General features: G+C 39.6%; 6 protein-coding genes and 2 long non-coding RNA genes across 9 annotated transcripts; 6 read left to right on the top strand and 2 right to left on the bottom strand.

Annotated features, from left to right (window-relative positions):
- Nucleotides 1-38954: 38954 nt before the first annotated feature.
- LOC147308285 (uncharacterized) lies at nucleotides 38955-44537 on the top strand. The gene is made up of 3 exons (XR_015126225.1): nucleotides 38955-39020; nucleotides 44084-44180; nucleotides 44458-44537. It is a non-coding gene; the product is annotated as an uncharacterized LOC147308285 (long non-coding RNA).
- Nucleotides 44538-50123: 5586 nt separating this feature from the next.
- On the top strand, nucleotides 50124-53524 carry LOC147308284 (uncharacterized). The gene is made up of 3 exons (XR_015126224.1): nucleotides 50124-50219; nucleotides 50877-51036; nucleotides 53025-53524. It is a non-coding gene; the product is annotated as an uncharacterized LOC147308284 (long non-coding RNA).
- A 15741-nt stretch (nucleotides 53525-69265) lies between these two features.
- Nucleotides 69266-71630, top strand: LOC147308283 (aquaporin FA-CHIP-like). Its single transcript, XM_086271186.1, has 4 exons — nucleotides 69266-69684; nucleotides 70375-70536; nucleotides 70672-70752; nucleotides 71024-71630. Exons 1-4 carry the CDS (start codon nucleotides 69322-69324, stop codon nucleotides 71201-71203), a joined length of 786 nt encoding a protein of 261 aa, XP_086127312.1. The 5' UTR covers nucleotides 69266-69321; the 3' UTR covers nucleotides 71204-71630.
- A 7451-nt stretch (nucleotides 71631-79081) lies between these two features.
- Nucleotides 79082-80568, top strand: LOC147308282 (aquaporin-1-like). The gene is made up of 4 exons (XM_086270714.1): nucleotides 79082-79565; nucleotides 79819-79977; nucleotides 80158-80238; nucleotides 80342-80568. Exons 1-4 carry the CDS (start codon nucleotides 79203-79205, stop codon nucleotides 80513-80515), a joined length of 777 nt encoding a protein of 258 aa, XP_086126840.1. The 5' UTR covers nucleotides 79082-79202; the 3' UTR covers nucleotides 80516-80568.
- A 137-nt stretch (nucleotides 80569-80705) lies between these two features.
- On the top strand, nucleotides 80706-82789 carry LOC147308281 (aquaporin-1-like). The gene is made up of 4 exons (XM_086270713.1): nucleotides 80706-81074; nucleotides 81181-81339; nucleotides 82215-82295; nucleotides 82396-82789. The coding sequence occupies exons 1-4, from the start codon at nucleotides 80706-80708 to the stop codon at nucleotides 82582-82584; spliced, it is 798 nt and encodes a 265-aa protein (XP_086126839.1). The 3' UTR covers nucleotides 82585-82789.
- Nucleotides 82790-87645: 4856 nt separating this feature from the next.
- Nucleotides 87646-97468, top strand: thoc1 (THO complex 1). Its single transcript, XM_086273413.1, has 21 exons — nucleotides 87646-87740; nucleotides 87960-88033; nucleotides 88176-88236; nucleotides 88342-88411; nucleotides 88980-89098; nucleotides 89192-89240; nucleotides 89325-89420; nucleotides 89575-89657; nucleotides 89731-89804; nucleotides 89913-90021; nucleotides 90123-90257; nucleotides 90755-90855; nucleotides 90963-91029; nucleotides 94037-94087; nucleotides 94211-94281; nucleotides 94425-94520; nucleotides 94690-94755; nucleotides 94828-94911; nucleotides 95074-95221; nucleotides 95327-95411; nucleotides 97066-97468. The coding sequence occupies exons 1-21, from the start codon at nucleotides 87693-87695 to the stop codon at nucleotides 97341-97343; spliced, it is 1965 nt and encodes a 654-aa protein (XP_086129539.1). The 5' UTR covers nucleotides 87646-87692; the 3' UTR covers nucleotides 97344-97468.
- A 274-nt stretch (nucleotides 97469-97742) lies between these two features.
- Nucleotides 97743-107729, bottom strand: usp14 (ubiquitin specific peptidase 14 (tRNA-guanine transglycosylase)). Its single transcript, XM_086273414.1, has 16 exons — nucleotides 107528-107729; nucleotides 106531-106676; nucleotides 106228-106260; nucleotides 106028-106132; nucleotides 104826-104929; nucleotides 104656-104714; nucleotides 104446-104576; nucleotides 104243-104323; nucleotides 104064-104146; nucleotides 103756-103870; nucleotides 101797-101862; nucleotides 101590-101682; nucleotides 101377-101505; nucleotides 101222-101282; nucleotides 98658-98765; nucleotides 97743-98549 (listed from the first exon to the last, which is right to left on the bottom strand). Exons 1-16 carry the CDS (start codon nucleotides 107541-107543, stop codon nucleotides 98404-98406), a joined length of 1476 nt encoding a protein of 491 aa, XP_086129540.1. The 5' UTR covers nucleotides 107544-107729; the 3' UTR covers nucleotides 97743-98403.
- Nucleotides 107730-108274: 545 nt separating this feature from the next.
- Nucleotides 108275-139642, bottom strand: rock1 (Rho-associated, coiled-coil containing protein kinase 1). 2 transcript variants are annotated; one of them, XM_086273412.1, is made up of 33 exons: nucleotides 138791-139642; nucleotides 128903-128984; nucleotides 127274-127374; nucleotides 127019-127156; nucleotides 126692-126867; nucleotides 125491-125575; nucleotides 124257-124401; nucleotides 124029-124167; nucleotides 123716-123807; nucleotides 120530-120689; nucleotides 120223-120295; nucleotides 120046-120134; nucleotides 119560-119608; nucleotides 119223-119358; nucleotides 117960-118051; nucleotides 117599-117845; nucleotides 117259-117365; nucleotides 117000-117150; nucleotides 116302-116462; nucleotides 116018-116202; nucleotides 115355-115424; nucleotides 115172-115275; nucleotides 114832-114997; nucleotides 114618-114711; nucleotides 114448-114536; nucleotides 114152-114343; nucleotides 113899-114064; nucleotides 112170-112240; nucleotides 111987-112075; nucleotides 111790-111868; nucleotides 111399-111660; nucleotides 110683-110890; nucleotides 108275-109879 (listed from the first exon to the last, which is right to left on the bottom strand). In XM_086273412.1, exons 1-33 carry the CDS (start codon nucleotides 138899-138901, stop codon nucleotides 109876-109878), a joined length of 4113 nt encoding a protein of 1370 aa, XP_086129538.1. In that variant the 5' UTR covers nucleotides 138902-139642; the 3' UTR covers nucleotides 108275-109875. The 2 variants fall into 2 exon arrangements, with proteins under 2 accessions (XP_086129538.1, XP_086129537.1); XM_086273411.1 differs by lacking the exon at nucleotides 108275-109879 and adding an exon at nucleotides 109886-110412.
- Between the last annotated feature and the right edge of the window lie 1174 nt (nucleotides 139643-140816).

Below are 140816 nucleotides of genomic sequence, written 5' to 3'. Positions count from 1 at the left end.
ATCCAGGAATAGAGAAAGAACTAGAAAGGCCAGCCTGTCAAAATTACTTCGAGGGGACATCAACAAAGGCGGTCACAAAAAAACCCCAGAATAAGATCTAAAGAACTGCAGGCCTCACTTTAGGTCAGTTAAGGTCAAAGTTTGTAATTCAGCAATAAGATAGAAACTGAGCAAAAATGGCATCCATGGGAGAATTCCGAGAAAACCACAGCTGACCAAAAAGGAGCAATCTTGTCTCGCATTTGATGATCCTTGAGATTTTTTAGAAAATATTCTGTGAATTGTAAAGTCTAAGCAAAAAATACTTTTTCACAGCAGTGGACTGTGTCTTATTAAGTTGCTGGGCTGGCAGAACAGCTCCAGTGTGATTTCTAGAAGTCTCTGAATCTCTGTTTTAGCGGTGAAACAAAAAGATATTTCCTCATTTGTGTTTTAATGATGCTGGAAAGCATTTTGTTCAGAGGGGTTCAACGAGGATAAGAGCCGGCCGTGACCGCGAAGGCCAAATCATATGATTTACAACACTGACATATTCATCAAGTCATCTGGTGACCTTCCATGCCCTGTGGATTGGGGTATTGTCACTTTGGAAGAAAACACTCCCCTCAGGATAAAACCTTTCATAATAGGTTAGAGGTGACCAATTAGAGTTCCTTTGTATTGATTTTGACTGACCTCCCTGCAAAGGGGACATGAGCCCAAACAATGCCAGCAAAATACCCTGCACAGCATAACCAGAGCCCTTCACTCTTGGCCAAAAGATCTGATTTTTTTTTTAACATAATTTTTCAGCTGCCTTTTGACTTCAGTTATTTAAATGTTTTGACCTGATTAATGCCGATATTTTACAAAAAGCATCAAGTAAATTTGTTTTGGTCTTAAAACTTAATGCTCACAATTTTTCAGTGGAAAATCAGAAGAAAATGAATCTGCTTTAAGAACATATATAAATGTGATGCATATATTTCACCACAGCAGATTTGTGATGGAATGAAAAACTTTTTTCTGCTTGCATGCCATTTCATTATATATAATCATCCTCATGATTTCAGCACTTTTTTGTTTGAACAACAGTGTGTTCACTTTGAGCTCAGATGAGGGACATTTCATCACGGTTGCGCGGCCCCATGCTTGCATCTCTGAGCCTCAGATCTGGGAGCCCGAGTACCTCAGGACCCAAAGGCATTTAAACCTAACCCCACATAACTCAAGCACACATTCTGATTTCTAAAAGCTTGTTGACTCTTATGTGGGACTTCTCTTTGCTATCCTTAGCCTAAGGGTACTTGATGACTCAGGGTTTCATTTGGTAATATAAGTAGATAAGATGCAAGTTTCATCTGCCTCAGGATGACTAATCAGATATGCCGTATCAGAGTTCCCTATATTACTTGAAATTCTCTTTGTCAGTTACTCTGAGTCTAATTGACCTGTTTCTAAAGACTGCAGCCTATACAGCTGAGCTATTCTGCACAAAAATGGTCTCCTTCGCTTTGCAAAGACAGAACCAAACTCCTAAGAAAGCTATGATATGTTGGCTAAATATGCACAAGAGTAGCTCGGAGCAAGGACAAACAGGAGAGCAACCAACCGCAGAGAGAAAACTGTAGGGGGGAGGACACAAAGTGCACTTCAGAGCACCTCGATGATCTTCCAGGTTAAAAACAACTGCACACAACAAAAAATTATACCGGATAAAAGCAACAAAAAAGGTCAAAGCAATAACTTTTTGGTGAAAAATACAGAAAGCCAATGGATACTATAGAGGGCAGTGACACGTTTTGACTGATTTTAACATGACACCGTACATTATCGAAGGGCTTAATGATAATGAGCAAGGCTGAGAAACTTTGCATGGCTGCAGGATGGAGTATGAGCTACTTACTGCACTCTATGAAATGACAGCTGCCAAAGAAATACCCTTGTGAGCGGTGTTTTAGGCCTCACAGCATGAAACCATCTGACAGCTCAGCTAAGCAGTCACATCCTGATTCCTGCTAAGGTGGCATAATTGATAAGCCCTGCTCATTGTAGCCATTTAACTCCCAGACCATTTGGCTGTGGATGTGAGCGGTCGAGTCCACTTTGTTGATTCCCTGCTGCCGCCAGCTATGACACACTCCTCTAAGTATCACACACAAAAAACCCCACTAGAACGGCAGGCTGATTGATGCTCCGTCTGAAGTGAGTGACCGCGCCGACATGAAGCAGCGGTTAAACACTCCATTTCATTTCTGTTTAAACACACTTTCATGTTTAAATACCATAAGTGACCTCTTCGGGGGCAGAGGGAGGCAACCGCACTGCAATTAATATTCCAAACGAAATGAGCTGTTGTCAGCGGCGTCTTTGTAAATAACTGCCTACATTTCTCTGCGAGCTCGGCTTCCAAGAGCGAGTCACGATGAATGCAGTGCCTTATCACAGGCAGAGAACTTCCTATGCATTATGAAGGCTGCATGGAAATCCCACATCTTTTCAACGTGGCTTGCAAAAACAGATCATTACAGTGGGCTGAGTTCAAACCGTGATGCTGCTGTCGCACTGTAGATAAACACACAGCTTTGTATTACTGACGCTGGCTTTGTGTGTCATGTCACTTTGTTGTACTGCAAATCGTTCACCCACCACCCTGTGAGTAGGAACACAGGTTTTAATGTTTGGAACAGAAGCTGAAAAACAACATGTTGCCTATATTAACTTTAAGAAGGGATTAGATGATCCGATTCCACTGAGCACCTGCATAATGATAGTTGATGCGTAATATAATTAGTGAGATGATCACAGAGAGTAGCTAGTAGTTTTGTGCCATTCATTTTTATTGGTGCGCTTATAAAGGCATCAAGGACAATTTTGTGACATTAAGACAATTTGAATATAATTAAGGGAATAGAAGATTCAAGCGAAACTGGCGTGTTGCATGAATTGCGATGGTATAAATGTCAGTGTGGGTGTTTTTATGTCTGCTTTTGGGAATGAATTCTTAGGGTTCGGGGAGGGGGATGCTAAAAACAGCACACTGAAGGAGTTTCACAGTCACTAAAAACAAACCCAAAAGAAAAAAAATCTAGTGAAGAAAATTAGCTTGAGGCTGTTCTCTGTATAGAACAAAACAGGTAAAAAAAAGAGAGAGAGAGAGAGAGAGGAAAGAAAAGCAGAGGTGCGTTACTTTGCTATAAGAGGCTCTATAATGAGACCATGAGATGTGGGTGGTTAGTGAATACCCCTCCAGCTTTCGAACAAACACTCGCACTAAAGTTCAACCGAAGCCTGGACTTTTTATCCTGATAGATGTGTTTGTCTTGTTTGCTTATTTGTCGATGTGTGTGCGTTTGCATGTAGTTTCCCTCTTATCTACTGTGAAGAGAATCCAATTCAGAGTGTGTGTACCCCCCAACACTGAGCTAAAGCTAAGGATCTGAAATGACTCCTAGTAGTTTGGACTCTAAAGTGTGAGTTATTGAGGCATAGATGAGAGAAGACTTTTCAGCTGCAGCCTTTGTTTTTCTTTGTTTTTAAATCTTTAGTCTCAAAGCATGTAATTTCCTCCCTGAGCTTTATAAAGAGTGGTGCTACCTGAATATATCTATTTTGGCTGTCACAGCTTAAATTCTTTGTCAAATAAATTTTCCCAAATCACCACTATCAGAGAACACAGATATACAATTAAGGCCCGTTCTCAGACAGCAGCGGTGGCAGCTGCATGCTGCGCATACTTAGGTCTCCCAAAAATATCAAATTCACTTATAATATTTTATGGACAATTTACACAGTAAATTATGCTCTTTGAAACACGACAGAGATGCTTCTATGATCTTGCTGAATTCTTCATCACTGAACACTGACGCAAATGAAGCCTGAGGGAAGGATTCGGCTCATTGTTTCTCTTTTTCATATAAAGGTTTGTCCTTTTAAGTTTCCTGGAATTGTTGAGATGTTGTTTCTGTGTGAGTCACTATATGATACATTATTTGACTGTACTTCAGACTACCTCCAACCTGGCAACCAGTTTTGACATACAACATAAAGTGTCTTCTTTCAAGCTCTTAATACTGCCATGACCTGGAAGACTGACAACCTACATAGACATACTACATGTGTCTGTAATGATATCTCCAAAAGACTCCACATAAAGTTTACTTATTAATTGTATGCTCTTTTTTTCCCTTGTAGTCCCCTCACCGTTGCAAAGGCTCTTCAAACAGAAATACATTCGCTTGTGAAAGGATGCCTTGAGGCCACATGTTCTTCTCTGACTTCACTTTCTCACATTTTTCCAGACACTCTATATTGTACGTTGCTCGAGTGGTCCACTTACTTTCAAGGTTAATTTAAATTGTGGTTTAAATGAGCCCAACTCACCGCTGCTCTGTTTGTGCTTTCTGAAAACTCAAAGCAACACCAACAGAACACCGTACCGCCTCAGATATGGTTCTCCCCTGAAGGAAAAACAAAGTAATTCTGTGCATGAAATAATTATTCAAACACAGTCTAAAAGAAAAGCTGGTAGAACAAATGAAGCTTTGTTTAGTTTACAGACTACAACTTAATTCTTTGTAACTTTGCATTATTTTTGGGCGTTCTTTTCACACACATTTCTAGTTGTCTTTTTACACTGCAGGACGGAGTACAAGGCAATGCCGGGGTAAGCGTGAAAATACTTTTCTTCACCTATAAAAAGATATGCATGACAATGAACAGACGATAAAATGCAGTTTGTGGAGAAATGCTTGTCCAGTTTAATAAGAAAAGTGTCACAATGGGAGGCTGCATGTGTGAGATGCTGGATCTACTCACAGAGGATAAAGAAAAAATGTTGATCTCAACCACTTATTATCCAGAGGCTGATTCCATCCATGATCCTCATCATATTATTGATGCTAGACTGGCACGCCCTGAGTGCCTTTGTGAAATTGCTTGACAAAAAGGACTGCCTTATGGGATCTTATTCCCACTGAATGCTTCGGTTTAACCTTGTGTGAAATGCATATGCTTCCGAGGCTCTTTTAGACCATACGTATTAGTGCCTTTTATAGTTTTCTACAAGTTCTACTAGTTTTAAATGTTACATGAGACATCTGTTTTAGAGACTTTTTAGGAAGCTCTCAGGAAGAACACAGTGTAATAGGAAAAACACACAAACATTACCACAGTTTGAGATTCGCTTCAGCTAATGATGCCGCACAGCGTTCTTTTTGGTCCATAAACCTAAACGATTAACCTATGCCACAAGAGCATTCTCGGTCCAACTTTTGAAGATTTGAAATGTCCCCCCTCATCTTGCTGCACAGTTTGAGGTGAAATTGTGTAATCATTCAAAATGTAAACATTTTCATTTAAAAGAAGTTCTGCCAGACAGGAGAGCTTGTCTATAATAGTGCATCCAATGTGAGTGAAAGCACTTCAAACACAATTATGGCAAAGCAGTAGTATGCAGTATGAAAAGCTGGGTTTCTCCACAAACTATACCCTGGGGACAGATCTTTTGAAGCCTCAAAAGTCTCAAGCAGTTTCTAAAGTCTCAAGCAGATCTAAAAGCCATAAGCCGAGGTTGTTTGATAGACGTATCATTTTATTTAAAGACTTAATGGCTTGGAACTTCTAACATTATGTTGTGTCCTTGTCAAAGGTCTTTGGAAAGTTTTCTTGATTTTATACTAATTTAATCTGAATGAATATTTGCACAAGGGACAATACGTGCATCACCAGTGAAGAGTGAATAATAAATATTAGCCACTAAGATGATCTCTTTGCAGTCCTTCTTTAGATAACCTCTGTGCATTTGTAACTAAAGAATGAAACTTCAGTTCATTGCATTAAACGATCGATATAAATCAAATGTGCACATATTGTGTTCATACATGTAAAAAGTGTATCAAATTTTATTATTTTTTTAATGTATAAAGTTGACAGACTCAGTGCATCCTCACTATTGTCAGAGCCTTTTCTGATCAATTAAGCTCAATTGTTTAGCTTTTTGGTCACTGCGGCACGGGTGCGGTCTCTGGCCCGCTGCAGAGGAGGGGTGGCACGGAGGCGGGGCTGAACAGGTGTTTGGGACGAGTGACTGATTGTGACTCTTCTTGTGTTTTCAGTGACAGTCGAGGAAGGAGAGTGGAGTGACCATTGAGCGGGAGTGTCTGTGTCCCTTGTGTGTGTCACCATACCCACAGTGTGTGTCCGTGTGTTGAGGCCCAGCAACGTCATTTGGATTTTGTGTGTCCTTCTTGCAGAGGTGGGAGGTTCAGTAGTAGAAGTACAAATACTTTGTTGCCGCACTTAAGTCGAATTTTTAGTATCTTTCACTGAGAATTTACTTTTCAGCCAACTTTTACTTTCACTCTCTAAATTTCCAAATATAATGTTATATCATTTATAGAATTACACTCATGGGTTCAAGTTGACCAGAATGATCCAGAACAGTGTTTTTGCAGGTGTAAGTGAAGATGACATTGCAGTACTTTAGCATCTAGCTAACACTTCACTAATGTAGCAATAAAAAAGGAAGTAACATTTTTAAGTGGCAGGTATTTTCAACAGTTCAACAAATATCAGTAAACATACAAACTGTTTCTATGCAGTTTATTGCGCGGCATGTCTGTGAGCCAAATGTCCAGCTGTTGTATTTCCCATAGAAAGAAAATAATGTGAGATAACATCACTGCGAAATGGAGAAAGATGTAAGAGAGGCAGGGCAGGAGAGGATAAAAAGAGGTTATACTTAAAGGTAAGAGCAGCTAAGTGACATTTGATAAGGTGAAAATCTAAAGTTCATATGTAATGTCCTCATACATTTTAGAATTTTTTTGCAGATATTGGATCTACACATGATGTGTGGCTTAAGTTAAATTTTTCATATTATGAAATGCTGAGCAAAACTAATTGAAATATACTAAATTTGTCTCCATTATGCAGTATTCATGAAAATACTGTGTGAGAGAGTTTGGTGCTAAGGTGTTTAGTTTGCAGTACAGGGGTCCTTTCTTCGTACCTCGCTTACTACATCCAAGATCAAATCATCGCGCCAACTTTGAGCTCACTATTCCAGTTCTCCGAACACACCTGTCGTTGACGATTAGTATAGCTGGATGAAGTAATGTGAGATCACTGGGTGGCTTAACAGGGGCTACGCATCGATAGTAGAAACATTGATCGGCAACCCTCTGATTGGTCGGCGAAAATGTCAAAGGAGAGCGCTCGGTATTTTTCGGCAGCAGAGCAAGAACTCTTGAGTGAGGGATTTCAGGAGTTTCAGAGTTTAATTAAAACGCAAGGGAACACTGCAAAGGCTGCAAAAGCAAGGAGAGAGGGCTGGCACAAAGTTGCTGACAAATTAAGCTCGTAAGTAATTTAATAATAATAATAATAATAATAATGGATTGAATTTATATTGCGCTTTTCAAGGCACCCAAAGCGCTTTACAATGCCATTATTCATTCACTCTCACATTCACACACTGGTGGAGGCAGCTACGGTTGTAGCCACAGCTGCCCTGGGGCAGACTGACAGAAGCCAGGCTGCCATATCGCGCCATCGGCCCCTCTGGCCAACACCAGTAGGCGGTAGGGTAAATTTATTATATTACATTATATCCTCTTTCACATTAGAGCCACAACAGGACCCACTAGAACATGGGAACAAGTAAAAGTGGAATATAAGAATATTCTACAGAATGGTAATATTTATCACTTATATTGCCTTTAGTCTCTTGAAAAGAGACCCTGAAATAATCTGTTTGTTTGTTTATAACAGCAACCAAGAAAAGGGCAGAGCAAAAAAAGACAGGTGGTGGTCCTGCACCCCCTCGTCAACAAGTTGGTTAAGTAAATAATACCCTCACGGGAAAATCGATATCTCTCTATGAGCACACTGTCGCGCTGAGCTAAAGGATCCTGTCTATCCCGCAATATACGCTGAATTCTGAAAACTCTCCTTATCAATCTTGCACCTTCCACAATGGGTGGCTCGCGTATACGGACAGGACATGGCTGCGACAGACTTCCCAAATCCACCTTCGCTTTTATAGCCGTGGTCTCTCATCTTGATTACACGAAGTAATTTACTATTACTACTCTGAACTGTGAATTACATCTGAAATAATCAAATACATGAAATAGAATGATTAATGGTACATTTCCCTTTTTTTAGGAAATGACCTGTATGTATCTGTATGAAATCAATAAAAGAATCAAATACTGCATTATCTTTAGTTACATTGATAATATTTATTTATGGAAAAACAGTGGAAAAATATCGCTGTTGCTTTCGTGTAAATGAAGCGGACATACCTGAGTGGCCGCGATCTAATCCTGTTTACATAAAGTGAACCTGCTCCCAAGCAGGTTTACACTTACGGATCTGTTGCTATGACAGCAAGTCCCGGATGAGCTTCGGAGAACCGAACGATCCAAGATCACGCGAAATCGTCAACAATCAAATCCAGCTAACTTACTTAGCGAGGTACAAAGAACGGACCCCAGTGGTGAAGTTTACATTAATACACTATGTTGGACTGGGACAGAGCAGCTGTGGTGTTCATGGTCAGTGTCATGGCCAGTGTTGGGAAGGTTACTTTTAAAATGTATTCCATTACAGAATACAGAATACATGCCCCAAAATGTATTCTGTAACGTATTCCGTTACGTTACTCAATGACAGTAACCTATTCTGAATACTTTGGATTACTTAATATATTATCATGCTTTTTACAACAACGTGAATGTACTATTGCTGTGTGATTTATTACCATTACTGAAGGTCCGCGGCTCCGAACCTTAGTAAAGGGACCTCTGACTAATACGGCGGGGTCCGTGTTGGGCTTTTAGCCGAAAAATAGCTTTACTTTGTTGTGTGGGTCAACTTTTCTTGCGAGAGACAGAGAAAGGCGTTGAAAGACTGCTCCAACGGAACTTATTGTTTTCGGAGGAGAACACGGTGTACAGTCGAGTCTTAATAGCTTACTTACAACTGGGCTCCTCAGGCACTCTTCTTGGCTGAAGTGGTTATTATTATATTTACATGCTTCCAGCTCCCGTTTTTTCTCGATGACTGCTCGTACCTTTCCATTATCCTTTTTTCTCCCTCCTCTTGCTCACAGACACATAACGGGTATGGCAGTCCATTCTCCCTGCAACACGGACTATACTGCCCATGAGGCTACATTCTTTCGAGCTATTCTTGTAGCATTCTGCCTGTTAGCTTAGCACAACAACAACAACAACAAAAAGGTGCTCTCTCACCCAGGAAACACACAGCCGCGCGAGAGATAGAGCGTCGCCCTGTAACCATGGCAACCGTAACGCTGCCGCCTGGAACAACAGCACGTAGCTGTCAAACAAAACCCAAACAGTCCTGACCCGCGACAATATGAAACAGGAAAGTACCGCAGTGTAATCCATTTATTTCAACAAAGTAACTGTATTCTAAATACCACCTTTTTAAACGGTAACTGTAACGGAATACAGTTACTCATATTTTGTATTTTAAATACGTAACGGCGGTACATGTATTCCGTTACTCCCCAACACTGGTCATGGCTGTCCCTCCCCTCCCCTGGTTTTGCCAGCAGTTTCTTCCTATTAAAAGGAAGTTTTTCCTTCCCACTGTCGCTAACTGCTTGCTCATAGAGGGTCCTCTGATGGTTAGGGTTTTCTCTGTCTGTCTCTGCTGTTTTTGTGGGGTCTTTACCTTTGTAAGGTCTTTACTTGTATCTTCAGACAACAGTTGTTGTGATTTAGTGCTTTATAAACTGAACTGAATTAAATGGAATTGAATTTTATTGCTTCCACATCCAGCTCTCAAGACTGGTAGTGGACATTAGCATCAGGGTATCGGGTTTTGATATTATTTCTTGTAATTTGTATATAAAATTCATATTATTTGATTTTGCTGTTTGCTATTCCCCTGCTAAATTGGCCTGTTTTTCTTGCCTCTAAAGTAATAATGTAACCATGTAACCAAGCCCAAGGTTCCATAAGGGGAGAGCTGCCATTAACAACTGTAGCTGTTGAGTGCAATTGACTAACAGAGCTCCTCAGTTAAGTTGCATCATCAGAGGTATACAGGGTCAGGATCTGGATGTCAGTAGTTAAAGCTAAGCACGCCCCCACCATTGGCTTAAATTAGTTTCTGTATTTCTTTTAGGATACAATTCTTAGAGTGTGGGACTCATTATCACCAGTTAACCTAACCTAACCTAATTAACTACATGTGTTTGGATTGTGGGAGGAAGCCAGAGTAACCCAGAGAGAACCCACAAAGAATATGCAGTCTACCCACACAAATGCCCGGGGCAGATGATGGATTCAAACTCAAGATTTTCTTGCTGTGTTGCTACAGTGCTAACAACACCATCACGCTACCCAAGTTGTTTTAAAATCTGAGTTGTAATGCTTCAAATTTAGCATTAAGTTGCCATGTTTGGAGGAGAGGGTAAAGTTCTAAGCTAGATTACTTGGAAAGGTGTGTGTGTGATATGATTTAAAGCACTGCATTTTGAAACAGTCTACAATGCAAATAACAAATCAAAAACTGTCACTCAGTGCTCGTGATGCTGTGAAAGTAAAGACAACACTATGTAAATAAGGAATGATACAGAACATTTTTCAGTTCAACTTTTCATTATTCCACCACTGCTTCAACACAAAAACTGTCACTTACTAAATAAAACAAACACTAGAGCAACTGCAGTTTTTGGCATGTCTGCATTGGCTTCATGTTTCAGCTCATTCACACACTGGGGAAAAAAACATTGTTAAATCAATATTGCACGTACTTACTGAAGAAACTAATCAGTTGAAACTCAGAATAAGGCCAAACAGTATTATTAAGGTCATAAATTTAAGCCCTCATAATATTTAAACTGGTGGGTTATAAATGGGTGTATGTATTACCCTTATGCTTGTCATGAATAAGGAAATAATGTTTAGTTCTGCTGTAAAACTGAGTATTTTCATGTGGTGAATTTTGGAGATTCGGCACAATGACCACTTGAGGCCAACCTCAGGTGGTCATTAGACCTGGAGTTCCTGCTTGGTTTATAATATGGACACGAGCTGGGCACTGACTTTGCCTGCTTGGTTTTTATATTTCATTTGACATACTTAATGAAAAAATATTTAAGCGTCATTCTGGCTGTTTATAATAATCAAATTAGATTTTTTAAATCTATGTTAAGTACACAGATGTTCCTTTCTGACTAATTGGAGGAGCAATTTGGTGCAGCCAATCTGGAATATGAATTCTAGTAATTATGATAGTAATCACTAGAATATAGACTCCAAGATGTTTAGCCCAGAAATTGATATATATCAAATTATTTAACTAATCATATGCAGTCCAAGTGCCTGCCAGCACCAGCACCCAGACTCTGCAACATAAACTGGATTTACTGCAGCACTTTAATTAAGAACTGATTGACTCAAGCTGAGGTCGTCGCCATCTGCATTCTGGATAATAGAGGTGGTACTTTTGGCACAACTGTCATATGACAGGCAAAGCAATTCTGCAATCCCTAAACCTTTGACCAGATGTCATTATTCGGGAGGTTTCTCTTTGCACCTCTCTCAAAATTGAAAGCACCAGGGCAAGGATTCTGAGACAGTCTAAAGAGGATTTCTAATAGAAGCCATCCTGGCTATTTGAGAGGCTGAATAAGTGGAAGAAAATACAGAAAAGCCTTTAGATCAGAGTTTAAGAGTCCACATCTTCTCAGTTTCTTTCATTACTGGGACTGTGAAACCCAAACTGATGTGTATATGCCTGTTTGTGTGCAATGCAGTAAAATCCTTTCCCTCCTGATTTTGTTGTTCTTAATTCCTTTCTTTTTTGGACCTTTGATTAATCAGTGTTCAGAGTACGAAGTGGTATTACCAGGCAGTACACTAAGCATGCAGACAGAGCCTTCAATCAAGTTACCCCTAGCACCCTCAGGGGGAATCAGACTATATGTTTCAATCCAATATCCTGTCTCCTTTATTCCAGATCCTCTGTAGTGATGTTTAATCTCTGTAATATATCAATAAGTCTCTGTGTGTGTGTGTGTGTGTGTGTGTGTGTGTGTGTGTGTGTGTGTGTGCGTGCGTGCGTGCGTGCGTGCGTGCGTGCGTGCGCGCTCTTTGCTTTTCTCACTTCACTTCAAACTTGGTGATGAGCCAAGTAAGTGCAGTGTCATCTCTTTTGCTGGGCACCTTCATCAAAAAGTGATCACGTGGTTATGTTGCTATAGCCTGTATGAGTCACACGGGCTTAAAGACTGTTTAGCAACTGCTTAAAAACCCCATAACAACCATTGTTTGCAAGGGAAAAATGTATATTGGCCAAACAGTTGGCAATTTTTGGAGAATGTTACTGACATTAATGGAAGCTATTGGGAGCTGGACCTGAAGCCTTCTAGCAAATGCTTTGGCATATTCCCACAGCCTCCCTCAGTTTGCATATGGAATATCCCAAACTATCAAAGATGCAATCTGTTAGCAATCAAATCAATCACAAGGACATTTTAGGTGCAGGACTTTTGATTTCACATAGGGAGAGCCAGCAACTTCCAGGATCCACTCACCAACCTGTTGGGGAACAGCCAGTTTTCCCCGGCAACCTGTGATTGGCAGGAGGTTGACGATCAGTCCCTCTGCGTGCATGACGGAGACTAAAAGATCAACATAGCATGCAAACACGTACTTAGTGATAAGTCAACACAGAGGTGATTTACACCTGTTGTATTTTTCATGTCCATCAGATGATGACTCCTCTAGTTGCAACAACACTTAACACTAACAGTAAAGGCTATAGGAAAACAGCCTTTCTTTGTGGACTCAATACTTTACAATTAATTTACAAATGACTTTGTGGGCTCAGGATCTAGATTCAGGTCAGACTGACTAAGATATCAAGTTTTGTAAATTATAAGCCTTATTAAGACTCAGAAATGAGGATTATCCAGGGTATGTAAAAGCAATGACAATAGCGAAAAACCCTGAACTTTAGGGATTCAATATTCAGTAGGGATTCCTCATTCTATCTGTGATTAACACCTCTTATTCTTGAATTGTGACATGACAGCTGTCATACTCCTTTAAGTAAAATAGTAACAAATAAACCTCCAACTGACTGTGACATATACCTTTTTTCCTTTGCCAACAGCGGCTGCGCTACTTTATTTACAAATCATGGTGATTTCATCGTCCTTTTATTCTGTTTAATCTTAAAACTCATAAACCCAATATCCCAAATGTATCATCTTTGTTATATAATATTATATTAAAGGTTAGGCTCCATTCCCTCATCGACCGGCAGATGGATGACATTAAAGGTTGTATAAATGAGATTTTAAACATTACTATTGCAGCAAAGCAGTCCTTGCTATGGAAAGACACAGATGAGTGACGTAAATAACCCTTCCTCTTGTGAGTTTCTGTCTTCATTTTTTTTTTGTAGCCAGTCCCCTTGCCAAATCATATTTCATGCAAATCTCTTCCTTTGAGACAGTCAGCGTCTTCTGCATTCATAAAGAGTGCAGAAGCTGTCACAACCCTCCTGTTAACAAAGCTGCCTTCACGTCTCAGCTGAGATTTAATCTGCGGTGCGGTTCAGTGTGGGATCGCTCCTCACTGAAGCTCCTCAGTCATTTAAGACTTGTGATCTCAGCAGCTTTTTGGTTTTTTTAATATTATTATTTATTTCCATCTTATATCCAAAGATGCAAAGGTTTTTGAGTGCATATTTCATACAGGAAAACACTAATGTCACAGAGAAGAAATCACGCCCTGCTCCGTCTTCGGATGAAAAAGTGTTTCTGACATATCCGTCGAGGTTTTAAAAATAATAATAAAAACATCATGCATGGAAGCCTGTGGAATTAAACTCACAGAGACCTTCATATGCAGTATATTGGATTGTGATCCATTGCCATCTGCTCTGTGTGGTTTCTGAATGTGCTGTAGCTACCCCAGCAACAAAAACGCCCTGCCTTCAGGCTTTACTTTCCCTGGAGATGTCAGAGTCCTGTCAGAAAGGGCAGCTCTGTGAACAGAATGCAAACAGGACATATAGTACTGAATTCGTTAATCCCTAAAGGTGTGTGACAGACTTAGAACAGACATTTTTTTAATCATCAGTCTTTATTATTCATTGCTGCAGTTATCACATTGTGATATTTTACAATAAAAATGTTTTATTATTGGCATTCGGACAAAAGCAAATAAAGCTACATAAAGGCAGCATTTTTATAATAAGGTGTTGAATATATCCCGGTACACAGAATATATCCCAGCACACGCCTCAAGGCATTGAGTCGATGTTTACCTTTAAAAAAGCCACACAAACATATTCTAATTAAACAGACTATGTGCATCGAATATTCTTATTTGCCTTTAGCTCTTACAGCATAAATTCCTCACAGAAGTCTGGGGACAAGCGCTGTCTTATGGAAAACTCTTGCAACGAGGTCCCTTTTCACAAACATAAAGCAAACACATAAAAGCTGCATTATACGTTACAGGACGTTAATAGTGCTTATAATAAATTCCTTAGAATATTTACATTACTGTACAATACCAACTGTCCAATAAAGCAATATAGTAGGAAACAGAAATATATGGACTGTCCATGGATAACAAAAGGTCTGCAAACTGCATGTACAAAGAAAAATGCTCTATACAGAGAGTTCTTAAGAACGAGAACTAAAGATGCTGAAATCAGATACAAAAGATATAAAAATAGGTTAACTAATATACTTAGATTTAGTAAAAAGGAATACTATAAGAAGCAATTAGATATAAATAGAAATAATAATAAAAGATTATGGGAAATCCTGAACAGTGTTATAAAATGTGGGACTGGACAAAAGAACTATCCCAAGTATTTCATTTGTAATGACCATGAAGAATACAATATGGATGTTGTGGCAAATAGTCTCAATGAATTCTTTGTAACTGCTGGACCAAATTTAGCAAGAACAATCACTGATCCTGGGAAAGCACAGGAAAAACCCGATACACTGATTGACAGAAATCCATATTCTATGTTTCTCACAGCCGTTGATGAAAATGAAGTTCTTGAAATTGTCAAAAAATGTAAAAATCACAAATCTTTGGATTGTAATGATATTGATATGATAGTGGTTAAAAGAGTCATTGAGGCTATTATAAAACCATTTACATACATCTGTAATTTATCATTTCAAACTGGTCGATTTCCAGACAGAATGAAAATAGCAAAAGTTATACCTCTATACAAATCTGGAAACAAACACCATTTCACAAACTACAGGCCTGTCTCTTTACTACCTCAATTCTCAAAAGTTCTTGAAAAACTGTTTAAAAACAGACTGGAAAAATTTATAGATAAACATAAACTACTCACTGAGAGTCAGTACGGATTCAGATCAAGCAGATCAACATCATCGGCACTATTAGATTCAATAGAATACATCACAAATTCCATAGACAAAAAGCAATATGTGGCTGGGTTATTCATAGACTTGACAAAGGCATTTGACACTATAGATCATGATATATTAATAAGAAAACTGGAACGTTATGGTGTCAGAGGGGTAGTTTTAGATTGGGTCCGGAGTTATTTAAGTGACAGAAAGCAGTTTGTGAAAATAAATGGTGGTTGCTCCTTATGTATGGACATTGCTTGTGGTGTACCCCAAGGGTCAGTTTTGGGTCCAAAATTCTTCAACTTGTACATTAACGACATCTGTAAAGTGTCCAAAGTATTAAAAATGGTTCTCTTTGCTGACGATACAAACATTTTTTGCTCTGGTGATGATCTGCAGAATTTATTGGAGGATATGACTAATGAAATAAGTAAAGTGAAGTTCTGGCTTGATAAAAACAAATTATCATTAAATTTGAATAAATCTAAACTTATGTTATTTGGAAATAGTAGTTTAAATACAAATGCAAAGATTCAAATAAATGGTGTTGATATTGAAAGAGTCAGTGAAAATAAATTTCTGGGGGTAATAATAGATGAAAAACTTAACTGGAGAGCTCACGTAAGATATATTCATTCCAAAGTATCACGAAGCATTGCAGTACTAAACAAGGCAAAACAGGTATTCGACAGAACATCACTTCATATTCTCTACTGTTCACTGGTTTCACCATACTTAAGCTATTGTGCAGAGGTCTGGGGCAATAACTATAAAACCACATTACATTCACTTTTTACTCTTCAAAAAAAAGCAATTCGAATCATCCACAATGCAGGTTATGGGGAACATACAAACTCACTATTTTTGCAGTCTGAAATATTGAAAATTGACGATATAGTGAAATTCCAAACAGCACAAATTCTATTCAAAGCAATTTTTAAATTGTGGAATGCCCTGTATTTTAGACTGAGCTAAATAAAAATAATTTTTAATCTATTCAGTTTGAAGTATTAAAAAGATTTGCTGAGGGGGTGTTTTGCTTTTTGCAATCATAAAAACAGTCCCTTTCCACAACCCAATCACTTTTTTATGAAGCCACTTTGGAATTTAGAAAAGACCAAATTACAAATAAGTGTGATAAGTAGCCATAACAGACTCAACGCTATATCAGCAAATCAACACCTAATTGTTATTTTCCAGATTAATCTGAAGCTGCAACTTTATTTTTCAGCAGAGTTTTCACACATATAACTAAGCGCTATTTTCACACATATTTCGCTTACTTTTTTGAAACACTTTCCTCCAACCGGACTATAGAATGCATCAATACATCGTGATTCTCATTGTTGTGTTCTCTCAACTATAAAGTCAGATCAAGTCAGTACCTCCCGCTGACAAGAAGCTGAGTTTTACTGGGAATGGATCATTAGTTTGTCAATGACACAAGCCAGAGCTCTCCACAAAGGCACGTACTGCATACTGTATGCTGCGCACATTTATATTCAGTTCCATGTCCATATTCACATCCATATTTCAGAGCTGTGTAACTGAGCTGTAGCTCTCTGAAACCTCAAGTGGAACACTCCACTTTTTCACAGCGGACATCACTTTGCTTCTCTTGGTTTTTTGTTTTGTCTTTTTTAAAAGACATTTTGCATAAATTTGATCAAATCACGGCATTAATACAGTAAAAATATTCATACTAAAGATATAAAGTAAACTAATATGAACATCGCTTAATTTTGGGAATATGAGAAACTCTGAATTTTAAAGCAATTTCCTATTCTTACTATTTTGTTTCTGCTCTTGTATATTTATGGAATTTATCACATAAAACATTAACTGACCTATTATATGTTAACACATATAGACCCACACAGAGCCAACCACAGCAGTTTAACATATTCTATTTACAAAAGGACTGATGACAGAATAAGAAGAAATCCTGCAAACAAAGTCTTGCTGTTAGTTGCTGCCAGAATAACTTTGAAACTAGCAGATAAATTAGCAAGAGTTCTGTCCTTGAGTCGACTGATTTCCTGAAGAGTGGGCAGGCAGGTGAGTGGATTTATTTTGCAAAACTGAGTCTCCTTCTTCTTACAAAGGTCACGTGAGGGGAAACTCAAACAGACCGGGGTCCAATAGTGAGTTAAACTTTCATAGGAGCAGACAGAGGAATGATCCAAGCTTTTGGCAGTGACACTCGCACACACTGGGAGATTTTCCTAGAAGGGGAGACGAGACCAATGTTAAGTACTCTAGTACAAAGGACAGGGAACATTTCCTAACAGCGTGGCGTTACCGCTTCAACAATCTGGCGAGGGTGAAATGGTAAATGGTAAATGGCCTGTATTTATATGAAGAGGAAGAGCGGGTCTTTCAATGCTGCAGGAGGGATGGAGAGATGAGAGGCAGGTGTGTGATGAGGTCACAGTTCCAGGTGGTGGCCGCAGTCCACACAGACGCACAGGAAAGAGATGAGGCTGCTGTGAGGAGGTAAGGGGACCATGACAATAAGCTGACACCTGAGAAAACAGTCATGCATATATTTTGGAATATTCATGCTAAAGATCTTAAGATTCACTCTTCAGGGGTTTAGTGGGGAGATAGTGTGGACTGCCTACTTTACTGGTATTTTCAATTTTAATCTTTAATTCAAATAGAAAGATATTAATCATTTCTTCTAAGACTTTCTTTGACTCCTGGCTCGTGGGGGTCTTCTGCATACACAACACAATTTCTTGGTTCATGGTCTGCTGCTGATGAGCACATTATTAAGACGACTGTGGCTCACACAGACGCCTCCTGTAAATGACTGGAATTCTTCATTAGCATGCATTCAATATCACGTTTAAATGGGAATGACACACAATGCCCTTTAATATGTGAACTCCAGCTCAAAAATTTGAATTTACCTTGGGAAAGCCAAACATGAGCTGGGGCTTTCAGTTATTAAAGTATTAGTAAATAAACTGCGGGTGCAGTATTGTGTGGGCTCTGCTCGAAAAAAGAGAAAGCTGTAGCGTGTTTTGAGTTTTGCTGACAGGCACCTACCCGTCTAACTAGAGCAGTTTGGATTGCCTCATCGGTGTATTACCCACAGTAAATGGTGGTCAGAACGCCCCCAGTATCGATTAGCAGATGGGACAACCACAATGGAAGTGAAGACATAGAAAAGGCCTGTCTAAAAAAAAATCAATATCACTGTAGGTGTGTGGTGTGTTCAACTGCTTCACCTTAACATCAAATAGCCCTATCCAGCAACTCCAGTGCTTTTGCTAAGACCAAAAAGAAACAAAAACAGCAATTTTGTCAAGCAGAGCACAGCAGTTACTGGTGTAGCTTTGATTACTAACCTCTTAAAACACCAAAGTAATGAAATAGTACAATCTAATAACTGTTTGAAGTATTGGTACTTCACACAGTAACAAATGCTACTATATTAAGAAAGTTTATCCTATTTGAAGCCAGGAAAGAAAGGCAGCAAAATGCAAACTGGCTCAGTTAACAGGCTTATTGCAAATAATATCACAGTTCTAACACTAAACCAGGATCCAACCATTTTCTTCCACTAATCCAAATCCGTTTTCATGGAGTCTATCCCAGATGACATTGAGCAAGACCATGAACAGGTCACCAGTCTGTTAAAGGGTAAACTTGGAAAGACAGACAACCATTGACACTCACAATCACATCTATGGACAATTTAAAATCACCATTTAACCTAACCCCACTAACTGCATGTCTTTGAACTGTGTGGGGAGACATGCTGACCCGTGTCATCATGCTCCACACAGAAAGGCCCCGACCTGGGTCACACCTTCAGAGTTAAGTTAATTTATGTTTAAAAACTGTTTTAGTTTTTGTTCTTTCAGCTGCAGCCTGTGTGATCTTTAATGGATCTTTGAGATCTTTTAAAAACATACAATAATCCCAGGCTTAGTGTGCATGCAAATTTGACATAAGACCTGCAGGCATCCTGTCTTCCAGTTATATATAAATGCATATAAAACAATGAAATTAAAGACATTATATGTTATCAATCACTATAGAGCTTCTGTAACAACCTCTGGGCTGCTGGGCTAACAGGTTGTCTTTGACTTTGTGTTTCATGTTGCACATGCCCAGTGGGTGTGGCCCAGTCATCAGAGATTGGGAACACCCGAGCTCAGCGTTCCCCAGTATAATGAGAGAAGATTACTCTGCATTTCATGTGCCACATGCAACCATACCAACATGATCTGTTATGATATAACTCACAACTTTTACTTACTCTGGTAATTCCGCATGTTTTTGTTCATTTCAAAGAAAAGGTTTGTTTAGTTTTTGTTTTCTGTTTTTCACTTGATCAATTGTGTCATCTTCGGTTATTTGTCACTGTTTTTGAGCCAGTTGTGACACATCTCACTATCTGCTCCCAGAGGTCTAAGGGATCTTCTAGGGCCAGTGACACTGATTTCTACAGAACTGATTGGTGAGTAGGTGGTGATTTCGTACCTGCTGATCTCTAATGTGGACCCTCCGCAGCATAAGTTACCATGGCAATATACCGTGGAAAACCCAGCGTTAACACTTACCTGGATACGACAAAAATCCTGCTTCATCCTACAGGTTTCTGATAGAAAAATGATGTTTAGATCTAAGTTTGATCTAAATAGGTTTCTCTTCTCTCTTCAGCTCCTTCAGGGATGGGGAACAAAGACATAAGACATGCTGTGACTGTCATATTCACAACCACACAATTGAAATAACAATTTGTTGTCATTCAAATGACACATACAGATTTAAGGTTTCACACCTTCTAACACCATCACTGTGTATACGTGAACGTGCAATCACTGGAGTTTGTTGAGTTCAGTTAACTTGGTTCATTTGTTTGAACACACTCTGACCTGTCTGCTGCAGCCACTGTTGGTTTGATAAATGAGGAGAATGAGGGTGGAGATGGCTGAAATACAGAGGCCAAACAAGTGAACCATCTGCTGCGATGGCATGGCATGCTTGTAATGAGTCATTTCATTATTGTGCTGGTGTTTTTTCCCCTTTGCATTTGTACATTTGTACATTTTCTCTGCTTGATACTGGTTGACTTAGCTCTCATTTTATTAGAGCTGTGTTGAGTTAAGGGGCGAGTTGGGAGTTCGCCTTGTAGTCGGAAGGTTGCTGGTTCGAGCCCCGGCTCGGACAGTCTCGGTCGTTGTGTCCTTGGGCAAGGCACTTCACCTACCGCCTACTGGTGTTGGCCAGAAGGGCCGATGGTGCGATATGGCAGCCTCACTTCTGTCAGTCTGCCCCAGGGTGGCTGTGGCTACAACTGTAGCTTGTGTGCATTTGTACCAGTGTGTGGATGTGTGTGTGGATGACTGGACTGTAAAGTGCTTTGGGGTCCCTAGGGGGACTAGTAAAAGCGCTATACAAATACAGGCCGTTTACCATTTAAGGAGTGTTTATGAGTAGGATTCTGCTTATTTCTTAAAATAGTTTATTTTTACTGCGCTTTATGTTTTGCGTTGTTAAAACACACTTTTTTTTGACAGTACACCTGTGGCTGTGTGTTCTTTGACTTTGTAGCAGCCTACAGATGTATAAAGCTTCTTCTTCTTCTTGTTCTTGCTGTTTCGTTTAGAGGTCATCAGTGAAGGACGGTGAAGTATATAGGATGCCTGTCCACACAGAAGTAAACATTAGGCTTTTGTTCACATTTCAGCACCAGTAAAGGACTGATTACATTTACAGAGAGTGCAAAATGCATCATTTTCTTGCTTTTAAATGACATGTGCAGCATATTAAAAAAGCTGTATTTGACGGGGACTACCAATATTGTCACCTTGGACCAGAGAGTGTTCTCAGGGGCTAAAGTGGGCGGGAACAACACTGAATGGCGTATGGCACACAGTGTTTCTGCTAGCTAAGGGTAACAACTCTGTATCTTCCATGGAAGAAAAAAATGTGGATGTGAGATCATTTTACTTTTAGAAATGGAGAAAAATGTAAGAAAGAGAAGACAGGAGAGGACAATTCGATTCTTGAAGATGAAGTCTGCTCAGGAAGTGACATGGTAAAAAAAGAAAGTACACCCACTGTCAGGTTTTATACTGTATATCAGAATAAGATGTGATTTAAAAAAAAATACAGTAAACTGTAGTATTCAACAGGTTTCAAAATAAGTAAATCCAACCTGAGATGAACAACAACACATGACATCTTAGACTGTTATTATTAACTGAACATCTGAAGCCAATATACACAAGCAGAGTGTGTTACAGTTTTAGTCTCTCACTTTGTTGTTGGAGGAATTTTGGCTCTTCTCTCTACATTGTTGCCGCAGCTCATTGAAGTTTGCGGGGATTTGTTTATGCACAGCTCTCAGCTCCCACCACATGTTCATTATGTTGAGGTGTGAAGTGTGATTGGGCCATTGAAGTACCTTGATTCTTTTCTCTGTGGGATCATTTTCCTGTTGTATGATCCAGTTTAAGACGAGCTTTAGCTGTCAGACAAACATCCTCACACTTGACTCTAGAATAGAGACAAGACACTTTCCCCTATGAAACCAGAATATAATGCTGCATGACACAATTTTTCACACAACGCTTCTGCATTTTTGGTTAATTTTTTGATGAATAATGTAATGGTGTTGTCATTTTTTGTCATTCATCTAAGGTTGTATTTACCTCATTTCAAGACCTGTTAAGGACAAGGTTATTTTTTATTGTGGCATGATACACGAAACCAGAGACCTGACAAAGTGTATTTTCTTATGGCTGTTAAACTATTATAGCTATAACATCACTATTAACTGAGTTATATTTCTTGGTTAGAGCTACTTCTAGACGTCTTTCACCTGAGTTTATTAATTTGCTGTGAAACCTAATCAAAAACAAAAAAAACAGCTGTGTGTGATAGTTGGCTTTTATTAAGGTAAATGATTTCTAGATACCCGTTAATACCCATTGACAGTGTAATGTATTTCTGAAAACTCTCACTATGGGAGATTTTCACTCTTTCTCTTTAAGCTAACACACTATGTTGGTGTAAAGTTTTCAAACACCCATTTTGACCGTGTTGTGCATACCACTCACTAGCGTGAGTTTTTGCATGTATGCTGCATGTGTGTCGTGAAAATGAACTATGTAACACTGATCCTAACTTTAACAGTTGTTTGATTATCAGTACTGTGTCTGCTTTCACGTTGTATCCTTATCAAGGTGCTTACTTATCATTACCCAGATTTTAAATGCCTGAAAGTAGAAAACGTTTCTAATTGCTGCCTCTGATCATTTATGCTGTCAATAATACAATGTATGAGATATATTGTTGATGTGGTTATCTGCATCGGCAAATAATAGTCTATTTAGTCTCTGCATATCAATTAAAAACTGAAACAATCCCTGGACAGTAAATCCCTGAAATAATCAAATGTGTCAAACAGATGGATGCACATTGTAGGATGTACAAAGAAACGGCTATCACACAACATCATTTAAATGTAAATGAGAAGGGGTAGCTGAATCTGCAGGATTTCTAAGCTCCTCTGCTTATTAATACAAACTTGTTGCCGCAGAAAAAAAGAAAAAAATGCACAAATCCACCAGTATCTTGAAAATTTTGCATTTTGATGAGGATAAACAACATACTCTGAATAAATATTGTAATAAGCATTTATGAGTGAAAATGTGCTGCATTTTTTGGAGCTTCTACCATTTAAATTTGACATAAGCTGATGCTAATTCCAGGATCTTGTTCTCTGTCACAATTCAGTTTGGCTTAACAGCAGGGGAAATATCGCCTGGAATGACTTATACAACTAAGGATGCTCTTTGTCTACCTTTTATTCATCCTCCCCCTCTACCTCTCCCTGCAATGTAGCCATTGATTCATCTCAGACACAAGAGTGACCTTTGACCCCTTGTTCTGATTCATAATTGAACAATTTAGCATTTTATGTTTGTGCCTGTGAGTAGCCACTGCTGCCAACCAGTAATTAGAATTTTACATTTTGCACTGACCCACTTTCCAAGTGAGATTTTCAATCACGATTCAGCCAAGATTGTTGATTGTTGTTTTTTTTTTTGTTTTTTTTGCAACTCTGTTAATTGCACCATTTAGTAATAAAACAGAGATCATGCCTTCCATATGTGATTATAATTAATATATCTCATTTTTTAAATATGAACCAACATCATGACTGAATCTGTGCCAGTTTCTAATCATTTTCATTTTTCTCTTTTCTCTAAAATGAAAATACAGCATTGTTATGTCATGTTTTTGTTCACTGTAGAGAAAAGGACTGACACACATGGCCAGAACCAGAAGAAAAATGTTCCTTTCATCTGAAATCTTACCTACTCTTCATCCAGTTTAAGTTAAGATTAAAGATTGGAAAATCTGCACATCATATGGTTGTTCCTTAACTATGGAACAACCATGTCCTATGGATGTGTGTATTATCATCCTGGGTGATGCCACATCCATTATGATGTCCAGTCAAAGGATAAAGATAATCGCTCACAGCAACCTTGTAGTAAACCTTCCTAAAAGGTTTGGAGTGATAATGTAACAAAGCATAAAAGCCCACAGATGGTACATAAATACTGTATTTTGATTGGTAGTCGGTGATATACTAAAGCATGGTAATTTGGTGAATATAATTAAGACACAGTAGCTGTCAGCTCAAGCTGGAGGATGAAAGCCTAGGCCCAAAACTACGTGCCAATCCCTGTGCAAACAGTGTAACAGGAGAGGAGAGTAGTTCAGTGTATGAACCAAGTGTGAGTGGCTGAGGAGTGAATAGTGAGCTTGGTAGGCAGAGGGTCAGGGAAGGCTGAAAATTGCTCTTTTCTGTGGACTGCATCCTGGGCAGCAAAGTTGACATCCTCAGAGGAGCTAACTCAAAAGCAGGGAACACAACACCAGTAAGATTTTGCCAGCTAACTTTCGCTACATAGGGTGGAGAGGGTTTTGACAGGAACCTCTCTTATTTTGGAGCTGCCTTACTGTGAACTGCATGTGGTTTCTTTTTTGGAGACTGATGAGGCCAAACCAGCAAGTAAAAGGGAATGAAATAAACAGTGTTGGGAAGGTTACTTTTAAAATGTATTCCACTACAGATTACAGAATACATGCCCCAAAATGTATTTTGTAACGTATTCCATTACAGTACTCAATGAGAGTAACGGATTCTGAATACTTTGGATTACTTAATATATTATCATGCTTTTTTTACAACTACATGAATGTACTATTGCTGTGTGATTTATTACTATTACTGAAGGCTCGCCATAATACCGCTATAATACCAACTCGCCATAATACCAACTAGATTTTTTAATCTTAATATAAAATGAGTAACAGCAGGTGGACATTAGGTGAGGCTGCACTTTTTGCAGCAATCTCGTATAGAAAACTATTCCGCGCGTATATAAAACAGGTCCACAGCTCTGAATCGTAGTAAACGGACCTCTGGTTAATACGTCGGGTTCCGTGTCGGGCTCATAGCTGAAAACTAGCTTTACTTTGTTGCATGGGTCAACTTTGCTAGCGAGACACAGAGAGAGGCGTTGAAAGGCTGCTCCAATGGAACTTATTGCTTGGGAGGAAAACACAAACACAGTGTACAGTCGAGTCTTAATAGCTTACTTACAACTGGGCTCGTCAGGCACTTTTCTTGGCTGCAGTGGTTATTATTATATTTACATGCTTCCATCTCCTGTTTCTGCTCGTTGAAAGCTCGTACTTTTCCACTCTCCTTTTTCTCCCTCCTTGCGCTCACATACACATAACGGGTATGACAGTCCATTCTCCCTGCAGCACGGACTACACTGCCCATGAGGCTACATTCTTTAGAGCGATGCCTGTAACACTGCCTATTGCCTTCATATTAAATAAATAAAAATATTTCTTCACGTCATTATGAAACGCTAGATTGAGACACAGGCATTTGAACCTCTTAATGCATGTTTTGTTTGGGTTTCCACCGGTGTGGAATTACCAGAAATAGAGAGGGCATAGCCTAACATTTGAAACAGGAAGAGGCCGCCGTGTAATCCATTTATTTCAACAAAGTAACTGTATTCTGAACACCTTTTTAAACGGTAACTGTAACGGAATACAGTTACTCATATTTTGTATTTTAAATACGTAACGTCGGTACATGTACTCCGTTACTCCCCAACACTGGAAATAAACCCCTAAAGAATTAGTAATAAAACATTCCTAAGTGACCCAAAGGAGCTGAGCTTCCTTAGGAAACGCAACCACTGCTGGTATTTCCTGCCTGTCTCAACTGTGTTTTCTCTGCAAGGTTTTAACAAGTAATCCAAGACTGTACCCACGTTCTTAATATCCTGAGCAATCTCCACAGCCTTACCATTTATAAAGGTGAGGGCTGCTTTAGCTATGTGCCTTTGCTTGTTCTAGAACATTTAGTATAATCACAATAATGTTTTGGTATGCAAGAAGCATAAATGAATCATCCAGCTGTCCATCCATTCATCCAAAAATCAGCAAATTTTAATTCTCTAAACAGATATTAAACACAATTTTATTTACAAAGTTGCTTGAAATTACTAATATATTAGAACATATCTAAGTTTTCTTGACTGCAGCTGAGGGTGGAGGCTGTCATTGGCCTAGAGGTGGTGTACACTGCGGACAGGCCACCGGTGTATCACTGAATGAACAAATAATTTCATCAAAATAATTTAATTTCAGAGTAATTAAAAAAAAATGATTCAGAGAGTATTTGCCGTCAGTTACAACCAAGAACCAACCTGTCAACCTCTGTTTGCCACCATCACGGGGGTGTGCCCCATCTCAACCTGCTCCATCCACTGTGGGAGAAGAAGAAGAAGAAGCCAGCCTGTAGTTAAAACCAGTAAGCAAACAGGAAAATTCAGCAACATTGTGATCACAGTTCTTGTTGGTGGTGGTCTTATTATCTCAAGGAAGTTTAATTACCTCCACCAAGGAGCTCATGTTTTTTGTTTTTGGTGTGTGTGTGTGTGTGTGTGTGTGTGTGTGTGTGTGTGTGTGTGTGTATGTGTGTGTGTGTGTGTGTGTCCGCGCTTGTTTGTTTGACACATCGCTCAAACATCATTTTTAAATTGCTGGTTTCAAAGAAGCTGTCACAACCCTCCTGTTAACAAAGCTGCCTTCACGTGTGTGTGTGTGTGTGTGTGTGTGTGTGTGTGTGTGTGTGTGTGTGTGTGTGTGTGTGTGTGCATGCGTGTCATAATTCTGTCTGTAAACATGATAGTTTGAAAAGTTTTTAATGAATTCTCATAAAATTTTGTAGGGGTGTAGAGGGGCCCATTAAAATCTGACCTTCAAGGTCAACTTAATGATATGCTGCACTGTAAAAAAAAAAAAAAAAAAAAAAAAAAAAAGATTGTAATATAAAAGTATTTTACAGTTTTGTACTGTTCTTCTAGAATATCATTAAATTCACATAAATAGACTGTGATTTTACATTTCAAATGTAAATTAATGTAAAATCACTGTAAATGTATTAAAACATAATTTTCTTGTTTTTTAAATGTATTTGTCTGTACATATGCATATTTAGATTGTTAAAAAACATTCACAAATGTATCATAATTTCACAAATATTTGTCCATTATTTGAAAGATTGAACTGTTAAATTCAAATGTAATGCTATGGAAAAATATATAAAATGATTCTTATAAACTTTTTTACATTAAATAATTATTATTATTATTGTTATTTAGGGCGATCGTGGCTCAAGAGTTGGCAGTTCGCGTTGTAATCAGAAGGTTGCCGGTTCGAGCCCCGGCTCGGACACTCTCGGTCGTTGTGTCCTTGGGCAAGACACTTCAACTACCACCTACTGGTGATGGCCAGAGGGGAATTATAAAGTGGAATTGTAAAGTGCTTTGAGGGTCTCAAAAAGTGTTATATGAACGCAATCCATTATTATTTAAACCAACTGTTAACTGCATATTTCTGTACATTTAAGTATTATTATTCATATTGACGCATTCATTGACCTTGTTTATAGGTAATTTCATTGTTTTATCACATTAAAATGTACCTAATTTAATGTTTAAAAGCACGTGAAAAAGGCAAAATCCCATGTAAAATTAGGGCAACAAACTGTGTTGTCATTACTGAAAATAACTATATTTTCATGAGAAAGTTATTTTCTGTTATTTTATGTTATTATTTTGGTGCCCCAGCTGCTGTAATATTACTGTTTATTTAGGTTTTTTTTTTACGGTGTGGTTGAGAATTGAGAAAATGCCTTATAACTTAGGAAATATGATTCTTACAAGTTTGGTGTGCAGTGTTAACATATAGAAAATAACATATAATGATTGAAAATATGTCCCATTTGACCTCTGACCTCTGTTTCAAGGTTCATAGATTGATCTGAAGTTCAAAGTGATAATAATGCCAATAATGTATTGTCAATAATGTATTGACAATATATGGGCATATAGGGAATGATAGAGAGAGGGAGAGATGTATATGGAAGAATATTTTTTTAAACTTACTCAATATTATGTCATATCATATCATTCTTTTCATATCATTGTGCACTTGTTTTTACTGCTATACAAGCTTCTTAAAGTACATTTAAAAAGAAGAAAGAAACCAAATTGAATATAGACAGAATGCAATAAAATTCCCCTAAAAGTAAGTGCTGCCCAGAGAGTGAGCTGCCTTGGGAGGTTTGTGCTCTCAGAGTTAACTTTTTGCTATCTCCTTCTTTATCAGTACCTCAAAATTCACATCTTCCTTTTCATTTCTAAACTTAAAAGTTTACTTGTTAATTCTAACCCAACTTCCAGATGTGTCTGTGATGAAACCTTTGCAAATAAATCCCCTTAAGATCACTGAATCCCCTACCTGAATCCTTTTAAGTTCTCAAAGTGGATATATTCTGCTAAATAGCTTCCACATCTGGCAGCTGTTCATAACAACAAAAAGCCTTGATGAACCCATTTGATTCTGCCCACTCCAAACGGCAGACATAGTACAGAACCAGCTGGAGTACATATTGAGAATTTTAGCAGCTAAAGAGCCCGATATATTTTTTTCTAGTAATTGATGAGGAATAAAACTTAACAGGGAGTAATTACTGGAAAGGAATGACTGAAAATGATTCCTGTGTAAATAGGAAAGTGAGTCTTGACACGGAAACCATAACAGCTTAATGATATTTGTGATTTTAAATGCTACAAATGCAGGATATCACATCATATCAAGACATTGCAAGGTTTTTTTTTTTCTTTTTCTCCACAAATCCCAGTCTTAGTAGGGTGGAAAATCATGCAAAATAGAGAAGCTCGATGAGCTATTAAAATAGCACAGAAAAAAAATACAATCATGATTGTGCCTCAGTAAACCAACAGCATACTAAAAAGCTCAGGCATGCAGATACTGCATAAATGAATAAAGTAAACAGATAACACTGAAACATTATTTCACCCTTTACAAACTGTATTTAATTATCTCATTTACACCAAAAACAGACAGCACTTCATTCACACTCACAGTTCTTCACCTTAAACTCCCACATGCTACAATCCATATTTTTTATTTTGTTTTTTACCTCCGCCACTCTGAAAGTATTAGATGCCATGCTGCTCCTGGCCAGGGTTGAAATGAGGGTGCACTCAGTGTTTCCTGACACTCTTTGCAACACCTCAACTTGATTCTGACATCCATGAAATTCTTCTCTGTGCCCCGGACATCAATTGTATGTCACTTTCATATTTAAAACTGTCTGTCTCCCTGCACTTTCCTCCATCCCTGGTTGATCCTGGTCCATTAGCGCTGAGCGGTCATCCCCTCAGTGTATCTCCGCACCTGTTTCAAATGCCACTTCTCATTGAATAAAGCTCAAAGAAGAAGTTTAAATAAGGTTTGTCAGGGTCCCTAGAGAGCCGATGTGAATGTAAGGCTAATGTTATTGTGCACCATTTTCTATTACTTTTGCTGCCTAAGTTAAGAACAACAGAGTCTGTGATTGTTTTCTTTTCTTTATATGTCTGCTGTCCTCATTTAGATGCTAACAAATAACTACACACCAGGGTAAGATATTCAAAATTATTATTATTCACTGATTATTCCTCCCAATGTCCAAAGACAAGCACGAGGTTAACTGCAAATTCTAAATTGGCCATAGGTGTCTGTGATAGACCAAGGTGTATGCAGTCTTTCGTCATATGACCCCTGCAAGCCTGAATTGGATGGATGGACAGAAAGAATATTCTACTGGATTCTTTCTCTCTACTGGAGTATTTCTCTATTTCCTCTATCAATATATTGTACTTTTTTACAGCCTTTTTGAAAGTCCTGGTTGAACAGTGTTTCTTAAAGAAAAACTAAAGTTTCAATAACCTTGATCATAAAATCTAAAATAAAATTAATGGTGCACAATTGTTAGGTTAGGACCCAAATGCAGGACTCCAAACTCAAGGAGATGCTTGATGCAAAAGTCATAAGGTAACTAGGAATACAAATACTCTAGGAATGCTAGGAACTTGGAATTTACTACACAAAGGGGAAAATGGAAGACACACAGCACAAGAGTATGGAAATAATGAGGGAAATCACACCAAAGGACAACAGGAGACAGACAGTTTGTACACAAAAGATGACAAGGAAACAGGCAACACCTGGGGAACATGCCAGACATGACATATTTGGGACAAGGACCTAACACAGTAAAATAGGGAGCAACTAATACATCGGCCAGAAGTTAGACTTGCAAACTTGACATAATTAATTTAATTTAATTAACATAATTAACAGACAACCCAGAAAACCACAGAGACAGGACACAGACGCTACCCAGACATGTGGACACAACTAAAGGAAAGACGGGTAAACAACAAGGAGATGAGACTGACTTTACAAAAGGAAGAAAGGGAAGAGATGAAGGAAACAGGAAGGGAAATGAGCAGGGAGGAAAAAAGTTTCAATAACTAAATTTAAAATTCCCAAAACTCAGGAAGCTGGGAAAATAGACACAAAAAATCAGATGGGTCAGCGTAATTATTTCTTCGTTCCTGTAAAATACTCATTGCTGAACCCTAGAACGTCATATAGTGCCTAATACAACATACAGTACTTCCCATCAGAGATGGGCAGTAACGCGTTACTTGTAACGCGTTACTGTAATCTGATTACTTTTTTCGAGTAACGAGTAAAGTAAGGGATTACTATTGCAAAATCGGTAATTAGATTACCGTTACTTTCCCGTAGGAACGCTGCGTTACTGCGTTACTAAAACCGTGATTTTTTGCGAGAATGTCTCACGACAGTGACGTAAGCGAGTGCGCCGTTAGTGACAACAGCTGTGTGCAGATCAACAATGGATCACATATGGAGTGCGGGAGAGAGTATGAGCATGCAGCGTTTAAAGCGTGGAAGTACTGACCTTACTTTGAGTTTGATTCCATAAAAAGTGACAAAAACATTAGTGTCCATCGTGCGTGGGAAGAAAACTTCTTTTTACAGCGAAAAAAACCCCTAAACTTCCAAGGAAGCACCAAGAGCGCAACGACGTAATGGGAAACTCACAGAGACACTGCCGTATCCTTCCACTGACCGCTGCACACCTGCACCAGGGTAAACCTCCGCCTACTGCAGTCCTGCTTTACAGGTGAAAATAGAGCAACAGGACCGCTGAGTCTTTGACTTTATTTATGTTCTGCTGTGTTTTACTTGGATCTATTTGAAAGAGTGAGTGTAAACACAAAAAATTATTTTATTTTATGTGCTGGAATGTGCAGAAAATAGGTTTAAATGTTAAACTCATTTATTCAAGTCAGAGAATGTTGCATATAATTAAATTTTTGCTTGATGCATAAAGTTAAAAGATTAAAAATGATAAAACAAGTTAAAAAAGAGACTTTTCCATTTGATTACATTTTGTATGATGGATTATGTAGAAAAAGTAGAATTGGGCTGAAAGAGCTATCGCTTTATCACCTATTCAGGTTGTAAATCGTGTTTTTAAAAAGTAACTAAGTAACTAAGTAACTAAGTAATTAATTACTTTTGAAAATAAGTAATCAGTAAAGTAACGGGATTACTTTTTTGGGGAAGTAATCAGTAATTAGTTACTGATTACTTTTTTCAAGTAACTTGACCAACACTGCTTCCCATAATAAATAAATGTATTTATTATGGGATACATTTATTATCCCTTAATAAATGTATTAAAGTACACAACAACATCTTTTTTATTTTCCCCAAAACAAGATCTGTCAAAATGACAAAAGGTGTCATAGGACCCAATAAAAAGGACTCTAAAAATAGTGAAAAATTACAGAATTGCCTTTTGAAGTTGGAAAATGTTTTACATAACAGGTGAAGATTATTGCAGCATTCAAGCATGAACTCTGTGCTCTCCCTTATTTGGGCAGTCCTTACAGGGTCAGCGCTTTACCAGCTAAAGAGTTCGTTAGAGCAGCAGTGTGATTGTTCAGAGATAGATTTCAGAGAAATCTGTCAAGGTCGGGTAAATCAGCAGGTTATCATTCTAAGAACGACTTTCATTGGAGAGCAAAGTAAAACTCAGTGGGATCTGGTAGGAGCTCAAAAAGAAAAAAAAACATGCTCCATTTGTAGCCACAGCTTCACTTCACACATTTAATATTCATTTAAGATCCCTTTGTAAGGCACAGAAAGACTGTGCTCAAGAAAGAACTTTTAATTGGAAAAATCCACTTTGTCCCCGACATGCCGATAAAGTTGTGTCCCTCACTGTGAAATGTTTGTCTTTGAGCTAATTAGTTTCACTCTGAATCCGTAATTTATGATATGCCCCGCACTTCCACCTCCTCTCATCTGTCAAAGGCTCTTTCAGACATTGCTCTTTCACCAGTTCACCTCCTTTAATATTAAGGTGTTAATCCCCAGAAGCCTTGGCGACACACATGACTCTGGTATTTATTGCATGTGTTCCTTGATTCCATGCCTTGGAAATTCAAAGATGCATGAACATATACAAACTCTGAAAAATGCACACAGACACACAAAACATAGAGGACCAGTGACTCTAATTCTCTCTCTTGTCCTTTCCAGTAATTAGTTTCCCTCCTACATAGCGACCGTGTTTCCCTTTTTATCTGAGAGTACTCGATAATTGTGTTCTTCGGTTTGTGGGGTGAGACTAATGCAGGCCATAATAGATAGGTGTATTTGTGTCCAGTAACTACAGCAACCAATGAAAGAAAAGGGTCATGCAAGTATACATTAAAACCATATTTGAGCAAACTTTGAAGAGTCCATTCATTTTTGATGTTACCGGTGGAGGCATTGGTTTGATGGCACTTTAAATCAGTGGTAGAATACAGCTAATGTAAAAACTATAAAGTAGAAAAGGAAGTTTATTTTACATAGTCCAGGTAATAAGTCTTATGTGAAGGAAACTATAAAAGATATCTATGAAAACATAATTTATTCTGAGTCTTTGGAGAAAAGTGAAACCATGAAAAATGTCTAAAATATAAGTTAATAAAATGTAAGATAAAGATTTTTTTATTTCAGTAGATTTAAAACAAGTCTGTCTGTCATTATGATCACGTCATGGTTTTGAAGTGTGGCAAGGGTTAAAAGCTACTTTTTATAAATGTATTTTAAATGAAATTAAAAATATTTCTGCAAGTTTGTCTGCAAGTGACACTGTTGTCGCCTTTCTGCATACCATAAAATGCAAGCAACACTTGATTCATGGGCTCTAAGGTTTTCTCCTTTGACATGATTTATCGGTCAGTGGTAAAGCAATCACAGCAACAGAGAAATCACTTTCAATAACAATCGAATCAAAGGCGACATCCACGCCAGTGATGAAAGACTTTACATAGCCTGATTGAGCCTTTAATATATCAGTGCTGTTAGGTTTCTGCACAACTGAGGAAAAAACAACAGATTTTACTCGTAGTCAGTGTTATTTCTCCTTACAGCAATTCCATCTGGGATTTGGCTTGTCACACAGTGTGTACTCTCTTTTTGGCTTTTTTTTTTTTTTAATTTTGCTCGACAGCATACAAATTCCTTCCTTCACATACATTTTCCCATGTGTTTTGTGTCAAAACTGATAACTCACAATTTTTTTTTAACAACAAATACCCGGCTCTGCTCTACCTGACAAAATCTCTACAAAGTGAATGCTAAAAAAGATGAATATGTAATTCCAGTTTTGCATACAATTTTAATTTGTCCTTTTTGTAGCCTCGCTCAAGGTTGGTGCTATTTCAAAAAAAAAAAAATGTGCAAATTAAAAAAAAAGAAAACTTTAATATTTAAACATTTAAATATTTTATCAGTAATGGATGAAGGCTTTTATAAAGATGTAGGCAAAGAACTGTCCCACTTCTGCTTACTTGTGTGCCTCTTTCTCATTCAGTGTACTCATTTCGCCATGCAGTAATTTCCTGATAGGAGATGAGCGACAGCATGGGAGGACAGAAACAAACTAAAATAAAGGAAACACAAACTCTGCACACACTGCAGTACTGATGTACGCATAAGTTTAACTCTACGAATAGCACTACAGTGGCTTTTAAAATGTAAAAGATGGAAAACAAGCAGTTTTTATACAATAATTATGATAATGATATTTCCTGTAGGTCAGTATCCATTATTCTAGTCATTATCTTTTTCTTTTTTTCTTTTCTTTTTTTTTGAAAAAAAAAAAACAAAGGTCAAGTTAACTTGACTTACAAGGGAAATTGGCTTGCTGGAAACCATGCAAAAGCTTTAATCTCACTGCACAGTAAATCCAATTATTTTCAGGCATTGTGCATGTGCATGTAAATGAACTCTGCAATAGCATGCTTTAATTTTAGTGTATAGATCCACCCTACTCGGTTTCATTTTACCTTTTTTTTTTTTTTTTTAAAGGACAGCTTTCTCTGATAATGCTGGTGACTGGAGAGTGCTTTGTGTGCTTGTTTACCTTGATCAGTAGCAATGCTGTTTGGTTTGCATAGGCTATTTACACTTATCTTTCAGCTTGGCACAACTTTTTCCCAGGGTATACTGAAATATGTGCGTTTCCTCATGAGTTACACCCTGCTGCTTTTATTCTACAAACAAGGCGCTTTGATGTTCTTATTACTACTTTCATCACCTCCATGAAGGGGTATCTGCACCCTGCTAGGTTACCCATTTAGCAGATCTCCGGGAAGTCTGTTTGCCTCCAAATGCCCAGGTGATTTTTATTTTGTCAGCGGTTTGATTTACACGTGTTAGAATGTGAATATTTTGTATTCAGACAAAGCATCGCCCTTGAAATCTCTAGTTCATATTTTGTATGCAAGCATGCACCCCGCATCGCGATTCAATTAAGAGTGTATACTTACATATGCTATGATTGCGGTATACAGCAGTCACAAGTGACCTGCTAATCAGCTTTTGTGCCTTAAAGAGAAAACATGTCAATCAGATTCCTTTCCTAAATTAAATTAAGTAGAGATGAGTCATAAGGGGTAAGCCTGAGGCACGCACAGAAGATTACTATACTTTGAGTATTTGCCAGAAGGTGATCATGCATATTCTCCATGTTAAAAGCAAATAAGAAACCAAACAAAAGTCTCAAAATAAAAGCTTCCTGTAACACGTGTAACACACGATACATTCCCCAGGTGCTTGCTCTGCTCCAGTGTTATAAAAACTATCCTCACTTTATTTGATCAAAATGGTTATTAAATAAAGGTTATAGTAGTGTTGTATTTCATTTTAAATCATTTTTACACAATACGCACAAACAGTAACCACAAATTATATATTATTATTTTATAATTTTATTCTTTGTTAACTGTTTTCTCCTGTTGTAAATTGCAAGTATGGTTCGTTTGTGAAGCACTTTGTTGTACTTGTGACTTTTAAATGTGCTATAGAAATAAAATTGAAATTGAATTGAAATTGAAATTGCTGTGCTGGATTTGGACAACCTGTCAGATTTACAGCAATCAAAATCTTCTTCCCTCCATTAAATTGGAGGCTGTATCAGCACCGCACAGCACATTTTTCTTGATTGAGTTCTTTGGTCCACAGTAAACTCTGACTTATCTACCTTTCTACTCAAAAGGAAAAAAATAAATGGGAAAAATAATCATTTTAAAGACCTTTTCAAATGAGCCCTTTAATAAACTCGAAAAGAGGTACCATCACACAGATTGGCATTGTCATCTGAAGTGGAAATGTTCTTTTCTTTTCATTGTGTTTCCTTCAACAATCTCAAGGCTTTGAAAGTGGGGGCCAACGTATCAATCAGCAGTACCTGCATATTTACCCGAGCAGTTTTGGCATTAAACAAAGGGCACAGTAATACATATGTGGACAGGAATAAATATCAGGGCAGTAAATTAGATGTTTGGCCGTGCGCAGCTGATGGAATTGTTTCAATCCTGCCTGCTTAGCTATCTGGTTTTTATTATGCAACCTGCTCATTACCTCCCATCTCATTGTATTGTCGCAACCAAAGACCAAATAAAAATGAGTGGCTTAGCATAATGAAGTTCTTCCTAATAATTGTCTCCATGTGTGCTAACACTGGTCTAATGCCTGCACAACTACTTCACGACCTGTCCAGCGATCCTGTCTAGAGGGATCATTAGGGATATCTAAGACAAACCGAAAGGAAATGCATCTAAACGCACGAGGAAAAAGCTGAGAAACTTTCACTTCTCCATGAGCTTTAACTCTAATTAATATGGTAACAGACTCTGCAAAGACAGTGTAATCACTTCACAGATTTCAGTGACAGTGAAAATGATCCAGAACTGCAACATTTTAGGTAAGCTAAGTTGCACCTTTGATGATAAATAATCTGCAGTAGCCACTTTATATCTCACAGAGGTGAACATATGGTTAATCGAAAAAATGTATAAATATATGCACTGATGAAGTGCTTCCGAAATATATCAGCATTGCAGATACCTGTATCCATGTGATTTTAATGAGGGAAATAGTTTTTTACTGTTTCATGGGGGGGTTCAATCTGTCCGCTTACAGGTTTCTTACGGTTAATACTTCTGATTTGCATTTTTATCTTTAATTTCAAATAGTTTCACTCTGACCTTTACAGAAGGCAGCAGTTTAAATATTGTACACAAACCTAAAATTACAGAATTTTATAAATGTTCCAGAGAGCAGTGATTCTGCAATTTGATATTACAGATTGTTCCTTGATGTACTTCTATAACTATTTAAATTTTTAGTTTATTGAAGTATACTTTCGCTTTCAGTCTCACATGCCTAGAGACCAGTCTACAGACCCATAGCATTTACAGGTATTTCCTGACTGGTTGCTGAGCAGTTACTCAAGGTTGCTGGAAGTCACCAGGTAAAACTGTTTATAAAGAAGTATACGGAGCCGATTGCTCTCAGTTAAAAATATTTGCTTTCATAGTAAAAGTCACATCTTTTAAAACATGTTGGATGAAGCCAAGTGACACAACTTTTGCACTGCAGTTTTTCAAATTTCACTACTAGCCGGAAAGTGCTTGCAGACAGGCTGGCATCTTCAATACAAACTGCAGGTGGCTCCAGCAATCTGCTATCAAGAAAGTATCCAGTCCAAAGTCATTACAAGGAGGTTTTCAGGTTTTTTATATATATATAAAGATATTAAACTGTTACAACTGAGGCAGAGGAGGAACCACCTGTTGCTGATATGTCCCTGAAATAAGAGCTAGATAGAAAAAGAAATGTACGACAGTCTTGAATTTTTTTCTGATTTCATACCAAAGCTGACTTTAATGGCTTTGATATTGTTTTAGTTCAGGTTTATTACTATTACAAGAACAGTTGCTTCAATGCCCGTTTTATATTGTAAGGTAAAGACCCTACAATAACCTGTTTTATACACACACACACACCCCATGCATGATTGCTTGGTGACAGGGGAAAAACTCCCTTTTATCAGGAAGAAACCTCCAGCAGAACCATGCTCAGGGAGGGGTGGATATCTGGTGCAAATGGTTGAATGTGTGTTTATATAATAAATACTTTATATTTTACCCAGAGAAAACTATCAGGAACCATTCCCACCCATTATAGAAACTCAATTTTCCAGCATTGTTTCCGTCTTTGAAACGTGCAACTTATGTCTTTTTTAACCCTATTTCTATTCTTCAGCTCTCAGGCTTATGTCAGCGTATAATATAATTCATGACTTGCAGTAGTAAATTACATTTCTGAATTTATGAACCAAAAATTGTTGAGCAATTACAGAATATTTTCATTACAATCCCTGGAGAGAATGCACCATTAGGTGCTGGTTATGATCCATTCAATTATCTCCCTTTTCAAATGAGATCACAGGGGTGCAGTTACCTCTGACCACATATAATATTCATGCTGCGTGTTTCCATTCGGTGATAATCAGAACTCAATCAGCAGTTTGACAAATGATCAATCAGCTGAAGACTGCTTTCTCCAAAGCCCGTGTGTGGAAGCATTTTGCTCTGACCTAGCTGATCTGGAACATTAGCATTTATTTGCTGCCGTGTAACTTGTTATGCTATTTTGTTAGGCTAGATAATAGAGCGTAGCTGTGCACAAACTGCAGTTCATCCACTTATCTCTAAGTGTCTGTATTCTATGTTGTGGATGAAGCGGTATATCTTTCTGCAAAGACAGGGCTTTAGCCAGGAGATGACAGCGAGGAACACTTCAGCTGATTAGCTCACGCTTTTGGCCACATGCTTTTCACTTGAGATTCAATAAGAGCACCAAAATGTGTGCGAGTAAGTAGGTTGAATAATTTACCTATTTACGATGTTGTTCCACTGCTCAATGGAATAATGCATAAGACTTCTGGTTGGAAGGAAACTCTCCATGTCTCGATGTCACAGTTCATATTTGTCATATTCATGAAGCTGTCACTGTTATGACCTCGAGGATGGGGTTGCTACAAAAACATGTCAGATTTAAGCCACAAGAGTCCAGGAAATACAGCACCCAAGGAGAAAACACAGGTTACAGAGATTCAAACACACACTGAAAAAGTACAACTGTGGTCATAACAAGTTTGATTATTTAATATTTTTGGATTAGTTTTACATTTTTAAATGGCCATTGTTGGTCAGCCATTTGATCTTAATTAAACGAATCTGTTAAATTTCACCTGCTAGTTCAACAGCTACTCTTCACAATCCAACTGCTTACTTTGCTTAGCAACTCCTAATTTCTCCTAAGAGAAATACATACAGCCTGCCAAACATCAGCATAATAATCGTCTTTAAACGCCGGTGTGCTGATGTAAGCGTTTAGCTCAAAGCACCGCTGTGCCTCGACGCAGCCTCCCACAGCTGCAGGAGTGGCTGCAGTCTCACAGTCTTGTCAGACACTCAAGGCATGTTTTATTAAACCTGCATCCTGCTGTATCTTTTTAGCTTTATATTTTCATGAGGCGAAGTCCCTTCTAAGAAGTTTGGACAGTGCTTTTCTGGCCAGCCCAGTCTTGATGTGAATGCTGGTGGAAGAAGGTGTGTTATGGTAATGTTCAGCAATACATTATCTTCCAGTTTATTAGGTGCATTGGTGTTAACAGGCATGTGTTTGTAAGATTTATTTCACCCCTTTTAGATTGACGGGAGCAGACTAAACAGAAACAACACATCCAACAACATCCCTCAAATTGAACATGAAGGTAAATCAATATAACCTCTAACACTGTTTCAAGCAGAACAGGCAGCAGGCCTGCCTAATGAAGCTGCCACCGGAGTATGTTGCTGCTGACACTGTAAAATAAGCCTCGTTATTCCATGCTGCACCAGTATGAAACTGTGCTGACCCTGGTCTTGCAATTGTTAAAGTGAAGTTATTTAATAATAGAAATGATAAAATTCCTCCATCAAGGCTCCATAGGCCTTGGGACAACCTCCTGAACACCCGGCTGAATACCTGCAGCTACACTTCTTTCACTTGATTCATAGATAATATTAGGATTTCATTTGGGCTGTGTTACAAATTGTGTTTTTTTTTTCTTTCCCTTTATTTTGTGCCCAGGGACATAATAAAAGTGAAGCGCTTGATCTGAGCCAGTTATTAAGATGCGATTTCAATTACTTGCATCAATGCAAAGTATATTTGACTCTACAGGTGAGCCACTTCAGCACAAAAAATCCATTGTGATATCAAAAAAGGGCAAATTCTGGAGCTGTTGAAAATATATTTACAAAAGTGCTTCATCTGCTGTTAAAGTGTGGAAAATATTTAAACTGTGTTTGCATTCCCTTTGTGCCCATCGTTTTAGAATCACAAAAGGCCATGACTATGAATTTAATGATCAGCACTTTATTTTTGTAATGCTGCAACTTTGTACATCCACCCTTAGGTATTCTAAAAAAAATGGTTTTTATTAGTTCAGCTATACAATTTTTTGTAGGTTTCAGTGCTCACTTGACAATTTATTAGGTACCTGTTTAACTGATTTTTGATGTCCATATCTAATCAGACGATCTTTAAAGAAGCACCTCAGTGCATTCAGACATGCAGACATACTCGAGACAATCTGCTGAAGTGGGATTTTCCCACATAGTCACCCCTAGGGTTTACAAAGAATGGTCTCAAAAAGATGTGTCCGTTTTCTTGGTTAAAATATTTAGGTAATGTCAGAGGAGAATGGTCAGAGTGCAGAAGAGCATCTTCTTCATGGGCTACAGCAGCAGAAGACCACACTGGGTGCCACTCCTGTCAGCTAAGAACAAGAGACTGAGGCTACAATTCACACTGGCTCAGAGAAACTGAACAACAGAAGACTGGAAAAAGTTGATGAGTCTCGCTTTTTACTGGTTAGAGTTCTTATGGACAGTATGATCATGGTGTTGTAATGGTGTCCCAAAGCATAGCAAGAAATATTCAATTGGTGAAAAATACCAAGTGAATATTTTTTAAATGTCTGAGAGCATAGGGATGTTGCTAGCACATTGTTAAGTCTATGCGAAGAAGCATTAAAGCAGTTCAGAAGAGAAAGGGGGTCCAGCCAAGTACTATGAGCTGGAAGTGGTAGCTGGAGTAAGGAGTTCTAAGCATCTCTGTGCAGACTGCTGCCCCCACAAATGAAGTTTACTACGACTTCACATCCATGGCAAATGTGGAATCACTGGTTAGTCTTGGGGTGTCCAAAGGAAACCCACCGAGGGTTATTGTGTATGTTTTAGGGATGGACACATGTTGTGACTGGTTGGTTATGTTTTGGGTATATTTTACAAGTTCACAGTAGGTAGCTGAAGATAATTATTACAAAGATGGTAAAAACCAGATTGGGAAAATGGTGCAGTGTGCTCTAAGGGAGACTGTTATCCAATAATCCAGGTTTCAGGGCAAAGTTCAACTGAAGTTGAAGTTGCTCACCTTCAATTTTCTCTCCAAGTTTTCATATATCACCACCTACACTCATTCTCCAGTTCACACAAACAGAACTCAAGGCACATTTTTTTCCTATGTGAGATATACCATAAACAAGCAGCTGAAATGAGCTGTTAAAGGATACAGTATAAATTTCTGTTTTCACCTAGTTATACAGGTGTAAAATTCAAGGTTGTTTAGCATGTTTTGTAGATATTTTACTTAATAATGGATTGGATTTATATAGCGCTTTTCAAGGCACCCAAAGCACTTTACAATGCCACTATTCATTCACTCTCACATTCACACACTGGTGGAGGCAAGCTACAGTTGTAGCCACAGCTGCCCTGGGGCAGACTGACAGAAGCGAGGCTGCCATATCGTGCCATCGGCCCCTCTGGCCAACACCAGTAGGCGGTAGGGTACAGTGTCTTGCCCAAGGACACAACGACCAGGACAGAGAGCCTGGGGATCTAACCGGCGACCTTCCGGTTACAGATACGCTTCCCAACCCCCTGAGCCACGGTCACCCCTACTTGGTCATCTCTGTAATAAGGCTAATAGATCATTGTGGGGGGCTTCATCCGATCTGTGTAGGTGTAAAATAAACAATAGACTTTTTTTATATATATATATACTACACAATTTTGATTGTGCATCTCACTGTGTGTGTGTCATCCTTTTTCAAGTACTATAGAAGTCCAATTAGAAAAGCAAGGACATGACATGAAATTTCAGCAACAGCTGGGTTCTTGTATAATAACAGCATCTTTACCGTCACATCCAATGATTTATAAATGGGTGATATTTCCATCAAGCGTACTTGGCTCTTGTGTTTTCTGATGCCAATGGGGTGCATGAAGAATCTCTCATGCATCTGTTTAGCGCTGCTGGATTCATTTTCAGCATCTTTGAAGTGCCTTTTGAGAGCTTTTACACGCATTAGAAACAGTCTCTAAAGATAAATGTCAGTCAAAGAGCCCTGCAGTATGACTTCATATAAAACAAGGACAGCTTCTTTCAGAATTTATATAGAAATCCTTGAAATGTTGATGACAGTCCTGACTTTGCTTTGGATTGTCCAAAGGTGAAAGTTTACTACAAATAACTTTTATAAATTTCACTCATAAATAACTATAAATTTGATCCAAACCACTTTCTAAAGCTGAGGTTCGTCTTATTTTATTTTTTATGACAATTAAACCTTTTTTAAGTTTAAAGACCAAATGGATGAAGGCTTGGGATTGTATTTGTTTCATTTTATCCGCATAACAAAATTCAGGTGTTTTCAGTGTCTACATCGGCTGTATGAGGCTCCACAGCTACAGCGGCGTTTGGCTAATTGGAAATAGGTCATAAACTAAAGTGGAGGACAAATTTAGATTCTGTGACCTGATGATGACACTAGAAGAAACATCACCACAATTACTGAGAGATTAGACTGACCCATGTGGGCTCCTTGACACATTTTGTTTATCCTTCCAATATTTATCAAGACGTTTCACTAAAAAACAAAAAAGATCATATGAGAAAAACCTGGAGCACCTGGACTGGACTCCAGTAATCACTGACTTCCAGTTGGGAGGATGCGGCTCAGGAAGTAGAGCAGGTCATCTACCAATTGGAAGTATCCTGGGGCAAAATACTGAACCCTGAGATGCTTCAGAGTTGCTTCTGATGCATTCATTAGAGTGTTAATGTTAGATAGAAAACTCTTCGAAAATAGAAAAAGTGAATGGGTGAGTGAGACATGTTTGTACAAAGCACACTGAGTGCTCAAGTAGAGTAGAAAAGCACTATACATAAGTTTCAATAGGTTTACAGTAACTAAACAAAGGCAGAAACAAGAAAAACTGCTTTATTGACTCTTTAGAAATGTTTGCACACTGAAAAACAGTGAATATTATATGTGCACCGATTACAGCTCAGCTATGCGCCTTACATCTGAGGCACTGAAATCCAAATGTGTGATTTCTGTGCAGATGTCTCATTTGGTGATTAAGGCAACTTGCTGAATGTGATTCAGATCATCAGTGAGAATACAGTTGAAATTAATATGAATGATCACCTGCAGTTTCATCAGGAAAATTGCTGCTTCTGTATTTCTCCTTCACGTCCTCAGAGGCAGCAGAGAAGAGCCCTGCTTGCATATTTAATACATTTGTGTGATTGTGCATGCGAGTGTGCGTTTAATTGCCGTAGTCTGCCAAGTGTGGAAGAAATTCACCTGGTTGCCTTTGCTGTACAATACTTCAGGTATAGCAGTTAATTGGATTAGCATTTGACGCAGGTTATCTAATCATCACTCAAGGCAGATTGGCGTGAAAACGGTTGACACACATTCGGGAGCAAACAGAAAGTTTGATGGAGTCTTTCGTATTTCAAGCTGATTAGAAGTGCAATAAACCAGAAGAAAAGTGCAATAAAACAGCAAACTCAGGGTGGATTGAACTTTAAAGCTTAACTAAACCCCAGAACACTGGCAGAGTAACAGAGGGAGGAAGCTGAATTAGCATGTGGTGCAGATTATGCCAGTCATCACAATGAAAGTGTTTTTCCAAAGTGTTAAACAGGGTTAGGGCTCAGATCCTCAGACTGTAATCCAGCCTGTGCATCACTTCAAACACACAAACATCTCGTAATTAACCTGATGCTCTCAAAGCATTTTACGAGACTTCAAAGTCTGTTTTAAAGCAACGAGAATTACAGCAACACGTATCATCACCGCAATGCAGGAAATCAACATAAAGGAAGGATGGTGTGAAACGGGGGATTGTGTCGCACATCAGTACATACAGCACACTTAAATGTTGAACACTTTCTGTTTTGTTGTGTTATATCTGTCAGGGTAGTGTTGTTTCAAACTGAACACAAAAGCTCTCTTACTGGAAATTACACTTACCAACCACTTTATTAGGTACACCTTGGTAGTACTGGTTTGACCCCTTGTTGCCTTCAGAACTACTGAAGGTGCCGGAAACATTCCTCAGAGATTTTGGCCATGCTATATTGACACGGTGGCATCGCACAGTTGCTGCACATCCATAACGCTAACATGAACGTTGTCATGTTCTAGTGGCCAGTTAGAGATGACTTGAGCTTTTGACATGACGTGTTATGCTGCTGGTCATAAAGAAATGAAATCAAAACTCATCTGAACCTGGCAACATTTCACAATCTTCTGTGGTGCAATTTTGCTAAGTCCATGCAAATTGTAGCCTCATTTTCCTTTTCTTCTTAGCAGGAGTAGCACCCACTTTGGTCTTTTGCTGCTGTAGCCGTTGCAGTTGTAATGTGAGGCTTAATTTCAGTCCCTAAGAAAAAACACATCTGTGAGCTAACACTGACATTTGCATTTTTCAGTGGTGCAGAAAAATTGTTTGGTCATCCCTCCTTTTCTGCTACGCAGCCAAGGTGACGACTGCTAAGGGCAAGCAGTGGGCAATGATACAACATCCAGGTAATAATTTGGGTAGAGCACTTCACGTAGCCGTATTTGATGGTGTGAACACATAAAAATATAAATATGGAAGTTTTGGGGGAAAGAAAATAACAGGTGTGTGTTTCTGGTCTCCCTCAAACCGCCTATGCTAAAAGGAAAAATAAAAAAAATTATGACTAAAGAATAACATAAAAGAATCCAGGTTTAGACACTTAAAGTAGTTTTGGACAAGGCCTTTTGTTTTTAGTGGGACCGAGGTATTAAAATTCAACAACACTTATTGTCTCTTCTTCAGGGTGGAAACATGTGACTTGAGACGCAGCAGCAGACACATGAACAACTATTTGTACAACATATCAGATCTTAATTTTCCTGACATTAAAGTATCTTTTTCACAGCTGGCATAAACCTTTTTTGTTGTGATGTGCCGAGTGCATATCAGACCTTTCACTCAGCTGAATAAACTTTTCATTTCAAACAGTTTATAAAAAGTTCAAGTGCCGCATCTTGGGAAAGGTTTAGCATCATTTCGGTTCTGAAAATCAGACTATGAAGCATTTTTATGAGTGAGCGTGGGAAAGCGATCTATCACTCCTTGCATTCAGATATTCGTATGTTTTTTATATATATATTCTTTAGCTTTTTTTCCCTCTCTTGCACTTCTTGCAAGGTCATGGCAGAGTTTTAGAGGTGGGGCAAGAATACTACAAAAGGGTCTGTGCTCACAAAGGTATGTTTCTTTCATTTGGACCGTAAGAAATAGTCATCTAATGTGATTGGATACAGACACAGATATGCAGACAACCCACGTGAAGTACATCCTTCTCTGGATCCCAGGGACTGGGTTTTTTATGGGGGGTTTCATGCAGGTATTCATATCAACATTTTAACCTCAGTTTCTGAATACAACACCCTGAGGACGGGAATCAAGTTGTGATCTTAACCTCTATTTCACAAGAGTGAGTTAATTAAACACTGTATTTTGGTTCTGCTAAAGGTCCTGAAAGAGCAGAGAAGGAGGAACGAGCGGGGGAAATTAACAAAAGTAGTGGCACAAAACAAGAACTGTCACAGCTGAAAAGAGACGAATGATGTAAACAAAGGCAGCAAGGTTTGAAAGAGCTATAAACACAGAGGCCGGTGACAATATTCATTAAAAAAGATCATGAAAACAATTTAATGTGTACGTTGCGTGTCTACAGATCATGCAAAGGACATGAGCAACAATTTGAGATGGAAGGAATAGTAAAAAAAAGTAAATGTTGCCCTCTGCTGGGCAACAGTCTTATCTCTAATGAGAGGCAACAGCATAATATCTCATGTCTGATTGTACTTGTACGTTCAGCATTCAGCAGCAGCAGATGCATATTTAACTTGTGCATTCAGTTGAGACTGAATCATGAGATTGTACACAGGTCTTCATTTCCTTAGATTGTTGCAGTGGTTTTAATATATTAAGATTTATTCCTCTTATGAGGACGTTTGTTGTATTTTAGATGTTTCATAATGTTGAACTGGCCTGATCTTCCACCTACAGTCACATCCAAGGGCAGTACTAAGAATACTCATACTACTGTATCATTTTGGCTCCTCTTTATGTGACTAAAATAAACTGAGTGGAAAATAAGAGAGGCAGAATCACATTCACATGATGCCATCGAGAAATGTGGGCTAAAAAAGGCTCAGCCGTGGTCATTGTGCATCACGTGTTGTGAACTGTTATGCTGCTCACCGAAAAAAAACAAGGTTACGAGTAATCACAGCAGCAGAGCCACACGTATTTTGTCTCATCGCTGGTTTTGCTTCAGTCGTTTGCTTCATGTTCCTCTGTTACCAGATGCCATGAAGCCTTCTGTCTCATTACGTCTGTCAGCAACAAGAAAAACTCGCTTAGAATCTATGCAGTCAGCCTGAAGCCAGGCGAAATCGATTTCACAACAAGCCAGCATGAAACAACACTGTTGGGATGATTCAGCTAAACTTGTAAAACTGAAATAACACCCCCCCCCCCCCCCCCCCCCCCCCCCCCCAAAAAAATGGTGCTGTGCAAAGGGGGGAAGATTCGGCAATCCATATTCTCCCGTCTGGTTGTTATTGTGTAATTTTATGCCAGTGTGGCTTAAATGTGACATTTGCATGCTTAAAACAATAGCAGCCACACTTTTAGGTTTGAGTTGGAACTAATGTGACCTGGTGTACTTAGAGGGGATTTAAAGTGAAACACAGACACAAACTTTGAGATTTTAAAAGGCTGTTCTATGTTATTGTCTGTTTCACACGCAAAAAATTAAGGCAATGATGTTTTAAGGCGATGTCATTGGGAAGAAAAACGCAGTCTTTGCAAACACCATCATGCAAACATGGAAATCTGTTGCATTTTTTTTTTTTTGGCAGTTAGGACTGCAGTAACAAGTAACAATATGGAGCTGATTCCCCGATGTAGGCAGGATGTGGATCATGTTGGTGATGGAGGAGCAGAATAAGCAGATGGCTGATGGAGACTTGGCTAAGATGCCTTGCTCAACCCAATGACAGGAGGGAGGAGTAATTCACAACGGGCAGCCTAAAAGGATAACAGTGATTGAATATAAAGAAAAGGGACTGAATGGTTTAGGGAATGTGGGTAGATGGATCAGTGGACAAGAGTGAAGAGAATAGCCCATATAACCTACATTAGGAGTGCCCAGACTGGAGTTTTCAATGTGTAACCTCTAAAACTAACACATCAACCCCCTATATTAAAGTTGCCTATGAGAAACAAAGTCTGTACCGGAGGTGTTGTCTGCCTTCCTAAATGATTAGAGTACAGTACATTTTCCAATTTCTGCAGAGCTAAAATGACAATTGCATACACGCTGATAAACTTTTCCACATTCACTAGAGGGCAACGGTGAGGTTAGAAGGTAATATTCAGTGCAGAAACCTATGTGCAGATCTTGTGCTGGCGCATCTGGAATGAGAGGAATTTGTCACTCTTACTGTGATTGTGCCACAGCATGCCATCTAAACTGAAGAAAAAGCTTGCTGCCAAAATATCCACAAGCACAATTTGAAGTCGGAAGCAATCACAAAACATAATGCAAAGGAAGTTCAAGCAGTCTCCTATTTAAAGTTTTTGCACTGCTGTAAACAATGAGATTTATTCTGGAAAAATTGTTTTGGGCTTTTTGTTGATTTCGTTGGTGATGGGAGTCAGTCTGCCCTGTGTCACACTTGTTGTTTTAAGTGCCTCCAATAGCTACAACAGCTGGGGTGGAGGGTAGCAGATAACTCCCGCCTGCTTATTCCCCAGGGCGCCATTTCTGAAGGTCAAGGAGCTGGACATTTCCTTGAGGCTGAGAAAAAAAAACCAATCAAAAGTGTGAGTTTACCTTCAGTTTTTTTTAATACAAACTGAGAAGCATCGGGAGATAAAAGTTGGGACTAAGAGTACGAAGAACTCCCACATGAAAGAAATCAAACAGTGTGGTGTTCTGCCAAATCCTGCGTTAGTAGATGAAGACATCCATTAAAAATCATGAGAACGATCTTAAACTTGAGAAATTATTCCAGTTTAGATCGTAAGATTTTCAAAGTTTCATCAGAAACAAGCGTTTTTCTTTTCTTTTCTCAGGCCAAACCTAGATAAGCACTCCCCACCTCAGAGAGATACTGAGAGTCCAAAAGGAAAATCACAACCTATACTCCCACAAAAAAAAATCTTTTTATACCCGATCCAGCAATGTGTGGAATTAAGGAGGACTGCTGAGTTTTAACAACATTGTAAACCTTTTCTTGTCACAATGGATTGGTTCAGGTCAAGCTTAAAGTTTGTCTTTCATAACCTTTTTGTTGTGGACTGCGCTTTTTTGCTTTCCTCTATCTCGGCTAACATGTAGCATGATGCACCAGTTGTGTCCATTTTCTACTCCCACAGCTATCAAAATCATAATAATTTAATCGTGACAGTAATGTTAAATGACATGTGACTTAACGAACAGCCTCTAGTCAGAGAACTGCCCGGTGAATACAAGAACATCGTCTTTGTTCTTTTGGTTTATTCACAGACGAAGCCCGGTCTTTCATCGCTTGCAAAATTTAAGCTGATCAAACACAAGAAAATGGCAACAGGGCGATGATGAAAGAATGATGCGTTCCCATTTCACCTTACACACTAGTAAAGAATAAGCAATAAGGATATTAACAAAAAACAGAATTCCTTTAATGTGAACTTTGTGGGTGGCCTTTGGGCCTCTGCTGAATGCGAGGTATGCCCTGATAACAGCAACGATAAAGTGATCTCCATATGGACCTCCTTAGGCAGCTCCCTGAGGCAGCCTAGAAAGCCTCTTCTGAATGTCATTATACATAATGTATGGTCTATATTTACACTTAATGACTCTAAAGATCATTTGAGAGTGATGACAGCAGTATACACACCGGTGTCTCTTTCCTCTCAAACAGATTTGTAAATGTTCACAAACCTCATCCCGGTGTTCTTGTTGTACGTGTTCCACAAGACAGGAAATCCTGAAACAGACTATCACGAATACAACATAATAAAATAATGATTTTTTTTTTTTTGTTCTAATCCCATCTTTCAATGGCAGGATACTGAGTAGGAATAACATGAAGCCCATACCTTCCTTATTTTGAGTTCAGCAGAGTGTTATGCTAATATTTGTACAAGTGTTCTGCCAATAGTGATGTTTCCCGTCCTCCCATTTTACTCTCCCCGAATAAAATCGGACGTTTGTAGCTAAATTTGAACCGCACTGTAACTGCAAGAAAAATTCCAAAAATTCCTCAACACTGATAATTTTAAAAAATAAAAAGGGGGGGAGGAGGGTCTTAAATGAAACTCCATGGATATAACTGTCTGCTATTGATTGTTCACAGTCCGTGTTAGCTGAGTTTATAATTTCCAACCCTAATTTCTTTCAGCATGTTTACAGTGAACATATTTTTGGCCAAAAATATTGTTTAGTGATTTGATGTTTGTATTGAAGGGAAGAATAAGAACAAGCTAGTACAGTGTACGATAGGCAGGGACCAAGCAGTTCCTTTGTGTTAAAATGGTATCTAGTATCTGATGTGAAGGAATTGTTTAGGGTCTGTTGTGTTTGGCCTCACGCAATAGTTTTATCCGTATCCTGGATACAAAAGAATGAAATCGGTTTGACAAGGTGCTTAGTTTGTGAGAGACTGTGTGTGACTGTGTTTCTCTGTTTTCTAGGTCCAAATGGGTAGGCCATTTAAATCCTCTCTCAGTTTTTAATGAATTTACTGACAACGAACGAGCTGAATAAGTGTGTGTGTGTGTGTGTGTAGCGGGGGGGGTTCTCACTGAAAAGGCTTAAAACAATTTGTGCTGCAGAAAAATAAGAGCGTATCCCTATATTATACAAGTGACTGGCTGAAGCTCAGCAGCTACTGCCAAGAGAGGATGCAACAAACATATCAGACTTTCCAGAAGTAAACAAGTTAGAAATTCAGACTGAGTCACTCTGCCTTCATATAGTGATTCTCATTAAGAACCTCACAGATGAAATATGACAAATAACAATATATTGTAACTGCTGAAACAGCCGGTGAATTAAAACCACTTCAATTAAAAAAGCAAAGTGCTGGTCATCATTTAAACTTTTTTTTTTCCTTCTGCCACACCCATCAGTGATGTGTAAAAGTCCAAGTGAGGAATGAATTGAAAATACACTGATGGGTTTTGTTTTGTTTTGTTTTGTTTTGTTTTTTTTGGGGGGGGGGGGGGGGTGTTTTTTTCAAAGCTCAGAAGCAAATGTTTATGCACCAGATTTAGGTTTCAATCTCGTTTAGTGTTTTGGCAGTGCTCTCTCATTAGCATAGGCCTGAAGCGGCCCTCTGCTTGCATATTTGATCCCATTTCAACAGAGGGGCCTTGCACCCGGGTTGCCTCAATAGCTTTTATTCCTCTCTATGGGTGGGGGGATGGGGGGTTGTTGGTAGGAAACAGCATTAAAAACGGTAGAAGACCTGAACTTGACCAAGAGAAAGATCCCATCAGCAGCTAAAGTAGAACTGACCTTCTCAAATAACAGGGTAATTATGCTTTGTGATATTTATATTCTGACCTGCTGTCATTTAAAGAGGTAAAGTGCAAAGGTGAACTCCAGCGGTCGTATTATTTTATGTCTCTGCCAATAGCCGTTTCCTGACCTTGTTCTGTGCAACTTGAAATGAGCACATATCATTTCCTGCATTGGTCCTTTGGTTGCATGAAAGTTTCTGCATCAAAGAGGATCCACCTGGATAAAAGGATGTGACATATAAAGTAATGGCTTGAAAAAGTAATGGCCCTTTTGACCACATTAATCTAGCAGACAGAGATAAAGCTGTGACTATTATTATTTACATGGAGGCAGAGGTACGGAGGGAGGGTCCCTTGCTGACACAGATTCCAGTATTTTATTTTATTTCTTTTGTACAGATAATATTTATTTACTGAACTATTGCTGCTTTTGTGTCATATCGGAGTTTCCATAATTAGCAGTTTACCACTTGTAAACAGTGTTTACATCAGGAACCAAGTGGTAATTATGGCTGTGAAAAGAAATATTTGCAAGTCTCTCTAATATAAACAACTATAGACACAGACTGTTGTCTAAGATCAGGCAAAGTCTGCTGTTAAATGTAATTCAGTTAAATTAAGAAAATTCAGCTACTGCTAGCATTTTAAACTTCTCCTTTCTCTTTAAGGGATCGCCACAGTGAATCCTCTGCTCCAGCTCACCCTGTCCCGGGAGTCCTTTTTCTGTCACAGCAGCTCTCTGTATGTCCTCCTTCACGATATCCATGAACGAATGAGGCACGAATGAGGCACAGCTAAGACACCAATCAGGCTTACTGGATGGTTTTGGTAAATATGAACTGCATTTTCATACATTCTATACTTTGTCCAAGGCCTTGTCCGCAGTGGGCCAGCATGTCTATTACACGCATGATAAGAGAATGCTAATACATTTTTGTCATTGACTACAGCTGCATTTCACTTTCACATAGAAATACTGAGATGTATTAAATTGTATGTGTTACATTAGATTGATCTCTCAGGGTTTAAATGTTTAGTGAAACTTCTTCACGGTGACAGAAAGGGTAGTTTTATTGTTTTGGCCCACCTAAGTGGGCTATATTTGGCCCACTTAGGTGGGCTATAATGTAAAATGAGTTTAACATCCCTGCTGTAGAACATTGGAGTGTAGGCTCCTTCAACCCAACTAAACAGCAGAACAGAGCCATTGTTGTTATCTAAAATTCAATACAGGATATACTTTCAAAGAGTAGTTATTTTTTCTACCATAACCACTGTGGGCAGGCTAACTATTCAGCTAGTAAGCTAACATTTAGCTATCAAGATCTTCACACTTTTGACTTTGTGTGTTTGGTTTTGGCCTGACAGAAGTATTACATACTTAGGATTCAGAGTACTGCTCTTAGTAAAGCCTCTGTGGAGGAATCTAGCAAACCTCTTATTTGTTTGAGAGTGATTTCCTTGCTGATAGAGCATTTGAGAATAATAGCTATCCCCTTAATCATCATGTGGCTGATGAAACAAGTCTGAGTAACGTGTGACGCTCTTTGGGGGCAGTGTTATAGGACTCTTTTGTAGCAAAGTGTGTTAGTCAAAGCCACTGAACAGCAGCCCAGGAAGTCATTAAACGCAGAACATTAACACAGCTTTCACTTCCCAGCCTTTCAATAGCTCTCCTAAGATTGTGACAACATTGTTCAGCTCTAATACTGCGCATATTTGGATAGTGAGTCAACCATAGTGTTCTTCCTTTCAAAAATGGATTGACTGGCACAGCAGTAAAGTTATGCATAGAGGTAACGTTGAAAGATAAGTACTGTTAAAAGTGCTAATGTTGTAATAATATGACAGCATGCAGTCTTGTTATTCACCAAGAAATGGAACAAGGACGTCCTCTGTTCTTCTACCAGTCTGGCAAAGAGTTTTTTGGCATTGCTGTTAGTGGAGTGGAGTTGAATGGGCATGCTTCTTGCTATGCAGCTACACAACTGAGCTGTTAAATGGATTTCAGGTGGTGGATAGCAATTTATAATTGGAAGATAAAACCTCACACAGGGATTTTCAGGAACTCTAAATGTGGCAACTTTGGTTCGAGGATCTCTTTGAATGATTTGTGTGAAAATGCCCTCTGAGATTTGTATCTGTTCTTTTTTTTTCCCCTTCAGGGACACGGCATGCTTTATAACTTTCCAACTTTCCAAAAACGACAATAGAAGTTCTTCGAACGCACAAACAAACTTACCTTGAGAAACGTATGTCACCATTATCTTCCTCTGCTGACTAAGGCAGCATCCTCCCACTAGGGGAAACAATTACACACAATGCAGGGAAGCAGCACACAGATTACATCCTTCCATTGATAAGGCCATGGCTACTAGAGAATAGCAGACATGAGAGTCCTTGGAGACCAACACTGTGTGAGAAGATCCTGTGCTGCTGAAGCCAACACCTGCCCTGTAGGGACATGAACTCCTGATTCGGTTCCCACTGTACCTCCCATTGAGTGTTTTAACTGTTCCGATGACTTTCTCGCTTCTGAACAGACACCTGGTGGATCCACTATTACAGTTTTGGGGTTACACCTCGTAATGCTCATGAAGCCTATGCATAAGTTCATTAAGAAAGATCTGTAATCAGCTTTGCTGGGTGTTAGTCTGTTTATCTGGTTTCTACATCACCACCTCTTTCCCACTCTGTCAATCTCAATACTGTCGTCATTATTCTTGTCCAATCCTCTTCTTGCCCGCCTTCTTCAGGGCAATTAGCCTCCACTTTGCATAGCTTAAATCATTGTTCTCCGTCATTTTCCCTTTCAGACTCTCATTCATGCAACCCACCTCCTCCTCATCTCCACCTCACAGACCCCTCAGTCAGAACTCCATCCAAGCTTCAGTCTTCAACTTCACCACCACCCGCTTCTAGACTTTGGAGGGTCCTGTCCTAAATATGATCACCGCTGGAATTTGGTTATACCACGATGGGTCATCGGAGTCTAATCACCATGTACATTAATTTATCTATCTCAATAAATCATGTTCAATTTCTTTCACGTAGTTTCTTCTTACCTTCTACATCTGCTCCAGCTGTTCCTTCAGCCCCTGGTACTTCTCTATTTTTTCTATGCAGCATAGATGTTCCTGTACACTATCCCAGCCACTGTGCCTCTCAGTGTCCATGGCCTCAGTTTGCGTCTTACATCCTGGTACTATCTGTTGTGTAGTGTCCGGGGCACTTTGTATCATCTACAGTTGGGTCCTGTTACCCATGGTGGGCCGGTGATTAGGGCCTGTTCTTGGCCTTCTTTCATCAGAGCCTCTGTGCTGTTCTTTAATCCAGACTTTTCTACCCACTGGTAGGAGTTGTTGATTTCAGCCATTCCCTCTATCTGTCAATGGTATTTAGTATTTAGTATTTATTTATTTATTGTCATTGTCAAGAACAATGAAATTGCGTTTGGGGCTTCCATACAACCAAAAAAAAAGAAGAAAATAATAAATACCCCTTAAAACCCAAGTGTACATATTTAACCCAGTGTGACTCCAATGCAATAAGACAATCCTTAGCAATAATGTTCGTAGAAATTCAGACAAAGACCTGAGAAACATGACAAAATACAACAATGCAACCCATTCAATATTATTGTACTGTGAGATATGATATCAGATATGATAGTTATCTATTTAAGAAAGAGGGGGGGGGCAGGAGGGGGAAGAGAATAAAGATATGATGCACCAATGCAGACCAGTTCATTGCTATTAAGAAGTTGGATATGGTTATTGTCCGTGAGAGGGGGGCAGAGAGTTCAGGAGCCTCACAGCCTGTGGATACAGGCTGTTGGCCAGTCTGGATGTTCTGGCCTGTATAGACCTGTACCTTCTCCCTGAGGGCAGCAGATGGAAAAGGTGGCGCGCAGGGTGATGTTGGTCCCGCAGGATACTGTGCACCCTCCTCAGACAGCGAGTGGGGAAGATATTACTGATCTCTGGCAGACTTGTTCCAATAATTCTGCCAGCTTCTTTCACCACCCGCTGGAGTGCTTGCTGATCGGCCTTGGTGCAGCTGGGGAACCACACTAGAAATCCATACGTCAGAACGCTGCTGATGGCACAGTTGTAGAAGTTCAACATCAGAGATCAACATCAGAGATCTGGGAATGTGTGCGCTCCGCAGTCTCCTCAGGTAGTAGAGGCGCTGTTGGGCCTTCCGTACAACTGAGGTGATATGGTTGCCCCAGGACAGGTCCTCGGTCACAGTTACCCCCAAGAATTTAAAACTGCTCACCCTCTCCACCGCCTCACTGCCAATGAAGAGAGGCAGATGGTTGTTATGACCCCTCTTCCGGAAATCTACAATGATCCCCTTGGTCTTTTTGGTGTTTAAGACCAAGTTATTGTCGTGGCACCATGACTCTAGTTGTTGCACCTCTGTCCTATAGTTTGTCTCATCATTGTTGGATATAAGTCCGAGCACTGTAGTGTCATCTGCAAACTTAACAATGAGATTGGACGCGCAGGAGGAAATACAGTCATGGGTGAAGAGAGTGTATAGCAGAGGGCTCAGAACACACCCCTGAGGGGCACCGGTGTTGACCACAAGGGTGGAAGAGGTGTTCTTACCCACTCTGACACTCTGTCTACGGTTAGTGAGGAAGTCCACAATCCAGTTGCACAGAGAGGAGTTAAGTCCCAGTTGGTGGAGTTTGGGACGGAGTTTGAATGGCCGGATGGTATTAAAAGCCGAGCTGTAGTCTACAAAGAGGAGCCGTGCATAGGTGTTCCTGTGTTCCAAGTGCTTCAGTAATGTGTGCAGCACTGTGGCGATCGCATCCTCGGTTGACCGGTTCTCCCTGTATGCAAACTGGTGCGAGTCCAGGGATGGTGGAAAAGCAGCTCTGATGTGTTTAATGACCAGTCTCTCCAGGCATTTGGCGGGAATGGGGGTGAGTGCCACAGGTCTGAAATCGTTCAGACATGTGACATTTGACTGTTTTGGGATGGGAACGATGGTTGCTGCTTTGAAACAGGATGGTACCAGTGAACAGGACAACGAGGTGTTATATATAGAGGTGAAGATGTCCGCCAGGTCCGCAGCACAGTCTTTTAGCACCCGGCCCAGCACTCCATCCTGCCCGGCCGCCTTCCTGGTGTTAATGCTCCGGAACACACGCCTCAGCTCATGAGTGCTCAGGACCGGAGCAGGGTCGGTTGAGGGGAGAGGGGACAGGACAGGGTCGGTGTTCTCCCTGTCAAAACGGGCATAAAAGAGATTTAGATCCTCAGCCAGAGTAGAACTGTCGACTGAGGGTGATGGTGTTCTTCTTTTGTAGTCCGTGATAGCCCTGATGCCCTCCCAGACCTGCCTTGGGTTTGTGTTGTTCTCAAACCTGGCCTCGATACGCCTCCTGTGCTGCTGCTTGGCAGTCTTGATGCCTCTTCTCAGGTTGGCCCTGGCAGCACTGTATGCCTCCTGGTCCCCGGATTTGAAAGCGTTGTTCCTTGTTCGAATAAGTTGTTGAACTCCGTGTGTCATCCAGGGTGGATTATTAGGGAACACACGGAATCGTTTCCAAGTTGTTACATTGTCCACACAGAAACAGATGTAGTCCAAGACAGTGGAGGTGTAACTGTCCAATGCGACACGATTGTCAGTGTCCTGCACCTTGAATACATCCCAGTCTGTGCAGTGGAAACAGTCCTGAAGCATCGGAATAGCATCCTGCGGCCATGTTCTCACGGTTTTGGTTGTAATCCCAGTGCTCTTGATCTTTTGTGTGTATATTGGGTGTAGCAGAAGGGAGAGATGGTCTGACAGACCCAGGTGGGGATAAGCCTGGGCTCTGTAAGCATTCGCCATGTTGGTGTACACCTGGTCCAATGTTCTATCTCCTCTGGTAGCACACTTCACATTACGGTGGAAATTGTGAAGTACAGATTTCAGGTCCGCGTGGTTAAAATCCCCAGCCGCAATAAAGACACTGTCCGGGTGTGCTACCAGGCTGTTATTGATGCTGCTGCTCAATTGTGCTAACGCTAGCTTAGCATTAGCATCTGGTGGAATGTAAACAGCGCAGATGTAAACGGCAGAAAATGCAGGAACTTAGTGCTCCATGATAGTTCCTCGTCTTGTTCCTCATCACCACATTTCTTCACCTGCCTGAGGCATTCTTGGAGCAGCTCATCTGATGGGAGGGGGGGCTTTATGTGAGCTATCAGTTTGTACAATCAGCATTAAGAACACCTCTTCAATTGCTTAATTACTTAATGTAAGGTAATTTAATTTATTTTGAACATGGCATGGCTGTTGGTATTTCAGAAACTGCATATGTACTGTACACACAAACATCTCTAGGGTTTACGTGTTCTAAAAAAGAGAAAATATCCAGTGAGCAACAGTTCTTTAGGCAATGATGCCTTGTTGATATCAGAGGATAATGGCCAGGCTACATTGAGCTTTGAACAGTAATTCAAATAACTACTCTTTACAAGCAAGGGAGATGTTATAGCAGTAGAAGACCACAGTTGTGGTAGTGGTGTATTGATTACAACCAGCTAAACATAATTTAAGCACCACAGCAACAACCTAACTAAGTATTGTTCCTGCTTGTGCCCATCATTTTATGACCATAGTAAGCCAGTGTACCATCTTTTGATGGCTGCTTCCAGCAGGATAATGCACCATGTCCCTTAGCTCAAATCATCTCAACAGGTGTAAACAGTTTTAAAGAAAAATTAGGAAGACAACATACAGAGAAACTTATAAGTACCTAAGATACTGAAATGCCCTCAGCTTTGTGTTGAAGCTGATTTTTGACTTCTATAATTTCAAGGTTTTTAAAGGAGCTGCCTAATCAAGCTGAAATTTATTTTTACTTTTCTATGCAATAGAGAGTAATAGGCACTTTTTCAGAAGGATAAGTATGTGGAATTAAAGTGATGTGTTAATAAAACATGCATTGCAACTAATAAAATGTGATACCAATATGTACAATCATCTGATTATTTTTTAAAGGAGTGATAGGTTAAAGGTCCCCTATTCAGCATCTAAAATAACTTGACCAACACTGTTAAAAAGTAGTTTTTCGTGCTGCAAGGTCACACAGAGGAACCTCAGTTCCTATTGTGACTCTCTTCCTCATCCAGAAGCCTCTACCTAGAAAACTGTCATTGATCATTACCAAGAAAAGTGTGAAGTAGTATGGAACAATGTCCAGCACGCCAGTCGCCCAGCATTTCCCCGCATTGTTCGATTCATGGATTTTTACCTCATCAGAGGATTTTGACGTCCATCACCAACGACCTTCACACAGACAGGATTTCTTAGAGAATGTGGTGGGCACAGGAAGCGAAAGACGTGTGCTTTCCCTTGCAGACAGAATTGTTTTTACGTAGGTAGGATTCAGTAAGTTGAGTCAAACAGATTTTTATCATTTACCATAAACGTCACTAGAGTCATTAAAAACGTAATACTGAAAGATGCCACATTCTCACAATGCGATTTTACTTTAAAATTATAAAGTGCAAAAAATATATAAGAAATCTACATTTTTTACTTAAAAAAATTAATTAAACACAAAAAACTGCAGCCACAGTAGTCACTATATGGTTAGTTTTAATGATATTTGACAGTCAGTTATGTTATGTTGTGCTTTGCGAAAGTCTTGAGTCACCCCTCATTTCTTTATATTTTGCCACCAAGGAGAGAAACAAAGTTTTAAAAGTAGTCTTTCAGTCCAACCTTTGTACCTGACCATTTTCAAAGAATTTCTTTTTGTTAAGCCACTAAAATGAAACCATTCATGTACAAGAAAGGCACCTAACTCAGAGAATAAACTGGAGTTGTGTCAATACATAAAAGGAAACCTAGCAAGGAAACAATTTTAAATTGTATCTTTAAGCACTTGGTTACTAGCAGAGAACAAAAACATATCATTTGTTTCCATTTCTTTAGTTGAATCTGTGAAAAATGCCAATGCCAGGAATAAGGAAAAATTCCCCAAAACAAAAAATGCTGTGCCGTGTATCCTTTGGAGAAAAAAAAAAGCAAACAGAACAACTAAAGAAAACAGAAGCCATTGCTAATGACCTACTAATTTTATTCAGGTGTGTTGCAACAGGGACACATGGAAAAGTTTCAGGACACCAGTCCTCGAGGACCTGAGTTTGAGAGCCCTGATTTAAAGAAATTTAAAGAAAGCTTTCAGATGAGAGTTCATGTCTGTTCATGTTGGGTTTCTTTTTTTTTTTTTTTTCTTTTTTTTTTTTAAGACTAAAAATTGACTTCCAATCTTCTTACAACTGTACAAACTCTGTTTTTGTCTTATATATTTTTATCACAGTATTTCTGCACGTTTCGATAAATTGCTTCGCTTATTTGCCATTTTAACACCAAAATATAAAGAAATGAGAAGTGCACTGAGCTGTTTATTTAACGGTCGGTGATGCAATATCATATTAGAAAGTCCAAGCGGAAAACCACAGTACTGTCCAAGCATTTACAGGCTAAATAACATTTACAGGCTAAACCTGCAATCTAACTGACCTTTCTACAGTAAATCTCTTCATCCATTCATCCAAGTTTTGTTTGTCAGTGGCTTGTTTCAGTGAGGATGCTTATTAGAACTTTACACTTCCTGGTTTATGTTGCTTATGCATGCATTGGTATCAATCTGTTGGATTTTCTTCAAACTGGAAAAAAAAGTAAGAATTTTTTTTTAATACATATAATTTCTATCATTCTTATTTGATCAAATGAGAGAGAAAAACATTTTTAGCAGAAAACGGTTAGCATCCATTCAGTAAAAAGTAATTATTGTGGTTATTGTGGGAATTAATATTCAAAATAAACTCTTGATCAATGTAATATGCTAAGAATCACCAAAAGAAACATGATTGTTCAAATTCATAATTTCATTTTTCCTATTCCTTGTTTAGATTTACTTTTTTTCAAGCGAAGTCCATTGAAACTGGGACATCAGTTTTGATGATCACACAAAAAGTAAACTCACCAAAGAAACACCATAAGGACGGGCAGTACCTTGTGGTAAAATGAGCAGTACAGCTAAGAGTCTAACTAGTAGCTGCATTGGAACACAAGTAAAGTTTAATATCTAATGTGACGGATCAACTTGGGAACCATACAGAGGACAAATTTATGGATGTTTTATACTGGGTAGGATCCCAGACTGCGCTTCTGGCGGCCTTAGTGAAATTAAAAATATTTGAGGAAATGTCCGGGATTTTTGTTCACCATAACTTCGACCGCTGTCTTCCAACTGGTCTTACTAAAAATAAAATGTACAAAAAAAAATAAACCTATAGTCCATGTGCACAGATTTAACATGTAGTTCATCTTTGATTATGAACAGAGAGAGTTGGAAACAATCCTTTGCTAATTAGCATGCTTGTTAGACGGAGGCCTATTATATACTCCTGAGAACCAAGGAAAAAAGAATCTTCCCATTGAACTTTTTTTGTGATTTCCTTCCTCTTTGGAGCTAAAAGAGCCCACCCAAACACATGAGATAGAAAGCCCAGGATGTCCTCTATTTAGTACATCAGGACTTAGTAGGGTGGCACAAATAAGACAAAAGATATAGACCAAAAAAACAAATGTCCATTACAGAGGATGTAAATCAATAGGCTGGTTCTCAGGAGGATAAGGAAGTAAGTTCAATTTTCATTACTTCTGAACCCCCATGTTTGTCTCTTAGGGTAGAGTCTAATGGTTTCATTGTTTCTCCTCACAGTATGAAAACAGATGGCCTTACACAGATGTGAACACACCCTATGCATCCAAATATGGCCCTAAACAGATGTGAGGCACATAAGGATGAACTTTTTGGCCTCAATTTATGCACACACACCCATATTTTTCTCCATTGCTGTTTATTTCACGCCTCAAATATTTAGTAAACAATTAAGCAAATACAAGTAATCAATGAATTACAGGTAGTAATTTATTGAGAGATGAATTGCAGAATGGCAGATAGATTAACAGTATTTTGTCTCTATCTGCAGTATTTACACGCTTACATATACACACGCAGTTACTGTCCCTCTATTTAGAAAGGCAGAGGCGTCACGGTGTAATTATTTTACATGTAGTTGTTTTTTTCCTGTGTAATAATATTCAACATTACTATCAATACATTTTTCAAAAAAATGCCTCTCAAGATGGGTTTAAAAACATGAACAACTGTAGGATACTGTTTGTCCATGATTTAGACAGGGGGAACAAATCGTGGCAGGATCAGCCTGATATTATTTGTATCCCACTGTAACTTTACTGTATGAAGAGCTAACATCTCCAAAATGTCAGGAGTAGTTAGTCATTACAACAAGTGTTTGTGAACTAAAAATCAAGAATGTGGGATACTGTTTGTCCGTGATATGAAGAGCCCAGCGCTGCTCCCGACGCAGGGAAAAGTAATTAAGCAGGGGAGACCTACCTCGGCACTTGTGCAGGTGAAGCCAAAGGGAAGATATGCTACCCCCCCCCCCCCCCCCCCCCCCGCAATGGCTCTGCGCCCCCCCTAGGGGGCGGGCCCCACACTTTGGGAAGGTCTGACATAAGCATACGCGTTCCCTCTTCACACTGTTAGCTTGTGGAGCAAAATGCTCTAGTCATAATAGTTGTGTGTTGTGTGTGACTTTCAATCCCTAAGTCTCTTCCAACAATCGCATGAACACCCACCCTTTGATGCTGAGCCAAAGGATGTTGCTCAACAGGTCTTTGACTTCCATGTCAAATATTACTCCTCCGTTGTTGCTTTCACAACAGCATAGTAGTAGATTCATTTTTTGTTTCATCTAACCATCCATCAGGGCTTAATGTGCTTTTTTTTTTTTTTTTAATCTGCATGGGTGTGACAAAATAATTAAGGTGAGATAAAATGTGAACCGATGCTTAATCTTGGCACATCTGAGACAGTGTTTACTCTTGTTTCTTATCTCAGACCCCCACGAGCTGCTGAGATGATATGAGTGAGTCCATGCTGTAATACTGTATCATATATCACTACCACCATTTACAGCTTGTGGGATATAAAAAATCCCACTTGGGATGGAGGCCGTTCTACAATTTGCAGTGAAATAATTATATGTACTACATATACAGATCAGTGCATGTCTTCCATTACAGGAAATGATGTTGAACCAGCATTCCTGACTGTGAAGGATTTTGTCAGTTCATGATTGCTGCTTTGTTCAAAATTAAAGGACAACATTATTAAAAGCATTCTTGAAACAGGTTATTTCTTGTTTTAGAAGAGCTGATGTAGTGAACATCGCAGGGCTTTTTGAAATCCAAATGCTATTTAGTACTGAAGAAAGTGGCAAGAGATCAACTTGCTGCATTAAACAGTAACTTTCTGTCAACAAAGGATCAAATGCTTGTGTGCAAAAGAGATGAAGTGATAAGGTCACAGGGGAAGAGCTCCGAGGCAGGGCTGGCATTAACATTTCCATGGGTAAAAAACTTCCTTCTCAAATTCAGGTTCCACTTCCAAAGGTTAGATCCCATCTGCAGGAAGTCTGGCTCTTCTTAAAAAAAATCTCCTTGGAAAATTCATCATCCTGGAAAATGACAGGTCAGAACATACAGACACAAAGGAACCAGAAAACAGACAATCAGACCAATAGATGCAGAAATACACAAAAGGTAGCCCAATGACCAGAAAGTATTTAAGTAATGAAAATGCCTGACAATAAATGCATACGAACACAAACCCATCAGATTCACGTGTCCCCCGCCCCTGAACAGAGTTCAGGGCTGAAAGTGCATGCAGGACAAAAGCCAAGGATGAGCCTTCTGACGGTTTAAAGTCTGTCCTTATCTGCTGGCACTCTGGGTTTTATTAGTTTGTAAACTGATTTACATCCCACTTAAGTTAATGTTGTCACAAGGCATCCAAGATGGAAGCTCAGCACACACAGCAGTGTTATCTGAGAGAAGCCTTTTATTAGGTGAAAGATTCACTACACAGAACACTGTTTTTCTGCCAAGTGTGAAGTCATCATAAAGTAGTCGTGACTGTTCTCCATAATTGTTCTATAAAGTGTGAAGAGCAGCCACTGGATCTCTGTTGGGTTTAAGGTTTTAAAATCTACTTTTCCAGTCAGGAGTAAGCAGCACTGGGCACCGAGGTGGTAAAACTGAAGCAGGAATAAGCCTTTAATGCCTATAATGTTGTCATGGCATTGCAGACCCCTGACCGAGCTTTTCAAAAAATGTTTTTGTATAGGTTTTGTAGAGGCAGAGGACATTTGTAAGGCCTTTTACAACAGCAATTAATAGGCAAAGAGTGGGGACCCCCAATTCACCTTTAAGGGGACCTCATCCCCTAATAAAAGCCACTCCCTATGTGTTTGCTGCTCTCAAAGAAGCACACACAGAGTGAAAACATAGGAAGAGAAGATGGTTCAGTGTGCCTCTTCTCAAAGAAACTTCATCTTCAGTTGAGATAAATCATGAGACAGACTGGTTAATGTTTAGCCCTGTAAAAACCTGAGATCTACAGATAAGATACTTTCATGCTTTTGTAAGACAACCTGAAGGTGTCATGAAAATGGTGTGTTGCACTGCCTTGCATATCTTTCCTTGGCATGTACTAATACAGTACATAAATACATACAACTCATACAACTGTTATAAGAAAATCAGTCCTTCACAAATGGTCACACCAGATTCAATAATCAGTGGTTTGGAGTGGCGCTCAAATCTATACTGTTCCCACAAAAATATCAAAACATTTCAGCAGCCCCTGCAGGGAAATTAGTTAAAGATAAAAGCATATCCTATGATGGCTGTAAAATAAAATAGTTTCTCCTTATAGCACACTAATTACATTTCCACTGTGGAAGTCAGATAAGCTTAATTTTGTAAACAAATACAAACGATCCGGGAGGAAGCAGGAAATTTCTGGAATGGCGTAATTCAACTGTCTTCTCCAACAATACCTGTACACACGGCCGTTTAGTTGGTGTTGTTGTCAAAACAAAACGTAATAATTAAGGAGTTGAGTTTTCAATTTTGGAGTTCACATCTTTCACTAGCTGGGACCACATCCTCGGTAATGATGGGCGATGAGGGATGAGGAAGTGTGAACTGGTGCTGCGGTTTGGGGAAGGCCTCGAAGTGGACTGCCGACGGCTCCCGGGCCAGGCGGATCCCCATGTGCTACTAAGAAATGATTAAAGGAAAGGAAGAGAGAAGAGGAGGAGAAGAGAGGGAAAAATAGGGGGGACATGAAAATGAGAACAGCAGGTATTGGAGAAAGGGGGCTTTTATAGCCTGAGGCCGGAGGGGGCGTGAAGAAGGAGGACCCGCTCCTGAAATTCAGATGATATCTCCACTAAAATGCGTCACAAGTCAATTTTATATGTTATATTTCTGATTATTCTGCTGTTTAAAAAGCCAGAACTGAAAAAAAAGGTTAATTTTAGCCATGCCCTTTTTTTAAACATCATTATGCTTTCTGTTTGTTACATAACTGATAGTCTATCTAGTCTGGGTCAGCTCATCAGCTCAAGTGTTCACTGACCCAATCTCACAATGCAGCTGTAGTCTCATGATTGTGATTCCCCCGCAATGCTACTGTCCACTGGGAATGAATAGGAGTCTTTGAAGGAGCCTGTCAACCAACGATGATTTCAGAGCGTGTGAGTGCGCAGCTGGATGTTTTTTGGACAATGCATCACCCTGTCAAACACAAGCTAAACAGCCTAAAACCCTAGAAATCATTTCATCGTCCTTTTGGCTCTGCTGCCTCCTTCCAAATTCCCCTCGTCATCAATGTGAAGAATTGTCACTCTTTATCCATGACATCAAAAAACGTGCTTAGGAACTAATTAGTAGAAGCAATTAGTAGAATGAGTTCCTGACTGTCACAGGCTATTTCGTGGGTCGCTGCTTTTCTGTGTTATGTACGCTCTTCAAATTTTTATACTGCAGTTTGTTTGTTCAGCCGCTAACCCACAGCATTCCCAGCAAACTCTCAGTGCATGTGTACGGTTTGATTTCATCTTCCACTCTTTCAGTTCGTTGCACCAATTTCTTGTTGTAGGGGAAGCAAGAAAGGGGAAAACTACAACCACTCTTTGCTGACAAATCTCCTCCAATCCCTGGAGAGGTCACCACTCTGTCACAGGGCTAACACAGACAGATAACCATTCGTGCTCATATTCACACCTATGGATGATCACACCATGTCTTTGGGCTGTGGGTGGGAGAGTTATGATTTTGTCTATGTTCAGTAAGAAAAACTCCCAGTCCTGCTCCTTCCTGTGATTCACTGCGTTTTCAGTGTAACTCTTGAGGATTTTTAGCAGTCTATGTCGCATAGATGAGATTTTATGGTGTAACAGTGCCACTGTTCACCGTATATCTGGTATGCACCACCTCTGAATTGAAACAAAAAGAGATGCAATAATCAAACGCACCATGAACTTTCCCATTGACAGCTGGAAAATTTTAAAAATGCTCATTACAGCCCCATTACAGCTCTTACATGAATCTCATACGCAAGCTTTTCAGTGTGTTTACATTTTTATTTTTTTTTAGCTTTCAAACATTTTCCACATTCTTCTGCTGGCGGTCAGAACAGTTATCACAGTTCAGCCTGATTTGACGTGAAGGTATGATTTGGGGACACTACCAGTAGTGGTTAAAACTGTGATAAGATCCAGATACATTTATTGTACTGTAAACTGTGGAAGATTTCTGGAATTGTTTACATTTCTGTCAAAACAGGTCACAGCAAAATATATGCTGATGTTTGCCTTCTATGTGAAGATATATCCTCAAATGGCTCATATCTGAGAGAAAAAATGAAGAATCCAAGGCCACAAAGCTAATATAAATACACTGGGGTTTTGTTATTTTTTATAGTGTTTTTGCTTTTGCTTTTTAATTAATTTATATTATTGTTGTAACACATCAGACTGAGGGTTTGGTTAAAATATTCATCTCTGTGTTGCAATAGTTTTGAATGAAACTGATACAATGACTAAGACATACGAATCTTTTTAAGCTCAAAACTCCTTTTTTTTCTTTCTTTTTCTTTCCTTACATGAACTCCTGTCCTCTTATGCATATTTACTCATGACTACTCATAACTTGTGATCTTACACAATCCAAAGAAATGATGTTGGTCACCACAGGTTTTGGTTAAAATGAGACCTTTTGTGCCTTTCCTTACATTCTGTAACAGCATACTGTATACGCTGTTACGCTGATGAATGCTCAGATCAAACATAGCCAAAGTTTCAAACTGTGAGGCCAGAAAACATAAGAATGTGACATAAAAAGCTCAGGATTCACACTACTGCTCTAAACACTCAGTTTAAGATTTACCTTTTTACTTCTGGCTCCTAATGAGAGGATCTAGATACAGAGAGGAGGGCATTGACACAACTTAACCAATTTTGTGCAAGGAGGAGAGCATACACTCTCAAGACGTTAAATCTCCATCAATCAACTTTATCACTTCACTGTTGTGTTGCGTGAGCTTTCCCAGACACACTGCTAAGGGCACGGAAGTCACACCCACCTAAGGAAAGAGTTGCTTTAAAGATAGAGGAGCTAAAACAACTTAGTTGAGGGGCTGAAGCCAGTATGAGCTGAACAAGAATCACTTTGAACTGTGAGTCATACAAAGCTGCTACTATACAAATCTACTGCGTAATGCACGTAGGTCTATATATGAAGATGTAAAGTAAGTTCCTCAGCTTCAGTAACAATAAAGCTTTAACCCCTTTAACAGATGTTTGTGTCTTCTTGTTCTTCAAACCAAAGAGCTTACGCATGTCTACATAACCTTATACGTCACCGCTTTACCTAAATCCGCTCCTGTATTTAGTTTGGACAGTTTCCATCTGGAAAGAAACCCTCACTCTTAGGCATTGTTGTTATAGGTTCAGCTACTGACCGTTGGCAAGATGTCACTGTTTGCCTTTCTTTATCTTACTTTGTAAATCTGGTTCAAATTCATGTCCTTCAGTTTTAACATTGAAGAAAAGACAGCACTAGTGGAAGAAAGTATATATTTTTATTCAGTGTGACAAACAGATATTGATAAATTATTTATTAGGTCTTTAACCAGCCATCAACTTTTAAATGTTAGTAAGTCATTGCTAATGTGACTGGGTCGCCTCTGTCTAGCAACGCTGGGAGGATAGAAGCTCATATGAAAGACTGTAAGTGAGGCCAGGCTGGATGGGATTCAAATTTCATTTTTGACTGAGCTGCTTGAGCGCTGCACTTTTCTGGCCATGAATATACTAAACTTTAACTACTCGTGCATCCACACACTTTATTCTGTGCATCACTATTTCTCAACTTTGCCCTCTGACTGCACCGGTCCTAGAACACTTTGCACCAGTACTTCTTCTGCATATCAAAGGCAACAAACAGTCATGAAAATTTCTATCTATAGATATGATAAATTTTCCGTCAAGAACTGATCGTCTGTCAAACTTCAGCTCTTAACCATTGGAGGTGTATTCCGTCGGTTTAAATGTAGCTTAAAGATAGAGTAAGGCAGTCTGTCAGTTTAACACTAAAACCAAATTGTTTACTTGAGTTCAGAGATATGATAGTCATAATCAAACAGACTTGAACTACCTGGCAGTCTTTCAAAACCCTATGGAATGTATACACCTTAATCACATTCCTTGCAATTTCAATACTGGGCATATTCCAGTAAGAACAATGACTGTCCAACAATGACACTGAGGCAAAATACTTTTGATTTTGCTCTGTTAACGCTTCCAAAATGGTATTTTTACTTTACTCATCTTGGTTTATAGCGGTAAATGCTTCCCGTTGACTAGCATCCATCATTTAAATGCTCACTCACAAATGAAAGCAGTTGAATCTTTATACTCCCTATGAATATTTATGAAAAGACTAAATGGACATAGTTGTTCATCAGGCAGTTCCATTCCTGCAGTTTTGGCTTAATGCTAATATTGTCAAAAGGAAAAAAGGAAATTATTTCATTTTCTGCCATCTGCAGCGTACACCTATCAGGCATAACATTAGAACATTTCAGTGCAAAAGCAGCCGTGACCCATACAGGCATGGACTCCACGGGACCCAAGGAGGTATACTTGTGTATATGTTAGCAACAGATCCTTTAAGTCCTGCAAGTTGCGAGGGCCTCGATGGATCAGATTTGCTTGTCCAGCACATCCCACAGCTGCTTCATTAGCTTGAGCTCTAGGAAATTTGGAGGCCAAGTTTACACCTCAAACTCACTGTTGTTGTGCTCCAAGATTTCCCAGAAGAACATTGCCTCCAACAGCTTGCCTTCTTCCCACAGCGCATCCGGGTGTCTGGCATTCCCCAGATTCAAATCAAAATATAAGTTAAGCCTTGGCTAAATAAAGCATTAAAATTAAATGGGGAAGTGTAATATATTTTCTTGTAGCTAGGTCTAAGCCTTCTGAAGACAATGTCCTTGTGGTGAAATATATCTGCTACTTCAAACTAAAATCTATTTTGTGAAGATATGTCATTATTATTTACATTATATGTCATTCTGTTCATGTGTTCCTGAAAACCAAAGCACATTTTAGTGATTTTAGTCAAAAATTCTAAAGACAATGTTATTTTTTCCCTTTTTGCAATTTGATCCGGTTTGATCTAATACACAAAAATGAGCAGAGTTCAAAAGTTCAGTGTTTGCTCCTATTTTTGATGGACAGGAAGCTGGAACTCACTGACAGTCATCACTTTCTGTAATATATTGCAAAAGTGTTGCATAAAATAAATTTAGTCACAGTAATCATTATCATCAAATATGACACACTGACCGATGTTCAGAAAGTATGTTTTCCAGTAAAGTGATTTTGATGCTACTTAAAAGTTGACACAAAATAGAACAATTAAAAGAAATAGAGTCATTGTGAAAATAATGACAGAATAAATGAAACTGAAGGTCATTTAGTTGTAATAAAATTGGGAGATCATGACTTTAACAATAAAGTAGGAGGTAAATAGTTTAATGATACTGGAGGCATATAGCTGAGTTTTACTTTTGTGAGTTTGACTTTCTAGGTGGTTATTTGCTACTTTTACACAACTACCCAAAGGGGGGGAAAAGGGGACATGAAGGGGCTTAAAGACAGTTTGAACATATACCATATAACTCCAACGTGTGAAGTGGACATGTACCGCAAAGGAATCTATAATTTTGGGTAAAGAACTTAATACAGATTTTCACTAAATCATCCACAGACATTCACCAGTTAAAGCAGCTGCTGTTTGTAGCCTTGAGTTGAGGGGGCAGGTGTAACAGGCAGCTCAATTCACAGAGTTGATGTTTCACTCTGCCGGTGCTCTAACTCTCTGTCAACAAAATAACTAATAACTATTTAGAGAACATGCTTTCGGTTGATGAATTGCTATTGCCATCTATAATAAATGTTCCCCATTTTTAAGCCAAAAAGGATTAAACACCTCAAAAAACTGCTTCCTAATCTAGTGGCATGTAAACTTTATCAGTGGAGGGCGGGTGAAGCCTGAAATCACTATGTGGGAGTTGTCTTCTTTCCCACTCCCTTATGTGCTGTCCAAGGTGTGACTGCCCAGAAGCCAGAAATTACTCAAAGTCAGAATTTTCCAACTTTAAAATGAATATAAATAGGAAAAAGATGACTTTAAATGTGTAAAATTCTCCTTCTGTGAACCTGTATTTCTTCCTTGGACCTGTATTTAAAGCAAACTCGTGTTTTGTCTCTAAAAACCTCACGATAAAAGGCTTTGCCACAAAACTGTAAATGTTTGCATGAATGGAAAATGTACCTTTGGATGTAGCTATTTAAAGATCCTGTTCTATTACTCACGAAAGTCCAAAGACCAGAAAGTACTGCACAGGGAGGTAGTGAGAGAGGGGCCAGAGGACAGGGAGAGGAGGGAGGGAGGGCGAGGGAGCAGAGGGAGGGATGAGAGCCCAGTCTTTTGGATTTCTCATTAATTCAGTGTGGCCCTCTCTTTCAGTTTTTTAAAGCCCGCCCACTAACCATTATCAACCCAGGCCTTATATATGCAGCCTGTTGCTGTTGTTTGTGAGTACATCTTACAGAGGACCAGCTCAAACCCACAGCTGCCAAAATGAGAGAGTTCAAGAGCAAGGCTTTCTGGAGGGCAGTTCTGGCCGAACTGGTTGGGATGACCCTTTTTATTTTTCTCAGCATCGCCACAGCTATTGGGAACACAAACAACAGTAATCCAGACCAAGAGGTGAAGGTGTCACTGGCCTTTGGACTTGCCATTGCCACTCTGGCCCAAAGTTTAGGCCACATCAGTGGAGCCCACCTGAATCCTGCAGTCACCCTTGGGATGCTTGCCAGCTGCCAGATCAGTGTGTTCAAGGCTATCATGTACATTATTGCCCAGATGCTGGGCTCAGCCCTAGCCAGTGGCATTGTGTATGGAACACGGCCTGAAAACAGAACTGAACTGGGGGTCAACGCTGTAAGTATAAACTTTATCTTCAGTTTCAAACATTTCTGCATTAATAGCAAAAATAAAAGCACAGCGATGCGATGATGCAACATTGTGTATTTAAAGTACCTTCACGGTGAAAACTGAAACTTTTACAAGGATGTAAGTGCTGAATTGGCACTGATTATGTGGTTCTTGGGACATTCTGTCAATACTTATTAATGAATAGTGATGACACATTATTATTAAAGTATGCCATGCTGCAACAGCTAAAAGAAATAGGAAATATATATAGTGTCCACCCACTTGTACTTTGGCAATCTGTTTCTGGAAATTGAGGTTTTGAATACCAGAATTCTTCACTTAAATTAATGAGCAGTTATTACTTAATGCTACACCACTCTGTAATTAGCACCCACAGCTCTCTCCTTACTGAAAAACAGCACTGGTAGGACCTGATATCACCCACCCCACCCCCCCACCTCGAGAAGCCGCACAGCTCCACTTAATGTGAACAATAATAACCATGTTTTCCACGAAAGAAATATGAACAAGCAATGTGGCACTTTGCAGCACTGCCAGATTGCTGTCAGGCTTCCTGGGCAATGCCAGGAGCTACTAAATAGGAAGTGGTTGTGCTAGGAAACAATCTATCTATCTGACAAAGTCTGACAAAGTCTGACAAAGTGTTGTTTTGGATTCCTCCCTTAACTTTCACAGCTCAACGGCGTCACACCCAGCCAAGGCGTAGGCATAGAGCTTTTGGCGACCTTCCAGCTGGTGCTGTGTGTCATTGCGGTCACTGATAAAAGACGGCGTGATGTCACCGGCTCTGCACCCTTGGCCATTGGCCTCTCAGTCTGCCTGGGACACTTGGCAGCTGTAAGTTTCACTTTAACGCCATCGTCAGTCATATATAACTTGTAAAAAGGGAACCAGGAGCAGATATGGCAGGATTCTGCTCCTGCTGATGATATTCTCTCACGTTGCCTATTTGTTGTTGTTGATTGACTGCAGATCAGCTACACAGGCTGTGGCATCAACCCTGCTCGCTCCTTCGGCCCGGCTTTGATCATGAACAATTTTACAGACCACTGGGTAAGTCAGAGGGGGGGAATCACTTTATGCATACCTCACATTTTTTCTGCATGGATATTATATGTCAAGCTTAAATAATTCAATAATTCATCAGCAGATAGATGCCTCAATTACTTGTGAATCTTCCTGCATGTGTTAATCAGTTACAGCTTTCCTATTGTTTTGCATTTAGAGAGATCGACTAAAGTAAGCCTTTTGACCATGACCGGAATCTGCGTTTCTCTTTGTCTTGTAATGATGCCAGACATTGATCAAAGCTCTCCCTTTGTAGGTGTACTGGGTGGGTCCAATGTGTGGCGGTGTGGCAGCAGCTCTTCTGTACGATTTCTTGCTTTCTCCCAAATTCGATGACTTCCCCGACCGCATGAAGGTGCTGGTCAGCGGGCCAGTGGGTGACTATGACGTCAACGGAGGCAACGATGCAACAACTATGGAGATGACCTCAAAGTAGTGCTACGCAAACATGAAATGCTATTGTAAATATCTATACTCCTGTACAAAAGCATTAGAATTTAGTTTAGTATGTTAGTGGGTTTTTTTCTCCTGTTTTAAGGTAACCAATGAGGATTGTGGTCAACGGGTCAGTTAGTGCTTCCTTCCTATTTTGCTCATGTTTTTGGCCAAGCACCAGTTTTTTATCCCAAAAAAACTGGTGCTTGGCCAAAAACCGCTGAGACAAGTTAACTCTAAAATTCCCAACAGAGTCGAGTGTTAATGTTTGTTTTTACAATATCAGTATTCCAGGTTGAGCCATTTTTGTATACATATTTCTATGAATCTTTATCACGTTTTATTTCTGATGGATAATGTATTGTGTGTGCACTTTTGAAACACCTCTCACTTTTTTAAGTAAAAGAAAACACTGGATATTAAAAAAATATTGTGTTCTTTATTCCAGTGTATGGATTAGATTTTTCTTATGGAGTCCGATGACCACAAATCTATCACACATACAGGACCTCCTATGAAAAAAGATGATATCCTATTACTCTGCAATCCTCCTGCAGACACTGTGAAATCAGAAAGCTCTTCACACACAAGTTCATTTGTGAAAATGGAATATGTAAGCAACACTTCAACTAAAATAACTGTTCTTAAAACCAGATTTTACAGAATGATGAATTAGCTGATATTATTATTTAGTTGTGTAAATTTCTTCACAAATTTTTAAGCAATCTGAATAACCTTGTGGCAAAGAAAGGTTTAGTTTAGCATCCTGGCTTTATTTAAAAACAAATGAGAGTAAAGTTGTCTGCAATTCACAGATCATGAAGGGTAAAATGTGAAATGTGAATAAAAAGGTCAAAAAACATAAACAAAAAGAGGGGAAAAAACATCTGAGTGAGAACCTCACATCATACCCCAAAGCTTTAATCTCATCTGGTGGTGTTACATTTAAATTAAATCTAAAGTTTCCAGAAATCTGAAAAAGGCAAAACAACAAAAAGAGAGAGAGAGAAAACTGACCTCCTGTGTTTCATCTCTTTTACAACCCCCTCCCAAAAGTTAAGTACAAGGTGAACTGCTAAAAATTATATAATGACTTAAAGTTAGGCACAGCCTCTGAATTCCTCTCTCCTGGTTGGATGCCTGGTGCTGCAAACTAACTGAGACCACGGGTCTTCCATCCGATGTGGACTTTGGCTAAAGTGGCTGATTTGCGAGCTAGGTGCACAGGAAGTCTTGTTCCAGGTCACAGCTTGGAATCAAGAAAGAAAGAAAGATAGAATAGGACACTCTCTTTTCCTGTAATTTTACATGTTTACTTATTCATGCTAACACATTTCTTTCATTTACTACAGCAATATTTTTTATCATTTAGAAAAACTGAGATGTAAAGTGGAAATTGCACTTCTTTTTCTTTAAGATCAAAGCGGGCTGCATGTGGCCATGAAATGAGTTTGATATCCCTGCGTTTTAATGAAAGTCATGTGAAAGAACTGAATGTGATTTAGTGAAATACAGAGTTTGTGATATTAAGTATTTGAAAGTTAGACTCTGATGAAGCTATGTTGCAGGGCAAAGTCCAACAATGGTAGGAAGCAGGAAGTGAGTGTAGATGCTGGTGGTGGCAGAGATGAAGAAGTTGGACAGTTGAGGAAGAGACGAGGAGGAAGTGGGTTGCACAAAATGTGGGTCTGCAAAGCAGACAGGAAAGAGGCTGATTAGCTCGCAGAAGGTGGGCAAGAAAAGGATTGGGCCACAGTGATGACTACAAAAAATGTTTGGTGAGAAACAAAAGTGATGTAAAGAATAGGCTAGCAGCCCAAACACCCAAGCATGCAGACAGTGACGTATGAATACAGATTTTCCACCCCTGTTTTCTTGGGTTTTGCGCTGCCCAGCTGTTGTTGATTACAAATGGAGGGGTTGTGCTTTTAGCAGGTGAAGCACTGGCAGGTTGCTGTTGCATGTGACAGTTTTGATCCAGCAATCAAGGCTCCTTTTTACTGGCTGCAGCATATTGTTGAGCTTTAGCACAGGGGGCTGGGATTCAGCTTCTGCTGTGTTCTCCCCAAAGCAACAAAGTGGTCTCTGCAGTACAAATTTGGGAGTTGCTGCACAGGGTTTAACTTATCAAAGTGTGTTTTGTCCCTGAGCATTTCTCAACCTAAACCTGCAATATGGGACAATCACTGACTTTGAAAAAAAAAAAAACATTCAGTACAGTGAAGATGTATGTATTGATTGCCCTGCCCTTCATCAACCGAAATGATGGTGGTAGTTTTGTTAACCAGTGGATCTATAGTAACTCATTCATTGCATGACATGCTATATAATATGTAGGGATTCGTATACAGGTCACTGCTAAGAGGGTAAGACTTCTGAACCACTCACTAGACAAGAGAAAATCAATCGCTTAAAGTCCATTCCTGAAAATACAATTTTAAAAACAACCCAGAAACTAAAGAAAAATCCCTTCATCCAACTGCTTTGTGCATAAAGTCTATGTGCGTCTTACTTCAGTCGGATATATCGACGTACAAGGAATTTAAAATGTATAACCAGCATGAATCAGATCTACATTTGATAGCCAGATAAAAGGGTTTGGAGTTGTACTGTTGATTAATCTTTCTTTGTTCTGTGCTTCACTGCTGTCTCCTACAATAACAGATAACATCATTGTGGCTGGTGAGGGTGGTGATGGAAAATATGTCATATGTAGATAAGACTATTTGCGATTAGGATCCTTATTTAGAGAAAACCACTCAGGCTCAGCGAGAGTCTTTTATGCACAGACGCTTCAATCTCATCGTCTGGACCTGCAGATGAATTAATCCCCCCCCCCCCCCGTGTTGTAAATAATTTGTTGTAATTTGTTGTATATAGATGTAAATAGTTGTTGATACTTTTCTTACTCGGTAGCTGTAGGGGTGAGAAGCCATTTTTCTTTGTGAACCTTTTCTCTTGTTTTTGGTTAGGGAGGCAGGTAAGACACATGTAATTCTCGTTTGGGGTTTTCTGTGAAGGTAAGCCAGCTGCATTTCATTTCTGGAGTTTTTGTTTGTTGTTTTGGCCATGCTCACCCTGATGCCTGCTACCTTTTGGGACTCAATAAACTGACTGGCTGTTGTGAAATCCGTGGTAGCTGTTTTTTGTTGGTTCGTCCTCCTTAAGAGCAGGGAGTGGGGGGGCATTTTTCCTTATTTTTATTTTCCTTATGTCGCACGCCGGTTCCCTGGGCTGGGGTGTAACATAAATGAAACATATATAATGACAATTTAATCTTTTTTTTTACTTACTGTTTGATGTAGTTGCACTTCTTCTCTGTTCACCTTACTTTTATTTTGTTCTTTCACCCGTTTCAAGCAGCTGCGAGGAAAACCCTTTGAAGTTGTCAGTGCTGTTTTACTCTGCCTAACAGACCAGCATACATATTGATTATATACTTGACTTGCTTCCATTTCTGCTTGATTAAATCATCTCTGTCCATCCTATAATCTCTCGGTTAGTAGGCTGAGGCCTCCCTCTCATTACAAGCACCATAATAAATCCTCTCTGGGGTTCATTAGAGCATCCACATCTTCATATGTGTTCATGTATATGATATATGGTATATGGAAGACAACATTTGTGGAAGAAATGTTTGTGTCTTATTTACATCTGAGTGCCAGGGGGAGTGAGGGGAGGATGCTCACATGATTGGCTTTGGTGGGCTCTCCATAGCCAGAAACAACACCGGTCATCTGAAAGGCAGATTTCTCTCTGACCAATCTACTGGCCTAAAACAAATTATATTCACTTTGTTGGATAAACCTGTTCAACTACTTGTTAATGCAAATGTTTAGCCGAAAAATCACAAGGCAACACTTCACTGCAGTTAGGTGTGGGGAAGAAAGGTGATTTATGTGACTTTAAACAGGGTGTAGTTGTTTGTGCCAGGTGGACCGGTCTCAGTATTTCACAAACTGTTGTAAACAAGGATTTACAGAGGATGTCCCCAAAAAGAGACAATAGGCAGTTCACTGCAAGGAAATGTCTTGTTGACGTCAGAAGTCAGAAGCTAATAGCCAGAGCATTTCCAAATACACAACATGTCAGGAGGAATGCTGACCCACATCCACCCATCTACATTAAAGGGATGGCTGTGGAGCGTGTGAGCAGCTTCAAGTTCCTGGGTGTCGACATCTCCGAGGATCTCATCTGGACAACCAACTGCTCCAAGCTGGTCAAGAAGGCTCACCAGCGCCTCTTCTTGAGGACTCTGAGGAAGAACCACCTGTCCTCAGACATTCTGGTGAACTTCTATCACTGCACCATCGAGAGCATCCTGACCAACTGTATAACAGTCTGGTACGGGAACTGCTCTGCCTCGGACCGGAAGGCGTTGCAGAGGGTCGTGAAAACTGCCCAGCGCATTCCTGGAGCACAACTTCCTGCCATAAACGACATCTACAGGAAGCGGTGTCTGAAAAGGCCTGGGAAAATCATCAAAGACCCCAGTCACCCATCACATGGACTCTTCATCCTCCTGCCCTCTGGGAGGCGCTACAGGAGCCTCCGGACTAAGACCACCAGGTACCGAAACAGCTTCTTCCCCACAGCTGTCAGACTCCTGAACCCTGCCTCCTGACATCTGAACCACATTAAACTCATGGACTGAACATACAAACAACCACCTATAACTGAACACACACACAATGGTCAAAAACAAACAAATGGACAACTGTACCCTCCTACACACAATAATAACATGGACTGAACCACCACTCACAACCACTAGCACTTTATATAGCCTCTGTAAAAATATCCACATATTTCACTTAACTGCACTACTGTAAATGCTGTATAGACAATCATTCTGTACAATACGATAATTATAATTCTACAACTGTTTACAACTGTTTATAACTTACATAGTTCATATTTCATTTCTGTATAGCTTTTTATTTCATATTTCTGTATAGTTTTCATATTTATATCCTGTTCATAGCCTGTACATACTTATAGTTATAACATATTCACACCATACCTTCATACCGTGTACATTATAACATACCCATAATAGACCCATATTTTGTACCCTCATACCTATAACAGACCCATTTCTGTAATATATCTATATTATGGTTAAAGCACTTCTGGATGGATGCAAACTGCATTTCGTTGCCTTGTACTTGTGACATGTGCAATGACAATAAAGTTGAATTCTATTCTATTCTAATTCTAAACCTTGAATCAGATGGGCTACAGCACCAGAAGACCACACTAACATTTCTGTCAGCTAAGAACAGGAAACTGAGGCTACTATTTGGATGGACCCACCAAAATTAGACAGCAGAATGTTAGAAAAACGTTTCCTGGACTGATAATTCTTGATTTCTGCTGTGATATTTGGGCGGTAGGTACAAAATTTGTTGTAAACAAAATGGAAGCATGGATCCATCCTGCTTTATATTGATCCAAGATGGATGATCACAGCGTACACATCTTCTAATGGCTCCTCACAGCAAGATATTGTGTCATGCCACAAAGCTCAAATCATCTCAAACTGGTTTCCTGAACATGACAGAGAGTTCACAGTGCACAGATGGCCTCCACAGTCACCAGATCTCAATCCAATTAATGGATTTTCAACTGACAAATCTGCAGCAACTACTTGATGCTAGCAAGTCAACATGGACCAAAATCTCTGAGGAATGTTTCCAGCACTTTTTTGAATCTATGCCACGATGAATTAACGTAGGTCTGAAGACAAAAGGGGGCCCGACCCAGTACTAGCAATTTGTACCTAAAAAAGTGTCCAGTGCTACAGCTGTTTCAGAAACATTTCATGCCATTTGGCTGTAAGAACTGTCAATTAATTTACAACTATTTTTGCATGATTTAAACTTGCAACTTTCACAAGAAAAAGTATTATGTGTATGCAGAAAGTGCACAGAGATACATTTTTAGGCTCTGATTTTGTTAGTCGTCACTCCACAAAAGCAAACCTCCACTGCCTGTGGAGGATGTTGGGCTTACAGCACACTACAGAATCAAGGAGTACCTTTAAAGATACACGTGTGCCAAAAGATAAAGTGCTGATCTTTAAGGAAATAAAATATGGTCTGCAAGCACAGAGCTTAAAGAACAAGAAATGATAACCTCCTGTACCAACATTTGCATTTACTTCAGTTCATTACATCTTAAAATGCTATCACGTGTTATTAGGGCTGTTCGATATAACAATATATATCGGATGACGATATAAAAACGTCTATCGTTTCATTTTAGGCTATCGTTTGTTTCGTGGTGACGCAAAATAAACTGTTTACGGCAATATTTTTTCATTATTTTGATGGTCACTGTAGTGGCTATATTAATTTCTTAAAGTTCTCTCTTTCTCTTATATTTAATATAACCACACTATAGACAGACAAGCGTTTGTTTTTATGCGTTGTCGTTAGCAACAACGACGGTAAAAACACCGTGTGTCCGCTTGTTCCACATAAACCTTTCACAATAAAGCTCAAGATCCTGTTGAGACTTTTCAAAATAAACTGAATCACTGAAAGAGTATGCAGAGTGTTTACGAATGAGAAGCAAAAATGAGCCGTCAGTTGCTAAAAAATAAACCTTAGACTCAAACGTTAGAACAGGCTTTTCCCCGCAGCACGCCATGCAATAAATACTCACAAAGAAAATGGCGGCCGTTACAACTTATGTCTAAAAATGTATCGTTTCGTGCATCGGTTAAAACACTCGACTCCAGGTACGCGACGCCCAGCTGGAAACACTTCACGCAAGTCGAGCTGCCCGAGAGTCACAGATTTTACAAAAAATGCTACATTTTTGTGATTTATATCGTTATCGGACGATAGATGTCTTAATGTCGGGATATGAGATTTTGGACATATCGCACAGCCCTATATTAAATGCCATGTCATCCCAGTCATTCTAGCATCTTTCCTGGGTGAACATTCTTTATAGTCAAAACACATGTTAATGCTATCTCAGGCAGATTTTTTTTTTTTTTTTAAGAAAAGAAAAAAGAAAACTTGATTTTTAATGAAGTCAACATTAAAAACAGAAGAATCAATCAGAGTGATGTGCAAGTAAAAAAAAAACAAACAAACATTTGTTTGATGAAGAAAAATGCTGCCCAAGTAAAATGTGATTCTATGGAGGGCTTCTCATCTTTCTTTCAAAGATGAAGACAAGAAGCAGTGTGACCCTTTAACCTGCCAGCTCTTTCACACAGAAAAGCTGAACAAGGGGCTGGTTTCCTTGTCGTGAATTCAAAAGCTCCCATTTCCTTCACAGTGGCAAATGACAGATGTTAACTTCAAAGCACCGTGCCCCTGCTCAGAATAAAACAAGTAGACTGAAAGATAGGGAAACCATTTAGCATGGCAGTAGCACCTACACCCTCCAGCCTATTTATTCTCTCCTTAGCGCTCCATCATCTTTTCTTGTATTTCTTTTAAAATTATCAGTCACTAGACATTTGAAAGAGTTTGTTTTGAATTTTTAATTATATTATTGTATTAATGCAGTAATGTATTTAAATGAAAATTTTAAAATGACTCAAACCTGGATAAAATTATAATCTCCAAGCTGCCCCTTACTGCATGTGATATTTTTGTACTAATTGATACATTTTGCTTAAACACTTTCTTTGTATTTCCATCAGATCCATTCAATTCCATTCAAAGTCCTGTCTTTTGAGCTGCTGTTGTGGTTTGCCGTCTTAAATGAGAAACGTAGCATCTCCTTCAGTAACACTAGAAAAGCAATGAGCAGAGCAGGAGACCTGGAGGTCACGCTCACTGGGTGAAGCCCACATCTCTCAGCTGCTTCTAATTAGGCCTGATTTGTTAAAGGCACACACCTGATAAATGCCTGTGAATGTCACTCACAATTTCAGGTGGCTCACTGGTGGAGCAAAATTTGAGTTGCCAGATTCTGTAGCACGCAGGTGCTCCTTTGAAAGCTGTCTGTTATCACTGGACGTTATCTGAGTAGCCATGTCAGAGATTAAGTCGTGGTCGTTTTGGAGGGCAGTTCTGGCGGAGTTCTTGGGAATGATCATCTTTATTTTCATGGGCCTCTCTGCTGCAGTAGGAGATCCAAATGATTTCAACCTTGATCGTGAGATCAAAGTGGCATTTGCCTTCGGCCTGGCCATCGCCACGCTAGCCGAGTGCATAGGTCACATTAGCGGTGCACACCTGAATCCTGCCGTCACCCTGGGCCTGGTGACCAGCTGTCGTATAAGTATTCTCAGAGCCCTCTTCTACATGTTGGCTCAGATGTTGGGGGCAGTGGTTGGCAGTGCCATTGTGTATGGTATCAGGGCAGAACATGTTGATTCACTTGGAGTTAATGAGGTAAGGTGGAGTCCATGATTTTCCTAAATAATATTAGCCTTAAATGATATTTGCTACTTGGACTAAGTGGCATTCAAAGAATTGCCTTCAGCCTTGCTCGAGTGACAATTTTAACTCAGGTCTGTTTGTAGTCTTAATGTCACATTTTAACTGTTTGTAGCAGTCATGCGAAATGATGAGCATCATGCTTAAAATAATGGAAGCACTGTAGGGTATAAAAATCCTCTAATCCCATTGGTATTATCATTTCTAGCTAAATGGTATCAGCCCAGCTCAAGGTTTTGGCATGGAGTTCATGCTCACTCTGCAGCTGGTTCTGTGCTTGGTGACACTCCATGACAAAAGACGTGACATTGGTGGATTTGCACCTCTGGCATATGGCTTCTCTGTAACGCTTGGACATCTTGCTGGGGTGAGTACATGAAAACATTCATTTATTTCCCATGTCATTAATTTGGCAGATGGTTTCTCCATCTTTCAGAAGCCAACACAATAGATTGGCTCGGAGTGAATTGGCTGTACATCAGCCTTTCATGTAATCAGCTGATGTACAGCCAGGCAAGCAAGTGGTGTTTTCCTCTATGGGTTGCAGATCTCCTACACGGGATGTGGGATCAATCCAGCTCGATCCTTTGGACCTGCAGTTATACAGAAGGCGTTCAATGATCACTGGGTATGTATTGGTGACGCACGAGCTGAAAATGTGACCTTTTTCTAAGTCACTGGGCTTACAAGTCATTCAGATTGTAACTGATGTGGTTTCTTTGGTTTTTCAGGTGTACTGGGCTGGACCGATGAGTGCTGGAGTGGTGGCAGCGCTTCTGTATAATTATGTGCTGGCACCCAGTGACGAGAGCTTCAAAGAAAAAACTAAAATCTTGCTCTGCTGGGCCCCGGAACAGGAACAGGAACGTGAAACAGAGCCCCTGCTGGAGGATGTTGTAGAATAATCAAAGGAGCCAGTCTGAAAACAAATTCTGCTATATCAAATAAAAAGAGAAAAGCTACACTTGTCTTTCTGGTGTTACATGAAATCTTGCACAGCACAACATCTTCCTGTTTTGTCATTTCCCCTCCCCTCTCCACAAACTATAAATAGTGACGCATATACATGTTTTAACAGATTCTTAAGGGGTAAAGATGACAGAAGTAAAGAGTTGGGCATTTTGGAGGGCTGTGGCTGCAGAGTTTGTTGGTATGTTACTGTTCATACTTATTGGCCTATCCTCTATTGTTGGAATAGGTCTGGGCAATGATAAAAATCAGATGATTGCTCAGGAAATAAAGGTCTCGTTGGCCTTTGCACTAGCCATTGCCACACTGGCTCAGAGTTTGGGGCACATCAGTGGAGCACACTTGAACCCTGCGGTCACCCTGGGCCTCCTGGTCAACTGCCAGATCAGTGCACTCAGATGTGCGTTCTACATCCTCGCTCAAATGCTTGGGGCAATTGCAGCCAGCGCTGTTGTGAATGGATATAAGCCTGGAGAGTCTCTTGGTGTTAATGCGGTAAGAGGTTGCACTTGTCGTTTTGGTTTTCACACATAAACCAGCACATTCAGTCTAATCAAGCCTAACTCTAGTTGGACTAATGGGCAGTAATTGTCTTTTGCAGCTAAATGTCAGTGTAGGAGCAGGTTTTGCCATCGAATTCTTTGCCACCCTTCAGCTGGTTCTGTGTATCATAGCAGTGACTGACAAGCGAAGGACTGATGTTACAGGCTCTGCACCCTTGGCTATTGGGCTGTCGGTGGGACTTGGGCATTTAACAGCTGTAAGTGAATCGCAATCAAAATCTGTATGAATTTTTATATGAGTAGCAGTCAGCTGATTGCAATCCATCCTCCTGAAATCTGTCATCTTAGAAGGATCAGGCACATGTGCATTCATTTTATATAAAACTGCTCAGAGCAGAGCATTAAAGGGTATTATTTATTATCAAGTTGAGGGTGAATAAATCGCTAAATAGCAACTGTTTGTCAAAGCATGCCTGAACCTTTTTGCACTATTTAAGCATCTTGATCATTTTTAAAGCAGCTTTGTTGTTGTAAATCAAATATCCTGTACAGTTAGCGTTGGTGGGTGTCACAGTTTCTCTCAATTTACGATTCAAGATTTTCCCTACACTATGTTACCCAATTCTGCAGAGTATTTCTATGTGCGTCAGGGTGGTGTGGCAGGGGTTCGGCAAATCACAGTTTCAAAGGCGGCTACACAAGTGTCACATTGAGTCGAACACAAGTCAGCAACATATGTCGACTTTAATAAAAGTCTGCCAATAACCGTTTTAAATAGTGTTTGCCTGGAAACATAACAGATGCAGATAAACAAGTCAGCGCCTTGGTTTTTGGTGCAAAAAGTAGTTCAATGAAGCTTCTTGGGCTGTTAACAGTTTTCAATATCTTTGTGATTTAATACACAGTTTTAAAAAAAAAAGTTTATTGCGGTAAATCCGGCACATCTAAAACTCATTTTCTGTAGAGCTACTGCATTTCTTATGCATTTTATAAAAAGATATATGCAAGATTAGCCCCCTACCATCGTCTTTGTGTATGGATAAGATATTCCCATTCTAAATTATAACAAAAATTATTCCATCACATGAGTGTATTTACTTATAAATGATATGCTTTGTTTTTACATTTACAGATAAGTTTCACTGGATGTGGCATCAACCCTGCTCGTTCCTTTGGGCCGGCTTTGATACTGGGCAAAATGAAAAACCACTGGGTAGCCGTTTATCAAAACGCCTTTTATCCAAAAAAAAGAGCAATTTTCCTTATCCATTTCATTTTGTCAAAGATAAAACTCATTTCTGCTTTCGTTCCAGGTGTACTGGCTGGCACCGATGTGTGGTGGCATAGCGGCATCTCTTATCTATGATTTCCTTCTGTATCCACAAACACGCAACTTTAGTAGTCGCATTGGCATCCTGGTTCACGGTCCACAAGAAGAATATGTGGAGATAAATGGAGAGGAAAACAATAGTCCGGGGCCAAGTCACTGGCCAAAACAGTGAACAATGTGAAATTTTAGCTTTTCTATCTGTCAGCATTTTATTTATTTTTTTACTATACTTTAAAAAGGCCATCAGTTTTATTCTTATTTTGCAGTGTGTGTCTTCACAATCGCCTGTTCTATGTGTTGTTTGAACAATGACTCCTTTAATAAAGATGCTTTTTAGTCAAGTTTCTCTGTGTATTCATATTCATACAGTTTGGTACTGGACAAATTTCAAACTGAGGTCAGTGCATCCTCATTTGTTATATGTATTCACCAGAATAACGCAGTGTATGTTTACATCCCGCTGGCCTCGTCAGTGCTTCCTTTACAATGCATTCCAATCTGTATACATAATTTAGGTTTTTGGCAACAATCCCAAAATCATCTCGTTGCACCCGTGAAACAACACAAGGATGTGGATCAGTTAATTGCACATACAAGCACGTTAAAATTCCTCGCAGCTTGATTAGATAACATGTGGCCATAATGGAGATTTCCTGTTTTGCCTGTGTCATAAGAATGTCCTTTCTCCATCTGTGCATGCGCCCCTCTCACATCCCATTTTTTATGGCTCGTAAATATTTGGTGGTCCCCACACCCTGGGCTAATCATTGAATAACCATCATATGACTTTAAACCCCACAGGTGAATGTTTCCCAACAGGAACCCCGTAATGTGGGGGCAGTCAGCCAAAGTTGTATAAATATATGCGTGAATTATTGTAAGCTTAAAATCCAGTCTGGATGACTGATGCGTTTGGATGCACATCCCCTCGTTTCTTGCTCCGTGTTGGATGATCATTAACAAAGTGTCCCTGTCCCAAATAATTTTACAATGCCATGCGAAGTGGTAAAGCACTTGGCAGGTGAAAGCCATGATGGAAAATCACTACCATGATGATTACAAGACAACATACTTAATGCAGCATAATGCATGATTTCAATAAACTCAAATGCTGGCGTCACAAGCGAGGGGGAAATAGCTACACAAGCTGCATAGACTGCAAAAGTAATTGTATTTCATTAGATTTAAATGCAAATACCAGAACAATCAGATAAAAAATATTTATCTGTATTCAGTATGTGGTCGATGGCCTTCCTCACTATAAATAGTAGTTAATACTATTCTTCTACATAATGTATACGAGAGCAACCACATTCATTTTTCGTGAAGCTTGTATCGTGCATCAGTGGAAAACTCCCTTGATGGGTTTGTCTCCTTTGTATGACATGATGGCACTTCTTCACATTTTTCTTTTTTATGGTCAAATCGCAGAGGCTAGTCACATGACCACAGCTAGTCAAAAATCTCCTTCCTTTGTGTGCTTAACCTCGGGGGTCAGAGCATTGTGTTTAGCCTCTTGTTTTGAAGTTTGTCCCCAAAAACACAGACAAAGCTCTTTTTGTTGCCCCTCAGGCATTTCTGTCTGAAAGTGTTCTGCAAATTATTTGGCTCCCATGTTGCCCCGATTATTCTTGGCATTGGCGAGCATTCAGCAGACCTCTAATTATATTTATCTAGACAAAATAAACAACAGAGACAGAATGTCTGACCTGGTTTAAACTGATTTCAGAGTGCAAAATGAATATTCAGCCCAAAAGCACCCAGAGAAAACCATCATTTTATAAAATTCCTTCAAACAATTTCAATGTGATGCCCTTCACTTGCAATACAGACATGAAATATGCAATTTGAGTGCTCAAGTAGAGTAGAAAAACACTATATAAGAACTGGTCCATTACTATTACCAATAAATGTAAAAGTGTTTATAGGTTATTAGTTTAGTCTGAGTGTGTCTTTTAAAGTAACTTTCACAAAGATCAGGAAACATTTAGAAACCTACAAATTCAAGTGTTCACAAGCTTTCTTGTCACTAAGTAAGTGCTGGTCAGTTTGTGAAGCTTGTAGATTAGGTTGCCGGATTCTAATCTTCAAGCGAAGAATTTCTTACCAGTGCTTTCTGCTTTTTTGGCAAACATTCAAAAAAAAAAAACACAGCTGTGTCAGAAAGTGGGTGTTGCTGTGAGAGGGAGTGGAAAGGGGTTGCAGTTAGATATCTGGGGAACTGTGCACAGAAGCCTGTGTGAGAAACAAGGTGCCAATGAAAACTGCAGAGGAGCACACTTCTCACTTCCCCTTTTCATGACCAGTACGACAACGCAGTGATTAAAATGATCCCTCAGCTCTTTCTACGTGACACTGCTGGCCTACATTTTCACAGCTTTTTAGTGTTTTTTCCAAACATCAGCACAACAATCGTAGAACCAGTTAACAGACATCATAACAACAGGGTTTTGTCGAAGCGAGTGGCTGGTCCCGCATCTACAGAACTCCATAAGTTTAGAGTCTTTGGCATGTAAATAGGCATGTAAGACGAGAGATCAACACAGGACACAGTGTTCATGCAACTTGAAATGAACGAAATGAAGGCAGAAGAAATTCACCAAACGCTCGCTGAATGCCCAAGGTGCAGGGGCTTGCTATAACTCTAAAACAGGGGTGGCTATTAATATTGCCCACCCCTGCTCTATTATATCATCTTTTATTGCACAAACACATTACATTAGATACACATGCATTAACCGGATGCTTATTTTTCTTTATGATATATGTAAATACAGAATAAAATCTGTCTTGTATTTTACGCCACAAAGTAATACTTAAAGCAGCTTCAATCTATGAATAAAACAATGACAGACTGGATCATTAATGACTGACATAACAGCTCACTGTTCTGTGTGACCTTTTGAACAGTAGATCATATCAACGCATTCAAGTCCCGCAGCCCAGTAGTTGCAATGTCAATTGTATGGCCACAACACACGGAAATGTTCCTTCACAAAGACACACATGCACAAAACACATCAGCATGACTGCAGTGACCTCCGTTAGGTACTCATTAACACTGAATGCCAAACCTGAACACACTGGCCTGTCCCTGACCTGAACTCTAACTACGCAGGACGTCTACAATAGAATTTTAATTTCAGTACCACCTCTATGCTTCAGGTATAGAAATTAGGGTAAAAAAACACTAAAGGGACTTTGACCAGGAGAGAGTGAATGTCAAACATATAGGCTAAGAGCACACACATATACACATGCACCTTATGGTCCGTGTATGCAAATGGAAACTGATCTTTTAAAGGGTCTAATTTAGAAATTTAAATGGATTTACAAAGTTTAAAAACTTCATTGAAGTTTTTATTATTTTATTATTTTATTTTATTATTATTTTATTATTTTCATGCACATATAAAAGTATAAAGCATGTTTGTTGTTCTTGACAAATTTATTTGAGTCATACGGAGAAAAATAATATTGTACTTTAGACCTCAAATCTCTTCATCTGATGGTTTTATGCATTTCTAGACTCACTGTGATCTGTAATGGACATGCAATAAGACATACTGTTGAATCTGAACTTATTTTATTTTATCCAACCGCTTCAACATGTTTTCTAAATAGATGGTCTAACAAATTGGAACTTTTGCTTACTTGAATTAAAGGCACGTTGTTATGCAATTGTTTTACTGCTCTGGCCCATTTGAGATCAAATTGCCTTGAAACCCCCCTGCTTTTAACTGCAACGTGGGACTAAATGGCATGAAACACTGCCACCTTCTGGACTAACTTGGGTTAACCCACATGGCTATACTGAGGGCAATCTGTGACACAAAGATTAAACACATACACCAAAAAAATGTCTTTCTATTCCAGATTATGAGGAATCACAAAAAGTGGTTTCCACTAATCTCCATGGCATATGCACTCTTCAGATATAGTTTTCAAATAATGTTGTGCATTGGAAAAGTTGAACTCACCATCCTGCTTTTTTCCTAAACTAATACTAATGTAGACTTATTTAGACTCTTTTGTAAAGGGGCTTTGGGTTTCTTGAAAGGCAGTGTATAAATCTAAGCTATTATTTTTAATGTCTGCATACACAGTTTGAAAGTGGAGAGAATAACTGAACGTTGTTCAGTCACAGTGGGTACGGTCAGAGGTTTTGTTTGTACCATACTTGCGCCCAACAATGCTACAGCAAGGCTCATGTGTTCATTAGGGTTTGCAGTGGATTTGCAAAACCCTTCAGTTCGAGCCAAAAAGATGACACATTTTCATCAGTGCAACAGCTTTTTTCATGGCTTCTTAAAGCAAAAGGGGTGCCCAGGTCGCCCAACAATCCACCAGCTGCCTAATACCACACAGAAGGACATGCACCCAGAGATGTTTCTGCATTGTGCCACTTTTAGTAGGAATCTAGTCTGAGCAAAAGGACGAAAAGGTTTTCGTCCTTTTGCTCAGACTAGATTCATGAAGAAACAGATAAAGTGTATATTACAAGGTAAATTTTCTATTTCATCTGGAATTTTGCATTCAGCAAGAAATATTAAATTATTTCTTTCATACATTTTGGTTTTGATATGACATTTAAGAAAGTCACATATCTCCCCATCACATCTTCATGCCCACTTTAGCATATGTGCATGAAATTCAATAGCTAGTCTTTCATGGTTACTAGGCCTTTTTGTAGTGGCCAGTACTGACACATATTGCCTTTGCTTTCAAGCATGTAGAGGGTAAACCACCTTGTATGTTTTCAGTTTTCTTCATAGCACAGAAAAGTTCATATAAATGTGAAAAAAAATAATCGAAAATGTAGAAAAAAGATCAAATCAGAGGAGACAAATAAATGAAAGTTTGAAAGGAGAAAAGGGAAAGGCCAGAGGAGAACTTTTTACATACTCAGTGTATGCATGAGATTCATGTGAACAGCCTGTTATCTTCATCTGGTTATGTTCTCCAAAGGCTCCTGGACCTCCATTATTTCTTAAGTCCTTGTTATGACTCTCATGCACACTAAAAAGTGTTAGTTTACCAACTAGGCAAATATGATGTACTGACTGTGAGGAAAATATTTTAAAATTACACCATTACCATAATAATTTGCATGATACGACTGCAATTGTTTTTAATGGTGGAAAGTGCGCTGGAGACATAAATTTTTACATGGCACCTTGACTGTAATTAATTTTAAATCCTGCACCGCTCTCGACCTTTTCCCACGCTCAAAGAAACCGGAACAACTTTATCGGCACTTCCGGTTTCCAAAAAGAGACGATGTCGCCGTCTTCATTTAATTTTGTCGACGCTAAAGACAAATTTACGGTAAGAAAACACAGAACCTCAGCAACTTATAAATATATGTGCAGTCATATATTTTAGATTACAGTTGAAATCCTAGCCTGGGTTTGTTAATGTAGCATGTCGCATGTTGTTACTATAGCAGGTAACAGATGAAGCTAAGCTAACGCAGATGCTAACCAACGATGTCGTTTGTTTCATAAATGTTTCTTCTTCGTCTTCTTCTTCTTCACACAATCTCAGGCGTCTGCCGTCCAGGCTTTGACTGGAAAAAGCATCAAACCTTTGATCAGTATTTTTAACCAGATCCCCGGCAAGTAAGTGAAGTTGTTAGTTCTTGCTAACTTATTGTAATGTAATTACTTATTGTATTGTAATCATTTCTGTTGGCTATTATAACCTATAATAATGGAGGAAGGGATGCAACCTTACTGATCGCTTGTTTTTCTCATGTTACAGTGAGGCGGAAAAGAAGACAACCCTCGATCAGGCTCTGAGGGGAGTTCTTGGTGATCTGATTGTAAGAAATGCTTTTTGTTTGTTTGTTTCTAGTACGCGTTTGTTCGCTTTTAAAAAAATGAAATTACCCTCAAAATCCTCAAACGATATCTTCAAATGTTTCCAGGTTGAGCAGAAGGCGAGGTGTGATGACTACCTAGCTCTCATTTACCTGAGCATTGATGGCGTTACAGAAGGTATGTTACTCATCTAGGGGTCTCATAAGTAGATCCAGGTGATACACTGATTTTTAGGATTTAAAAAAAATGAATAGCTTATTCCTTTTGTGCCAGGGAACAAAACCTGTACCATAAATAAAAACAAAAACACTTTTGGATTAGTCTTTTAGCTCTTTAGTTCTTTATCTTTGAACATTCAGCCAGTGCAAAAATCTGTGACACAGCATATGAACATCAGCCACTGCCTTGTGAATGCCAAGTTATTTCCCATTAGTCTCATAGCATACATCACTCAAAATGAGCACATAGTAGCATGTGGCTGATATATGTATACCATACTTTTATAGCCAAAGAAAATCCTTTTTGGACATATATGTGTGAGAAATCCCTATTGCACATCTACTGAGGCGATTTGGCAGGTCTGTTATGCTGTGGGGGGTGTTTACAGATATGCTTCTGATCCACTTGCCCCTTTTTATTTATGAAAAGCATGCATTTTGTAAGCAGACTGCTCGGGTAATCTTCTGTAAGTCTTAGAGACAATGTGTCATGTATGAAGAAACTTAAGACTTGTGTTCCACTGCAGGTATCTGTTCTGCTACGACCCCTTTCGTCCTGCTGGGAGACGTGCTGGACTGTCTTCCTTTGGACCTGTGTGACAAAATCTTCTCTTTTGTCGAAGAGAACGTCTCCACCTGGAAATCGGTAAATAAATTCCAGCTGTTGGGTAAAGCCCCCGACAAATTTGCCCTGCGTTGATCACATGTTTACCAAAGCTGTGCTCTATTTTTCTCACAGAACTCCTTTTACACTGCAGGGAAGAATTATTTATTGAGGATGTGCAATGGTAAAGAGCTTATCTCATCATTCTGTGACATATGAAGCTTTTTATCTTTAAAATGCAGAGCAGTGTATTTTCCTGTCTGTGTAGATCTCTTAAGGAGGCTGTCCAAATCACAGAACACAGTTTTCTGCGGGCGAATCCAGCTCTTTCTGGCACGTCTCTTCCCTCTGTCTGAAAAATCAGGTAAGAACAGCAGTATTTTATCATTATAAATAAATAAACCAACACAAGCCTTTTGAAGATGAGGAGGTTTGCAATCATTCATGGCACTCTGTCAACCGCATTCACAGCTTCTCTGATCGAGTGATTGTTCTTTTTTATTTTGTTTGCTTTCCAGGCCTAAATCTCCAGAGCCAGTTTAATCTAGACAATATAACAGTGTTCAACAAAAATGAACAAGAAAGCACTCTCGGCCAGAAGGTAAAGATCTGATTCTGAGCACTTTAGAAGTAATCAAAAACTGTGAATGTTAAATGTGTTACTGTGTTTATAGCACACAGAAGAAAAGGAGGATGGTATGGAAGTGGAGGAAGGAGAAATGGGGGAGGATGATGGCCCTGCACCGAGGTAAGTTAAAGGCTTTCTCAAGAATAAATCACAAGGTTTGTTTCTTTTGTTTATTTGTTGAAGTAAACATTTTGATCGGCCCTTTATCTGGTTTAATTGTTATTGCAGCTCCATTCCAATCGACTACAACCTGTACAGAAAGTTCTGGACACTGCAGGACTACTTCAGAAATCCAGTGCAGTGTTACGATAAATTCTCATGGATGACATTCCTTAAGGTAATGCACCTTACCGCAGATGCCTTTCCTCCTCATTTTTAAGATGGCAAGTATCCAAGTAGATGATTAAAAGTCAACGATCACTCTTTTGTCCTACGCAGTTCTCAGATGAGACTCTAGCGGTATTCAAAAGCTATAAGCTGGATGACATGCAGGCCTCTAAGAGGAAGCTGGAAGAGCTGAGAGCATCAAGTGGAGAACATGTTTACTTTGCCAAGTTCCTCACAAGTGAGAAGGTGAGAAGACTTCATTTTAAATTTCCATGCTACACTTAGTTTGTAAACCTCAAAGTTCTGGACCAAAACAGAGCACTGGGTAGGAGGAGGAAAACGGTAACGGCTGCCAGCTGTTTGCCTCTAAACAAAACTATCATCAAATATTAACACATGTTGATAAGGTTTTGTTGCCTTTGGAGTTCTACAGTGAGTTATTGTAAGTTTGAGTAACATTAGTCATATCTTCACTTGTCAAACACACGTAGGATAAAACATAGACACAAACAAATGTTGAAATGGCTAACAACGTGTGGCGCTCTGACAACGTTTGTTCCCTCACTGCTGCACTGCAGGCTCCATATCCATGGCATTTACTGCTTGTTTTGCTCATGCTGTGTCATTTGCTTTACATTTCTGAGTTTGCTGTATTTATCTACATGTCGCTGATCTCCATTAAATATTTGTAAAGATCGGAGTTGCACATTACCTCACTTTGTTTCTTTCGTCTTTATCTCCAGCTGATGGACTTGCAGCTCAGCGACAGCAACTTCAGGCGGCACATACTGCTGCAGTACCTCATCCTCTTCCAGTACCTGAAGGGTCAGGTCAAGTTCAAAAGGTGAGCAGTGTCTCAGTGCTGACCTCGTAAATAAACTTTGTCTGATAAAGTATTGGTTATTCTGAAGTCTTATTTGTATTGTTTTTAATATTTTTCTCCTCCTGCAGTTCCAGCTGTGTTCTGAATGATGACCAGGCTGCGTGGATTGAAGAGACAACTAAACTGGTCTATCAGGTGAGTCCTAAGTTATGCTGACACACACAAATGTAAATCTATAAGAAATAAAATGGCCAAACTCTCTATAGAATGAATTTTAATTTTAGTGGAGAAAAAAAAGGTCACCCAACAAACCACCCTGAGGTTTGTGCAACAGTATGCTATATAGGTACCAAAATGTCACAGTATTAACTGGTTGCAACAGGTGGCTGCTCCTCATTGAGCCTGGTTCTCCTGGAGGTTTCTTCCTGTTAAAAGGGAGTTTTTCCTTCCCGCTGTCATCAAGCACTCGCTTATATCAGCTCGTCTGATTGTTCGGAGTTTTCTCTGAATTATTGTTGGGTCTTTACAAAGTAAAGCACCTTCAGGTGATTGTTGTTGTTATTTGGCGCTATTGAATTAAACTGAATTAAATTATTCATGTTGTAAGTTTAGGAGAAAACAAGCAAATTATTCCCAGTTTTCATTTTTATTTTAACAAATATCAAGTTCATTTTCAGATAAGTATTGAATCAAACAAACAAATAACCCTGTGTGTGTCTATGTTCATGTGTGGGCTTGTCTGTATGTGCAGTTGTGTTTATGTGTCTGACACTGGTACTGTGTGGAGCTTCATGAATCAGAGGTGGATAGCACATTTAAACGTGTGTGTGTGTGTGTGTGTGTGTGTGTTAATTTGAATACCTCCCAGATTGTTTGTTGTATGTTGTTTATATATTCTTGGGATTATAGCTCAGTTTGTGAGCTAAAATCCCTGTGTGGGACAGGCAAAAGAGACACAGCACGTTCATTTCACAACTGACATTTAGTTTTGTTTTGTTTTTTATCACAGCGGGTAGAACAAAAACAAAGGGAGTTTGCACTCAAGCATGAAAGGTGACAGCCGAGTCCACCCAGTTTTGCCTGCAAGCATGTGATCCCAGATATTGTAAACATTAGCCACATTGTTTTGGGGGCATTGTCATTCAGAAATGAAACCAACACACTGGGTCTTCAGTTTGCTCTTGCAGCCAGCAGCAGAACATTTGGCATGATTTCCTCATATCTGACTTGTTTTCATTCTTGAGAGGAAATGACTCTGGGAAACTGCAGCTGTTCATTTGGAATTTAAAGTATTGCCCCTGTGTTCATTCCCAAATGCATTTTTTTTTCTACTATTGGGTCCGCTGTCTGCAACAAACCATTTCAGCTTCCTGTAGGCTGGCCTCTTTTTAAGCCAGTTTTCTTGTTTTTATCCCTCTCTGCCTTGATTAGACTTAATTTTCCTTTTTGATAAAGTTTGTAGTTGGGGGCTGGATCAGGTGACCCTGAATCCTCTTTAAGTTATGCGGAAATAGGCTTAGGCTTCCCATGATGCACTGTTTCTTTTTCACTTACCTAGTGCTATATAAGCACCTCTGTGTTTATACACTACTCTGCATTTCCACAGTGTGTTTTGTCCTGTCTTCATTCCCCCACCCCTAAAGAGTGGCAGCCTGGTTCTGCTGGAGGTTTCTTCCTGTTAAAAAGGAGTTTTTCCTTCCCACTGTTGCCAAGTACTTGCTCATACAGTTGGTGATTGTTGGGGTTTTCTGTGTTATTGTCGGCTCAGTGTCTTACAATATAAAGCACCTTGAGGCAACTGTTGTCATTTGGCCCCACTGAAGCCTTGAGCTTTTTGCTCGCAAGAATTACTGGTGTGAAGTTAGTATTTAAACTTTGGCCACGTTTAATACGCATGCACCACTGTTACAATATATGTATATACCGTATTTCCCGGACTACAAAGCGCACCTGAATATTAGCCGCACAAGCTAAAATCAGGGGAAAATCCTGTTTTGTACATACATTAGCCGCACCTGACTAAAAGCCGCAGGTGTTTCAATGTTGACTCATCATATGTAAGAGAATATGCACAAAGGGAATTGTCAGGAAAGAGACGGCTGTTTGGGGACATCACTTTTATTAATATTTTGAAAAACAAGTTCTGGGTACATATTTGCATAACTTTTTAGGTATATGTACAAGTACCGGTAATTACAAGTACGAAACATGTACTGTGCTTCATAAATGAGTAACAAATGTAGTACATAACAATAACCTACAGCACACCAGAAAAATAGATTCGGCCTACCTTTTAGGCTCAGGTGCAGTGACACGGCTTTAACAAGAAGAAAAGTCAGTCATTCACCATCTTTCTCTTCTTCCTGCGCACTAAAACCACCAAAGTCCTCTTCTCCAGTGTCGGATACAAACAGGCTCAGGATGGCTTCGTCATCCACTCTCAGCTCCTTTCCTTCGTTGTCACTTTCAAAACCAAAGAAATCCTCGTTGTCAGTGTCAGAGTCAAACACCCTCAGAAGGGCCGTGGCGGTGTCCTCCTCTCCATCATGCAGCAGTCCAGCCCTTCAAAATCCGTTGGTGATCGTGGATGTTTTCACACTTTTTCACGCTGTCATATTCCACCGGTGGAGTTGAGCATAACTTGCTTTTCGCAGGTTTATCGCCGCTAGTCATCCACGCCTCCCGCTGAACGCGTAACGCTACTTTGAAGTTTGTTTTTCGCGCTACTTGTACGGCACTATGTTTCCTGGCGGATGGACATGTGACCAACATACCACTCTTGAACCCCGATACTGTGTGTCTGATCACATGCCCTTCCTCCAGGCAACGTAGCGCCGTACAACAGCGGAACAAACAAAACAAATCGTCTTACGATATGACAAAAATCATGGACAATCCATAGAAAAGCCGCACCTGACTAAAAGCCGCAGGGTTCAAAGCTTGTGCAAAAAGTAGCGGCTTATAGCCCGACAATTACGGTATATGAAAACACTAGGGAAACCCTAATAGGTTCAATCCAAGTGGATGTCACAACAAGCTGTAAATCCTAATTTTCTGTTCTGTGAAGGAAAAAAACAGAAATGGTCCTTTCTCATATTTTGTGCTCACCTACCTACTATGTAAAAAACAAAAAAAAACAAAACGGTGGTGAATCACGACTTTCTGTTATAAATCCCCTTTAATCTGTGCTCTGCTCTTGCAGCTGCTGAGGGAGATTCCTCCTGATGGGGACAAGTTTGCTGCCATGGTTGAGGTAAGCCATGCTTTGGGAATACCAGTATGATTAAATGAAGCTTTTGTTTACGCGCTCACAGCTTGTCAAGTCTTTTGTTCTCTATACACTGGTCCCACTATAAATGTTCATTATCTCTGACAGCACATTCTTAACACAGAGGAGAACTGGAATGCCTGGAAAAACGAAGGATGTCCGAGCTTTGTGAAAGAGAGGTACAGCAGTGTAATGTTTTGAAGTAGCCGTTCCAGATAATCATTTTATTTGATTTAGGGTTTAGTCAGTTTTTACAGCAGCATGGAATGCTGGATAGCATGCCAAAATAACAGGTGGTCCCACTTGTTTGCCTCTTTAACAGAACAGTAGATGACAAGCCCAAAAGACTCACAAGGAAAAGACAAGCTCCAGAAGACTTCCTTGGAAAAGGGCCAGACCGGAAGATTTTTATGGGAAAGTATGTGCTTGAATCTGGGGGTGGGATGGTGGAGTGGTGTGAAGTGTGGTTTGGTTTTTTCGTTGGTCTTAGATTTCTCTCTGTATTGGTGTCCATCCTGCTGAAGTATTGTTGGAAATTTAGTGAAACTGTAAATTTTGGTCATTCAAGCTCTTCTCTTGTTTGCTAGTGATGAGTTGACCCGGCTGTGGAACCTCAATCATGACAACATGGAGGCCTGCAAGTCAGACAGCAGGTTAGAAAAGTCCTGAAATGAGTTCACGTTCACCCTACATTTGTTATTTTACAACTGCGGCCTTTCTTTCAGAGAGTTCATGCCGTCATTGGATGAATTCTTCGCAGAAGCTATTGAACAGGCCGACCCAGCCAACATGGTCGAGGAGGAGTACAAGTAAGATGGCTTTTACAAAACCTTTCTTAACCATGGAGGGGGAAAATCCACTATTCCATCTCCTACCTGAGACTTATTTTTAATTGTATTTCTTTTATTTACTTTCCATATATTTACTATTTTCCTGATGTCTTTTATGTCTAATCCTGTAACTCCTTGTAGGGTTGTGCGAAATGCAAACTATGGCTGGCGGGCTTTGAGACTGCTGTCCAGGAGAAGTCCACACTTCTTTCAGCCAACAAACCAGAAGTTTAAGAGCCTGGCAGACTACCTCGACAGCATGGTCAGCAAGTTGGCCAAAGAGCTACCAGTAAGGATTTTATTTTATTAAAAAAAAGCAAAAACAAACTGAGTTTCCATAAGTCCATGAACCCATCCTTTTTCTTTCTTTTTTTTTTTTTCTCCGTTCATGAAGAAGGACATCCCATCTGAAGAAATAAAGACAGGAGAAGAGGATGACGATGATAATGGAGACAATCTGCTCAAAGACAGCAATGACAGTAAGTCATCACATGTTCTGTATTTCACTCTAGATGTTTCTGACTTCACATATGTTTGTGTGTGTCAGCACTTAGACAAGGAAACTATTATTATTATTAGATCATCCAAACGAAGGACCAGTGAGCTTATGTCATGGTGAAGTTCACAAGAATCACTACTCCTCCTATTATTTAGAATTTAATCAGACTTACAGTTAAAGATCAACTAATGTGTCTTCAGCTGTGCTTAAGGTCAAGGTCACCTTTGTTGTTACACAGGTGCAGGAATCACTACACCTTGATTGTCATGATTATAAATTGAGTGTTTGTGTGTATTTAGACACAAATTCTGTCATTGGGTTAATAAAGTTTTAGGTTACATTGGGTTCCCATGAAGAATGATATCACCCAGCATGAGGTTTCTCGATGTTGGTAAATTTTTGCACGCACAAAATGAACGAGAAAGAATCACTTTGGCACACATGTTGCAAACCAGTAGTGTGATGTTAGGAGGTGATGATCAGGATCTTAGTGATCATGATCATGGAGGAAATAGTCCTATTGGTTGGGGACTTCCTGTCACCATTATCAGTGACATGGCCAATGCTATCACATGATTTCATGCTTTTTATTTCATTTCTTTTATTTATTGACCGTGTTGTCATAAATCTCCTGACAATTTCACCTGGTGGAGAATGGTTTTAATTTGCCCCGGATGTGACTGTTTGACTTCTCAGTAGATTTTAATTCTCATTATTTCTCATTCTCGAGCAACTACACGCTTCATATGTTACGCTAACCTGTGGTCGATTGTTGGATTTCAGTGAGGTCAGTGTTCTAAATCAAACAATCAAGATGTGATTGAAGCAGAAGACAAAAATATTCCATCCACTGTAGTTAATGGAGTGAATAGAGGCTCAGGTGTAACTGGAGCGGCCCGTTCCCTGGAAGCTGATCACTGAAAGCCTTAATGTAAGAGCCAAAGATTTTTCAATGCAAGTGAAAGAAGCCATCATTAGGATGAAGAGGCAAAATAAATTGTAGCAATTAGTGATGCCTGTTTGAGATCCAGGTATTAAAAACAGTAAATTTAAAATTGTTAGTTTGTCTGATTTAATTTTGAGCCTCGGAGAAAGGGAAGGAGCAAATGGGGGATCATTCATAAAAATAGCTGTTAAACCTCTTGAATTGTAGCTGAAACTCTACTTCAATCACATTTTGATTGACTTTAAACCCACTGTGGTTTCTTTAGAGAGTGAAATTACAAAAATTGTGTCATTGTCCAAGTATCTATGGCCATGACTGTACCAGAAAGAGCAGGTGTTACTGATTTAACTTGTACTACTATATGAAAGTGATATCAATGAGCTAAAATAGAAAATACTGGACTGAAACAGAATTTGCTTCTGTACCTTTCCCCTTAATAACATTGCATATTCAATTTAACTATCAGTATGTTTGCTTTCCCTCTTTCATACGCTTAATTTAAGATGATGAAAGCATGACCCTCAGTTCCAACTTCACACATATTTCCATCTTAATGTCTTTAACCCAACTTGACCTCTGTATTTTACAAGCTCCCACTTCCCACAATGAATTGAGTTTATTGTGTTAGCGCAGTTCCAAGCCTGGAGCAGAGAGCTATTTATGTCCTTCCTATTCCATTTTCTTCAAGGTCCGAGCATTCAGAGCAAACTTGTGACGAACCAGCAGATGGATGACGTAGCAGCCAAACTGGGCGCTCAGTGGAAGAACCTCGCTTCTCATTTTGAGATGAAGGCGGCAGAGTTGCGAGAAATCGAAACGGACAGCGAAGACGTCGACATGCAGGCCAAACTGCTGCTGGTGGCCTGGCAGGACAGAGAGGGAACACAAGCTACTGTGGAGAACCTGGTCGCAGCTCTGAACGCCACAGGTTTCTCCCAGATTGCAGACGGCCTCAGTGAGGCTTAAAATCTGTATTTCCATAACATTGTTCCACTTTTTTCATACAAAAATGTTGAAAACTAGTTTTTATATGTCAGATATTGGTTTTCCCCACTGTAGAGATTTCAATAAATGTTTTCGCCTTGTAAAAAGTTTGGTAGCACGTTTGTTTTGATACACAACAATCTCATTTTGGTGTAACACTTTATTTTCACCACCTATGAAACGAGTTCAGTCAATTAAGTTATTACAGAGAGTTGACGTTCAGGCCTTACAGACTGTGGCAGGGCGATCGGGAAAGCTGCACGGAGAAACATGGTCAAGCACAGCATTTTTTTTCTTTTTGTAAAGGTATAGATTAAAGTCTGAGATCCGCATCAGCAAGAATGACGTTCAAAAGCTTATTGAGCAAACCATCACGGTTGAATCTCAAGCCTTTATTAAACCGCACACAGTTCACCACAAGGGCAACATGTTCTGAACAGTTTCCCCACACACCTCCCTGAAAAGAGCATTAGTGAAGATTTGGCAGAAAGAACCTCATCTGTCAATACATTTCAGAACAATTACAGGAGATGATGTGAGCCAAGCACTTAAAAGACCTGAGATTGAACCCAGATTACCCCGAGGGGGCCAACAGGTGAACAAGGGCAAGTCTTTACAGTGTTTTGTAATACGTCAGAGACAGCTTGGCTAGGCATTTCTGTACAAGATTAAATGACTAGAGAGAAACATTTTGCTTTAATGATATGAGCACCTCATCAAAGGCTTTAAAAAATATACAATGTGTATAAAACATTTAATGAAACTGCAGCGCTAGACTCAAAAACCTCTTGAGGATCCAGTCCAGAGATTGCCTCTCATCATCTCTCCATTTTCAAAGCCCACTGTGGTTGAATATTTAACACCATTTGACAGAATTTGTTTACAAGCATCTGTGTTGGTTACAAAAGAAAACAAAAAAAATTAAGGTATTCAAATCTTTAAAGACACCAGTTTTATTGCACATCTATGCAGACAGTGCTTTGAAATGGCAATTTGTGTGTATATTGGATGTTGTCTTTGTCTTCTGAGAAGTCTGCCACAGCTATTGTTCCTCTCCAAGTATGTCCAGCCGCCGGGGGCCATACAGTAGAACATACGCTATATGCCAGTCTCCGCCACCTGACAGTCGCAGGATATCCTCTGGAGACACCACACTCACCTTGTCATCGTCAAACTTGACCCACTCATCTGTCAGAACGACACCGGAAGACACGACACATGAAGCGCTTGCACAGTATAAATTGGGACTGACTGATGTCAGGTGCGTGCCGATTACTGTCACACAAATGCAATTACCTTCTTTCCTTTTGACCCATCCCACATAGTGGCCTGAGGAGCTTGAGCGGCCTTGGTGCGTCAGCACAGCCTGCAGGTCGTAGTAGCCACTGTTGTTGGAACCAAGGTCTACAAAAAGAAAACGTGCTGTACCTTTAATTCTGACTCGTGAGCAAAAGAAAAATATCCACACAGAGAGGAAAAAAAAAAAAGCATACTCAAATTTCACTCCAAAGATTTCATGACAAAAAAACATAACCGCGTTTGTTTTGACAGGAAAATGAAAGACGGGTCCAGCAATTTATTTAAACGTGGAAAAACAGAGTTTGTACCATTCAAACAAGCTTGAAATATTTGGTATGACCACCTTTATTCTTGGACAGCCTGACCTGTCTTTGGAGCTCTATTGTAATTTCTTTAAAGAGTCTTTAGGGATAGTTTTCCAGGTTTCTTGAAGGACATTTACACCTCTTCTTTCGATCTTGGCTGTCTTTTGTTCGATTCTCTGTCAAAATGATTCTACACTGCTTCAATAATGTTGAGGTCTGGACTCCGGGGAGGGCGATCCATGACTGATAGTTAGGGGTGGGTTTAAAACTAATTGATTTCCCTGATTCAAATTGATTTTAGTTTGAATAATGAAATATCGACTTATGAAATCCATTTTTAAAAATAAATGTATTTTGCCAGAAAAGCCAGAATCTCAGGTTAAAGCTCACGAAACCATTTCAACAACCGCCAAACAGCTAAAACAGCAAACGATTAAAGAGCAGGTAAATGGTGTCTGCAAAAATATGTAAACACAGAGCACGGATCCACCCCGATGGCACGTATGCCGACATCCCGGGTGTTGAAAGCTGACGTATCACAGATCCTGAAGCTGCAGGTTTCGTTGCTCTCAGACCAAAATTCACTGAACCAGCAGCAAGAAGATCAAAACTACACTTCACGTTTAGAAAACACTGTCATGAATTCCCTCTTACTTTTGCCATTTTGCTTCCACCACAATAAAATAAATACATTTTTTTTAAAAAGCCACACTTCCTGTACAGTTCTTTCTCTCAGAAAGACCAGTTTACCATAAAAACAATCTGTTTTCTGCATTATTTGCTTGCTTATTATATAGCAGTTCACCATTGTGTACAGTATTTTCGCCTGCTGTTTTTTGCCTTAAAAAAAAAAAAAAAAAAAAAAAAAAAAAGGACCTGACAAGAGAGCCTAATTTCTGCTGTTCAATACAGAAGAAGTGTAAACTTTTACAAATTTTGCCAAATTGCAAAATGCTTAGCAGTGCCTCTAATAAAACCTCTGTAACTTTGCTCTGCTTCACTTCAGCAGCATCAGGTAATGTTCATACGTTGATTCATGGTTTTCTTCTGCAGAATATTTTTAAGGTTAACTGCTATAAAAACCAGAAAAACCAGGAAAATTTTCTTCATGTTTTTTTTTGCGTTTTATCCTCAGTTACTTTGACACAAAGGCATCTGCTTGATGCTCACATCTCTGCTGAAGTCTCAGAAGTGTCAGCTTTCTATTTATAGCCTATAGGATAAAATATCCTATATCTATATATATCTATCTCTTTCTCTCTCTCTCTCTCTCTATCTATAGATCTATAGAGATATCTATAGAGATATCTATAGATCTATAGAGATATCTATAGATCTATATCTAGATATCTATATCTAGATATCTATATCTAGATCTAGATATCTATATCTAGATCTATATCTATATATAGAGATATATATAGATATATAGAGATATATATATCTATATATAGATATATATATCTATATATAGATATATATAGATATATAGATATATATAGATATATAGATATATATAGATATGTACTGATTAATGATTATTATTATAATATTTCTGTCTGAGTCTAAATTGAATCGAATCGAAGAGGAGATCAAATCCAGTTGGGGCCCTGTGAATCAGATCGCGTTATAGAAATCAGTGACGATACCCAGCCCTACTGATAGTGTTGCACTGTATTTTTCACCGCCATAGCGACAAAGCTATCAGACCCTTTCCAGACGATAGATCGTGTTTTGAAGCTTGCCATGTTTGTCATGCATTTGTCCAGTTTTCTATTTTTTTGTTTTTTACAGGACGCCCTGTTGGTGCAAAAATACTATTTTATACCTGTCAAAATGTTATCTTTGGCATTTTTTGCAGATTCAAGTGAACTTTGCTTAGTTGACAATACTAGTTCATCACATGAGTTAGGCACCTTTTTTATGCTCGAATGATTCATAAGTCAGTCTTACAAAAAAAGTAAAATAAATAAAAGTAAAAGTCCTGTACTGAATGTCCTTCTTTCTATGTGTAAATTGAGTGAAAAAGCAGCCAGGATAAAAGACCTTCAGAAAGCCTGGAGAACTGCTGCTCAGCCTGGCTCCTTGGAAACAGGGGTGATGACTCGAGACTTTGTCCGGTAAGGCAGGTGAATTTGTAGTGCATTTACATTTTTTTCCCCATCTACTTCCAACACCTGATTTCTTTAACTTATATTGTAAATGTATTTTTTCTACTCATGTAACATTTCCTGCACTACTGTCACAGGTACATACCCTCTGAGAACGAGAAAGGCTCATATTTCACTTCTTTTGCTGCTTCTGCCTTCTTTATCAACTAGAAAAGAAAATCAAATAGAGTTTATGCTTTAAATAGGAGTTCATCTACTCCTAAATGTGTGTAAATGTCATGGCGAGCTGATCTGCTTTACCTTTTGCTGCTGTTTCTCTAGCTTCTTGTCCTCGACCTCCTTAAACTTTGACCTGATTGGTAACATCTTTTCCTGCAGCTCGGCAGTGCACAGCTCATAAACATCCAACATGAGCGGGAACTTGACATCCTAAAAAAATATACACAAATTCTGAGACTTTAGATCCTCAGCTACTGTGAGCACTGTAAGAAAGAACTGCAGCTGAAGACAAACCTTTAGAACTTTTGCATTGACAGACTCCTTCTCTTTGTAGAAAAACCTGACCATCTGAACAGTCAAGTAAGCAGGCAGGCGGCTAAGTTTTGACTAACAGGAGGAAAGAAAACCGAAATGAATGTCATACTCAAGTCCTACATTCACACAGTCCTGCAGGCAGTTTCAAATGACAAAAAGGAATATAAGAGCGAAAAGAGGACTTACGGATTTTATATACAGCGCATTTCTGTTCAGGGTCGGAGACATTTTTGTGATTTCTTCCTGCAGTCTCTGTTGGGGCAGAAAAATCAGAATTAAAAAAAACAAAACAAAAAAAACCAACTTGATCAGCTGTCTTATCATGTCTTGTGATAGAACATATCCTCTTTACTACACGAGCGTGTAACCACCAGTATCCTTGCACCTGTCCACTGCAAGCCATTTCATTTTGCACAAATCTTCCAAGTTTGTGCGGTTTTTCCTTCTGATGAAGTACGATTGGACCAACTCATCCATGTTGTAACCCATGCTGATTGACAGGCGTCCTGGCCCAAACAGCTGGAGTGGATCAGCATCTGCTAGAAGCATAACTGTGAGTCCTTCCCCCTGCAGAGGTCCTCTAATGACACTGCAGGGGTTGGGTGTATTGAGGATGGCCAGGAGTGGGAGTAAAGGGAGCTGTTGAGGAGTTTTATGGAGTGGTCTGGTAGATATCACCTCTTTGTGGACATGAGCAAGACAAAAGAGATGCTGGTTGATTTCCAATGTGAAAAAAAGAACTGTGACTAAGCCCATTACCATCATGTGTGAGGAGGCTGAAACAGTGGACTACTACAGGCACTAGGGTGTTCACTTGAATGGCAGACTAGACTTAAGAACCAAAAGTGATGCTGTGCGAAAGGGGGTGAGCAGACGCTACTTTCTGAGGAAACTCAGGTTCTTTAGTATGTGTAGCAAAATGCTGGAGATCTTCTACCATCCTGTGGTAGTGAGTGTCATTTACTTTGCTGTTGTGTACTTTGCTGGGGGACAGCATCAGTGCCAGAGATGCCCCCACGATCAACAACTAATTCACAAGGCTCGAACCATTGCTGGTCAGAATGTGCAGGTGTCTGAGTCAGTGAAGGACGGGAGGTCAATGACAAACTGCTGTCCACCATGGACAACCCACCATACCAGCTCCCCACTACAGAGGCAGCAGAGCTCATTCTCATTTGGACTGATTCAACCCCGCTACCATAAAGACCACTTCAGGAAAGCATTCCTACTATTCTCTACAAGACTGTATAACAGTTCCTGTTCTGGGCAGGTAAACACACGTGTCAGCATGCAAGAAATCACATTTTTCAACACAGATTTCTATACTATAGTTTCCAGCTGCAGTTTCTTGTGTTTACATACCGGTATTTATTAATGACATCTGCAGTTGGTCTTATTTTTCTTTAACTTCATGTTTTGTTTTGGTTTTGTTTTTCCACTTTTCCCAACTTTTATTTAACTTTTTTCCACAACAAATACAAGACTGGTTCACATCCAAAATAACAACACTGCACAGCACTAGAGTATTATAACATTATGTCCATTAGCATCCAGTTTACAGGTTACTCCCAGTGCTTCCAGTGGTTTCTTCCATTTGTCCACAAAAATTCAGGAGCTCCAATCAATATAATGTCCCAACCTGATCAGAGTCATAACATCAATGATGAGCGACTTCCATAGAGAAATGGAGGGAGGCTCAGCCCCCACCCATCTCAGCATAACTTCATGTTTTTGTTTTGTTGCATATAAATATTTTGCACTACCTCACATTATAAGCCCTTCACTGTCAGCTTGTGGTACTACTTTTTAATACTTTTACAACATTGCTTTTATCGTATTGTGTTCTATTGTTTTCATGCTGTTGTAACACAGTAATTTCCTTTGCGGGTTCAATAAACTGTCTGTCTTATTGGCTTGTTATGTAGGCCCAATTAGCTGATATGTGCCTGTGTATTGCACTCATACAGTTTGTGAATGAATCAAGCTTAGCATTAGCTCCTAACTGTAACCATAATAGTCAAAACACAAATGTTAAAGGTTAAAAATGTCCAGTCCAAAACCACTGTGTGATCTCAAGGTGGCTATATGCATCTTTCATACCATCTATGCTTTGCACACAGACCTCAGCCTTTTCATGATACTTACCAGCCTTAGTCCTGTTGCCAGGTATTTCACTTCTTGGTTGATGAAGCAACTGAGCTGGAGCTGGCTTTCCTTGCCCTTGATTGGTTCCTCCTCCTCAGACTCTGTGCATTTCATGCTGAATAGTAGAGTTAAGAAGAAGCCCGGCTCATTAATGTTTCACCTCTAGATTTTATCTCATTACCAACAACTATGAAAGAACAGTGCAGTCTTTTAAAGTGAAACTTATACTTGTATATATATATATATATATATATATCTCTCAAGTATTAAAGTGCACAAAGATTTGATTGACAAAGACAGAAGGATACCTAGTTTCAAATTCTACACCAAAATACTGGTCAATTAAGTTCTTCTTTGCAGAGGCAGAGGCAGCTCCACCCTCAGATTCAGTCTGAAGATTAAAAATAACAAAATTTTCTCATGAATTTATGAGACAGCCATAATTAGATTACAAAATAATAGATTTGGTGGGGGTTTTAAGCATTACCTCCATGGTAGTCTCTGGTTCTAGTGGCTCCAGCTTTTGCTGAAGCACTCTCATCATCTGCAGCCAACATTCATTGGCATCCTGAATAAACAACAAAGCACAATAAATGTCATGAATTTGCTGCCATTATGAGACTGAGTTAAAGACACGTCACATGGCTAATCAAATTTAACAACGCAGAACTATAATTAAGAGTTTTTCACCTGCTGGAGGTACTGCCCCTGATCCCCCTTCTCAGCAAACTGTGGAAAGGCCATATGGAGGAACTGCAGCAAAATAATGGGAGGGAGGCTGGACGAGGTTTTATCCATAGTCTCATATAAATCACGAAGGGCTAAAAAACAAAGAAACCATTTTATTTGTATCAGTAAATTCACGACATTAATATGTCTATTTTTTGGCATGCTTCACACCTGCTGTGATGTACTGAGATGGTGCATTTGCTCCTGAAGATCGCAGAGCACCTGAATACCTGTAGCGGGAGAGTGATGTGAGGTGAACGGCAACTAAAACCAGTGGTGGTGAAATTATTCGTAATGATCTGAACACGTCACCGACAAACAGTAATAGCAGTAAAAATGACCTCCTGAGTGCAGTTTTGAGCTCTGGCACAGAGCGTAGACACTGCACTGTGGCGTTCATGTAGCAGGTGTTGCCCAAGTTCGTCAGTCCACAAGGCAGCTCCATCTGACAATGACAACATTCACAGTGGCATTGGTTCATCTCAAGGTATAACACTACGTGTAGGTAAGGGATACATAAATTTAGTTTCATTGTAGATCTGGGACTGTGCAGAAGGGACAATACAGAATCAACACATCACATTGAGTCCACTTCTTCTTTATCAAGTATGGTCATCTGATCTGTTCTAGATACATAAACTGTCTTTTTTTAAAAGCTCAAATTTGTTGAACTCTGTCCTTTCAATTCTTTTGGCGCGTCCAATTTCAGAAACGTTAATAAGTTCACACGTCAAACTCTATGAACCACTAAAGAGGCTTTGCTCATTTCTTTAATTTGTTCTTCCCTCCTGCCTGTGACCAAGACATCAATCTCAGTACTTCATGTTGCTGGAGGAGCTTTAATAAAAGACGCACAAGTGTATCCTTTTTAGGAAGTACTAAATAAATAAGTAAATATAATTCAGAGCAGCCCTAAACATAAACAAATATAAAGAACACTGCTACATCTGAAAGTGTAAAATACAGTTGCACTATGATGCAGTTGTGCCAAACATGAGATTTGAATAAAATCTCCTTAAAAATGGGGCTCCAGAGGATGCATCTCTCTCTCTCTCTTTTTTTTTTTTTTTTTTTTTTTTTTTTTAAATGGCTGTTTTATCCACCAACTTCTCTCTCCTCATGTCTCTTCCTCGCCAATTCTGCTCACATCCCTGATGAGAGGAACCGAGGATCCACAGATGAACAAACTCATAATGAGAAAGCGGGTCTTTTGTTTGCCCATTTCCATCTTAAAGACATTTACCCAGTATTTATCATGTGGAAGTTTGTAATTCATACTGTATTTTGAGTCTGCTGCATATTTTCTCTTCAGTAAATAAATTATAAATTCATTACTACACCAAAACACCTAGCTTGCAAATGTCTCACTGAGCCACACACACAAAAAAAGTTTTTAGCAACTAAATGATTCTGCACATTTAGTTTACCATTTTATACTTTATACTCAGTACATGAAAGCCCAATTCAATCAATCACATCCACACTAAAAGCTGTAATTGTTATATTTGTTCACCCCACAGTGGTAATTTTCAGGATTACTCACCGCTGAGGCCAGCTGCTCCTCAGTCATGTCCTCTACAAACATGGGTCGGACTGCAGGCTCCTCAGGTAGGGCATCTGCTGAGCCCATCATCAGCAGGGTCATTCCCTTCAAAAAGCAGAGAAATATTCATTTCAGTAATTTATGTGAAAATTTTGTGATGAAGCTCCCGTAAAGAACCACTTGGTATATGCGGTACTCACATTTTTCAGCTTAATATTTCCCCACTCGTCATCCTAGAATTCAGATAAAACATTGATTAGCAACCTTGAAATGGATAAGGTTTACTCATCTTACCTTTAACTTTACCTTATTTGTTTCAAAACAAATGAAAAGACAAAACCAATCCTATAATTAATCAAAAAGTCCCTTTCATTTTTGTAAGAGCCATAGCACAACCTTGAAACTGAACCGAAACTAAGCATGTTTAAATTAAAGGAACTATATGCACTGGTGTGGTTCTCTGAGGATCTCCTTTTCTAGATTTTGGATGTTTATATTAGTACCTTGAGAGTGCCTCCCTTCACCATGACCTTCTGTCTGTCTGGCTGAACTCCTGTCAGGGCAAAGAGCTGCGCCTTGAACACCATGGGTGGTTCCTCAGTGTTGAGCTCTACTGCATCAAACTTCTCTTTGCCCCATTTCACATTTACTGAAAAGAAACAGAAGCACTCAGTGTCAAAATATTAGCCGTTCCTGGTTTGGGAAACCGTGACATGACACAGCACCTCCTTAGCATCAGGGTAGTGCTCCAAGGAATAAGGCACCCGGTTAGTCAAGCTGACTGTCGGTGAATAAACACAAAGTGGGAGCCAACAAATATGCAGCAGTCTGAATGTCTATGAACCGTAATAAAGGCGCTCATTGGCGATTATAGAAATCAGTATAAGATCACTGACACAAAGAAAACAAACTGAGTGATCGCATGTCTTCAAGACGCAGTTGGAGTAAAGACGTATAACTGTACACTATGATTTAGCTAGCTTTGTTAGCAATGCTATCCTTTATAGTAAAAGGCACAAGTGCTCCCAATTCTGCTAAAAAATTTATAGGGAAATGTCTTCAGCGAGTAAAACCACAATTAAAGTGGTGACATTGCGGTGAGAATCAGTAGCTTTACATAATTAGTTAACTCACCTTACTTATTACCTGCTAACTGGGTAACTAAGCTAGCTGACAGCAGCAGAAGCTCAGTTAGCTTGGACAGCTTTTTCACGTACTCAGTAAATAACGTTAACAAACAGCAAGCCGGATACAGTGGTGTAATAATTCTGTGCGCTTCCCTGTTTCAAAAAAGTGTCTTCTGAAATAACTCTACCACTAGTCTAAGAACAAGATGCTGTCAAGATAGCATGCTAACGGTTGTAGGCTAAATGCAAATCATGCTACACACAGCTAAGCTAACATGCTAATGTAATTTAAAACTAAAAACACGTGTAAGGGTTCCCGTTTTTAAAGTATTTTCTCCTTGGTGATAATCATGCTGTATTAAAAGTACTTTACCTGTAAACACCGGCATATTTAGAAACCTTTAATATCCTCAACTCGCTATTTTTCCTGTTTCGGTCCACTGGGGCGCGTATGAAGAGTTGCTAGTTCTCGGACTGAACTTCATTCAAACAGAATGACGCTGCAACAACACGCTGGGAACTTATCGATGCGCTCTGACATCTGCTAGTCGCCCTGCTGGCCTGCAGCAACATCCGAGATACACACACCCAGATCATTCAGACTTCTTTAATTACAGTATTTATAAGGCTGTAACTACACGGATTTCCAAGTGTGAGTGAATGATAGTTATCTAACATTAAAGAGTGCATTAGCGGGACATTACCACTGTGACACCGTAAATAGACCAACTTTGGGGATGGAACCCCTTTGTTCCTTCCACTCCATATGATTAAAAAACACCAAGTATTTATTTATTTTTTTTAGAATATAAAAGCACAAAACTACAATTAATTGTGCCGCTATAGTTTAGTGATTAAGCAGAAGACCAATATGGTGAACCCTTGTGCAAAGGCCTGGGTTTGACCCCACAATAGGACATTTCCTGCATGTGTGCTCTGATGTCCTGTTCAAAATAAAAGTGAAAAAGGCCCAAAAATAAACCTGGTGAGAATAAAAGTGTCAAGATTAGCAGAGTTAAATTAGCATATAAAGATGTGCTTAGGGGTCCTTGAATCTGTCCCAGCTGGCCTGATACAAAAACATAAATGACATCTAAAGTGAAAACTACTATACAATGAATGACAGAGATATGTTTATTGACATATCCATCAGTGCGGATTCCAATGCAATTTAACCATGCAAATTATCCAAGACACGAGTAGATCATAGTTCCAGTGCTTTTTGTTTTTAACTGAACAAAACGTTACACATAAAAAGACTGTGGAGGTATTCCATAATCCTTATGTCTCTCTCATATTATACACTGTGGGGGTGTTTGCATTAGCGGGACATTACCATGTTAGAGAAAATGACTTGCAATCGAGGACAATCATTGACACGGGCTTGTTTTTAAGATACATCCTCCTCAAATTTATGATATGAACCAAGAACGGGGACTTTGTTTTTACACAAACTCTATTGCTACGTGTTCATAAAGAGGTAATCTAATATATTTATTTATATATATAATTTTTTATATATATTCAAACCAGACAAAGCAAGTTCTGATAAAACCACACACGTGTGGCAAATTCTTAAAAAAAAAATGATGGAAGAATTCAGATTTGTCTTGTTTCAACAACAAAAAAAAAAAAGGAAAGAAAAACATATGGCAGTAAAATCAATATCCAAATGGTAAGGCACTAGGTGGGCCAAATGCTACACCTGTTTAGTCTTCTACAAATAATTTACAGTCAAGTCAAACAGTGCAGTTTTACATTTGTTAACTTAATGTTTTCCTTTTGAACCACTTATCTATGAATCAATGTAAGGCAATACATTACAAAGAAAAAATACACTGAATACACAAAAAAAAAAAAATATTACAGACAATGTACCAAATAAACAAAAAAAGTTTTAGGACTCCTATATACCATTACAATGGAATTTTCCTTATGGCTTGGAGCAATAAAAATAATTATAATAAAAACAATGCATAGATTTAAATGATGATCTTGCATGCTCCTCACTCAATACTCAAAACATCTAATACTCATGTCCCAATACGTTGTCCCAAACCTGATATAACTGACTTGCAGAGTGATAAGAATAAAGGCCAGAGACGTTAGATGAAGGCATCAGTCATTAAAAAAAAAAAACAACAACAACAAAACCAAAACAAAACAAAAGCATAGTTGCATTAAAGCCCACGTTATCCGACAGGTGGGGGAAAGAAATTACTAAATAGATATCAATTTTCCGCCCCTGAGACACAACCTTTCGCCGCAGATCTGCAATCCCTGTATGACAGTACCTTAAACTGAACACATACATGCAGCAGTCCCAGCAAAACCCCCTTTTACCTTCCAGTTTCCATTCCAACTCTCACATGATATGAAGCACAGGATGTCTACATGACAGGAGTCCCTCTCTCCCTCTGTTGTCCATCTTTAGATCAAGACGTGTGCGCCATCTTCTGGTGAAAACGTAGAGCTGCAAGTTTGCTGAGTTGGTCAAGTGACTCCCTCCCCTTGCTTTTTTAATGTCCACGATGCCTTGTGTCTGAAGTGTGTTGCAATTTCTCCAGCGTTGGTTATTTGTCAATATACATATTTTTTTTTAGCTTTGTTTTTTTTGTTTTTTAATGAATTATCTATGCAATACAGTTTCTTTCCATTTTTGAGGATGAGGAAGGAAGGGAAAGTTTAGAGTCCAGAGAAAAATCCCAACGGTTCAGACGGTTAGCTGAAAGAAGAACAGAGACAGGTGTCCAGTAAAAGAAAGGCCTTTTCAAAATAAAATAAAAAACCTTCGTTAGTAACCCAGTCTAACAACAGAAACAGAAAAGCTGGCTTACAGACACTATAACACCTTTTCATGATGTTTGACCAGTAATGTAAAAATCCTGAATATTGGTCTAATGAGAGTTGCCATGTAAGAATATGAAGTTAGTAACTGACCCCAACAACACATTAGTGCCAATTAGAAAATCCCAAGTGCCAACTGCACAGAGCCCAAGAGTCAACCAAGCAACCAGGAAGTGTCTCTTGAGTTTGAAACACCCAATAACACAATTAATAAATAGACAAGTTTAAAGTCATAGAAAAAAGTCTGTTTTTTAAAAACGCACGCACACACACACACACACACACACACACACACACACACACACACACACACACACACACACACACACACACACAAAAACTTTCTGAAGAAGTTCCTGTCAACAAGTGCTCGATGTTGTGTCTGCTGCTTGGAGGGTGGACTGCGCTCTGCTACAACACAGGAGACAAACAGCAGGTCACATGACTGACTTGACCACATCTCAGCCCACAAGATGGGTTTGAGGAGAGGGAGAAAAAAAAAAGGCTACTGACTGCAGCACACCCTGACTGACTGCCTGAAGAGAAAAAATACTCACGTTTTATCCTAGTTATCTAAAGTTATTTCACCATTAGTGAAAATATGTAAACGCAATCTGAGTTAATAAATAAATACAAATAAGGTCTGACGAGATGGGTTTTATTTCAAAGTTATCAAGTTACCTCAGCTTTCCTGTATTGCTTTTAGGGTTCTTGCGGAAGGATTGGTTGGGTCCAGAGCGAGTGGACATGGACCGCGGCGAGGCTCTTGTGAATGTCGACGGCGGGGTCTTGGGAATCTTCTTTCCGAGGTGGCCGATCCATTTCTTCTGCTCGTCTTGGGTCAGAGCCAGCAGCAGCATGTCCCGGGCAGAGGTCACGTCGTAGTTTACTGGACAGGATGACACAATCAAGCCTTAAAAACATGACCTCGAACTATCCAAGTCCTCCAAATGACTTTGTTTACACATTAGCAGATGTGTGGTACAAAACCTGATCGTGCCAGTGGTTTCACACTATTTCACTGATGAACAAGTGGCAGTGACGTGTCAACATAAGCTGGAATTTGCCAAGGGAGGACGAAACAAGGATGTAAACAACGCTTTAAAATACTTTCTTTCAACAAAAAGGCCTCAAGGATATAAACAATGTTTATATGACTGATACTGAAATGAAACAACAACAAGAACTCCCTTAGAAACCTCTGAGTTTAGCTGCAACAATAACCAATTTGTCCTGTTTACTTTGAGTATCCCAAAATGCTTCGTCAGTGAATTCCAACTTAGAGCCTGTACATAAACTAGAAAACACCTTCAAGGATTTATAGATACGGACTGTTTATTGTCTTAAAATGCTCGTGATACCAGCTTAGCCTGCAGAGATAAGAATTTGTGTTTTACTTTTGCAAGGAGCAATAACATCCTCCTTTTTGTCAAGGTGGTCCTTGTGGCACTTCACGTGGCAGCGGCGACACTCCAGGGCCGGAGGCGGCTTGAAGACGTGCCACAGAGGCTTGGCACAGGCCTCGCAGTTTGAAGGGAAGTGATATAACGTGGGGATGAACTCGTGGCCTTTGTGTGGGAGACAGTTGGTCTTGTCGCCCTGAGGGACTGTCTCTAGATCCGCCTCCTTCCTGCACTCTCCCTCATTAGCATACAAAATCTGAATAGTTAGAGAGAGATAGACAGGGCCTTGTTTCTGTGGCTGAGCAAACTCTATTCATGACTGCATGGAAATGTGAACATAAAAATAAAACTGCACATTAAAAAACAACAACAAAAAAAAGCCTACCTGGAAAATCCTTGGAATCTCATCAGTCTCAGCTCGGTACACATCTCCTTGCGTGACTGGCCTCACATGAAACAGTTTGCTACACAAGAAGGTATAAAAAGAGGAGAAATCCATTAACCTTTGTTACTTTTTCTTCTCTACATTTTTCAAGAAGACCGAGCTAGCAAGAAGAAGATGCCACAAAGAAAAACACTTACTCGATATCCAGTACCATCGAGGGGTTGGACTGCTCCTTATCCTGCTCGTCATTGTAGAACAGAATCTTCTTACTACTCACCACCACATACTGCAAATGTTGCAGAGACAAATGAGAGGGTTGGTGAAACCTCTTTCTGCATAATGAAAAATGTGAGCGAGCAAAGAAACCGTGCGACACACACCTGCTTCTTCCATCCGTATCTTTTGATGTTAGCACGATTAGGAATAGACAGCCAACCCTCCAATCTGGACTCTGAAAAGCAGCAAAGAAGAAAAACATGAAAAGAAATATTCTGTGCAAGTATTTAGAGACACTAGATGAAGGCCATGCAGCAAATCAGGTCCAAACTCAACTGGGGAGAAAAATAAAGAACAAGTCAATAAATAAATGAATAAATAAATAAAACGCTGGTGAACTCCTCGGGAGTTTGCCAGCGTTAAGGTTAAGTGCACTGGAGTAGGTGACAAGAGAAGACTGTAGCTATCCCAGGCTGCAACTTCACACACCCATGCAAGAAGAGAATATTAGTATGAGTAAGGCCTTCTTATAGCATGCTAAGAGAGCATGTAAGACTGCAAAAGTATGTTAAAAATCCTGATGTAGTATTTGTGCAGCTGGAATTCAATTAGCTTGATCACTCGCTCCTTTCACAGAAACAAATGTGTGTTATCTTTATTCAAAAATTAAATCATAAATGCAAGTGCATGCAGCTGAAACAACACAATCTAAACAGGTTCAGTAGGGAAAAAAAAAAAAAAACCACAAAAAAGTGGGATTTGTCTACTACATGTGAGGTCGTGAGGGAGGTCTTCGTGTCCAAACGAGCAGCGATTTGTGGTGAGCATGCCGACACAGACACAAGGGTGTTGCGTGTTTGAAGAACACGTTTGTTCCAGTGTTTGGAGACATTTAAAAGGTGCTGAGAGTGACGCGGCAGACCTCACACCGGGTGTTGTGTCAGTAAACTTTGTTCTAATTTGGCTGCTTCACTGCTCAGGTCGGCCTCGTGACATTAAGCAAATTCACTCCCAGCGCTCTCTCGTAATATCTCGTCACTGTTAGTCATTACATTATTTTTTTCTCCTCTAGAGCTGATTCACTCCCCACACTCTGACAGGCTTCTTTCAAAAGTGCTGTTGAATTCTCCCAGCAGATATGGCTGTCACACCTCTGGCAAAACAATACTTGAGAAATTGGGTGGAGGGGAAAAAAAACAACAAAAAAAAAACTACAGTACACACACATACAACAGCAGCAACGCAGGCCGGGCAAAAAGGGGCTGATTCACCGAGTTACTCACAGAGGAAAAGGAATGGAAGTTACAAAGATAAGAAGAGCAAGGAGAACCAACTGGGCATGAGGGAAATAAAGAAGAGATTGATTTAACCACAGCTACCAACAAACATGAAAACAGCCAGCACAACATATATTCATACACATGTTAGATGTCATTTAAGAAGGTGATGCATTAGAAAGAGAATTAAGTGAGTCAGTACAGCTGCTTCCCTGCCTTCTAACACCTTACTGTACTAAACTTAAACTGCTTGGAAAAAAATCATTCACATGATGCTCTAAATACAGATTCAGATCTTTTGGCTCATGAACTAAAAACAACACATTTAAAAGAATAAAACCTGAAAGGGAGACTTATTTTAGACGAGACAAAAGTCAAATGTGTCAAATAAACCAAAACAAAAATCATATTCAGAAGGTTATACTTCAGGAATCGAGTCCTCGTGGTACCTACGCTAACTGACACAAACAAAGTAAGTCAAGTTTTCAACCAAGTAAAATCCCACACCGCATAACTTCGTCACCAGATCAAAGTTCACGAGTGTAAGTTTATTTGATTTTTAACTGTCACTGTGATCGATAAAGGCAACAGCAGCTGTGACGGGCTGGGAACATACCTGCGATATTACTGTCCGTCTCGTCTGTCTGCAGGCTGGTGACGCTGGAGTTATCCATGCGCTGCTGCAGGTCGTTCAGTTTCTCCCGGAGCTGCTCGATGTCGCTCTCCTTGCTGTCCAGCTGCATCTGCAACTCGTTGCGATACGTGCTTTCCTCTGCCAATTGCTGGTGGTAGGAAGGTCAAAGGTTAAAACCAAATAATAGTCCACAGATCATCATACTGGGCCGCAGCGCAACCAGACGTTCACGTACCGCCTGCATCTCGCTCAGCTCCTTCTGGTATTTGATGGCCATGTGGTTAAACTTTTCCTTCTCCTGATTAAGCTCCAGCTGAAGCTTGCGGTTTTCCTTCTCCTTTTTCCGCAGATCAGCTGTGCTACCCTTCTTCTTCTGGTCCAGCTTCATGTCTTTACGATTCATGATCTCTGCCAGTTTGTTCACCGCCTGACGGATGGAAAAGACCGAACAGTTGAACACATCGGCCGCATCTCTCCACTTGTTTACAGGAACAGTATGGAGTAACTTCTCGAAAAGTAAGAGGCTCTTACCTGAGTCTTCAGTGTGCGCTCTGTGTAGAGGATCTTCTCGTAGTTGGCCTTGATTGATTTTTCAATTTCTTCCTTCTGAGCGACATATTCTGAGAGAGACAAGGGGAATAAGCTTGTACATCGACATTAATTACAACGCGGAGATGTGCGCATCATGAAAAGCACAGTACCTTCATCCTGAATACGAAGCTTTTCACTTAACTCCGTCTTCTCTCTGCTGAGATTCTCCACATCTTTGGTCAGAGTTTTATAGGATTCCTCAAGCTGTGCAAAAATATGAAGATGTTTATTTTCTCTACTTTAAGTTAACAGAATTAGAAATTGAGCAATGAATATGAGTGTGGGAATAAAGAAAATGCTGTCAGTGTGTGTTTGAAGGCTCACCCGTGCAATAGTAGCCTCTTTCTCCCCAATCTCCTGCTTATGCCTTGTCACTGCTTTCTTGTTCTCTTGGCTGAGCTCGAAATACTGCTCCTCCTGAAGTGCCCGAGCAAGCTGTTCTGACTCGGCCTTGGTCACTGTCAGATCCAGCTGTGCAGACAAGGAATCCCTGTGTGCAGGATAAAGGAAGTTTGATTTTAAAAAAGAAAAAACCTCATCACTTGAATTTTCCCCCCATCAAACAGCAAAAGCTGAAAGAAATGAGGAATACTTACAAAAGGTTAAAGGTTATTTAGATCTATAAGAAGGCTGCAATATGCATGAGGAGAACCGAGCCTCTTACCTTTCGTTGCACAAATCCTGCACCTTCTTATTAGCCTCCTGTATCTGCCGGTTCCTTTCCTCAATCTCCTCTTTTAGTTCTTTGACCTGAGTTTTGTAAAGCGTCTGAGGGAGAAAAAAACGAGATTAGCTGGAGCTTTTCACATTAAATGAGCACGACAGAGAAACTGTGACATATACTCACAGAAAAATACTGTTCAGCCTCAAGCTGGTCCTGAAGTTCCCTCATCTGTCCCTCGTTGCCTCTGTACTGTCTGTTAGCACGCCAAAACAAATATGTTAGGTGTTTGATTTTTTTTCTTTAGTAAATCCAACATGTATCATATTTTACACAGCAACCAAAACACTTCAGCCAGGAAAACAAAAAAGAGACCTGACATCTTAATTCAGCCTAGTCAGCCGACGCAGTAGAGCAAACTAGCCAGAGGATTAGCAATCAAGTAGATGGAGCTGGACTGAGAGTAAACGCTAATCCTGTGGTGTAAACACTGTAGCAGAACAGCTTTGAGAGTCACGCTCTAAGCTGGAATAACAGCACTTTTATGAAAATAGGAGGCAATTATAGGGCAATTTACACCCCGACTTCCAAGGAGCATTACTGGCCAGTGCAGCAGTAAGAGAAAATAAGCCCTCCTGGCTACAGCTACTGCCAGTTTGTTTCCAGGTTAAATTAACTGACACAATGGTGCAAATGCCCCATTTCATGTATATATAACTATTAATCATCAATTTTATCTCCATCATATTTGATAATGTTTAAGGCTCTATAACTAGTGAGCAGACAACATGGATAACATTTTAAGAGAAAAACAAACATTGAGTTTTCTAACTAAAAGGTGAAACTTACTTGGACAGCTGTGCCAGCTGAAACTCCAGTGAGCGTTTACTTTCCAGTGATGTGTTGATCTCTTGTTTGAGCTGTTTCTCTGAACACCTAAGACGGTCCATCTCCTGCATGCGGGTCTTCAGGTCGTTCTGAATCTGGATGCGTTTGCTTGACTCCTGCTCTACCTGAATCTGCAGATTCTTCACCTGGAGAAGAACGAGAGGGCGGGAAAGAATTCTAGGAATCACGGCGCTGAAAGAAATAAAATGACACACAAAACTCCATTGTGAGGATCGCTCAGTTACCTCATCCTCCAGCCGTTCCTTTTGCTTCATCAGCTGCTCCATTTTCTGCACAGACTGCTTAAGGTCAAACTCCAACATTGAGCACTGCTTCTCAACCTCCACCACCCGGCTCTCTGCCCTCATCCTTGCTCCCGTCTCCTCTGACATCTTCTGCTGGACAGCTGGAGAACATATTTGAAAAAGCAGTTAGTGTAATGGCTGTTTGGTTTTCGGGGATAACTACCATTTAACAACTCTTCAAGTTCACTGCAGATAATATATGCAGGAATGAGGGAACAGAAAGACGGCAACAGGTTTCAACTGGCGTCTGTTCAAAGCTCGAAAATTGCATAGAGACATTTGATACAGAAAAGCTCATTTTAATTTTTTCTTTTTTGTATGTATCACCAAGCTGAGCCGTCTGGGTGAATCTTTTGCTGTATCATTCTATTGCAAAAAAAAAAAACCTGAATATGCAACAAGGCAATGTCCTAACACGCTCATTGCTTTGCACCATGAATTCCTCTCACCGAAAACAGAACCTGGAGGTGACTTCTTATAAGATAGTAGAAAATAACCATGAGGCAGAGAGAAAAGGTAATAATATTTGAGACAAATAGAACAGTCAAAGCAAAAAAAGAATCTTAATGATTTGAATTAGAGGGGGGGGGAAACACAAGAAGTGAAGCAGGGCATGAGCGCACGTAGGCCTGACATACCAGACATGGCAGCTGATTTGGCTTCTTCGATAGACTCGTATTTGTCAGTGAGCTGTGCCCGCGTCACCCTGTGCTCCGTCTGTTCTTGCTCCAGACGCTGCTGCAAGGTCTTCAGTTTGTAATTCAGGTCTATCTCCAAATTGTTCTTTTCCTGTGGCGAGGGAAAACAACAAAAGAACACAACAACAACAAAAAATCAAACAACTTGCACACGTCTACAAATTGGATGCACAAATACTACTCAGTGTGACATGCATACCTTCTCCAAATTATTGCTTCTTTCCTGGGCCTGTTTGCGTTCCGCCTCCATCTTGGACAGACTAAGCTTCAAGTTTTTGTTATCCTCTTGCAACCCCGACAATCTCGCTAAGAGTGAAAGATAAAGGCAGACAGTTAAGACATGAAGCTGGGTTTTTTCCTCTTTTTTTAAAGCCTTTTAAAGTAATTATTTCATACCAATTCAATTCTACTTTGGACTTTTAAATATGTATTTTAACTGTATGGTAACACTTGCTTTTTCAGTTATCAATAACTGAAACTGTAATCTGGTCGAGCTATCGCAGATTTCACTTGTTTTCGAAGTGATATATCAGTGTCACCTTGCAGCTCCCTGATCTCCTCTGAGTCCTGACTGTAGTTCCTCCGTTCAGAGTCCAGGGTGCTCTGTAGAAGCAGGAGCTCTTTCTCCAGCTGCGCCTTCTCTCCTTCTACTGCGCGGCTCCTCTCCTGCAGCTCACGGTTCAAATTCTCCAAATGTGCCATTGACTTGGTCATCTCTGTGTGGCTCTTCCTCAGTCTCCCCGCCGTGTCTGACTCTGCACGCAGCAAGTCGTTGGCCTCTTCCAGCTGTCAATCCAAAATAAAAATTAAAGAAAAAAATCCAACACAAAGGGAGGGAAAAAACATTTAATGTTTTGTCCTTCAGTTTCCAGAGTGTGCATGCATGTGTCTGCTGTATACCTGATTCTGAAGCTGGGTAATCTTGTCATTTGAGGCTTGCGAGTTCTGACTGATTTTCTTCATATCTTCCAACTGCTCCTTCAAATTTGACACTAAGGGGAAATAAAGGAAATAAAGAATAAGAAAAAAAACTCAACCTCATTTAAGCTCCTCTTTCCAATTACAGCAGAGTTAGATTTAGTTTCCCCAGTATAAATTATTTTATGTCAGCAGCCTAGAGCCAACACACATCATTAACTTTATTATATGAACATTAGATTTTACCACTACATAATAGCAGCTGCTTGTTTAGCTATGGGTGTGTTTATAAATGTATTGTGACATGGCTGAGGTGCCTTTTAGTAATTCATTATTCAGTAATTCATTTTTTTTCCAGAGTGATCAGACTAGGAGTGTCTGAGGCAGGTTTGTCTTTCTTCATTTTTAGACTTTATGTTTACAAAAACTATTAACTCTGGACAGCAAATTACTGCTAAAGGACTGAAAGAAAGTATTAGCACAAAGAACATTCGTGACTTTTTTTGTGTTTTTCTTCAAAAATAAATTAAATTAAATGTAAAAAAAGAGCTGATAAGAGTAATTTCAAGTCAGAAGCCCATGTGCAGAAAGTCAGCAGTTAGGAAGATGAAGACGGTACGAGGTTATCAGGTAATCCAATCAGCACATTAGGCTTCATCTGATAAAAAAAAAAGTACATACTTCATCTTACTCAACGATTAAAATTCTCCCCAACTTTGCTAGTACTGGGTTGAACACCAATTTGCCTTTAGAACTTCTTTCATTCTTCATGGTGCTCGAAACATTCCTCCGACGTTTGGCTCCATATTGATACGAAAGCATCACACAGTTTCTGCAATTTTGTCGCCTGGACATCCAAATTAAGAATCCCTCATTCATCAGATTCCAAAGTTGCATTTATTGGTTTGAGTCCTCCTGACTGTGGAGGCCATTGGAGTACAGTGAACTTCCTGCCATTCTTTTGCGGACCATTCTCTGAAACATCCCAGCTCATCTGGCACCAACAAACAAGCCATCTTCAAAGTCACTTATATCCCCTCTGTTTCCCATTCTGATGCCCAGTTTGAACTTTAGCAGGTCATCTTAACCATATCTACCGGCCTTCGTGCACCGACTTCCTGCTATGTGATTGATTAGATATTTGCATTAACAAGCAGTTGAACATGTGTACCTAATAAAGTGACCAGTGTGTGTATTTTGCAAGAAGTCTAACTCATAACCTCAGCAGCATTTCATTAAGTTCACCTTCGTTTTCCAAATTCCGTCTCTTCTCTGACTCCTGGTCGGCTTTTCTTTGGTACTCTGTGAATCTGTGCTGCTGCATAAGCTTGTCCTTCTCCAGCAGAGACAAGCTGGCATCGGCGCTCTTCCTCAGGTTTGCCTAAAGCGAGGAACAAAAGAGCAGCTTTGATGTGGATGGGGAACAAGCTCTAATCTAGCCACTGATCTGAAACAGTAATATATTTAACTTCATAGCTTGCTAGCGACACCACACTATATTAACAAAATCAAAGGAGTGTACTGCAAAGCTGATAACAGGAATTTATAATGCGAGGAAGAAATATTTTAAAAAGGCATTTACCTCTTCATCCAGCTCTTTCATAATCTTTTCAATCTTGTTGTTTGATGTCCTAGGGGCAACAAGAGAAAAAATAAATAAAAATAAATAAATAAACACTCTGAATGTCTCTCACAGAGATGAAACAATGAGGCTGAAGTTTGTAAAATCTTGTGAAAATTGTTTCATGGAAAACTCCAGTTTCCTCATAAAATCACAGAGGCACCAAGGGACAGAAGACACTTTGGGACCATGTCGTTATTAAGTGTCATTCAAGCATTAATCCTCCCACGAAACAAAACTTTTTTTAGAGTTTGCAACTCATCTATTCTGTTCTCATCAGGCTCAACGTTTTTGCAAGATGTCTTTAGTCAGACTAACAGGCAGACTCATTTTCCCATCATGGATTAAGAAATTTACATCTTCATTCTTTTCCTTCAAGCCGAGGCTTTGTCTTAATCTGTATTTTGGAAAGTGGCTATGAACGTAAGACAAAGGATTATTCCATACCTGCATTTCTGCTCCAACTCATCTTTCAACTGCATTTCACTGTGCAGCTGCTCCTCTAGCTGGTAGATTCGTTTTTGCAGGTTCTCCAACTGAACAGAAACATTCCATTTCAACTGATCAGATAAAGTCGCAGACATCCAACGTGTCAAAGACCTTGTCTTGAAGACTTGTACTCACATGACTCTTATCTTCTTTTGTGGAACTGCTACGCTTGTCACTGCTCTTCGTGTCAGCGGACCTTCGCAAAAGGCTGGGAAAAAAAGCGTTAACAGACAATGAACTTTTCATAAGTCTGTGACATTTACTCTGAAATTTGTTGTTGTTTGTTTGGCTCCATGGCTAAAGCATCCTTGATGCACAATTAAAAACCTGTATTGACATAATATATACAGGTATAAATATAAAAATTCAAGAAAGATGAAGGGAAAAAAAGCAGAACACACACATAATTTAGTGGTACAAAGAACAAGTCTGGCAGACTTACTGTTGATTACTGTAATAGGTGAAGCCTACAAACGGGAGCTGGTTGCCCACAAAGGCCTTTGGTATGGGAAAGGTCTCCTCCTCTCCCCGATCCTCCTCAATGTCATCAAAGTTACTGGTGTCAGTGTCACTGCTAAGTTCGGGGACTACAGGGGCAGCCGCTGCACACAGCAAAGGAGACAACAAAGAGTGGGGGGGGGGGGGGCAAAGGGGGGGGAACACACCAAATTTTATTATACATAAAAGCCTCCATGTGTTAGGGGGCATGACAAAAATTCAGAGCACATGTTTTGGAAAACACTCCTAAAAGTGTTGGCAGGTCTTTCACTACAGGGAATAACATAACACAAAGTCAGTCAATGTCCTGATACCATTCAAGTTTTGTTTAATATTAATTAATAAACACCAGGGATGTCATGAAAACTGATATTTCAGAACAAGTCAAAGCCAACACTGTGATTACTTAGTAATAACATAAAATAGTTTGCAAATGCAGCAACAGGTGTGGTGTGACTTGTGGGAAATTTTATATGGAGGAAATGATGAAGATCATCATAACAGATGAACTACACATTGAATTTAAGCTATGTTATAAGATGTACAGGGTGGGCCATTTATATGGATACACCGTAATAAAATGGGAATGGTTGCTGATATTAAAGTCCTGTTTGTGGCATATTAGTATATGTGAGGGGGCAAACTCCTCAAGATGGGTGGTGGCCATGGTGGCCATTTAGAAGTCGGCCATCTTGGATACAACTTTTGTTTTTTCAATAGGAAGAGGGCCATGTGACACATCAAACTTATTGGTAATGTCACAAGAAAAACAATGGTGTGCTTGGTTTCAACGTAACTTTACTCTTTCATGAGTTATTTACAAGTTTCTCTTTGTTCACAGCCATTGACATGTCGAAGAGGTTAACACGCTAGGAGCGGATCGAAATTGTGTTGATATCTGGTGAACGCAGTAATCGGGTTATTGCATCAGATTTCAATGCAAGACACCCTACGAGACCATCCATCTCCCATGCTACAGTTAGCAAACTGCTTGCTAGGTTTCGTGAAACTGGTTCAGTGTTGGATTTGCCAAAACGTGGACGCAAGAAAACTGTCACTAGTGGCTGTTCTAGCTTCATTCAGCAAGAGCCCACAGTGTAGCACTCGTCGTATGTCACTGGAGAGTGGCATTAGTCGAACATCCCTTCGGCGGATATTAGCTACTCACAAATGGCACCCTTACAAACTCCAGCTACTGCAGCATCTCAACGAGGATGACCCAGATCGGCGCACATAATTTGCAGAATGGGCGAAACAAAAATTGGAACAGGACCCTCAGTTCACGCAGAAGATTTTGTTCAGTTATGAAACATTTATGTGAATGGTGAAGTTAAATAAAACCACCGCTACTGGTCTGACACTAACCCACATTGGATGGATCCCTCCAAGACTGCTGGAACAACAAAAGTGATGGTTTGGTGTGGTATATGGGGTACAACGATAGTGGGTCCATTCTTCATCAATGGAAACCTCAAGGCCACTGGATATTTGAAATTGCTACATGATGATGTGTTTCCCTCTTTATGCACTGAAGCTGGCACGTTCCCTGAGTTTTTCCAGCAAGATGGTGCACCACCACATTATGGGTGCCAGGTCCGAGCATTCCTAGATAAACAGTTTCCTGGAAAGTGGATTGGTCGTCGTGGGCCAGTTGAATGGCCCCCAAGGTCTCCTGATTTGACCCCCTTAGACTTTTATCTTTGGGGTCATCTGAAGGCAATTGTCTATGGTGTGAAGATACGAGATGTGCAGCACCTGAAACTACACATACTGGATGCCTGTGCTGGCATTTTTCCTGCGGTGTTGCTATCAGTGTGTGAAGAGTGGGAGAAGAGGGTTGCATTGACAATCCAACACAATGGGCAGCACATTGAACACATTTTATAAGTGGTCAGAAACTTGTAAATAACTCATGAAAGAGTAAAGTTACGTTGAAACCAAGCACACCATTGTTTTTCTTGTGACATTACCAATAAGTTTGATGTGTCACATGGCCCTCTTCCTATTGAAAAAACAAAAGTTGTATCCAAGATGGCCGACTTCTAAATGGCCACCATGGTCACCACCCATCTTGAGGAGTTTGCCCCCTCACATATACTAATGTGCCACAAACAGGACTTTAACCCTCATGCCATCTTGGGCATCACCAACCATTCCCATTTTATTACGGTGTATCCATATAAATGGCCCACCCTGTATAAGCCAAAACATTTATAACCTGAAATGATAGTTTCAGGCTATAAACACATAATGTTCACAAAGACTTATCCTGTACAACTGATTAAAAAAGCTGATTAAGTCAATGTTAACACTATGATCAGTATTTAAAGAGCTTGCATTTAATGTTTTAACTGTTAGGAATCATGATATTTCAGTATTAATTTCTACTGACAACCATATTTCTGATATCCTATGGCTAGTACATACTGAAGCAAAGTAAGTCTATTTTTTAAGTGCAAAAGCTTAAAAACTAAAATGTTCATTTTTTTTTAAATAATACATGCAAACGAAGTCATTTATATAGTCAGTTAGCCCAAACCAAAAAAAATTTCTTGGCTTCTTCTTATCACTGTGGTATATTATAAATATTTAAATCTGCTGTAATTATGATATAATTATCTTTTTCCCCCTCCGGAATGACTTTTTTCTTTCTTTGGAGACCCTCTTAAAAACAAGGGAAAGCAGCCAGCTAGTAGAGCTGGTCAGCCCCTGATACACGAACGGGATGGGGGTGGCGGTGGCAACAAAGTGCTGACTTCAGCCTAGTAAAGTATTAAATATAAAGCCAGTAAAGAACCGACTATAGCTAGTGGATTTAGCACTACATTTCTAATCTCTCTTTGCTCCAGTGTCAATCCCAGCGCATTAACATTTGCTTTAAACTGCTTTCCCCATTGTTGGCCTCAAAAATGCTGCGCTGCAAGTTATTACTCTGAGCAGGAATCACGTTTAGTCTTAGAAAGGATACTGAATGAATGGCTCGTCTACAAGAATTTCCTGCAACTGTCTGCAGTAGGTCAAATGGAAAACATGATCGCAGGATCCATGATTGCAATAACAGTGAGCCGCAGCCAAATTAAAAGGGAGTTGTGAAAATAATCCTTAACATTAAGAGTGAAAACATTCGTACTCTCTCTGATGTTCTCCCACGTCCACTGGTCATTCTTGAAGAAGGGATGCCTCTTGATTTCATCTACACCATTACGGCCGAGTCGAACATCCCTGTGGGGGTCAGGAGGAGAAATTTAGTAATTTCAGCAATTCTGTATGGTAATGTCAACAGAAGACAGCAAGTATCTGAATGCAAAGAGAGCCATTATCTCTGCTATTAAGATTTTTTGTTTTTCACAGAGGGTTCTCTACATCTGAAAACAATTTATGCAAAGAAAAAGATTTCTGACAAAAAGCTTCGTGATTCGCTGCTCGGTCTGTGGCCATCTAACCTGTCGGTCAGGAAAGCACAGATCAGATTCTTGGCGTCATTGGATATGTCGCTGTCATCAGGGAAGGTCAGCGCATTCTTGTGGTTCATAATTTTGCTATAGGTCCCCACTAGTGAGTCTGCATAGAAAGGAGTGTCGCCTATACACGGGACAAACGAGAGCAACAGGTAAGTAATATGTCTGGCTCTAAATATGTAAAATAAGTCATCTTTCAATGCAAATACTCACCAACTAACATTTCATACAGAAACACTCCCACTGACCACCAGTCGCACTCTCTGCCATAATAGCCATCTCCTCCTTGGGATTTCAGTACCTCAGGTGAAATGTAGTCTGGAGTTCCCACTGCTGTGTCACATCGTACCATACCGTCCTGAAGGGCACGAGCATCATAAACATTAACAACTCCAACACTTTACTTCAAAAAAATTATCATTATTACAGGGATATGGTAAATAGACTCATTCTTATATAGCACCTTTTCACTTTGCCAGAGCACTCAAAGCACTTTACACAAGATGCCTCATTCACCCATTCATATAAGCACTTAAGCACTTTTGTCTATGCTTAAGTACTTTCTAGCTAATATTCACACAGACTCATACTCCGATAGATGCGTCAGAGAGCAATATGGGGTTAGTATCTTGCCTAAAGATATTTGGCATGCAGACTGGAGAGCCAGGAATCAAACCACCAACCTTCCAATCAATAAATGACCAGCTCTACTGAGCTACAGCCAACCTGCCATCCCAGTAATTACTATTATTAATGTTGTTGTTTATTTAATTCTATAAAAGTGGATGAAAACAACGACTAAGTGATTTATCAGATTTTAACCTAAATTACAATTTTGGCTTTCAACAATTAGATCAAAATAAAACTATGATAATAATACAAATACTCTTCTTGCAGTGTTATTTATATGCCAGCTATGTCCAGACACTTAAACTCAGCTATTAATCTTTAACTCCTCGAGATCTATCTTGAAGTAAAACTCTTAAAGTAGATTTATGAGATTTTTATAAAAATGTTGAGGTGTCGAGTATGAGCTGCAAATAATCTAAAGCATTATTCACATCTTTCTGGCAACAAAACCGCCTCCCAGCTTTCCGAGTTAGAATTTTCCCCTCTCTCTAAGTAAACAATTAATCAACAGGTGCTGAGCTGAGCTAAAGATCTGTCAATAAATTCAGAACTGGTCCCCAAAAAAACCACCTCGACACCTCCACCTCATTTTTCCTTATACAAGGACACATTCTTAAAGTTCAGTAACTCCATACTCGTTGTTAAGATAATGTCTAATATTGCTCAATAATCAAGATTAAAATACAGACCAGAATAATCATGACTGGGATTCTCACTATAACTGAGCAGCATTAACTTGAGACACAGAAATTTTTAAAATAATCTTATCAACATCATCTGACAATATGGCTGTGTTGAAAGAAAGTGAATCTGATACCTTGTTCATTTTCATGCAGGTCCCAAAGTCTGCGAGCTTTAAGTGGCCTGCTTTGTCAAGCAACATGTTATCAGGCTTGACATCTCTGAGGAAACAAAAACATCGTTAGACATCAGTTCAAGCACGACGCCAATAAAAACATCTAAATCAAACACACGCATCACAAGGAAACTAAACTCATCCAAAACATTCAAAGGCTTCAGCAGCGTTCTCATGCTGAGCCGATGCATGGGCATTAGCGTTAAGGTTAGAGAAACAAAACAAAAAACAACACAGTCAGATCTGTCTGAACGCTGTAGCAGCGACAGATCAGATGGCATGAGGTATGTGGGCAGCTGTTAATGAGAATAGTGTTCATGTTTCTCTGCACATCGTGCAAATCTGAGCGCGTCAGGAAATCCTTTATACAAGCTGTTATAAGACCATTTAATGCACAATAACGTTAACTTTATTAGAAATTAACATTGTTTTGCTGTTTGGGATGTGTTGTGTAATGTTTGGGTTAAAGCTGCCGTGGAAATGTGATTTCCTGCAAAAGGATTAATAAAGGATATATCCATCTAAAAAATGCTTTACTCCAATTAGAAGAAAACTGATGGAAAAAAATTCCACCACTGTACCCAGTAATGTTATGAACTCAAAGTGCTTCAGGGCTGTTGTGTGGAGAAACAATTTGATGTTCAGATGCATGCCATACTTGTTGCTCTGCTATTGACTATATAAAGCTCCCTCTGGCCCACGCCATTTCACACATTGGCAAACATGTTTGTTGCACTGGATGCCATGAGAAAAAATTTAAAAAAAAAAAACAGTGCATGTCTACCCAACTTATCTTTAGCAATCTTTTACATATTAGAAAGAAAAATGAAGCTGACAGTGTGGAAAAATGTTTTGGTTTTTTTTTTTCCAAAGTTCTGAGAAGCAGTTGTGAAGTCTCTTAAAACCGATAGCACCTAGCAACGTTACTTCCTGCTTATTACAATGCTTCCTTAGATCACAGGTTGCCACCAAACCTCTTTGATCCCGCTACAAATCTCACACAATTACAACGGGAAAAAATGCCTTGTGGGGAAAAAAAAAAAAAACAGAACTAGAAATGACGATGTAACGTTAATAAGTCTTTTTAAATAACGAAAATAGCTTCTTTTTCAACATATATGAACACCACAAACAGAGAAAAATACAAATGTTGTACTGTCACCTGTGAATGAAGCCCATAGAGTGGATTCCATCCAGGGCCAGGACTACCTCGGCTGTGTAAAAGCGAGCCCACTTCTCTGGGACGTCATAGTTGCTCATCAAGTTTACCAAATCACCACCAGGCATGTACTCCATCACCATGTAGAGGTAGCGGTCATCTTGGAATGCAAAAAAGAGCTGTAGAAGGACAGAATTCAAACAATTAGGAAAAGGATTCAAAAGTATCCCAACAATTTATGTCAGACACATGAATGAGGCTGGATTTATGTGGTCTGAACAATGTCTGACTAATAACTGCATGTTTAGACACTCCTCTGTCCCATCATACCTGAACGACCCATGAACTATTGGCAAAGGCCATGATGTCCCTCTCCTCCCAGAAGAAAGCAGAGTCTGACCTCTTGATCATCTCAAACTTACTCAGCAGCTTCATGGCATATACTTTGCTTGTCGCTTTATGTCTTACCTGAAAAACGATAATGAGGCAGCAATCAAGTCAGACTTATTCATCAATGTGCTACATTTATAGCTACTGTGCTATTCAAAGAAATAAAGAAATAAAAAGACAGAATGGCACTCTTACCAACTGCACCTCTCCAAATGCACCCCTCCCAATAACTTTAACCACCTCATAGTCCTCCGCTTTCATTCGCAGATCACGAATGTTACTAATCGTCTCTTTGTCTGGGGGGGGAAGAAAAAAAACAAACATGCAAAGTTACCAGGAGAAATGCACAAAGCTCTTGTTATGGTGTTGACCTTTGAGAGAAGGTGTATCTCCATCACTGAGAGATCACAGCCTCCCTGTTTATGCAATCTCAGGGGTTACTTTCATAGGACATCCACATTGTTGGCAAGCAAAGCAGAACAAGTTGACAGCGTACTGCAACTGCACAGCTGAGTGACGCCGTTTAGGGAAAGTTTGTTGCTTACTGAGAGTTGGCCTTTCCCTGATGTAATAATTCTAGCTCCCCTTGGGGAGTCAGTATCCACTGTTCAGCCAAATTTGGTCAAAGCAGTACTAGTGGGATAATTTTCAATTCACATGACTCACAACTAGCACGGGAATGCATGGAAAAGCGGGGTGCGGGGGGGCATCCAAGTTCAAGTGATCTAAAAATAAAAAGAAAGTACTAAGCTATTAGAATAAGAACATTTGTGAGTCATTTCCACCACGCATGAGTTCCTGGGATCATGATCTCTACTTGAAAAATCCCAGGCAACCCTGAAGACATAAAAAAAAACATGTTTAGAAATGCAACAAATAGGAACTCCAGTTACTGTTATAGATAATATACCATGTGAGTATATCTGCTCACGAGGCCGGGTGATGGATTAATGTCAGTAGGTCTTGGCATACATACAGTAGAGCAAACAGCTTATTTGATTGTGGTGCAAACCACAATGCATGGCTGGGGATTTAGAGCTAGAAGTGCTTCAGGCAAGTCATGCTACTGAAGATCACTGTCTTGGTATATAGCGCCATTATTCCATATCCATCAATGCCTTTCACGAAAATACAGAACCAAGAGTAATTGAGAAGATGCCTAATGGCAGTTTTTGCCTAGGGGTTTACAGTAGGTCACTTGATATTCAAATATGACCTGTTATATTCTAGTTGTCCTCAAAACTTTAAAAAAAAAACCTGTTAAGAATGCACAAAAAGTTACAACATGCACCATGACATTAATATCCTGCACAATCTTAGCAGTATCTCATGCATTTCTGATGCATTAAGATGGACACTTGAGATCCCATAAAAACCACCACATGATCAATACAGTATGAGTACAGATTTGAGCGCAAATTCTGGGGTACACGCTATAACTCACCATTGTCCCATATATTAAGTGCTGGAAATTGAGCAGTTTGACCAGATACATTAAGGAAAGCGAGAAACCTTTGACTTATAGATTTTTTTTCATCATATTTATAGCAGCTTCCCCATTCTGGGGACACAGTGAAAAAGAGAAGCCAGCCTTGACAGACATCAGGCGGGTCACCAACCATTTATGAAAGCCCCTTTGTTGGGGACACTAAACAGCAGACACCTATTGTGTCCAAGCCCACATACACGCCGTGACCCAAAAAACTGCTCCTCCCCCCTCCCTGAGTCTAGGCTTATACCCATACATAACTGTGAACACAAATAGTTAATGAGAAAGACACAGGGAGCTCTCATAAGGGGGAAAGCTTGATGCAGTGTACTTACATCTATTCAAAAAGTTGTCAATACTCTTGTTTTTCCTCAGGGCAGGGAAGTCAAGGTCATATACCAGTGCATCCAAGCCATCCTGGAAGAAAAGCAGAAGGGTGACCATGCATGAAAGCAAAATTAAAAGACTGCTACAACGTCACAGATCGGTCATCTCACACGGCATGAGAAAAGCGAACTGTGAAACCGCTCTGTGCAAAAATGTCTGCATAACACTGGCAGTTGGCTTCCAGTCTGGATCATGTTACTGTTGGGGAGCACTTCAGCATTTTGTTGAAAAACAAAACAAATTTAAAAAAAAAAAAGTTTTAAAAAGCATGGCTTGCATATTGCATGACACTTATGACGGGGATGCACCAGGTTATCGGCCAGTAACTGCACATGTTATGACATCAACCAATGGCCGAGAGCTTTTCTGTTCCAGCCTCAAATGTGAAGACACAGGGAGCTCTCTACCAAATTGCAACTTTAAACATCAGAATTGGAATCAGACGAGAATTTTGCATCCATAATGTTTAGCACCAACATAGTGCATTCAAAAACATTATCTTTGGTCAATACAATTTTTGCCATCTATAAATGAATGCAATGACTTTTTTTTAGCTTTTGTCTTTTCAAGCAAAAAGTATATTATTCCAAACTGACATCACAAGTTTGTATAAGCAGCATGTCAAAAGAACCTAAGAAATATATGGTAAGTAATGACGACTGCACACTTCCCTATCGTAGGCATTACAGCGATGTTCCTGGCCCTCCACGGAGTCATAACTTGATTACCATCATCTCTGCTAGGGTACGACTTGGATCAATGATTGAAAGCAAATAAAATAAACAGACATAAAGTATTTGTTGCCATTTTGTTTACAGTACAATTTTTGTGATTTCAAGAACTATAAACATGGAGAGAAACAGTCTTGCCTTCGGCTAGGCTACAGCACAAGTGCCACTGGCAGGGTTTAATCTAATCCAGAATGGCTGAAAAAACACGGGCACACAAACCCTCGAATGTACGTCAACTGTTATGAAGTCCCTCGCGCAGGTGTGAGCCAGATGTTTTCAAGGGGTGAGCTAACCTACATATGCTTTCCTTTAAAAAGGTCAGAGGTACATGTTCCACTATAAAGCTGGTAAGAGCTACAATTAAAATATGCAATAAAATGTATTTATTGGCCAAATCATCTCTGAACTTTCCATCATAGCATGAAATCTTGTCATTCCAGCAGTGTCTTTGTGTTTCTCTGAGCAAAGCAATGATGACACATGGTGAATCAGCAGCTTGGGAATCCTCTTAAGTCACTCTGCTGTTTCTGCTCAACAGTGGAGGACAGACATAAAACAAGCAAGTGCCCTGCAGGATGGGCGGTACAAGGAAAACGCAGGTGGGAGGGGAAAAGGAAAAAGTAAAAGGTGTAGAATTGTTGTTAGGAAGAAGAAAAACAACTTCAAAATTTACCAGGACAGAACACTGGAAAATTAATACTTTGGAAGCTCTTCTGCTCAGTTTAGAAACCTTCAGAAGTCAACATTCAGGAGAGAGTATTTACAGAAGAGGCTGGGAGGGGGAAAAGAAAGACGCCCTTTGAGCCATATAGTATCCAGCCAGCTTACACTGGGAAAAAAAATGCTGAAGAACTGAGTCCTTCAGGACCTTAATCACAAGGCTTTGCGCTCAGCAATGCATGTTTGCATAACTTCCTGCCGCAGAAAACTCTGGACAGCCACAGTAACATTCCTCAACAGGACTGTACACGTCAGAGAGTTATTTTAGTTATGTGGCCAAGCAAGTTCTCAACAAAAAAGTGAAGGAGAGGAAAGAGAAAAAATAATAATAATCTATCCCAAGTGCAGAGTCACATAGAGAGTCTCATTTTCAATCATCAGCACAACTGTAAAAGACTATGACGGAAAGGCAGAGGGAGTGGAGAGAGCTGGTGCATGTTGTGCTAGCTAGCCCAATAGGAGAACAAATAAAGGAAGCAACAAAGAAAAGCCAGCCATCCTAAGGAAACACCAGAGCAATAACAGAGCCAGGTAGGGCAAATACAAATACAATATAGGATAAAATCATGAAACAAGAATGTGAAAGCTAACCGATTAACAAACAAAATAATGTCAGTTTGATAAAGTACTGGCTGTGAGCATCGGTGTCTGAATTTCGGCATTTGCATGTTTGCTGTGGTGTCACCTATCCTCATAGAGAGAAACTGAGGGCAAGCTGATATAGACATACCAGGAGGAACCATATAGATGGCATTTTAATCAACTGGCAAACTATTAATAAATAAGGTAGCTTAGCAACATTAAATACCCCTAATGGATGTTTATGCACTGATATACAACAGAACCTAGAATTAATGGCCTTCCACTCATGAGCGATAGAGGAAGTAGGATGACCAACCAGGTAAGTGTAGTCAAAATAAAATTGTAAAGCAACAAAACAGTGTACGAGTGATTTCCTGTATGCATGATTTTGCACGTACCATGAAGGGAAAAAAATGGAACTACTTTAACAACCTATCAACAACAAACGGCAGTTTTAGGGCTACAGCTACCAATTATTTTCGTAATCGATTATAGGACGACTGCCGTCTACTCTCAGCAATTTAAACATCATATTAGACATAGTTCAAATTTCATCTGCATACACTTTAATTTTAATTTCTACAGCTTTACTGCAGATATTTTACTGTGTAAAACAAATGTGGTGGAAATGGGGGTTTGCTACAAAATTCACTTTTCTTCACATTAGAGCTTGCTGAAGAGGTGGTTTGATTCTCGCCATGTGACTCCTGCCAACTTTTTCCCCGTAAAGGTTATTTTGGCAATTGCTGCAGTTTCAGACACTTTTGTTTCACTCCATTCGAGTTTACCGTCTCAGTAGCGGCTATGCGCTTTGTGTATGTAGACAAAATTCGGCTACATGTTTAACTACTTACATGGTGACAGCTGAGGGCTACAAAGTTAAACTGCGCATCGAAGCAAAAACATTTACACTGAGGAATTTTTTGTTATAAATCGATTTATTTGATGAATCGCTGCAGCCCTAGTCTGTTTGCTGAGCTAAAAGGCTTCTTGGCCAGCTGTCAAAGTGGAGAAGTTGAGAGCTGTCTTTTAATAGGAGCAAAGTCGTTAAGAGCCCTTTGCTTCAGTTTTATTCTGATAGTGGCGTGGACAGTGGCACTTGTTTTGCTCTGAAGATCCACTATAAGCTAGAGGGCTACCTTAACTTCATACACAACCACACTACCACCGGATTTAATCCAATATGGCAGGGTTGAAATGGAATACGCAACTCGCTGACAGAAGAACTTGGGGAAATATAAATATTTGCAGAATAGAAACTTAAACAGATTTTTTTTTATTCACTTATTCAGCTTTTCAGCAACACCACACAAACACACACGTTAACATAACCATTTATACCACAGATAGAAAATAAATCTGTGGGAAACTGATTATCACCGCAAAATTCAGCATTGGGTGGGAAGCAGCGTAGAGAGGTTAGACTGTGCCGACTACAGCAGAGCAGAGCATCCAGATCACCTGCACATACATGTAAGACGGCCAAGCAGGAGTCATTTTTGTCACAATTTTGTCACAACCTTTAATAACATGCATCAAGAGGACCACCAGTGATTTTTATATTCAGCCAATACCAATAGCCAGTTGCAGCTTCCTGCACATTGGAGAGGCATCCAGACTTGTGTAGCTTAACAGTGCATGTCATGATAGGCAATTTCAAAGAAAACTGTCAGAATCTGAGAAGTGCTTTACATTATCGGGGCTTGTTGCCAGCTCTCTGAACTAATGTGGATTGTAATGCTTCCAAAGTATTATCACCGTTCCACCTACACAGCTGTGCTGCCGAGGAGAGAAAAAAAAAAACACTGCAAGATGACTGCAACGCCTGGCATGAATGGAGAGTTTGGAAAATACCGCTGGAAGATATCCCTTGAACATGTCAGCACATCATGGATCAACCCATTTATGCGAGTCTGTTTTCTTTCAGATGAAAATCATCAACTCAAACAACAGACACACAAAGACCACCTAGTGGATTTCAACCAGCTCCTATTGCCTGTTTGGTGTCTGCATATTAAATTCCTATTTGCAATACAGTTTTCATTGCAAACTCTGCTCCAGGCTACAGTACCAAATATGAGGCTGTTAGTACAGGAATACTTGAAATACTTTTTCATCATGAGTAATTTAGAATACTTTGCAGTAATGAGCACTTTCCAGGCAAACTGAATGAAAAAAGGTGCACACACACTATAAATTAACACCAAGGATCCAAGTTGATATCATAGCCTTCAGCCAAAAGGCAAAAATGTGACACTATTAATTAAAATGATACAATTACTGAGATTATATGCTGCTATGAACTTAACAAGATGTGCCTGCAATCTATGTTATAAGGAAAATCACAAATACGATTAACTCAACTCGAAAGGGGCTGGGCAGTAGCCGTGCACAGGATGTTTTATTATGTGGCAGTCTTGGGAAAAATTGCAAGGAAAACAAACCAGAGCTTGAAGTTTCTGCTGATGCTGCTTCAGCCAGTGGGTGACACATCCCTGGGATTACTAACTAATCATATGAAAAACCGTCTCATCGCCCTATTCATGAAATGCGATAGTTATGTTTAAAATAAATAATTAAAAAAAAATGTATGGTTATACGGAACACACCAATGCATTGGCTGACATTACATATGATAATTATTTCCTTTATATCTTAATCCTTAAGGGATAAAAATACACACACACACAAGCACAAGCTCTTTTCCAGACATTAAAGTCTGAGTTAAAATTTCCATGAGAGACTCGGCCACATCATCCCCTCTCAGCATGCCAGCACAAGGCATGTGGACTGGCCTAAGTTGAGCCCTTCTTCTCACGTCCTTTTCTGCCACCTCTTCAAGACAATATGCTTTCCACATGTGAGCAGCTGAGCAGACAGCCTATTCCACAGCGGGGTGTGCCCGTGTAAACGTGAATGTGATCATACAAACCAGTGAAGCCATTCAAAGCATGAAATAACACATCACTTCCTCTCAGGTAAAGACATTCCAAGAGAGTTAACGCTGATCCCTCTAGTACACTTAGAAACCACCACTGAGACTTTAGCTGGAGTTTTTCTAGCCAAGCACTTTGTCTGGACTACTTCTTACACACTCTGGCTGCAGATAATATCTACTGACAGGAAATCCCATGTGCCTTGAAAGACTGCATATCTAACAACTCTGCTGGATAAATGGCTGTGACAGTAAGCCCAGGAGTGGCAAAACAGGGGTATTTGAGTTTCTTATGAGGTCCCAGTGAGCGAGAATTACTGTCACAAAAGCTTTCATGTGAAAGTAGAATGGAGTAATTCCAACAGTGGCCATCGCTCACTGGTTTCCAATGACTGAGCGGTGGATTCTCAAGCAAAACTGTGCTCCTCTGCCTGCACGGCACACGCCAGCAAATGACCAGTTCATTAAAGGAGGGAATATAGACCATTATGTACGCAGGAGCGCCCAACGGGCATTTTAGCCCTTAGTAAACAAGACAGATTCTGAATGGGCTCATTTCAAAAAAAAGAAGGAAAAAAAAGAAAGAGGAGTTCCATTTTTAAAAGATTGGACCATTTTAGTATGCATTCCTGCACATAATCAGTCAGTTGAGGGAAAGCACTGCTACAAATAGCTCAGTCAATTGTTGTTCCCATAACTGAATAGCTGAGGAGAGCAGTTTACAACTGACAGCCCTGAACCTTCTGACAATAGGGGTAGATGAAATGCTGACCGTAACCTTCACCACAAATGTTTTCCAAATCAAGACGATACAGTTCATTATCAAAAAAGCTCCAGACGGGTGTTGCTTTGTTTTAAATTCAAAACAAATCAACAGAGCCCACACATTTCGTGTGCATCTTCCAAAGTATTACATACCTTACTTACCCATATGGAAAAGATATAGTAAAAACTTATATGGTTTACTCATGAAAGTGGCCACTTTCATGAGTAAATCATATAAGGCTTACATGATTTACTCATGAAAGTGGCCAATTTCTCATTACTTTCATATATTGTTTTACTAAGTATCCAAAACATACAAGTTTCATTATATAATTTTTCAAGGGATCTTATATCTGTTTTCACTCTTGTATGCTTTTCATACAAGTTTCACACAAGACAGATACAAACTTTATAAGATTTATATATATCTTTTCCATATGGGTAAATACCTTTGTTACTTCCGGGGAGCAATGGACAAATCAAACTTAAATGAGTGCTGTAGGTGATTGCCCCCATAAAAATACGGCCACTGCAGTACTTTTTGTCAGAGTTACATTAGCCCTGCAGGGGATGCAGCTGTGAGAAAGAGCAGATGCAAAAACAACCGGTGGTGCATTCAAGGTTCCTGCATTCACCAGTGTCGCCCTTATGGTGAAAAGACTGATTTTGTTCATAGTATATATTTGTCACAATTAACAAATGTTCAACAGATAAATGGCACATGTGATGCTGTGGTTTAGAATGAAAGGTCATTACGCAGTGCAGTTTGTTTTGGTTGACTAACACAAAACAGAAGTAGCTTAGAGGACTGGTATATCCTGATAACAATGGCCTGGAAAATCTTGCCTTGTCATATACCCCTTACACAGGCCTATATGCTAACTGAGAACACCACAAAAGGGTGAGTATTATGTCCTCCTGTCAAAAAATCTCTGGTAAATCTAGAACGACAGTGAATTTTGCTACATTATCAGTGCAAGACAACACCTTAAGAGGCAGGGCAGGTCCATTAAAGGCAAAGGTCGTGAAGGCAGGACAAGGATTCACTGGCTGTTTTTCAAAAGTTGGGCCTTGGCAACTCAACCATGCAAGGAAATCAGAACGCAGGCCACAAACATGTTTATGCTAGACGCTCAGAACAACTGTTTTTCAAGGTAAGCTTCTATGAGGCCTTGTTTTATTGTATGATAGTTTCCCTTAATTGGGCTATATCCAGCATTAGACCTTAGTCCGAATTGGACTTAAACAATAAATACAAGTTTTCACACCAGCTGTTTTTATAGCAAAGTTTCTTTATCATTTCATTATAAGGCATAAGAATCACTCACTCAGTTCTGATGTTTTAAGACTAAATCTAAACTAAGTAGAAAAAACTGGCTGATGTTGACCTCCAAATGTGATTTCAACAAAAATCTCTGTCTCATACTCATCTAAATGTATAGGAATCTCACCACAAAGCTAATTTATCTATTGCCATCTCCTACACGAACTGAAATATATGCAGCATTTCTGATTTTAGCTCACACTCTAAATCAAAGTCAGAGCATCCACCCTGACGTGCAGTACTCGCACAGTCGCCATCGTATGAATCTGGTTTATTGGCCTTGCCGTTTCCTGTAATTACTCTTATTACAGATTTAAAGCCCAAATAACAGATGAAAGAGGGATCAAACTCAGAGGCGCTGACGTAGTCCAAGTGTCAAAGGAAGAACAAAGATGATGGCAGGAAGCCTTTATGTAGTGCACCTCAATTATCGCTCACAGCGAGTCCTAACACATCGATTCATTTATTATAATGCACTAGATGATAAACAGACTCCACTTTAATACTCTAGCGCCAAGTGCAAGGGTACCTGGGACATTTTTCAGTACTTTGACAAATACACAACCAATTTTCATTTTTCTAAAGACTTCGATCATTGCTGGTTGACAGAAGAATAAAATATATTAACAATGCTTAGACCTTTAATGGCAACTGAGCTTTCACATCACAATGTCAGGAATTCTGTCCGTTCAGATTGGCTCTGTAGAAGCCAATGTAGAGCACAATGATTGGGGAGGGGGCTGCCCATCTAGATAAGGCTCTCTTCACTCTGAGCAGGATTTATTTAGCGGGTGAAGATAAGGGCAGCAGGACTGGAGAACAGTGAATGGTTATGCAAGCCCAGAGCTGAGCACTAAGGTACAGGCCAAATGTCACCATCACACATATCACAGGCCAAGCTCCTATAAGGGAAAAGTGTAATCCCAACGGTCCTATACTTCAGAGTGCTATGCCAGGTACAGAAACACAGCCAGTAAAAGGCTTGCATTGTGCATTCTGATGGAGCCTATTACTCATAGCCAAGCATGTTGGCTGCTTCATGCGTTAAATGTCCTGATTCACAGCCCTCAGAAACATGAGTCTTCAGTCCACATAATTTTGGTTTATGGGTAGAGAGCAGAGCCCACACCCAGCTACCTCAGAGCTGCCTGCTTGGGCTCAACTCTCCAGACATGCAGAATGGCTCTGGGACACACAGGGAACTCCAGGCCAGTCAAAGACAAGAGGTTATTTGATTAGCATGGAATTTTATTAAGCTGTGGGTGGAGTTGCATGGTGGCAGAGAGCGCCTCAGCAAAAGGCCTCCATTCATTGATCAGGGGCGATTGCAGAGAGGGGAAGAAAAAGAAAAAAAAAAAAAAAAAAGAGAAAAAAAAACGAACAACACCCTTGTGTGTGAGGCTGCCAGTGGGAACAGTCCCCACAGCTTTTTGCCATTAGAAATGCAGAGCATGTGCACCTCTAGGTGAGTTTAAGAGCCCCTTTTCTGCAACACGATGGGAGGTCAGTGCTAAGCAATTTTTCTTAACTAAAGACCACTATCTGTAGCACCCTGAACACAAACACTCTGGGATGTGTGGGTGGGGTTTTGGGACAAGCCCCTTTTCCTATAGGGCTTTCCTTACTTCATTTGTTTAGGAAATTAGTCCACTCCTATATCATAAAGTCAAGAGGAATCAATCAAAGAGCCACGTAGCCTCAAGAACTATTAGGATATACATAATAATATGGGAACTGTTTATTTCTTGCCACTTCAGTGGTGTGCCCAAGGCGAAAAAGTAGGTCAGACACGAAAACCCAAAACATAGGTTTTAAGTCAGTAACTGGAAATTCAAGGCAAGTCCATCCGTCCCCCCAGCCGATTACCTACACTCATTTTGATTCTACCACAACAAACATCTGAGCACAACCGCTCCCTTTAGTCACAAAGACGCAAATCCGTGCGAAAACACGCAGCACGGCTGTCACTGAACCTGAAACGCTCCTCATATCAACACACCCTCGACGTAACAACATCCCCTCCACGATGAGTCAGTTTCTGGGACTGCTGCACGTAATAAAAACCAATAAAGGTGTTGCTCCAGGCTGAAGCACGTGGCAACAGCCGCCTTTCTTTTAAGATAGGAGTCATTTCGTGAGTTGTCATCCACAGGCAGGAAGCAGCCAGGAAAAACTCTAGCCAACAGGTGTACTGATGCAGCTGAAGCTCTGCAGGTTAGAACAGGCTTGAAGAGGGCCTATCACTTTATATGAAGCTGAAACAAACAACACATCTAACTGGTCACCTTTTAAATGCTCTAAGCTGCACACTGGTGACCAAAAATATATATATCACAATCGGTTTGCAGCGCAAGGCAGGAAACTCACTAGTTGATGGGTTTTAACTTGCCTAAAACAAAAATATTGTAACGAAGTGTGTGTCTCTGTGCCATCTGTCCAGCTTATTAGTCATTACGTTACAATTATTCGTTATTTTTATTTTAAACTAGCAGAATACCGCAGTTAAAGATTGTTATTTCCACCCTATTATAGTGTGCGTTTTTGCCTTCGATTTTGTAAAGTATCTGGTGTTAAAATTAATACCCCTAGTTTTTACATGCCAGTGCACAGGTGTTCCAGCTAACTAAATGTCTGTATATTCTGTGTCAGCAATTCTTCAGTGACAAGATGAAGTGTGCTGGTCTCGGAAAGAATTTCTGTTCCAAGGACTACACTGACCCCGAAATTGGCTGAATCGCTACGTTAGCCACTTTAGCCCGCTACTATGCTACAAACTTACCAGCAGACAATCCGTGTTTATTTCTGACTTTGGGTCTTTCAACATGGCATCGATCTTTTCAAATCGAGCCTCCATCGTATCCCCAGCAGACATTTTTGCTGCAAAACTCATTCCCGACGTTGAGTTATGAACAAAAACAGCCCAATGGCGAGTGGCTAGCTAGCTTTAGCAGCTAGCGATAGCTAGCTAGCTAGCCAAATGTCCCTTTCTTCTTCTGAACTTTCCGCCGCACTTCAAAGAAAACACATCGTTCTCCTGGAGCTTCCACACGCTTTAAGGTTGCATTGAACATGCAAAAGCCACATTTTCGGATTTGAAGTATGTGTCCCCGGTACGAGTGGCAAACAACTTTAGTGGCAAAGATAAATGCGGCGACAGATTAGTCAGCCTCCGTGGGATGCCGCTGAGGATAAGGGCTTAAAATGTTGGTGCATCCAAACAAAAGGCAGTTAAAACGTGAATGCACCGTCTGTCTGAAAAAAGCACGATTTGTTGGAAAGCTAGTCCTGTGCCGTTCCCATATCTATGCCAGGCCCCTGCAGAAAATGACAAACCAATCTGACAGCTCAAAAGTAGAAGTGGTGGGAAAAAAAACTTCTGCTTCTTCCAAATTTCGATGAGTGTAAAGACGGAGTCGTTACAACGTTTAAAGGCACTCCATCCGTAGCGTTGCGTGCGCTGTCACTGAGCCTCGATTGCCTCCCCGTCCGAACTGCTTTATCCCTCAGATGGAATACAGACAGATTGGGTTTGATGTGTGTTACTTTTCAGAAAACAATCGCAGACGATGCCCGATTTTCTCCAACAGTCTCGCCAATATGTCCGCCTTCCTGTTCAAACACCCCTGAGAAGATACTTCAAATGTCAGGTACTGGGCATGCGCAAGTCTACATCACAAACTGGAAGGCAACACGTTGCTGCTCCAAAACGTTAAAAAGTTGCCTAAACGTTATGATCTCACTGAAAATCTACCATCCGAGGAAGAATAAACTTAAATTAAGTTTAAAAATATTTATCTTTAATGTTGATATATAGAGATTCTATTTGGTTCTTTTTTCTTTTTTTTAAAGACTTTTAGAAATACTGTTGGTTAGACTGTTAATAAAAAATAATGTTCACGACACAAACAGCAAAACCATTCATCCGAATATCCATAGGAAGTACTATAAACACTGTATCTAAATGTTATGACAATTACATAATAATAATAATAACAGCATATATTAGAATAATATATTATTAATTGTAATGATTATATTATTACTAATCTATATTTTTTTTTTAATTCCTGATGTTATTTTTAAGTTAAAGCTGAGCTTTAACTAGCTTAATCTATTCTCCACTGGCTTACATTATGTGCAACAAAACCACACACTCTCAAAATTATTCTTTCATAACTAACATGTACAGTCAGTTATGAAAGTTTACATAGACTCATCTTGCCCATAACTGTCATGGCAATTTGGAACTTTTACTTATTTCTTTGGATGGTTCTTTTTCCAGGGTGCAATGGTTGAGCAGCATACATCTAAAGAAACACTTGGGTGCGCAAATTTTAATTTATTTTAGATTTTCTCTACTCCACACAGTGTCAAGAGTACATATACAGGCTCAAATATATACTTACACTCAGTTAAATCTTTTAATAAGTGGTGCTGAGGTTCAGCAGTATGTTAAAAGACATAATCTGGGAAGGTCTCTTGGAGCTATTTCTAAACAACTGCAAACTCAGATCTGCAGTTCAAACCAATATACTGATGTATCATCACTTTGGCTCATCTTCCAGACTTTGGCTTTCACCCTCAGATGAGAGGAAATTGGTTAGGATGTCCAGGAACAACCAAAAGAGCCAAACAAGAACCACCAAGGCTACAGCCTGGAAAGGTTTGGAATACAGTGAAGCACATACTTCTCTCTCTGATTTAATGTCTGTTCATTTGTTTCCTGTAAATGCTGCACATTTTTAAAAGCGCATCTATTGCACAAGTATTGTTTGCTGTACTGCGTAATAACTTCTTCTTGATGT

This window comes from Aulonocara sp. 'chitande type north' Nkhata Bay, linkage group LG18, assembly GCF_057382095.1.
Source record: "Aulonocara sp. 'chitande type north' Nkhata Bay isolate Kocher_YH1m ecotype deep benthic linkage group LG18, A_spYH_male_GT1.1, whole genome shotgun sequence".
Classification (NCBI taxonomy): Eukaryota; Metazoa; Chordata; class Actinopteri; order Cichliformes; family Cichlidae; genus Aulonocara; species Aulonocara sp. 'chitande type north' Nkhata Bay.
This window is presented reverse-complemented; position numbering and strand designations above follow the sequence as displayed.

Bases quoted from the DNA above. Each gene is read 5' to 3' on its own strand.
- LOC147308283 (XM_086271186.1), top strand. From the start codon at position 69,322: ATGAGAGAGTTCAAGAGCAAGGCTTTCTGGAGGGCAGTTCTGGCCGAA. The intron at 69,685-70,374 runs GTAAGTATAAAC...TAACTTTCACAG, and splicing joins CTGAACTGGGGGTCAACGCT to CTCAACGGCGTCACACCCAG. The intron at 70,753-71,023 runs GTAAGTCAGAGG...CTCCCTTTGTAG, and splicing joins ACAATTTTACAGACCACTGG to GTGTACTGGGTGGGTCCAAT.
- LOC147308282 (XM_086270714.1), top strand. From the start codon at position 79,203: ATGTCAGAGATTAAGTCGTGGTCGTTTTGGAGGGCAGTTCTGGCGGAG. The intron at 79,566-79,818 runs GTAAGGTGGAGT...TATCATTTCTAG, and splicing joins ATTCACTTGGAGTTAATGAG to CTAAATGGTATCAGCCCAGC. The intron at 80,239-80,341 runs GTATGTATTGGT...TTGGTTTTTCAG, and splicing joins AGGCGTTCAATGATCACTGG to GTGTACTGGGCTGGACCGAT.
- LOC147308281 (XM_086270713.1), top strand. From the start codon at position 80,706: ATGACAGAAGTAAAGAGTTGGGCATTTTGGAGGGCTGTGGCTGCAGAG. The intron at 81,075-81,180 runs GTAAGAGGTTGC...TGTCTTTTGCAG, and splicing joins AGTCTCTTGGTGTTAATGCG to CTAAATGTCAGTGTAGGAGC. The intron at 82,296-82,395 runs GTAGCCGTTTAT...CTTTCGTTCCAG, and splicing joins GCAAAATGAAAAACCACTGG to GTGTACTGGCTGGCACCGAT.
- thoc1 (XM_086273413.1), top strand. From the start codon at position 87,693: ATGTCGCCGTCTTCATTTAATTTTGTCGACGCTAAAGACAAATTTACG. The intron at 88,034-88,175 runs GTAAGTGAAGTT...CTCATGTTACAG, and splicing joins TTTAACCAGATCCCCGGCAA to TGAGGCGGAAAAGAAGACAA. The intron at 95,412-97,065 runs GTAAGTCATCAC...ATTTTCTTCAAG, and splicing joins GCTCAAAGACAGCAATGACA to GTCCGAGCATTCAGAGCAAA.
- usp14 (XM_086273414.1), bottom strand. The intron at 103,871-104,063 runs GTATCCTTCTGT...TCTACTATTCAG, and splicing joins GGTGTAGAATTTGAAACTAG to CATGAAATGCACAGAGTCTG. The intron at 101,683-101,796 runs GTAAGTCCTCTT...TCCTCCTGTTAG, and splicing joins ATGCGCTGTATATAAAATCC to TCAAAACTTAGCCGCCTGCC.
- rock1 (XM_086273411.1), bottom strand. From the start codon at position 138,901: ATGAGTTTTGCAGCAAAAATGTCTGCTGGGGATACGATGGAGGCTCGA. The intron at 119,609-120,045 runs GTATGGAATAAT...TGTTGCCCCTAG, and splicing joins GAGTTGGAGCAGAAATGCAG to GACATCAAACAACAAGATTG. The intron at 116,463-116,999 runs GTATGTCAGGCC...TATGTTCTCCAG, and splicing joins CAAATCAGCTGCCATGTCTG to CTGTCCAGCAGAAGATGTCA.